General features: G+C 39.7%; 3 protein-coding genes across 7 annotated transcripts; all 3 read right to left on the minus strand.

The window, feature by feature from the left end:
• Positions 1–6,709: 6,709 nt before the first annotated feature.
• On the minus strand, positions 6,710–32,025 carry FBXO38 (F-box protein 38). Of its 4 annotated transcripts, none has more exons than XM_069868956.1 (22): positions 31,902–32,025; positions 29,208–29,349; positions 28,236–28,369; positions 26,980–27,143; positions 26,411–26,576; positions 25,935–26,072; positions 25,498–25,635; positions 24,989–25,082; positions 24,428–24,558; positions 23,943–24,113; positions 23,466–23,608; positions 22,365–22,587; positions 21,566–21,685; positions 20,298–20,477; positions 17,855–18,571; positions 14,963–15,063; positions 13,198–13,300; positions 12,020–12,186; positions 10,721–10,866; positions 8,665–8,768; positions 8,284–8,397; positions 6,710–7,353 (listed from the first exon to the last, which is right to left on the minus strand). In XM_069868956.1, the coding sequence occupies exons 2-22, from the start codon at positions 29,333–29,335 to the stop codon at positions 7,175–7,177; spliced, it is 3,561 nt and encodes a 1,186-aa protein (XP_069725057.1). In that variant the 5' UTR covers positions 29,336–29,349; positions 31,902–32,025; the 3' UTR covers positions 6,710–7,174. The 4 variants fall into 4 exon arrangements, with proteins under 4 accessions (XP_069725057.1, XP_069725058.1, XP_069725059.1 ...); XM_069868957.1 differs by having other exon boundaries at positions 29,208–29,393; positions 31,902–32,012; XM_069868958.1 differs by lacking the exon at positions 31,902–32,025 and having other exon boundaries at positions 26,980–27,067; positions 29,208–29,345.
• Positions 32,026–39,902: 7,877 nt separating this feature from the next.
• On the minus strand, positions 39,903–45,373 carry LOC138726903 (ovomucoid-like). Its single transcript, XM_069868987.1, has 4 exons — positions 45,226–45,373; positions 43,077–43,096; positions 41,047–41,174; positions 39,903–40,513 (listed from the first exon to the last, which is right to left on the minus strand). Exons 1-4 carry the CDS (start codon positions 45,287–45,289, stop codon positions 40,468–40,470), a joined length of 258 nt encoding a protein of 85 aa, XP_069725088.1. The 5' UTR covers positions 45,290–45,373; the 3' UTR covers positions 39,903–40,467.
• Positions 45,374–53,269: 7,896 nt separating this feature from the next.
• On the minus strand, positions 53,270–64,626 carry IL12B (interleukin 12B). 2 transcript variants are annotated; one of them, XM_069869163.1, is made up of 9 exons: positions 64,560–64,626; positions 64,300–64,478; positions 61,798–61,879; positions 59,596–59,877; positions 58,338–58,455; positions 57,107–57,300; positions 56,147–56,292; positions 54,687–54,808; positions 53,270–53,560 (listed from the first exon to the last, which is right to left on the minus strand). In XM_069869163.1, exons 3-9 carry the CDS (start codon positions 61,877–61,879, stop codon positions 53,557–53,559), a joined length of 948 nt encoding a protein of 315 aa, XP_069725264.1. In that variant the 5' UTR covers positions 64,300–64,478; positions 64,560–64,626; the 3' UTR covers positions 53,270–53,556. The 2 variants fall into 2 exon arrangements, with proteins under 2 accessions (XP_069725264.1, XP_069725262.1); XM_069869161.1 differs by lacking the exon at positions 53,270–53,560 and having other exon boundaries at positions 54,683–54,808.
• Positions 64,627–144,179: the final 79,553 nt, after the last annotated feature.

The raw sequence follows: 144,179 nt of genomic DNA on the forward strand, positions 1-144,179 counted from the left end.
TTCTTTTTAACACTGAATACATTTTCAGGTTTTAGGCTTGAAAGGAGAAAGAGTATCTCAGCAAAACAATTAGAAAAAGGCCTTCTATAAAGCCTCAATACACTTTTCACATAGTTCAGAAATCTAATATATGATCTGCTGCTATCACAGGGTCCAGTGCCTGCCTAAGCACAATAAAAAATAAAAATTACCACAGTGGCATAAAAATGAAGGTAACAGCCTCTTTGCATTACAGAGCAGTACACTGCCTTTGTGCCTCCTCTCCAGTCGTGGTGTATCAGCAGAGCTGAGAAGGGGCTCACAGTGGAAACAGAGAGACCGGCAGTATTGAAGCTGAGGGGTAGCCGTAGAGATGCATGGGAAGCCTTTACTTGCTTCTTGACCACCTAATGCCTGGCTCCAACCTACACTTTCCACATTCAGCTTGTTCAAAGGCTAATCCCCCTGATCTCAATGTGAGAGGCTGTACACAGCATGCAGATGCAGAAAACTTGAGCGGAAAGAACAAATTCGGTACATTGAAAACCTCTTTCTAAATGTTCTTTTCTCTGCATATTTCTAGTAACAAGCAGGTAGTGGGACACATACAACCAAAGTTTGCTTCCAGAGATAGCGTTGTATTAACAAGCTTAATTAATTGCTGGTTATGATTTACTTGCAATCATAGGAGCCCACGCCTTGGCCTAAGACATCTACTTGAAGGAATCCCAGGTTCAAGGGTGAGTGTGATGCTGGCCTAGCTTGCAGAATTACTGCAGTCAAACTGGACTCATGAGCAATGAAAACTATTATTGGATTTGTTGTGATTTTGCATTCCTAGCCCCAGAGCATCTCTTTCTTTTTGAAAACTATGGTCCTTCATGAGTCTTTGTTATAACAAAGGATATTTCAGGGAGAATGTATGTTGGAAATGCATTAGGTAACCACTGAAAACTTGAATTAAGAGTCAGAGCTGAGAGTGCTGAGTAATATTCATCTTGCCCTTCAAGACACTTTGAAATACCTTCTCCCATTGTCCCCTAAACGGGATCAAAAGCTCTGTGAATTATCAGCAACAGCGTATTAGTCATGCTTAAATGCTTTCACATCTCAAAGTACCTCTCAATCTAGGTATTACTAGCAAATATCTTCAACTTAAAGATCATCTGACCAAAGGATCATGGCATTTAGAATGGAATACACTCAATAGGGGCTCTGCTTAGCAGAGAGGAGGAAGAATCAAAAGTTATTTCAGGTATTTATTGGTGTTACTTGACTTAGTAGTGTGTAACAGAACTAAACAAATGGGTCCAAATTGTGTCCATTTAATTCCTAGCAAAGATGAAAAATACCTAACACCATCAGTAAAATCTGGAGCAGGCAGCCCACACATGGTAGACTGAGTCATTCTGAAAATTTTTCCTCACCCGTCTTTGTAAATGCTAAAGCCAAGGAGAGCATTTTCATTCTGTAATTGTCAACTGTAAATCCTTTAGTAGTTTAGGATCCAATCTTTTCCTCTGCATTAGATTTCCTGGGCCACCTCTAAGTACTATCATGCCAAAAGGCAATAAACCTGTTTTTTATTTCTACTAACAAGACCTCAATAAAAATATACAAAAGCCCTTAGTTCTTTCAATCTTCGTGTAGCTTAAATCTTTCTGATTCTAAAATAATCACATATTCACTCAGCATCTTATAAGGACTTACCTTACAACAGGAACTTTCTCATCTAATTAAAAAACCAGATATAATTTAACTAGAAGCTACCCAATACCCGAGTTCCACTACTTCCTGTTAAACTGAACTTAAATTGCCAATACTATTAGAAAATCTAGTAGGTTTGCTGTCAAACATATGCTTCTTTCTTAGAAGATACCAAAGACTTGGCAGAAAAGCTTAATGTCATTTTAGCATACATTATTTGACAATTTAGGGAATTCTGTCATGTTTTTAAATTATCTTCATTGATCTTCTGAAGTTCTTGAAATCAATTATTAAAAAGAACCCAGAGAAACCCTAATATCATTCCTGGACCACAACAGAATGGGAATGCGATGATAGCTGATGCTCCTTACCCAACAGCAGTATTGCTAAGGTCTATACTCTTTAAGAGATACTGTGAAAGGGACTTCTCAGTCCCCTGGGACAAGAGGGAAATTTATTTCCTTACTGAGTAAGTAGCACATGACTTCCTTGAAGATTTCATCCAATTCAAGATTTGGGAGGCCCAAAATGGTAACTTCCAATTACCACGGGGTGTGTTTCAGTCAGGCAATGATCCAGAAAGATCAGAACTAAATCCTTTTCCAGCAGCCTCAGTAATGAATCTGGTTACATTTTCCTCACAGCTGAATCCCACCCAGCAAACACAGCTCTTGACATAATGAGCATCTGAAAGGGCTGTCAGACCAAATCAGTGGTCAACTCGCTATCAATAATCTCTAAATCCAACCCTATTCCTGTATCTGTAAAACCAGAAAAAGATAAAGGACAGTCTAGAGCGTTACTGCAATAACTACCGCCAGTGACTGAACAACAGCTATTAATTCAGGGGCTACTTTAAGGACCGCATAGATTATTACAGATACATTTACTCCATGCCAGTTTCCATGACTGTGCCCCATTATTACACTCGATCATTACTCTCTTTGAAAGAGTCAATTCACTTGCTATCACCTTTACAGCCCTCAATGGCAATCCCAAGATCACTACTGGTAACCATCTTCACACAGAAATTCAAGCTGTGAACATCTGTGCTCCTTTTGCATAAGCTCAGAGCATCCAGGAGAGGAGTTATCTACCCCTGAGAATCTACACCGAGTTCTGCGTCACCAGTGCTGGCTCCCTGTGGACAGTCTCACCTGAGCGCACAACTCATTTCCCATTTCAAACTGCCAGATTTTTTCCCCCTTTGCTCAACGCAGCATGTTTAAACCAATAATCTCCACTTGCTTGCTTGTTAAGTCCAACTTGAACATAAGAATTTGTGATTTTTGTCTCTCTTCACTCCTAGAGAAGGAAGAGATTGAGAGATAAGGAGATTAAACTACATTGGGAAATATTCCCAAGCAGAAATCCACCTCAGTTAAGGAGATGGCCAGCACAGACCAGAGAAACATGACCTTATGTTTTGAAAACTAAGTAAAAATGTTGCTGCTCATTTTTAAGGCAGAAATGTGACCCTCTGCTAATAAACCCTAAAAGATGATCCCTGTTCTCTCCCCAACAACAAACAGGAGCTGCCAAAGTGAGATTGTTTTTATGGTCTCTCACTACGACCTTCAGACTCTTGCCTGCACATCTCCAGTTCAACTACAGATTTGGTAGCTTGTCCAAAGAGCATAGTTATACGCAGCAGATAAACCCTGCCACCTCCCTCTTCTATACCAGAGATCCAAGGCACAGCTTTTCCAATGTCCTTTGCAGCTCTGTTTGTAAGGGCTCACATCTGAGCTGAGGACCATCAGGGAAAATATTTGCTGAAGCAGAAAGCTGGCCTATCTTCTCTGCCTCTGGTTTTGATCTGTCTTGTCCTGTGGAAGCAAGGACATTTTAACAGCCCGTCTTGCCACAATCCTAAATATTTCCGTGCAAATGACTGTTGTGAAATGTTCTGCAAGCACCTTCCTTACCAAAAATATTCCCATTTCTCACGTAGCTATTCTTCAAACTGGCCCTTCCTTGAAAGCTGAAGATTGTTGTGGGTCTTCATAAACAAAGCATTTCAAAACAATAAGTCACTGTACTGAAAGATCCCAGACAATTTTTTTCATCTGGGATGAAACCAAGTTTTTAGGTGACGCCTCCAGAAAAGTTACCACTTCTTGTATTGCTTTGCTGACATGTTTCATCTTCCTCCTCACTTTTCTTTGAAAGTATGCGATAGAGCTGGTCTGGCTAAACCCAGGTCAGCATCCATAGCTCAGGTTGGGTAGCTCCCAAAACTGAAATGTCTACTTACACCGTCACAAACAACATACACCCATCCATTCATATATATCTCATACTAAATGGCCTATTTCCAACTTAGATAACTCCTTTGGAGACATCACACCGTAGGAAGTTGTTCTTTCTGCAACTTCTCCATCAGCTCCATGTAGCTTTTCCTCAAAAAAAGCAAAACAACCCAACCTTCAAAATCCTTTTCAAAGCCCCAACACTGATTCTGACTTTCTCCTAAATCAGAGGAAAGAGCGAGAGCTGGCATAATGCCCATCTCTGAGACAGGATGTTTTGTGCTCCCCTCTCCACAGTGCCCACATCCCAAGCATGCTTTCTGCCTTATCTATTTACCTTATCTGTTGGGATAACATTTCTCAGGCACTGAAGCAACTTACAGCCACAACAACCACATCCGCTTTCAGGAAGAGCTGTTATCCTTACCTCCTGTGGGGAAAAAGAGGCACAGAGGAGTTCAGTGCAAACAACCTTAAAAACCCAAATAGGAGCGCTGGTACGGTTCCAAGCCCTGCACAGGAGAGGCAATCCTCATGGGAAAAGATTTAGTGTAATGTAAAATCTCCTACTGCTTAGCATGGGAATGAAGGGTATATGAACCAAGTTCATGCTTGTTACCAGATTTCCATTGCCTTGTTCTTGCTGATAGTTGTTTTATTGAGTTGAACCTCTCCAGCTGACAATATCAAAACCAAACTGCAAAAGAAAGTACCAATGACTACTGCACGCCCCCCCCAGCAAATCTGGGCTGATGTCGGAGCAATCGTCACTGTGAACACACATTCCCTAGCGCAGTGACTCAAGGATCCATAAAAGAAGAAATCGGAAACCCAAACGACAACTCCAACTTTTTGTTCTTCACAGCAGAAAGCAAATCAATACACTTTCAGCCCTTACAACTGGGAAAGCTTTTCAGCCAGAGCTGATGGGAATACAGAGCATCTATGCCCATCAGCAGACACCACTGAAGCCAGAAATGGGCAAGCAAATCATCGTTTATACAGCAGCTCCTGCTGACACGAACTATACCCATGCCCATACTAGAAATATTTATTTATTCATTTATTTAGCTAATGATGGTTGAGCAGTTAAGTAATCATTTTCTTCTGCTTTGCTCCTTTCCTTAATTTCAGATGCTGAACTAAATGAAGAAAGTAGGTTCCCTGACCAGATCCCAGACACAATCTCAATACAATCTCAGTCACCGGGAGCTCTCAGATGAATACAATGACCTTAGTCACCTTGCTACCACTATGTGTGAAATGGGTGTAATGTTTAAGAGGTCAAAAGTACTGCAAGGTTCAATTGCTTTCTGAAAAAACATATTGAATATAAATAAGTACATTATTTGTATCAATACTTCTTCAAAAGGCTGGCTAGAGATACCAGATGGAGATCTGGTGCAATACTCCAGAAACGCAGTAACATTTTCCTGTATGTGCTGTACTAAAATCGTAAACATGACTGAATCGATGACTCAGATTACTCGAAACACTCCCAGGAAAGGTCACAATTACGTTTTGTCTGAACATCACTGAACATATTACCTATATTTAAATATATTTGTTACAACTAAGCCATTAACTTTGACCCTGCATTAAAGCAAATTTAATAGCATTCACCTCACTGTATGGTATTTAGCAAGCCACCTCTACTTAGAGTAGAGAAAGCCTACATGAGGAAACACTACTGTACTGAATCTCTTGCTGCTTCCACCAGCCACCTTTGTCTTCCTCTTATCTATTATATTAGTTCCACATTACCCTTAAAATGTCCAGAGGGACAGATGCAGGGTAAACCAGCACTACCTTTGCTCTGTTGAACAGCCTCTTCGATTCAACAGAGCTAATATCATAGAAATCCCCATTAATCACATTTATACTAAAGTTCAAAGCACTAAAATCATTAACAATAATGTGTAAAATTGTGTAATGGCATAATAAACTCATCTGCTTTTCCCACAGTAAGTTAGTGAACTGTCATTTGTTTGGCGACTTCAAACAGACATGAACAATAGATCAGGCCAGAGCTGATAGCTCTGCACATCTAAAGGTGCATTTGTACAGTCACAGCTGTGTGTGCAAACCATCACCGTCTCACAGCACAGCAAACCAGCCTGAAGAGGTCTCCCACCCCCACAGAGCACGTCACTAACAGCCAGTTTCACACTAACTCGTGCATTTTCATCCCTGTATAATGGACTTGCAGCAACTTCTAGACATACGCACAAAACATCTACAGATACTGTAGGAACCAGAGACATTTTCCATATACAATAAAAACAAGTATTCGGGGGCAAAGAACAGCAGTATTTACTGGCCACATGGAAAATCTGCATTCATGAGTGAGCATGAAACAGCCTGAAAGCTCATTGTTTGAGTCAGATAGATCCTGTAGTGACACAGCTATAATTAAGCAATTACACATCCCCACCTGTCTTCAGGGAAACTTCAGCTTTCAGCCAGTTAGTATGTGCAGATTTATATTAAAGAGGGTGGAACCAACAATTAGCAACTTATTTTTCATATTACAGAGTAAATTCACTATTAGAATGAAATCTAATGGTACAAAATACTTAGAAAATTAGAACATATAATCCGTCTCCAAGGTGCTAAACATGGAGTTCTTTCTTTCCCAAACAATGTTTTTAATGAACTCTAAAAACTTCCACAGATCACCAACTTTGCTACTTTTTTTCTGCCTTTGGCCTTCTTTGCACCAGCTGTAGAACCACCCTCTCTCTTTGAAAAATGCACACAAGACACAAAGATTGTGCTCAACAGCTTTACTCAGACTGGACTCTTAGATGCTGAAGAAAAAGGCACAGATTAAAAGAGACTCTGATGACTCTTTTGAACATAGCAAATGGGATTTTGTTTATAAGAAAAAAAATACTGCTAGGAATTGCATGGGCTGAAAAATTAAAATATTATTCCCTGTTTCTAATTATTGACCTTCATTACAATGGAATTTAAATTAAATTGTATAAACATATGAAATAAAGTCTCAGTATTAGGAAGATTTTCTTTTGTTTCCTCTATGTACATATCTTAGTATACAATTTTTACTTTTCATTATACATTTACTACATACTCTTTTCCAAACTGTGTGAGAGCAACTGCAAAATGTGTGTTTCAAGAAAATGCTTTGCATTCAGGAAGAATCCACCTGCTTTCTTGGCTGGCAGTGCCAATCAGAATTTAGGAAGGGATGACAGGTCAGGGAGGGCATCCACTCAAATGTAATCATCCTCTACCGGTTCACCGTTGACATCACAGTAATGAATGAAGATAGCCACCACACGCTGGAATACACCTTTCTTCATCTGGCGCAGCTCAGAGATCTCTTCTCCTATTGTTTCCATACAGATGTCTGCAGACAACTGTCCCTTCCTCCGGGGTGCATAAATAGTAGCTGTAGAAAGCAAATAAGAATAAAAACTAGAATCGTTCCTATAAAGGAATTCACAAGCGGATCCATTTTGCATTAAATGAGACAGTCTTGGAAAACAAAGTAAACAGAAAAACCTTCCACTGAGCAATCATATTTTAGGAATATTATTCAAGCAGAAAAAGTATTCTTCCTTCCTCATACTTAAAACCTTTTGACAGTTCCAATGCTCATTTAATGCACACACAGTCCATGTGTCTGCGAGTGAAGAGAATCCCAGTGCACAACAAAGCCTTCCCTCTGATACTCACCCGATGTGTTTTCAGATTATCCATTTCAGTGATTACTTAAATGTTTTATAAACAAGAGCAATTCAGGATAAAGCAGCAGTTATTTTTTACGGCTTTCACATCATGTTTATCTAATTATTTGTTTAAATTAAACACACATCAATTTTTTATAATTCAGGCTGCATACTGAACCAGAAGCATTGAGTCTATTAATCTGTTCCAAATAAAATAAAAAAAAACAAAATCAGAGGAAAAAAATTTTTTCTGCTTCATCCTCTAGAGCTTCATCCTCTTCCAGTGGAGCAAGATAAGAATATCCAAAATGACATAACTTAAAAATACCTCCAATGAAGGAGATCCCAAGATTTTCCTAATTAAGTAGCAGAACATTTTTCCTGCTACCATGTGAGGATCTTAAGTGAGCCCTAGGAACTGCCTGCTATAAAATTTCACAATTTGACAAGCTCCTAAATAGAAAGAGGCATATCTATCCCAAACCTCAACCCATGTCATCCCTGTTCCAGACACTGCCACAAGCCTTTACTGATAGTCTTCTAAAAATATGATAAGATGTAGAAAACTGAAAAATAAAGGAATGTCCTGCCAGCTTGCAACCAAGCAACAAGTTGAAGTTCTTGAACGCAACAAAAAAAATATTACTCACTTCTTTCATCATCCTCAAAGTCATATCTAGCATAGCTGTTTGGTTCTGCTGTTCTCAGTGATCTCAACCACGGGAAGTCAGTAATCATGGAGTAAGGGGCGCCATCCACAATGCCTAGAAGACAGACAGGATGAGGCTACAAAGAGGACAATGCCACCCGAGCAGCATCAGCAATCTTCCTTAAGTAAATTTCACTGACACCACATAGATTGGTCGCTCTTCTGCAGGAAAAACACCTCCCCACTTCAATTCCCCTACTCTGTGCCAAAGGTCCTCCTCTCCCTCACAAAATTATTATTCATGTTTCTTGTAACTTGATGCAAAGTTACTTATATTAGCAAGAGACTGAGCATCAGCTTTCAGCTCTATATAAACACTCACCTTCTAGAGTGTAAATATCTCGTCCCCAAGGGTACTTAGTGTATTTCTTCAGGTCTTCTTCAGTTCGCGTGGCTTCAGGGAAGAACTCATATTTAATAAGTTCTCTAGAGAGAAGGAGGAGGAGATTACAGCCAGTAGTGTGAGGAAACGTGAAGGTGAGAGGAATAAAAAAAAAAATGGGAAATCCTATCACACAACCTTTCCTTTAATGAGCTGAATCCATAGAAACACTCCTCCAAAACCCTAACACAAACTCCGTATGCAACCCCTCTGCTTCTGAGAGTAACCACAGGGAATATGTACCATTTAGACGAGAAATCAATTAAGCTACCTTTTAAGCACAGCTTTCTATCTGTAAGGAACAATCCAACATAGCTGCAAATAAATAAAACTTCAAAAGTAAATTTGTTCTACCAGTTTAACACAGCTGGATAAGAGCCACTGCATACAACTCTCTGTTGCTGGGAATTTTTGTCCCTCAGTAAGGAGCAGATAATGATTGCACAACATCTACCGTATTAACTAGTGTTACTTCTTGGAGTAAATCACTCTTACTCTTTCATGACAAAGTGACTTGGCTGCTGGATGAGGGAAAGGCTGTGGATGTGGTCTTCCTGGACTTCAGTAAAGCCTCAGCATTCTGCTTGAGAAACTGTCACCTCTGGCCTGGACAGGCGCACACTCTCCTGGGTGGAAAACTGGTTGGATGGCCGGGCCCAGAGAGTGGTGGGAAATGGTGTGAAATCCAGCTGGAGGCCAGTGACAAGTGGGGTTCCCCAGGGCTCAGGGCTGGGTCCAGCCCTGTTCAATGTCTTTATCAATAACCTGGATGAAGGCATCGAGTGCACCCTTAGCAAGTTTGCAGACGACACTAAGCTGGGTGGAAGTGTTGATCTGCTGGAGGGTAGGGAAGCTCTGCAAAGGGATCTGAACAGGCTGGACCGCTGGGCTGAGTCCAATAGCATGAGGTTTAACAAGGCCAAATGCCGGGTCCTGCACTTGGGGCACAACAACCCTGTGCAGCTACAGACTAGGAGAAGTCTGTCTAGAAAGCTGCCTGGAGGAGAGGGACCTGGGGGTGTTGGTTGACAGCAACTGAACATGAGCCAGCAGCGTGCCCAGGTGGCCAAGAAGGCCAACGGCATCTTGGCTTGGATCAGAAACGGCGTGACCAGCAGGTCCAGGGAGGTTATTCTCCCTCTGGACTCGGCACTGGTGAGACCGCTCCTCGAATCCTGTGTTCAGTTCTGGGCCCCTCACCACAAGAAGGATGTTGAGGCTCTGGAGCGAGTCCAGAGAAGAGCAACAAAGCTGGTGAGGGGGCTGGAGAACAGGTCTCACGAGGAGCAGCTGAGAGAGCTGGGGTTGTTTAGCCTGGAGAAGAGGAGGCTGAGGGGAGACCTCATTGCCCTCTACAACTACCTGAAAGGAGGTTGTAGAGAGGAGGGTGCTGGCCTCTTCTCCCAAGTGACGGGGGACAGGACAAGAGGAAATGGCCTCAAGCTCCGCCAGGGGAGGTTTAGGCTGGACATTAGGAAAAAATTCCTCACAGAAAGGGTCATTGGGCACTGGAACAGGCTGCCCAGGGAGGGGGTTGAGTCACCTTCCCTGGAGGTGTTTAAGGCACGGGTGGACGAGGTGCTAAGGGGCATGGTTTAGTGTTTGATAGGAATGGTTGGACTTGATGATCCGGTGGGTCTCTTCCAACCTGGTTATTCTATGATTCATGAAAAAATAAACTTATTTTCAGATCCGAAGATATTCCTCAGCCATCCTGACTACTTCAATGTTCAACAGCGTTACTGCTGGATGGAATAGAACTGGAAAATTCTACAATATTTGTCATATAGTTAGGTTTATTTAATCTACATCTTGTCTTAGACGCATCTTGTCACTGACATTCTACATCGCACCATCTTGGATTCAACCTTTGCAAGTCAGTCAACAAACTTTCTTTTTAATTCAGCAGACAATGCAGCAAGTCTAGAGCTTGACTGAAGCTGTGGCTGCTGACTGAATACCTTTTCTGTAAAGTTACCAAAGGGCAAGTACTCACTGGTTGATATTTGCTATTGTGTCCATCCAGCTCCGAACGCGCACCTTATTGCGGACATTAGGTGGGTTACTGAATTCATGAATTATACAAATGTGGTACGGATAAGGGCCGCTAAATACCTTTTGCTCAAGAGTCAACGTATCAACCTGTGAAAGGCAGCAAACAAAGACTTGTAAACATAAGAAATAGAGTTATGTAATTTTAGAGTCAAGAGCAGACATCTACCAAATCCTCTAGATTCTGAGGAGACATGCCTAGTGAACAGAAATTTCAACAGGATACATAATTGAACACATGATTAAGCAGAGTAAAACTTTCCTAGTGTATATTTGTGAGCGAATCTTCTTCAGTAGTGGAATTTGATGGGAAATGCATATTTTCTGATGTGTTTTGCAACTTTGATATGTAAGTAAACTTTCATAAAATTAAATAACAGTCTAGATTACATTCACTTTTTTCAGAATTTGTCTCTGGCTTAGGAGAAGGGGTTGGTTTTGTGGAATTCTTTTTCTAATAGTCTGACCGCTGCCCTCTAGGAGCCAAAGAAAGAGAACTGGTTTCAAAGAAAAGCTGGCTTTTCTATGAAGTCAGCCTTCTCTTGTTAGTCAGGCAAACCAAACTAGGAAAAGCATTACTTTGCATGAGAGAAGCAGCATCACAATATGATACACAATGATTCGGTTAGAGTGATAGAGTCAGAAAAACATTCTGAATCTTAAATTAAGCTCTCTTATTTACTTGTGAAATGACCTCAATAAGTCACTGAGTGTCAGTGCTTACAAATCCTACACATAATCTGAGGTAGGAAATGGTGGCTCCCAGTACCACAACTGTCTTGCAACACTGTTGAGCATCAAAAGAGGATGCAGCTTTCAGCAAAGTAGTATTTAAAACTCTAGCTGCTGTTACTAAATCTGATAAGACATGTTGAGGATTTCAGATGCTCATGTCATGCTTCTGCTTATACAAAACAACAAGCTGACTTTGCGGCACATAGGTTCTCTTAGTTATTTATTTCAGTTTGGAATGAATTCAGTGCATCATATTTTACAATATTTTCTAGTGCAATGAATATCAAAGATGGTAACACTAAGTGTTAAAATCCAGTATCATCCAAGTTCCACATTTAGCAATGAAGGCCGTGATAAGATAAAGCTTTAAAAAACAACTTTCTCAGAGTTGTTATTGTAGTATTTACATTTCCTGCATTAATTGAAAAACACGTGAAGCCAAGAATAGTGAAAGAACACAGGAAGAACTTCAGCTCTGTCCATGATTAAATGAAAGTTGGTTTTGTACCTGCTGCATTGGGCGAAGATAAATGATCCGGTTTCTTTCTGGTGGCATTCTGAGAATCTGATCCAAAATCTGATCCATGTTTAACTTCTTGCACTGGGCGTAGTCAAACCGATTGACCACTGGTGCATTTTCTACTTTTAAGTGTTTCAATACGCGGCACCTTGTAGCTATAAATTAGCAAACAAAATTATTAAAAGAGAAGAAATACAACACTGAAAAGACCTTAGGAGGTTTCTGTCAGAGATTTTCAAAGCTGAGACAGTAAACAAGTAATGTAAATAACAGACAATTACTGAAGCAGCTTGGACAGTTGGCAACTTAGCCATACCGAAGAAATATGCTTGGTGTTTACTTCTTCCACGTCATGATCCAACATTTAACTTCTAATAAAAGTCCTCTTAAAAGACTATGTCAAATCTAATCTAACAATAACCTTTCTTTACCTTTGCTTCCTTTCACAAAGCCTCCTGAAGTGGTCTGTGGACTTCCACAATTAAAAACCACTGACTTCAAAATCAGATAAAATACAATCAGAGTATCGTGAAACTGCACTATTTCTTCATAGTAACCCTGCTTGAGTTATCAAAACTTAGTTAAAAATTAATGTATGTTCTAACATGTATTCTGGAATAAATAAAAAATATTTTCTCCATTCTCTGCTAAGCAGATACCTCATTTCACAAGAAAACACGTTATTTATTGTTGAGGTTGCAAAAATAATAAATGACCCAATCCTTCAATACAGGACTACTCACACACCCTGGCATGTGAATCAACTGCAGCGTAAATGCTATAATTTATAAAATATTTTTATCATGTCAAGGAGGGAAGTATCATGTCAGATAAACAACCTATGGAATAAACGAGAGAAAAGCCCAGGCACTTTGAAACTAATTTCAACAACTTCCTATTGTTCTATTATCACTCTTCAATCACTTTCTCACCTTCATATAATTTCATCCATTCACTTTTAGATATTAATCTTTATTAAACCTGTGATGAGGATAAGGAAAGAGGCATTCACGTTAAGATGCAGTAGTATCTGGTGTTCTAAGCATTATTCTGACTTGTGGCAAAGCAGCTGATGAATACAAAACAAGTAGGGGATTGACTTTAATTCTATTAGAAAATTCTAATAATAGCAAACGGAGGAGGCATGCATGACATGAACAACATACCATGTATGAACATCATTTTGGGGCAGTCTTTCAGTACCAAATCTGTTATTCCACAATTGGTCAAGGTGATTCCAACAAGGTTTTTGGATTTCAAAGTCAGTACCTGGTGAAAATTAAAAAAAAAAAAGAAGAAATAATCTATGGCAGGGTAAAAACAAAGGAAAAATAAACTGAATTTTAAAATATACTGCCAGATACAGAATAATATTAATTGGGTACTAACTAATATAATACAGCTTCTGTTAACATCAGGTATTTCAGATGACTGGGCTGCTGATGGCAATGAGAAAAAAAAGACTTCCCATTCATCAGCAGCATCACGAAAGAATAACTTCACAAGATTAAAAGAGAAGTCCTATCAGAAGGCACAGTTTAGTCAGAAAATCTAAGCAACATCTCTCAAAAACTTCAGAGTCTCTACTATTCAGTTTCTAATTTTGAACCACAATGACAAAAATGGCAATTCTGGAGAGTAACTCTGGTTCAAACACAGAAAGAAGATATTGCAGAGAATTATGGTTTGAACTTCCTATGCCAATGTGTTTTACCAGTGCTATCTCAGAGGAAAACCTCACTCGGATAGAGGGATGAAGATATATATATATATAAAACTTATTTAATCCTCTGTGCCCATTATCAGCATTACAAATATAAAACATGCATCAAGCACAAGAAACACATAAGCAGATACATTTCCAATAGCAGAAGCATAGGGGAAAAAGAAATAAGAAAGGATCATTTTAGTTTTTTTTTAGTTGAACTTATTGAAGTTTTATCAACAAAGATTCTAGCAAAATTTAGCAGCCCAAGGATGAAGCAGAAGAATAACAAAGAAGACTAAACTGAGCTCTTTTAAAAGAAGATAAACACGTGTAAAGAGAAAAAAAAACATTCTGCAATGTGTTCTTTCAGTTGCAGCAATTTCAGCTGTTTCTTGTAACCACAGATAGTTAAAAAAAATACAATACAGTTCTTTCAAACCGGCATATTTTAGGAAGAAAAATCACATACTCAAAAATATATTTTACACTAATCAGAAAAACTGTAATGCATCCTAGTAACCAGCAAAATATTGCTGGTCACATTCACAAAAGCTATCTTACATTAGTGAGGCTAAGTTCTTCACTGGACAGAGAGGGTAAAATAAACGCAGGCAGCTTCCTCTGCAGCAGAACTCAGAAGAGAAGCTTAAGTTAGCTGTTCAGAATTACCCTCTGAAGCAATCTCATGCTCAGCTAAAATATGAGCTTTGGGTAAACAGCCCAAATACTGTAGTCAGACCTTGCGATTTCTCCTTCCACAAGCGATCCTCACTGCAGAAGAATTAACTCGTGTTATTTACGTATTAAAAGAACCTCTAGCCTGCAAAGTAACAGCTAAGTTGCTATGTCCAGAGATAATTATGCATCCCATATTCCTTTTCACAGCAGTAGCCTATGCTGTTGTTTCAAAAATAAATGACAGGGAATAAATTTTTTCCCTGTACCTCAAGAAGGACACCATGGGAAGGCAGGACTTCATGCAGCACTGTAGCCATGAGCATTTGACAAGCTTCAAGTTCAGCCTTCGCTTATACTCTGCTCTTCTCAGAGTTAGAGTATTACTGCACCTAACGTTTCTTCTATATGGTTAAGAACAAAGACAGCAGCAACCATCAGTTGTAACTCATCTGGCTCTATAGGGAAGAGCAGTTTGTATAATTCCATCATTGTTCATGAGCATTCCTAGCTGAAAAACACGTAGCAGGTGAGGAAAAAGACCTTACTTGAACATGATCATCTTCAATAACCGGGTCACTCGTACTGGTGGACTTGTCAGCTGTCCTTTTTCGCTTTGTGGTTTGCCGCGCCTTTGGCTTGGCCACCTCTGGAAACAAAAAAAAAAGAAAAATCTTTCCTCTGCTTATACTTCAGGAGAACAATAGAGGCATTCCCTAGCTTAAAATGTCCAATAAGAACATATATTTCTTACATAAGGGCTCATCATAGAGGAAAACACAGGAATGCTGAGCCTACAAATTCAACATCATAGAAAGATGCAAAGCCAAGAAAAGAAAAGAAGATGAATTGTTATGTTACACTTGGTTCTCTGCACCAAAGACAACATTCTTAACAAACAGAAGAACCAAAATAGTTTTATGTTTTAAATAGTAGAAATAATCTTTAACTACTCAATAGTCTGCTCTTGATAACTGTCACTAAGGTTTTCCTAAGACTGCAGAGGATGTCCAGGTATAAAATACTCTGATGTTCCCAAGCTGCTTCTTACTTCATTTCATGCACAAGTGACATTAAATTCTCGCTTGATTTAAAAGATGAAGCTTTGAAAAGAAATAATGATAGATACCCACGCTAAAAATAATTTCCTGTGATTAACAGATCTAAATGAGAAATTATTTTACTAAAATTAAGGTTCCTTTGATGTTTTTGTTAAAACAGATGGCACGTTCACAAAGATTGACAATCAAGACAGAAGAAAGAGACTACATATGACCTACTCCATGCTATCCTACCATTAACATTAAATAAATATCAGCTAAATAAATATCTACTTAACATCATCCAATTCCACCAATACCTGTAAACTATTAACATGTGACACCCAGTGGGCCATAATTTAGGGTACTACTTTAGGGGATCCACAGGCTGAAAGATGTAATAGGTACTCAATTTGTGGCACTCATGATTCATTATCCCCAGGGAATTTTTTGACCGTTCCTAGAGTATCTACAAATACCAAAATACTTCCTAGCTATATCATACGAAAAACTTTCCAATTTTGTGTTGAATTGTTCAAGGTGCAGCCCAAAGCCAAAAAATCTTTACCGAAGGTTTAACATAACATGCATTTTAAATTGAGGATGGCTTGCTTCACTACAAATGCAAACTAAAACAAGTTTTAAACCCCCCATTTATTACTAGTAGTAGTAATATATGACCTGTTCCACTGTTTCATGTGAGTAAATAATTTAACAGAAGAAAAAATTACTTCTACTATCAGCCATAGGTTTGTTACAGAAGCTGAAAACCACAATGTCATTCATGCTAGAATAATGGCAGTCATATTGAAAGCACACTTTGAGACTATTTACGGAAAAACATTTCCAACTCTGTAACAAAGCGCTTCCAGGTTATACTCCAATGAGCTGTATATCTTATTCTAGTGAAGAAAAAGCACTGTAACAGCCAGACAGAAGCAACCTCACTGTCCTATGCATTAAACGGATTTGAAAGATCAAAATGACACATCAAGTCTCATTCTGCTTCAAGCATCAGCTAATATCAAATGTTTCAAAGAGGAAAATCGGTGCATAAAGACATATGCGTAACTACAGAGCTGGGAAAGCAGTTTTAACTTGTGTAGACTAAAAATAGGAAAGACTGAGACGTTTTTCTCCATGAGCAGAACAGATATTTTTCCTGACTAACTACTGAAACATGGAAGAAGAGATACTTTGAGAAAAGTACCCTAATTTAATACTTAGATCTGACTTCACTTCATGTTTTGATAATCAATAAGGATAGAGCAAAAATATTTTCTTTTGATTTCTCCAGACTAATTACGAGTCATAATGGTGCAAGGTAGAAAACAGACATTTTAAATTGAATAGCAAGATCATTGCTTGCATATGAGATGCATCTAGCCACAGAACAATATCCTAGGCGATTTAGGTTTAGTTAGCACTTTGGAACATTAAGATAAACTGGAAAGCCACTAAGACGTACTGTTTGAATCATTCCATGTTAACAGATACAAATTTGCTACCACTCTTTCCTACCGCCAATGCATACAGTTCTGTAACTGACATTTCATTTTTCAGTTTCATTTCACTTGCCAGATATTCTCAACAAAGAATGCTGGATATGTGAGGTAACTATAAAGTGCGCTATGCCAGGCTAAGATGATTATTTTGGAAATCAAGTATATGTGGAAGAAACAGCAAGTTCCTCTTTCACATTTATTCTTATCTCCCAACGTTTCAGGCTTCATTCCAGTACTTCAGGATTTTGTTTTTATTTTATTGTTTTGGGGTTTTTTTTACATGATGTGAAGCATGGATCTATTTAAGAAAAAAACAACTTTCAACAAGTTTGACCACCATGCCTTATGCACTTGGAGGCAGAATCCGATATGCAGGTGCACAAGCTTCCCTTGGCTCAATTATAATTATGGCTTGCTTTATTGTTTGCTAAAGTATCAGTCATTAACTTTTGCCTTCTTGCTAAGATCTGAGCGTACCTGCTGTCTTCTTCCTTTTAAAGGGAGAATTTTAATGGGAGAGACAGTCTTATGTTTCAATGAATAACAGCCTTCACAGGAAGAGAGAAGCTGTCAAAAGAAGTTGCATTTGGTTTTCAAATGAGTAAATCAAACACTGTTCAGTATGTACGGATAACACATACAGAAACACTCGCATGGAGAAACAAGTCACTGGCACTTTTTCAGAGAGATCTGTTGTTTTACCTAGCTATGGCAGTGAAGTCAACCATTCCTATTCCATCCATGTTTTGTCCCTTTAACAAACCATTTAGTTTTAAATTATTAACAAATAAATACCATGTTTAACTTCAGTATTATCTGGGGGTGTTGCTGTATTCAATACTGTCTCATGCCAGCACAGTTTACTCAGAAATTAACATATGCATTTAGGTCATACCTGACTCTGACACCAGAGGGACATGGGATAGCTTGCTTCTAGCTCTTGTTAGCGGTCGTCGAGGATACTCTTCCTTAGACTCCACCTCACAGCTCCTCAGCTGGGAGCCTGTGCTCTCCTCACTGACAGGCCCAGAGACTCGCCCACTAGTCCTCTCATCACTCGCCTCCCTTGGTGGCCCACAGTTTGGCAGAGTCCTAAGTGCAAAATCTGACCCAGTGCTGTTTGGTCCATTTCTGCAGGATCCACTTGTAGATGGGCAATCCCCATCACAACACCCACTAGTCCTCTGTTGCGCGTCCTGTTGATTGTAGCAGGAACACCTGGAACAAACAGAGCTCTCTTCGGTCTCCCTCTCACTGGAGCCTTCACTTTTACAAGTTGAGCAGACACACTGCCTGGATTCATCTCCAGCTGCTGGACTGGTGCCAGCAGAGCGGCTATTAGCTGTCTGTGCACAGTCAGGGCTAGGAGAAGCAGCACTACAGGAGCTGGATGTTCCTGTCGATCCTGTAGCATTACTGCAACCTGGGTAAGAATCTTTGCTTTTGTTCCTTTCGGGCATGTCACTTGCTGCTTTCATGTCTGCTTTAATTTGCTCACTTGTTACTTGACAACCTTTTTCACAGCTGCTTTCCTCGGTATGGAATCGCTTTATCTGGCCCCCTTGGCTGGCACTACATCTCTTCCGTAGTGGTGTCTTGCCTTTACCGCTCACTGTAAGAGTTAAGTAAAAAAGAGCAATGAGATAAACTAATATGTAGTTTAAATAAACAACAAGTGCTACTTTGTTGAGACTGCTATTCACATATTATGAGAATTAACAACATTTCTAGCTGTTGCTGAATCTCTGTAATGTCTTGCAGCTATTTATGTAGTAACATGGTGGGATATTTGTCTGTAAATGAGATACATATTTGCCAGAGAGGCTAAAATTTTCACAAAGCAGCTAACTGGTCAAAAAGGCCAAAGCACAAAAATACAAACCCCATACTGATAATAGGCTTGTTTTCATAATTCTGAGGAATAAATCTGAGCAATTAAATAGTAACATAGATAGGTCTAAAGTTTCTGCTTTCAATAGCAATCCTGAGCTCCCCCTCCTGGGTATGGAAAGTGGTGTCAACAGGTAACACTAGTCTCACTTTACAAATGAATAAAAAGCCACAGCGAATAGTGTGCAAATCACAACTGGAACTTACTATCTACTGTCTTAATCCCCTCAGCTAATTATCTAACTAGTATCCAAGCCCAGGAAAACATTATTGGCACTGCAAAAGTTAACGCAAATAGTCTTCTCTAAACACAGGTTATTTCAACTCTCAAACCAGAAATGACAACTATGCTGTAAGCACAGCACCCTGCGGATTTCCAAGCTGAAACTACCAGTCTTGTTGAAATGTAGTAAAATGACTGAGGGGCTGATGTGTAGGGAGTACTCTGGTTACAGTAGGAAGGTACTTGGATCCATTACAGCTTTGACATGTCCCAGGCTTTGCAGAAATTTAACCAGTACTAGACAGGGACATTTCTCAGTCCTTTACAACACGAGATTTTTATGTTAATTGTCTAGGTAAACATTCATTAGGGTCTAATACTGTATGTACTTCATCTGTCAATTACTTATAGATCACAATTCAACTTCAACTTCCTCCTTTACTGCATACGTATGACACCACTTCGAATATAAGCTACAGGAAATAGCATGTTATCCCTACTGCTGGAGAGGCTGTACGTCACACAGCATCAGAACAAGGACTCAGACCTGGTGCCAAAGATGCACAGCTTACACCTGTAAACTCAAGACGCAGGAAATGTCCTTTTCTATGTCTTCCTAGAGTTGCCGTATTACCATAAAGTTCTAGGCCTCTCACTCATTGAATGAGTCATAATAATATACATATACTACTACTAATAACAACATATATAGACACACGGTAATACTAAGCATGATTCAGAAGTGAAGATGACAGCACTGAGAATTCTAACTAACCTCCACAGCTCCCAAAGTATAGTGTCCCCTTCAGGACACTTCCACAGGGCCCCTGGGAACCAAAAGATGGCTAAAACTCTCAAGCATTTGCCTCAATGATCACATTTTGTTTCAGAAGCAATGCTCTGGCAGACAACGAAGCTGCAAATTTGGCTTCACAGACATGATAAATTCTCTGCAGTTGGAAATCTAAAAGAAGAACTGTAGGTTTCTACACGCAAAGCGGTGAAGCACCACTATTTCTGTGTTTGTACAGCAACTATGTGATTGGAGCTGAGAGAGATGTATACTTACGCCTCCATCCCAGATTTATAACAAGAAGGAAGGAGCAGAGGGCAAACAAACAAGCATGTCTGTTACAAAGCTAGAAATCAATCTGAATAAGATGCAAAGACTGAACTTAAGAATAAATTTTGCCTAACAGTGCACAGGAACCTATCTATTCCACACCTGAAGGTTCTCTAGATTCCACTTGATCTCTGATTTTCTCTTCTCCATCTGAGTAATTCTGTGCAGTGCTGTTAGAGATGCAGGCTCTTGAAGTCCCCAGATTTTCTTCCTCATCCTCACTGTCTGAATCATGGACAGTAACAGGTGCTGCTTTTACAACAGGCTGAATGCCACTAGGTCCTGGAAACAGTAGAATAATGCCAATAATTCATGGGAAAATAAGCCAAGCATGTGTTAAAGGGCTGAAGAACTTTTAGAACTGCTTGAAAAAAAGACAAGAGATTAATTTGGCTCAGTTTAGCCATGCGTTCTGTAGCTCCCTCATTAAAACCCAAATAAGAGAAGAGCAAAACACCGCCTTTCAGCACTAAAGCACTCTAGTTTGGAAGAAGAGTCACAATATAAGACAAAACACAGATTTTTCTGTGCTGTTTCTCAGAACAGCTTGAAGGTCGTTCCACAATAGCACAAGTAACCGCATAACAATGTATCATAAGCAGTCCCTGAAATCTCTACCACAGACAGAATTGTCAGTCAGAACACCTGCAATTATCCTTCTCAATCCCACCAGTAGAAGTGGGAAGGAGAAGCATGAATTATCAAGCTTTAGTATAAATATGCTTTGTTAGTCACCTCTCATGGCTACTAACCAGAGGCATTAGCCAATCATAATGACATATCTGCCTTTGAATAACACAAGAAATGAACATAAATTTAAATAACCTCTTCAGCATTTATCTTGCAAAGGGAACAGATCCGGCACACATGCATGTTACTTCATGTTGCTGGCATATTTAGTAGAAAATTATGTTGTCCAGCAAATAGCATCTATAAAAGAAATCAAGACTGCCTTACGTCACTATTGTGTGCCACTACTGATGTCACTTTAATTAATTAACACTGGAACAAGTTGTTCTGGCTTGAAAAAAAAAGCAAAAAAGAATCCACATGCTACAGTGAATAAATTAAGGCTGTTGACACCAACACTGGAACATAACAAGCTCATTCAGGCCTTCCACGTCTTTCATTATACTCAGCACTTTCATTATACTTAAAAGTAAAGCTTTAAGATCAAGGTATTTTATTCCATATGCAAAAGAAACCTGAGGACTGTAAAACAGACTCTAAAATAGAACACATTTCTTCACAGCAGTAAGCTGTGCTAGCATCATTATTCCACCAGACAATACAGCTGAAAAAAAACCCCAAAACATTTAATCCCTCAAGAAGGGGATAATAGAAGGTAATTTCTTTCCAAAACTAGTTACCTGCTTGCTCTTCATCAACCTCCATAGGAACAACAGCCTGGCTGTTAGCTGGAAAGTCATTCTGGCCCTGCCCAGCAGCCACCCCTTCCTCCTGTGCCACCTCCTCCATCTCATTCAGCGCTGAAAAGATTAAAATAAGGTCAAGAGAACAGAAGGCACAGAGACCATAAGCATAGGAGGAATTCAATCACATCCACAGAGAGTCAGGGAAGCATCAAGAAATGAGTAACAGTCTGTCTCTATTCCTTCAGCAAGTCTTAAGGTTGCACAGTCTTTCCAATTTTCTTCTACATCTCTTTAGCCAAGGCCTCAGCCTGACTTTTGGGGTTTAATTCTCCCAAATTTTCTCCTCCTCCTCAAAAGTCTTGTTCTACTGTAGTAAGCAGCATAACCAGGTTTTACAGTAGTTTGCTCCAATGAATTCTGCCTTTGCTGGGAAAGTTTAAAAATACACCATCTGACACGGTGCTGTACCCGACCAGAGGGGCCTAGAAAACACTTCATGCTTCCACAAACAAGTATCACACTGAAACTCAACATTGCTAACAGATCTGTACTGATATAAATCATTGAATGGTAATGTATTTGTAAGAGCTCTTAGAAACAATACGAAGATTGCTTTTATCACAAAGATACTGGAGATGTGCAGACAGCCCTCAGAAAAGATTAAAGAAGTTACATACCAGAAACTGAAAGAGCAACAAGCTTACAACGTATATTCTGATCTTCTCTAGAACCCCACGTAAGTGGCAATGCAAATAAAACCACTCCCTACAAAGGTTCACAAAGATCAAATTACCCTCTGCTGCAATCTGCTGCTCTTCAGCTTGACCATCTTGACGCAGCTCATTCTCCTCGTTCTGGTCATTGGGGTGTTGGTGATTGTTGTGATGGATGTTTGGATTATTGTTATTCTGGTGGTTATTATTGTTGTCGTTGTCATTGTTAGAGTTCTGATTGCTGACCAGGGCAGATGAGACACCAATTCCTGTGCCTGCACTCAGGCCCACACGAGCACAACCCTAAAAACAAAGAACACCTATTAAGAATTGAAAACAGACACATTATCTTGACAACGTATCCTACTGTCAACGGAAAAAGCATTCTGTCAGCAGTATCTGGGGCAGCAGAACAATACGCAGGTGAAGAACAGGGAAACTGCCCCCGGTACTTCCTTATGTTACATGCTACAGAGGTCCACCTTAAGTCTGGCAACACAGAAAACTTACACTCCTCTGTTAAACTCCTGATGAAAGGGAATTCTACAAAGCATATAATCTCACTTAGTTGAATTGTATTTAATTTGCTATGAGATCATATTACATCAATACAAATAGCAGATTACATAGTCTTCCAAGAACACGGTAGCCTCAAGACATAATTAATGATCAAAGAAAGCAGCTCTGTACCCAGGCAGTTTTCATTTTGTTACAACAGCTGTTACAAAGATTTGTGTTACAGTGTGAGAGGGGACAACATGAATAAATAAAATTCTTAAGCTTTGAAAGCACAGGGGAGCAGTACCCCCACTTCACCCAGTACAAGATCATAAAAAACCCAGAGCACTGTAAATAGATCCCTAAGCCTGAAAAAAATCATAGAAAAAGCAGAAGCAAAATGAAGTAGCAGCAGAGACATCAACAGAAACATAGAATCAGTGTGGATCTTATATCCTGGTCATATTCTTACAAGATCACACCTTGCCACTTCACCCATCTGCAGAAACAGCATAATTCTCCCAAACACAACATGATAATAGCAACTACAAACTAAAGTAATTTATTTACCAAGCTGTTTAATTAATTACAGGTTTTAAAAGAATGTATAGCAGCTGGAGCTCACAATGTTTTTCCATGAGCTGGCAACAATAAAAAGCAAAACCATTCCCTGAAAAACTCACCTTAGGAGGTTCACGGAACATCTGGTCAAGAGAAATAAATTCTAAGCTTGGCAATAACTCAATGAACTGACTAAAAGAATCTAGCTTAATCGCATGGCATCGCACCAGGGTGAGGTCAACCAGTCGGGTCCACCTTGAATGATCTACGGAAGAGAAGAGACACATTTCCTGAAGGAATTCTATCTCACTTATTTTTCATTATACCCTTTCCAGACCTGAAAGCGGGAATCTTCTGTGTCTTCATTCTGTTACCAGCATCATTATGATTCCAAACCATGCATCACAGACTCATAGAACAGTTCGGGTTGGAAGAGACCTTAAAGATCACATAGTTCCAACCTCCCTGCCATGGGACATCCCACATCAACTACTGCACTTACTAAGAAATAGAACGAGCAACACTATAAGCAGAAATATTCTGGTTTAATATCACAGCTATTCATATAACATGCCTAAAGTTTCAGAGGTGTGCAATACCTGTGATCCAATTATTTGGGTTATGTAGATGTGGGCAATTGTAAATGACGAGATACTTGATGCAAGAAAAAACTTCATTTACAGCTTTCATACCAATATCTGTAATAATTCCCGGATTTTCAACCACATCAGCCAAGCCGTACTTCACCAAGTCTCCATTCGACATTTTACCTAAGAAAAAGATAGTAGCAAACACGGTAAATTTCAGAAACTCTTATAGCATGATTTTCTAACTCCCTTTTTTGGTCCAATTTGGCAAAATGGATGAGATTATTACTTCAGTTCAATAAAGCTGAGACTTCCCCCAATTTCAGTTAAAGAGTTTCAGGAAGTGAAAAGAAGTATATTTGGCTACATGAGATCAGCAGCCTCAATATGGGTACATCAACATCCTTTCAATCATTTTCTAAAAGTGATTAAAAAACACATAAACTTATATAATCCTTATATTTGTCAAATAATTTACGTATATAAAAATGTCATACACTGTAGTAAAAACTCATCAACGTATCCTAGATGGAGAGTTTCAAACTGTGGAAATTCCAGTTCAGCCATCTTCAAAGCAGAAAAAACACCATCTTTGGTCAAGGAAGGCTGGATCCGCACTTCATGCAACCTGAACACAATTAAGAATTGCTCCTATTAAAAGGCATGCTAAAATACAATTGCCATAGAAACCACTCAACAGGATCCCCTCCCTCCCAGTAATAAAATAAAAATACTCTTGCAACAATGGCAGGAGTAAGTGGCTATTCGTGTCTTCATGGTAGTATTTGGCAGTTCCATAGCAATATAAGAGTTGTGAGACTAACAGCACCACACTTTTCAGATACAGGTCTAAGAAGGTGGCTTATGATGCAAAACAATTCAGAAGCAGACATAACTTCAGTTATTTTAACCACAGAATACTCCTGTTATATCAAGTTTAAATGTTTACTCCTTAAGTTTTTGAAGGTTGTTCTGCTTCTTTACGTTCTTAGACTTCATTGCTAAGATATTCATTTTGAAAAAGGAGAACAGGGAACGAAAGCTCTAATGGCCCATACCTTCGCGCAGCAGTTATGATGAGGTAGCCAAGATCCACTTCAAGTGCATTCTTGCAAGCTCCCAGAACTATAGTGTGCAAATTCCTAAAACCACCTGACAAACAAAAAAACCATTCTTTCACTTCAATCACAGATCACTTTAACCCTTGCACATTATTCCTCCTGTGTTGTCTTGGCAAGTAAGTCAAGAAAACACAACTTTTTTAGCAAATCGATAAACTACGTACTTGCATCCAACTTCCCTCCAATGCTCCTAGTTCTACTCACCAACAAATAGAGCTGGAAGGTTAGTTTATCATTCAATAGTTAATTGATCAAAATATCAAAATGGTACTCAATACAGAACTATATTTAACACCAAAATGTAGTTCCAAAGTTGATACCTTTAAAATAACAATCAAAAAAGGATATGATACAGATAAGAAAGCTACACTTTACACGCCTCCAGTATTTGCTAATATTTTTATTTATTTGTTTGTTTGAAGTATGAGGGATAAGAAACTTCATACCTGATCTCCAGCTATCTTCTACCACATGCTGGATAAGTCCTCCAAGAAATGGAACACGAACCAGCTCTAAATGCTCCAAATTTCTAGCAGAAGCCAGGCCTGTTACTAGGGGAACATACTTCAAAGAATTTGTGGGTCCTATATAGAACGAACCAATAGAGATGAAGGTTGTTTAGTTAAAAATATTGAACATATCACATTAAATAATTAAAAAATGGCAACATATCTAGATCAAGAAGTCAATAGAACTGCATCCCACCAAATAATGTACAGGAGAGGGATACAATTTCTATCCAACAGAACGAATAAAATGATGACTGTTTTTAGAATCTTGTATTCCACGATCTCTATTTACAGTTGATGCCCCTGCAGCTTTAATAGAATTAGTAGATTTCCTACATACTAAAACATCCTCTCTATATGTGGATTCCTCTTACCGGCACAGTTCCTCATGACAAAAGTGCGTAAGCTGATACAAAGGAAATCTTTAAAAGGCTGTGGTTTGGTGAGTCTCACCCACTTCAAATAAAGGTGCCTCAGCATTGGGATACAAGGAATCTCGGGGACATTCACGCCTAAAAATACATAAACAAAATAAACATTTCAAACAATCTTTAAACTGTAGTATACATGTCTTTGGATTAACATTCTGGCTTTAAAAAGGAAGTATTTTCTTTGCTATGTGGCACGTGAGAACTGAAAACAGTTTAAACACAAGTTCTTCACCTCAGTTTGTCAGCACTGTTTTTAGAATTTGCCCTTTGGACCTGCTATCACACATTCACAGCAACTAGTATTTCAAAAACGCCATGTGCCAAATTCCCTCTCTTAAAGAGAATCACAAGATAGCAGAGTTCCACAGTCTTTAAATTAATCTGTGTTGAAGCCAACTACTTCATCAATAAATACTTACCTACTAAGTGCAAAGTCTGGATTTTAGCTCCTACGGGAATTTTCAGCTTGTTCTCCGGAGGAATTGGAAAAGCACCATTACGATTACGAAACTTCCCTAAAATATGAACTTGTGGCATGTATGTCCAAATAGCTTCCACCAGCTCTAAATGAGAGGTTTCAACACCCTGGACAAAAGGAAGCAAAACCAAATGCTCTAACACCAGTTTAAGCAACAATATCCTCTTAACCACGTAAACTTCTAAATAAGACCTTACACGTAATGCAATGTGTTATTAGACTTTAAATTTGTAGCAAGACTTATCTTTCTTTTACAAGCAGAGGGATCATTTTTAATTCATTTCTGGACTTAAGAGCACCTGTGGTTCCCACTTGTGCAACTAAAAATAGCAGTCATTTGCAAATGAGCTGCACATTTGCAGATATGGTCACAATTAACTGCTACTCTGTACAGCCAGATCTGAACACGAAGCCCTGTAAACAATGAATCCCTACCAGATGACTTCTGCTCTGTTAATACGCATCACCTCAGCTGCTGAAGGAGCTTCTCTCTTGAGACTAACCACTCACCAGCAGATTTGGACAGGCCTGCAAAGCCTCTAAAACTCCAGGAATACTGAAAGCTTCATGGCCACGGACTCTGCGTCTTTCAAGATACCTGGGATGAAGACCATAAAGCTGTTCAATGTCTGGCATCTTCCTCAGCAGCGTTAGGAAACTGGAATCAGTGAAACCTAAGATGACAACAACAGATTTGGTATTTGAGTGACAGCAGACACTTAGTTGCAAAGGGAAAGCCAAATACTTTGTCCTCTTTGTATAGCAGTATAAATTCTACAATGTTGAAAGATTTACTCAGTGAAGTAATAGCTTGTCTCCTACTTCCAGATTATAGAAATCATGAACTACATATTCTTCTGCATTGAATTTTTCAGGCTTGCTATAGGTTTCCTTCAGCGGAGTTCCATGGCTACAGGGTTAACTACAGTTTCTCCCTTCTCAGATGAAGTATTTCTGCAAACCGTCAGGCTTTGTGTCTATATTTTCCCTGGAATTCCATTTATCAACTACATGGCTCAGAAATGCCCAGCTGGGTCAGTTACCTGCACTTCATCGCTATTCACAGCTCACAATTCTCAAAGAAATAAGACAGCTCCTCAGAGCAAAAGATTATGTTTACCATATGACAACACATTAAAAGAATTTTAGACTAGTAAGTTACCTGTACGTATATCTATCTTAGGTCAGGTCTAGCTATCTGCCTGAAATCAGCCCTAACAAACCTAGCTTTGCAGAATCTCTGACTTCTAGAATTCACTCATTTCAGCTTTCTCCCCCAACAAATCCCAGAAGTGTAATTTAAATCCAACAGAAATCCTAATACTCACAGGGTTGACCTAGGTTGCCCATTTTATCTATTGATCTGAAGATGGCTTGAGGTGTGACATCAAAACTTATTTATTCTTACATTAAGTGTTGGCAGATGAGTTGCTCTCTCATTCCATTGTATTTTTTGCTGCCTGCATGCAAACAGCCTCTTCTTGGATTAACCCTTGGATTAACTCCCTTACAATAATCAGACAAACACAGATTGTATTTACAGATTGCTACAGAGAATCCCCGTTTCTGCTACAGTAATACCCAATACACACAGACAAGTTTCCCCAACCACACAGTCAAGGAAGCCACCCAAATCTCACGAAAGTCAGAAGGAATTAAACATCCAATTCCTTTCTCTGCTTTTGAAAATTTACCGTGTGTGTCATTTTAAATACCAGTACAGCATATCACTTTAAAGCCACATCTTAAGTGAGTGCATTACTCACCAGTGGGCATGTATTCCCACCAACGACCTGCACACAGATCCACAACCTTCACTACTCGCAGATAAAGAGTGACTGCTTCCTTCAACTTCCGGGACAGGCATTCCATGCACATGATATCCTGCAAGGGAAGGTACCTTTGGGAGAGGAAAAAACACCCCTCTGATTTATCAAAAGGTGGATCCTTATTGACTTTTTCCAAAGTAAAGTATTACTACACAAATTCAAATATGTCTAAAGCCTAAAAACATTAATTGAAACAGAATTTTCAGATCGTACTCTAACTGTGAAATTTTGCTAAGCAGAATGACTTGGCAATTTCTGACACTGCATAGAGTATGTTTAAGGTACAAACATTGTATCAAAATGGAAAGGTGCTTTACATCTCTAATAAATACTGCCAACCAAGCCATCTGCCACAATACATGGTTTAATTAAAGATACTTTAATTCTCTAGTACTCACTAGCTCGCTCAGTTTGCAAACATTTTCGAGAGATATTAAAGAACTTGTACAAAATTATGTTTTGAATATAATAGGCATGAAGGAACATTCTGGGGGAAGGACTGTGTGCTGTAGGGAAGATCATCCACTCATCCAACTTCCCTTCCAGACACTATGAAGCAGTTGCAATGATTTGAAAACATGAACCTCAGCTATGTAATAGCTGAGATACATTTCTGCACTGGCATCAATATTTAAACATTTGTTAACACGCACTGGTGAACAGAATTAAGTCACTTCTTTATTTCTTTTAGCTCTCCAATTCATCACATTCACATACATTAATTTTTGAAGTATCCAAATGAATTCTGAGACTGAAAAAACATTTTAGTTTCCTTTTTACAGAGTTTTTATCCATCATGGTACATTTTCCAAATAGTATGTGACACAAGCATCAATGCAGATAAGATTGGGAAAAAACAGAAAACAATATAACAATGAACAATAAATTGACTTCTGACAGGGTGCTCACCTAAAGATGTGGCAAAGCACTTCATGAGAAAATTGGTTCATGTAATCTTTTGGCTCATCAGCTTTGGTAGAGTCAGAGCCTTCCCTGTCCACTGAGCATGGTTTCACACTTTTCCGCCGGGGACCCATATTTACAACGATTTCTGATTAAAGGAAATGTTCACAATGTTATGCAAATTCAGTGCAACTGAAAGAGAAAAGGGACAGAGAGTAGAGGAGGACACACCAGTTAAACTTCACTTACTGAAAAAACACAGCAAATTCTGCCATTAAAAGACAACCTCCAGTACAGCTGAACTGAGTTCACTGAGGGATAGAAAAATTCTTGCAACAAGCTATACTCTGCCTAATACAAGAGGTCTCAGGTATAACTTGACAATTACGCAGAAAAATGCGTAATTTTCCTTTTAGAAAACTCATCATTCCCCCAAAACACCTTATTAAAGGTCCTCAAACTAGCTCTTCTTAGACATTAGAACACCAAATGAAACATCTGGGTTGCTTAGTTGAAACCCTAGAAAAACTGAAACATCTTGCCTCAGCAGCAACGTGCAGGATATTCTCTCCTCTTTTCCTTTACTGAATTAGTATGTTCAGGTCTACAACGTTCCTGCAGTACATACACAGGCACAGAAGGACCAAAAGAGCAGTAATAGATGTTTCATTTAAAAACATACAAATTGATTACAAGAAGTAACAAATAAACTAAATGACTAAAATAAATATGGACTAAGTGTTAACATCAGAACAACTGAGTGAACAACTGAGTTAACAACTCGTGCAGATGAATGGCATGAGAAATGTCTTCACTACTGCTGTTTCATCAAGAAATGCTTTCTGGTAAGTAGGGTAAAGCATCATAACCTCAGTAAACCTGTTTAACAGGTTGAATACCAAAATCCAGTGGAAAAGGAGAAACAACCTTAGAAAAAGACAGCTTTTAGAAAACTTGTCAGAGATGCATCTGTTACAACATTCACTGTGATGTAAATATAACATAGTGTTTGCTTCACATTATGTAATGGCAACTGACAAGAAAAACAAATTATTTCAAAAGAAAAATTTTGCCTTCCCCAACACAAGTGATTTACATGCTGGGACAAAATTTGAAATATTGATAGCTTCACTGCGATCTAATTATTGAAAAACATGTGCTTTCACACATTTTTTCACACAAATTAACAAATGTATGCTGTCATAATTAATCTTATTTAAAATAGTGACACTAAAATAACTAAATTAGCACCTTCTGCCAGTGAACAGCATGAAGCATCTCTCTGCTCTTTTGGAATGGCTGTCTAAAGACAGCAAGTTTGTTGCCTGTATGCATACCATCCCTCTTTTTGGAGCACACTGGAAATATTTAGCATGTTTGTGATAGTGCATTACAACTCTGTTGTACTTCATTGAATGTTCTCTACTTCATATAAGTTCCAACTCACACACATAGGGCATGTAGTGATAGTATGAGGGGGAATGGCTTTAAATTGGAAGAGGGTAGATTTAGATCAGACACTAGGAAGAAATTCTTGATGAGGGTGGTGAGGCCCCAAAAAAGGTGCCCAAGAAAGCTGTGGATGCCCCATCCCTGGAGGTGTTCGAGATGAGACTGGATGGGGCCTTGAGCCGTGTGGTGTGCTGGGAGGTGTCCCTGCCCATGACAGGAGGGTGGAGTTAGATGGCCCTTGAGATCCCTTTTGACACAAGCCATTCTGTGATTTTATGATTGGATTCCAATGAAAACAAGTATTATATGGATTCCCAATGAATGTCACCTGATCATTCAATGTGAGCAGAAGGCAAATTTTTTACCACGTAAATAAATTCTAGATTGATGCAAACACACAGTGGAGTACAACACAGCAGTATTTAAAGGACAGGTTAAAAGGACTGCAACGTAAGGCAAGAGAAAAGAGAGATATTAACAAACAGACTGATATAAAAAGTCTTTAAGAACCCAGTAAGATTTAAATGCAAGGAGAATGACCTGCCCTCTGAGTTTTGGTTTGGCTCCTGCCATTAAGTCATAGGGAAAAAGAATGACCTAGCCTCTTATGAGGCAGCAGTTTCTGCAAAACACAGGCTCCTCCTGACACTATTTTTAAGCAGCTTTGACATCTCATTCTACATTAGGAAGCTGACCCCCTTTTCCAAAAGCAATCCCTTCAGATATTTTGTGACACCGACAAAATGAGCTGGGGAGAGCGAAACTAATTAATTCACAAGAGTCTTTGCACGAAACGACAGCTCGACGTATAACGACTCCACTTAAAGAGCTTAAGGAGCTTAAAAAGGCAAGGGGAGAACCTGCAGGAATGACCGATATAGAGAAAAATGCGGGGAGAACAGCTCGAACACCTGGCAAGGGTCAATTTAAGAGGGGCGTTTCCTTATGGGGAGAAGGAAAAAAAAACAACAAGACCAGGTTTCTTCTCGTTTGTATAAGCGACACAGAAGCAGGTTTGCCCAGAGCCCTCCTCCCCGCCGCCAGCCCCAGCCCCGCCACCCCCTCAGCCAGGTGGGCAGAGCAGAAGGGCCCCTCGGGGCTCCCCCCGCCGCAGGAGGGCGAGGAGCCGGCCCTTCCCCAGGGCCTGTCACCCGGGAACGGCGGCGCCGCCGCCCCGGAGAGGATGGAGGCGATAGGCCCCGCGATCCCCGCCGGCTCAGCGCCCCCGCCAGCCCCGCGGCTCCTTACCTGCCCCTCAGCGCCGTCCTGTTATTGTGGCCGCAGGGGGAGGGTTAACCCCGGCAGCCGCTTCCTGCGCGGCCCCTTCCGTCTGCGCCGCCGCGCTTCCGGCATCGCTTCCAGTACCGGCGCGCCGCCATCTTGACGGGCGAGGGGGGCGGGGCTTCGCCGCAGACATCTTGAGTGCGGCGTCTCGTCCGCCATCTTTAATGCGTCACTACGGGGGGGGGGGCGCCATATTGGTGGTGGCTACAGTGCAGCTGCAGCCCAAGCCGGGCAGCTGGGGGCGGGGGGGAACAGGGCGAAGGGAGGAATAAATCAACAAAAGGGGAGTAAGGGTAAAATCTTTACCAGCTTGCGGTAAGAATGTGATTGTAACGGGAGTTTAGCTTGTTTACTGCTCAAAACAAGAGCAGTCCCCCCAGCAGGAACAAAGGACAGACCAGAGCTCACCAAGAGGACACAGTGAGGAAGGAGATAAGATAAAGAGCATGACAGGATTCTGAAGACACAAAAGAACTGTGATGTACTTTCAAGAGTGGGTGATAAGATATGATAATGAGTTATATGTATGCTTAACCAATATTTCCTGAATATATAACCAGTATTTCTGAGAATATGTGAATATATGTGTTTAACCAGTATGAAAGTCCTGTAATCAGCCTCAATGGACACACACATTTAGGTGAAATGATTGCCTGGGTGTCCAGTGGCATATTATGTATTAAAGCAATACCTGCTTAATAATAAGATTTGCATTGATTATTGAGTTTGGCCTTTTTCACAGCATCAAGAGTAGCCCCAGCCACCCTGGTCTTACGTGGGCCTGGAGGCCGAGCAACAGTGCTGAGATTCCTTGAGGCCCAGGGACATAGTATTGGGTCTTTGGAGAGAGAAGGAACTGAGGAAGCCCTGAAAGATGGGTGAGAGGTTCTGGCACATCAGCAGCAACCACACCTGGGCAGCACTGTACACGAGGTGTTGCTGATTACAGTGGCTCCCAGAGAGATTCTGAGGTCCCTCTACGCACATGTGGAGTGGAATGTAATTTAAGAATTACACTCCAACCTGCAGTTCTGTATGAACCAAAAGGTGGTAGTGGTACATTACCTGCAGCTGCTTTAGCCAGGCCCCAGGTCTTGTGGGTTACCTTTCACAGAGAGTATTTGCAGCAGTTTGTGGGTCTGTATTCAATCCATCTTCTAATCAGCGTGTTCAGATTGATCCCAGCAGAAATCACAATTTACTAAGCATCTTGGAAAAAACATAACATGCAAACCCCAAGGAACTGACTAACAAAGCTCATTTATTACCAAGCAGACTCTTTGTGGTTTATATTTTAAGGTCAACATCCAAAGAGTCAGCTACTTATTTGATGATCATCCCAGAAAAATCCATGATGTTCTGTGGTGAAATACGGAGTAAGAAATTTTCTGTTTGACTTTGCAGAATGAGCAGCATGAGTCACAGAGCAGCTATTGGAAAAACAGACATGCAGGATACATTTAAGAACATTTCATTTGAAGCATCACACAGCAAAAGCCTGCAGTAGCATTCACATTTACCCTTATTTACCCCAGCTGTTAAATGCCTTCCAGAAACATTCATGTTTAGCATTTCCTCTTGCATATTAGAAGCAATTCTGACTGCAAAATAACTGTTCTAAGTCTTGTTTCTCTTCATCCCTCAGCTAACTTCTCACATCATCACTGCTACCTACAGAAAAATACATTTATTGGCCAGTACTTCATATAATCAACCCACAACCTGGCACATTACATCCCTGGAGGTGTTCAAGGCCAGGCTGGATGAGGCTTTGAGCGAACTGATCCAGTGGAAGGTGCCCCTGCCTGTGCCAAGGCAGTTGGAACTGGATGAACTTGAGGTCCCTTTCAACCCAGAGCTCATCATTTCAGAACTTTAAAGCTTTTAAGGGAACAGCTTCTTAAATATCCACCTAGCACTAAACAAACTTCAAGCTTCTAAACCCAACAGATTTTCTGTATCCATAATTCCTCATTAACAATTTATGTATCACTTTTCTTGTAGCTGCTCCTACCCCATGAACATAGCCCTTAGAAGAAAGAAAAGAAGAAGGAAGGGAGAAGAAAAAAAAAAAGTAAAAACCCCAGCACAACCCCAACCTTTTAATACTTTCTTACAAGAAGCATCTTTTTCTCCATATTTATAAGAAATTGTACCTAATGTGTCTCACCTGAGTCACTGAGTCAGCAGTTAGTATTTTGCTCCTCTCTCCACAGCTGGTACCCGATAAAATTGAATGAAAGGGATTCTGACATGCAGGGCTCCTCTTACATGTCAGCACTATTTTCATCAAGTTTAAATACCTAGCCTCACATTTTTGTGTCTCCTTCACATGGAAATATTCTCTTTTAATAAGGTGTATTAAAAAGAAAAAATCAAATAGCGTAGCATCTCAGTGTCTGCACTTTCTCTCAGGCAGGCATAGGGTGAAAGTCAGAATGTACAGGGGTGATATTTTCTGATTTCACAGACTTACAAAGGGAGCAAAGGGAACTGTGTCCTCCCTTGAGCTGAATTATTTCCCTACTCAGACAGGAAAGCTACGATAAGCATTGGACTCAGAAGGGAGCTATAAATAAGTGTATATTTGGAACTGGGAGGTAGAAATTTGCAGCCCCCCTGCTTCAGGTCAGGTAGGGTTAGGAACGGGATAGGGAACTGAGAGCTTTCAGAGCTGGAATTAAACTGGAATCCTGCTCATTGTGGGAGTTGGGTGAGGGTTGAGGTCAGGATCAACTATAATGCAATACTTGTTAGGAACAGGGAGGGAACTTCCTTGTTTCATCATTCCCCTATTCAGAAGGGTGTGAGCCCTTCCCTATTAAAATCTTCTAGCCCTTCTGTAAAGTCACACTGAAGTGTAGTCTATGGAAGTAAATGCAGCTTTGGTCTTTGCAATGATGGGCTTGCTCACTGCAGGAGTGGCAACCAGCCACAAGAATGGGTACGGCAGCAGAGACAACCCTGTCCTTTTGATATGCTCTGTGTCATGTGAAATCCCAGCTGTGCTCAGGAAGGGTAGAGGTGTGCCAGTGGGAGGCCAGCAGCTGCAGGTATGCTGTGCTTCTCCCAGGAGGTGGCACCTCAGTGGCACGGATGGGAAAACAGCCATCCCCATGCCCACATTTCTCCACCTTCAGGTGCTGCTTCTGGCAGATCTGAAGGAACATGGTCATAGCTTGGCCAAATTAGCGCAAGGTTTATGAGACATACCTCTCTGTCAAGGAGGCTGCTGTTCTTTGAGGAGTTATTAAACTTTGGGAATGAGCTATTAGAGCTGTGATGCCCGTAGCTGATAATTCTAATTTCCTTCTGTGTCTGAGAATATCTAGGCCTAACAGGGGGAAAGGTTCATAAAGCTTCATGATCCCTGCGACCAGCTTGTGCTGGAATCTTGAAGTCCAGTTACGAAGGGAAAGAAATTTTTTTAGATCTCTTCAGGTTTTCAGATTTTTAGACATGTTTATCCATGCTTGCATTTTGTCTCAATAGGTTAACCCAACTCATGTCCCACAGAATGGAAAAATATCCCTTTATGGTCGGTTGACAAGTAAATTCATGTAACTTATGGTGTGTGGAACTTGCATACAAAGCTTGGTGTTACTAGAACAGATAGATGCATGGTTTGGATTACTGTTTAAACCTGATCATGTCTTGCTTCCCAAGGAATATTGTTACTGCCTCAGTTTCCCAACTCCTCAAGGAACCCAGCTGTTATCAGCTGTTGGATGGTGACTTTTTTTTCTTACCTTTTCTCTTTGCAGCCACAAGTTACAGAATCTTATGGAGTAAAATCATATGATCTTAAGATCAAATGATTGAAAGTGTCTTCTGCTTACATTCTCTAAGTTGTGACACTAAGGACTTGGGGTTTTTTTCCAAGTACTTAGCATTGTTTAAAGATTCAGAAACACAGAATAGCTGTAGTAACTAGAAACACTCAACGAGCATGAGATAACCTTTGAGCTATTTAGTGTAAACGGCATGAGCAGTATCACACTGGTTTTAGAGCTGCATTGGAATGCAGCTCTCCAGGCTGACCATACACTGATACACCATAATGAAGCCAGCTGAATGTGAATTATATTCCATTGTACTTCACCAGTCAGTCACCTGGTGTTATCTTCAATCCAGAGACGTGGGATTCTGGCCTGATTGGAAGAACAATTTATGCAATAGCAACTGTGGAGCACAGCTGGCAATATTTCATCTTGTCCTTGATGTCTTTAAGAAGGTAATTGCTAGTGTAGGAGTCAGGAGACCTCAATGTTGGTTCTGGCTCACCCATCTATCTTTCATATACAAGAGGCTTTGATCAAAATGGCTGTGTTCCCCCTCAAAAGTTTGATTTCCAGGTCAGCCTCTAAGGTCTTAGGGCCAGGGCCCATCTCTTCATCTCTTCACCTCCAGTGTTCTTCATCTGCTGTACTTAAGTGCTAGAACAATGGCAGTAACAACAGCATCAGAAAGTGGCAGCAACAACAATGTCAGAGAATACAGTGTGGGCTTTATGAGCAAGCAAAGTAGCTTTGCTATAGGACTGGCATTTTCATTTTTTGGGAATCCAGCCCATCTGATTTTCAGGCCCGTATTTCGTTACCTCTTGTCACAGAAGTGAAAAAAAATGTCACAAGACCTTACTGTGAAAGCCCTTCCTTTTCCTCCACGTATAAATAGATATATCAACAGTGTAAGAGTACATTTTCAGAGCAGAGTTTTCAAAAACTTTAGTCCTCAATGAATGCAAGAAGATCTATTCTATTTTGCCATTTAACGCTCCCTTTATTTTATTATCTAGTCAACAAAATTGGAGCGTGTTTCATCAGCTCACTCACGCTCCATGACTTTTTCCTTCCCCATATTTCTATGTTGTTGCTCCATCACACAAACTTGATGGTCCAGATTGTCCAGCCACTTCAGCATTTTCTTCAGAAGTCATTTACGGCAATTTGGAAATCATGTTCTTTGTTCTGGTATATGGCAAAAGCTGGTATGCATCTCAGTGTTAAGGTATGCATCCTGCTGGCAGGAGCTGAGAAAAAGCACATTTCATACTGGCAGATCTTTTGCTGCTACTGATTTATCTTTAATCTCAGTAAATTCATTAAACTCTCAAAGATTTTTAGAAAATATTTTGTTGTACATAGTGTCCCTATCTTTGGCCAGAAAAAATAGAAAAAAACCCTCTAATGGCAATTTACATTAGTATTTTCATAACATATGCCACCATTCTAGTGTTCTCCATCACTTATTCACAGAAATTCATGCTGGGTTGAAAAAAGTAGGAACATGACCATATAAACTACTAAAAAAGTCCACATGACTTTGTTTGCATTAGAATAACAAGAATTTCCAGCTTCTTAATTTCATAGAGTAGGTAAAAAGATGCCATCTGCACCTAACTGTTTATTAGTGTTGCAGTCAGCCTGCAGGCTTCTTGAGCACACAGCTTATCTGAGTACAGGTTGTTGTCTACTCCACTAAGCTGCCATGGGGAAAGAAAGAAGGCAGCATGGTTAATGTGTGTTTCACTACAGTTTTTTTCAGCTAACAGATGAGTCCTTAGGAGTTGCTTTGGTTTGTGCTCTAAAGTAAGCCCGAGAAGATAATGAGGAGAAGGAATGGACAAGTGCTCTCCACCTTCCTGCTTTCAAATCTTTCCTGACCTTTTTCTCTCAAGGTTTCCTCTAATTTTTTTCTAAGATTCATAGCATTTGTTACATTTGACCTTTAGCTTCCCTTATTATTCCCATAATAATGTATTTTACCTTCCATAAAAAATAATCCTTTTTGGTTTGCATTCCATTGCTTCTCAGCATTTGATATATCCATCTCCAGTATCATCTATCTGCCTGCAGTCTTCCCTTTCTCTTTTAGACATCAGTGGGAGGTAATGGAGAGGAAGAGATGAACAACATTCATGAGACCTTATGCGTTGTTAAAAGCTAGTCTATATGTGTTGATGGCTGTTTCAAAGGTTCCTGTTTCAGGTTAAAATGTTGTCCATTCGCTTAGCTTGATGTTCACCCATCTGCTCATGGTGCTGTAACTGCCACCATCTAAAAATGCTTTCTAGTTGCTCTCTAATGTAGAAGGAAGGTCTGCTTTCCAAAGCAACCATAAGTGTAAATTATATTTGAAAATGTGTCATTCTGATAACTTGCTTTAGCAGTCAGGAGGGTCTCATGAAAAAATGATTTTAAACATATCAGTGAGAACATAGTTCATAACAACATAAACTTCCCACAATCAGAAAATATTAATGATGGAGAGGCTAAAAAAATGTATGTGATAGAAATGTGCTGTCTGTTGAGGCTCTCTTTTTAACCACAAATGAACATTTGGTCTGTCTAAGGGAACACTGTCCCGTAGAAAGGAACCCGAAGCCTCCCAGAATGGGAAATAAACTCCTCTCCATTCCAAAAACAGTCCCTAGGCTCATTTTTCTGCTGGTTGTGGTTTCATGGGACACACCAGTGACTGGGAACAGCGTATCATAATATTAAATCCATCTGGCCAAGATTTAGATAACACTCAGTAGCTACAGCTATTTTGCACCAAAATGAAATGCACTGGGAATCCGTACAATCAGGAAAAGGAGGTCCCTTGTTAAATGCACTCATTATTTAGTATTATTAGAAATAGAAATGCAGAGTATTTACTTTTTGTGGTGTTTACTTGGTTGGAAAACAGCATTCTATTTACATACTTAATCTAGCATTTCATTAATCCTCATTTTTTTCCTTTAGGTATTTTTGTTTGTTTGTTTTCAGCTTTATATTTCTTCCAGATATTCCAAAAGTGCTGTATGTAGTAAGCAATTTGCGTAAAAGTAGTTCAGCCATTTCACGTTATAAATCAAAGTAGAGACTAGGGTTACATCAATATGTACTAGCAGATTAAACAGAGCCTGTCTCATCCAGAGGCCAGTTAGCTGAGTCTAGTCACATCTTTGCTATGAAATTATTTTAGCTTCCCAAACAGGGTGCCTTCATCCAGTTTCCTGTTTGGGAATAGCCCCCAGCTTTCCAAGTTGTGCCCAAGAACTGTTGGGAAGAGTTTTGATCCAAGTCAAGGTCATGCTAGGGCCACACTAATAGTTTCAAAGTAAAGATGATGGAGTTCCGGTGCTCACACTTGCGGCACTGTTTAATTCCTTGGTAACAGAGTAGTCTGTGAAAGACTGTTAATCAACGTCCCATAAAGTCCAACAGCCTCCTCTCCTCTTAGGGGTAATCAGAGTGATGTTCTCAGCTAGCCCAGTACAAACAGCATGTACTAACACCATGGACCAAAAATTCTCTTGGTCCTTCTGTGACAGAATGCAGTCTGACTGATGCTACACAGCCATTCAGTCAGAAGTGGAATACTTAGGATTTTTGGTGTCTTAGCCTCAAAGGCCTCATTTTCCTTGTTTTGAAGTACGAGTTTTACTCCAGCCCAACTAGAGTACCAGAAAAAAAGTGATCCCCTTGGTCCAATTCCAAAATCTTCCTCATCTGTAGGCCGGGTAAAGTCAGTAATTCATAAGCTTTAATTCTGGGAAAATGTATTCTCTTGACTGCCTTCAAGCGTAAAAGGTATAAACTAGCTTAATAATGATGAAAATCGGGATGTAGGAGCAGAATAGAAATTTCTTCGGGTCTGAAAGCAGCCAATTTATCAGAAGTGAACAGTCATTGATGGTCACATTTAAATGACAGGACTTAAAGCTTATACAGTCCTACAGTTTACCAGATTTGTTTCATTTGAAGGAAAAAAGAGCCATCTTGTAGCGTAAATTCCAGTAACATGAGGCCATCTAGTGCGTACTGTCAGTTTTACAACTTTTGTCTTCCAGGCTTTGTTTTTCAGCCTCTGCCCTAGCACCTGCTCTGTAATTATTTTCTGTAACTTGGGAAATATCTCATCTGTGAGTAATGGATGCAATAAACTTACTCTCTAGAAAGGTCACTATGGACAAAAAAAAAAGAGTCAATGTTTTATTTTAATAATCATGCAGTCTAAGTAGCAAAACAACACAGATAAATTAGAATTGTACAAAGTTAGAAGAAAAATGAGAATTTAGAATTTACCTACAAAGCTAGAAGAGTCAAAGCACTGCCTGGAAACCTGAAGCCTTTGGAAAGAAGTGTCTGCAAAAGTTTCTGGGTAAATGAAGGAAAACACTTCATGAGCAAGGAAAGTGGAGGCACTGACTTGTGTCCACTAAAATTGGGTGGCATTATTGGAAGGTTTGAACTTTAACCATGGAGACAAATAAATAATGAAGGGCTCATGTGGAAACCAACTTGCTACAGTAACAGGAATGCTCCTGAGGATCCCACGGAAGTGGTCTGCAGAGAGAAGTGTCAGTCCCAACACTCTGGAGCAGAGGGAGGTGGCAAGTGACAGAGCACAGCTAAAAAGCCTGCTTTGTGCTTTGTTCGCTATCATCAGAACAGGCAGAATGGATGAAATGAAATTAAGGGATTGTGATAAGGCAGTGTAAAGCTGTTCTCAGCACTCTTCTCCATCACGCAGATTTCATTCAGCATACCCCTGCTTGTTTCATATGTAAAGCACCTCTGCTTCGCCTGAAAAGGAAAGGAAGCACACAGACATTGCAGGTAGTAAGCTAAACATTATGAACTAAAATTGCTCTGAATTCCTCAGCCAACAACTTGCTAACAGAGAAGAACCCACACACATTTGTAGCAGACAGGGAGGCACTGATCTGTAAACAATTTTCTTTTCAAAATTATATATCTTATCCATAAAAAGCAAGATACTACCAGTAACACTTCTGAATTCTTATATGACCTAATTTGGATCCAGGTGCCCTGTTAGCCCTGTGTTGCTCATTGGACTCTTCTCTTAGCTGTCCAATTTCTACAGTGTCTGCTAGACAAGGAAGTTGCTCACACAAATATCAAGGTCATTTGTTAGATCAATTGGATCGGATTGGTAGGAGAAGTAATTAGTCTGTCTATAAAGATTAAGTAAAGAAACAGGGGAGTGGCGACCCTGAAAGAAAGAGATAGCACTTTGGTTGAATGGAAATACCAGATAACTCAGCTAATCTTGGATTTTTGCTTACTCAGGAGTAACTACGTAGATTTGTACTTACAGGACTGCTTTGCAGAAAGAACATTTGTTGTTATATGTGTTCCCATCAGAGCCACAGAATGGCTGATAGAGTTTTTCGCAGTAAATAGGTCTTCCTCTCTGTAACCTCTTGTATTCACTGCAGTCTACCTGCAAATACAGTATAATTTTTCTTTCAATCCATCTTTCTCACATTCTCCATTCACCTACAGAAATAATGAATATATGACATTTTTGGACAAACTTGTCAGCTGCTCTAGAGCAGCACAGTCAGTGGGGCTCCACCATCTCTGTTAGCTGAGCCTAAGCCTTGTAGAAGAAGCATTCCTTCTGACAGAGATGTTTGTGATGCTACTCAGTGTCTGACAAGGGCACCTTCAGGGGCTTTGCTGTCTATCTGAACAAGAACACAATCTCAGGACAAAATACAGCCCTTTTCTATCTTCAGAAAAATTGAACCTCAATATTTTTTTTTACCTGATGGCAATTGTCAGTAAATTCAGGTGAGATTAGTTCTCAAGGATGTGAAGGGCTTCTGTCTCTTTATTACACAACTGTCAGCTCTCGATGCTTTTTATACTGGTGAAAGAATCTGCCCAGGCAGAATTAAGAATTTAGGTATTAGAATGAAAAGGAATTGTTGACAGGCCCTCCTTTGATGCTGGAACTGTATTCATTACAGGTTTATATATGACAATGAGAGCACAAACTAATAAAAGAAATGACTGAAAATGTTCCTGTCCTGGGTTTGGAGCTCAATCTTCTCCTGTCCAGTGAATGTCATTCCTGGTATTTGACGGTCAAAGAGTTCCTTATGCAGTGCACATATTCTATTTAATGTGCTGGTTTTATCCACAAAAGCCTAGGGTTTGCTAGGAAATCACCTGTCCTGACAGGTGCTATTGTAACTAAAATTGGTTCACTTGTTAAAGCCTGATTTTGTCCCCTTTGTTCCAACTCTTAGTGAGGGATGGGAGTTCTGGAATTTATTACAGATTATATGATTGATTTTATGCTACTATTTGCCCAGGATCTACAGGTAGGCAAAGTGTGAGAAGCTCTGTGTGGTCAGCCCCTTCAGCCATGGGTCAGCGCAGGCTGAGAGGTCTCCACTGACAAAAAGAGTCATCAGCTAATCACTCTTTTGGGTATTTTTGCCTTACATCCTGTTTCCCCTTAAAAAAAAAGCATATGGGATGTTAGCTTACCTAGCTTTTGCCTACATTTGGTCCTTTCCCTCCCCTCCAAAGCCCTAGCCAGGTTTCCATGACAGCCCAGCAGAGGCAGTGGTATGGAAGGGAGTGTCTGTAGCCTGTAACTTATCGTTTTAAAACTGGTCAGCTACCAGCTTCCAAGAGGCAAGGGTCAGCTAATAAAAAAACTAGAAACCAGGTGAAGTTGCCCCATATATATGTGTGTTTAACATATGGGTAAGATACTTAGTTTGGTGTGGACAGTGGAACAGGCTCTTCCTGGAAAAGTATGTACGTCTTGGTGTAATTTTAGGCGTCAGAGGCTTTATATGTAGAGCCAGTATGGGACCAGATCTGTGTCTGAGTGCATTTCTGCTCCTTGCTACTGACCACTGAGTTCCCAAACAGCTTGTCTCTGCTCATCTGAGTAAGGATTTTTATTGCTTGGTGCCTCATTTCTTTCAGAGGTTGACCCCAGGATGGACGCTCCAGCGTAGTCAGAGAGAAAGTAAAATCTCTTAAGTGTATGACGCAGGATCTGAAAGTCACCAAGAAGGCCTTATAGTGTTATCAACAGATAAATATTTTTAAAAAACTTGTTTTCTCTAACTTAGAATTTGTCCTCGCCCTATTTCTCACCCAGACTACATTACATGTAAAAACACCTGGAAGTTGTCAGGGCAACTGTGTGGAAACCACATAACGGGACTCAGGGATTTCTCTCTGAAATCTCAATACTTTGTCAGCATGTAGTAAATGTTTAATATGTTGTGGGGTTCTTTTTTTTTTTTACCTCATTGACTTAACATTGTTACAAATTATATATTCTTATCCAGAAATAAAGGAGAAAATTACTCACATCATTTTCTCTGGCAGCATCTGCAATATAAACAGAACAACAACAGGTAAAATAAAAACCACTGTTGAACATTCAGTTTACAACTAGGATGGATTTATTAGTACTAGACCTTCCAGTAACACCAAGTCGCTTACCTCCCTGAGAGTAAATGCTGGCACAGCTTTTCAGTATTTAATAAGATACAGGTGCCAGGATCTATTAAACAAGTGGATCTGGTTTTATCATTTGCCTTAGAAATCTGTATCAGCAACTAGAACAGCCTTTGCTGTTGTGGGGAATGGAGGCTTTTGTGCTCCTTGTCACCACAGAAGGACCAAAGACCCAGGAGTCAATCTTCTACTCAATGGCCAATCTGTTTAGGACGATTATTTGTTGAGCAAGTTGGGTTTCATTCCCAAGCTTTAAAAAAGAACTATGTGGCTTTAAGCAAATCTCATGGTCCTTTTATACTTTGATTTTCTGTGAATAGTGAGGTTAATATCTTCATTAAACTAGAATATTATATGTATATATAACAATGATAATGCAATTTGAATCATAATATCACTTTAAAAAGCATTCTCTCTCACTGGTCAGTATGGATTCTAAACTATTTATCAGAAAGATTGGCTCGTACATTGTGTGCACTTGGCATCTAACATAATGGACCTCTATTCTCAGGTGGGGCTTCGAAAAGCTACTTCAAAACAATGATAATTACACCTCTCAGAAAGTAATCAAGTAATGTTGGCATGTCTCCATTATGGTGACACACGTGTTACTTTCTTTAGGAATGTATTTTGGTCTTCTCCTGTCCTGTAATTGTCATTCTGTGGCTTCCAAGGGACAAAAGTTATTGGGCAGAGGCTGCTGTGCAGAAGGAGCAGGGAGAAAATGCTTTATTATCTAAAAGGAAATACAGTTCTAGCACTTGTCTATCTGATTCAGTGTAGCTTTTTATGATCTTTAAAGCTATTAAACTCGCCACTGAAACTTCCTTTCATCTTCTGATCATATAAAATTGTCCAAAGTAAAGAAATCTAACATAAATAATGCTCTATGTCATGTTTCAGTCTCTGTCACCAGAAGTTTGACTGAGTTTTCATTATTCTGGAATTGGATCCGATTTAACCCACTTCCACACAGCATTAAGTTGTTTTATTTTCTTCTGATAACCTTTTAGTATCCACTTTGGGATGCATTTGGGAGTGAATGCAAAAAAGGTGTGGCTCAAAAGGTATTGATCCCTAAAGTTTTAATGTAGAGAAGATAAACTAGAAGATTCAAGGAAAAGATTTGCTGCAATTCTTATAAAAACAGTATTTATTTATTTTTCTGCAGTTAATAAAACACTATTTGAAAGAACAGTTTCTGTGAAAGTATGTCATTTACTTGAAATTGGCATCTTTCATAAGCATTTTTATTTTGAGACAATTTCCAAAGCAAAATTTTCAGAGCTGTTCAAAATGGGATAAAATTATTTTGTTTCATAATGTAGGTTTGTTTTAACATTTTCATTTTTTTTTCTTCTCTAACATTCATGATGCTATTGAAGTGCCATACTACTACCTGAGAAGACTGGGACTCTCCTCTTTCAGTTATTCGAACTGTACTTATTTTTCTATATTGTTATATTTTGTCATCACAAGTTTCTGTTAAAAAAAATATTACCAAGTGAAGAGTCAAGTAATTCCTCCCAGCTCCCTTTTTTACTGTAGAGCAATCTGCACCTCAAAGCTCTCTTCAGCCTGGCAAACTAACATTATAAAGAGGTTGTTCAAAGCCATATTATGTGCCTTGTGCACAATCAACTACCTCCTGCTTGCTCAGTTTGGCAGGACATCATCAGCTCCAAGCTCTCTGCTCAGATGGAAGAGAAAAATACTTGGATAAACCCTGCTTTAGCTGTGAGGCTTTGCAGTTTGCTTTTTATTTACGGCACAGAATGCAGCTCTAATTCACACAACCATCAAGGAATAGGTTTCTTCTACTGAGGTTGCCAATTGTAAAGCTGATGCAATGTTGCTTGTTAAATAGTGCACAAGCATAGGCTGTCACTTGCTTTCTGCCACCCAAGTCCAGCAACCATTATTTACTTCCCCAGCAGACAGATAACCTTCCAGAATTTGAACATGACAAATATATCAAGAAGTAAAAAAAAGTTACTCACTTGCTAAGCAAAGAACTGCCAGAGCGAGGAGCAAAAAGATGCCTGTTATCTTCATTGTGGACATGGTTTCTTGACTTGATTCACAGCCAATCTGTGCTGTAAGTATTCCAGTACGCTAGGCTTAAATGTATATTCATGTGTCTGAGAGAGCAGGTATATATACACAGGCATGCACAAAAGGCTGGAACCCTGATGATGAAATCCCCCTTACAGAGAAGGTAATTAGAAGGTGTTGCCCATGGGTAGTGTCAGTAAGAATGTCTTCTGTACAACATGAAGGTCATTCATACAGGGCAAAGATGAGCGTCACAGCATGGATTATGTTGATAAAGGAGATGTATTGTCTTTTGGCTAATCCCCTTGCCTAATTAACTGTTCTATCTCCATTATCATGTTCAAGGACTGACTCATTAAGGTGGTTTCTTATTCCTGTTCTGTTATCGCCATCTTGACCCTTAGACCTGAACATAATTCCCAGGGAAAAAAAACATTCTTACTCGGTGAGTTCCAAAAGCTTCATACCAGTAGAGCTGTAATCCTCAATTCCTCTTCTCTTGAAATTTTGGAGACCCTTGTCACTAGTTGTGGAAAGAGATGATGCTGGTTAGTATGGCCATGCACTGAGCCCTGTGGGAGTAGCTGCTGCTTGGAAAAGTCTGTGCTTCACCTGAACACACTCACCTTCAGACACAGCTCAAAGTCCTCTAGTCTTTCAGTGTTCTTCTGCCTTTAAAGTTTTGCCAAAATCAGAGACAATGCTTTGTGACAGAAGGAGCAAAGATACCACATTGCACTGCCTGGCAAAGAGAAGTGATGAGCTTGCAGCCATTGGGTATCCTGCTGAGGTGCTGCCTAGTTTGCTGTCATGGAGATATGGAGAAGATCCCTTTGCCTGCCCATCTTCTCCTTTGTTGGTATTTCCAGCACAATAGGTGTCATTTAATGTGGGGCTCTTTAAACAAATCCAACATACCAATGTGTTAGTGACTTCATCAATAGGCAAAATTTTCTGGCTTTTACAGTATAGAGCAGGGGTAGAGTCACAATAGGAAACTCAGATATGAGTCTTAATTTTTATATAGTTCGAAGTTATGTGGAGTTTTGAGCCCACAATTTTGTCTGAACCAATCCTTCCAGAAGTGCCTCTCTTTAGTGGTTTGCAATGGAGATGTGCAAATTATCTCAGTATGAAAGATCCCTGCACACCATTACAGTTCACAGTATTTCAGTGATGACTTTCCTGACATGGCAAGATAGCCTGGGGCTTTCTCCCCATGCAGGAGTTAGGGTCATGTCTTCTAATTTCACTAAGACAGCAGGACTGAAGGTCCTAACAGCAAAGACTGCAGTAGGTCAAGCAGACCTTGGGCTCCATGAACTCATCCTAAGAGGGATATGGATCATCTTGTCTTTAAAGAATGAATAACTGGTTAATTTCTCATCACTTAATGGGACAAAAAAAATAAAAGCCGTCAAATTCTAGTTCCATGTTAGGCAAAGATCTGGTTTGAAGTGGAGGAGTATAGATTTTTATTTAAGACAACTTTACTTCTATTATTTAATTCTAAATTTTTCTTTGTTCTTAACTTGGACATCTGTGTATTCCTGTGAGGCAGAAATCATAAAAGACAGGCTGATTAAATTGGGGTTGGTCTGAATTCTGCTGCTTTGGGATGTCAAAGAATTTTTTGTTCTGGAACGACAAAAATTTTTCAGGAGAGCATGGCACAGATAGCGTATGAGCTCATGGATAATATTCAGGACATGTGCGTTGGTTGATGGACAATTACTGACATTAGGCAACAAGAGTAAAATCCAGAACAAATAACCCAGAAGGTGCTACTAGTCTGAATAGTTTTGAGCAAATGAGACTTAAAACTGTAAAACTGCGCTTGACAGAACACACAGGTTCCTTGACGCTGGCATGAGGAAATTTACCACTTTGGTTGTGCTGCCTTGCCTCATATGGTCCTGCAGAGCACTGTCTGATGCAACCTCAGTATCCATCCCATTCTTATAGCTGAAGAATATAAACATCTGTTTGCAGTCTTCCGAGTTGATGTAGGAAGACTTTCTGAGGACTGGTGTAGAAAGGAAGAGAGGAATTTTGGAGGCTGAAGGAGACTAATGAAGGAGGCAGGTTTGGGATCAGAATTTTCTTAGCATTTGAAAATTACCTTGCTATTGAAGGGACTCCTGATGCTTATGCTGTGCCTTCTAGCAGGAAAGCCATGGTGGGAACAGTCTCTTTCTGGTAAAGTTTAGGTGGTTTGATTAAGGCTTTTGAATCAAATTAAGATTCATTTTCTAAGCAGTGAACCTTAAGCTTTGTAGGACTCACGCAGACCACTCAGAAAGGACACAGCTCTGATGAGGAGCTATGACATATTGTAGGGTCTGCAAACAGCAGCTCTCTACAAGCAGGACAGAGCAGAGAGTCAGCCAAAGTTCTGTAGGTTTTTGTGTTTTGAACGATCAAAGCACTTTTGAAGCTTTGATAAGAAATGTGCCATAACGGAAAGCAACAGCTTTACTTTCTGCAATGAGGTAGTACTCATGTGCAACATCGTAAAGTGAAATTCCCATTAGCCAACTGGAGAAAATAGTCACTGACTGAAAAAACCACTTCATTTGAAGTGTCTTTCTGTCCAAACTTGCAGCAGCTTGTTGTTTGCCCTGGTAGTCTTCACACAGAGCTCGTCTGACAACCTGAGACCTGTCATCCTCAGTAGGTCAAAGGTTCATTTTGGTCAGAGTGCTGTCTTTGAGAACATTCAGTGACAGATTGATAGGGGAATAGAAAGGTTCACCTCCTGGTGGATAAGTAGAATCTGAGTCAATGGTTTGCCCCTTTAGTGAACAGGTCCAACTTTACATACCAGCAGTGTTAGTAAGAATGTTATTATCAAGTCAAAAAAAGTAATTCCCCCCGTTCAGCACTTGTGAGGCTGTATCTGGACTTCTGTGTAAAGTTCTGGGCTCCCCAGCACATGACAGACACTGAAATAATGCAGCAAACCCAGTGATGGTCTACCAAGATATTCAGAGGGATTAAGCACATGTCAGTCTAGGGAAGACTGAGAAAAGTGGTTTGTTCAGTTTGAAGAAAGAAGGCAAAATCTCATTGATGTCTTCAGCTACTTCATAGGGGTGTACAGAGAAGGCAAGAGCCAAACTCTTCTTGGAGGTGCACAGTGAAAGGGAGAGAGAGGATAGCACAAATTGCAGCAAGAGAAATTCCAGTTAGATGTGAGTAGAACAAATTTCATATTGAGGGTAGTGAAGCATTGGAACGGGTTGCCCAGAGATATTATTGAAGATATTAAGAGATGGATCTGTTCTAAACTGGCCGTGGTCTGGTGGTGGGGATGTGGGGAACCAGGTGACCTCCAGTGGTCCATTCCAACCTGAACTGGTTCTGTGATCTCATAGGTGAATGTTGACTGCTGCTGGGCAGTCAGCTGCTTGGGACTTTATGGCCTATTATGCTTACCCTTATGAATTAACATTTGTAGGTTTGACAAAGCAGACATGGACAATAGCACATTGGATTGATTTTAGCTAATCAGAAAAAATGTTTGTTGGAAAATGAGTGTTCAAGTCTGTTTAGTAATAGCTGCTTCCTAGATCTGGATGAGTAAGGCCTCTTTACTGCACCTAAAACTAATGCTGAAATTTATGGTAAATACCCTGGATTTAAATTTTTTTAGTGAAATTTTGGTCTCATCAGAAAACTCATACTGGGCTCCAGTGAGCTGGGAGGTAGCATCTGAATACACATGTTAATTGTGGCCTCTGATAGTTTCTACTTTCATCACTGTATCTTTTCTTCCCCAACTTCTTACCTCTCCAAGTTGTTTTTTTGAAGAAGAAAAAGCAATAACTTGGTGAACCAGTGTTTATCCACTTTAATGGGCCTGTTACACTGGATATAATATTAGTGCATATTTTTCTGAGAGTGAGAATATTAGTCACAATTATTAATATATTGCTTTTATTTTTGGAGCCCTGAATGGAGCATGAATGTGATGCCAGATATGCTACTGCAGCATGTCGTTAGTTAAATGCCTACTTTATTCTACATGGGAGGATGTTATGTGGCCGCATTCCAGAAAGCATTGATGCTCAGTAGCTTGTTCCCATTCATATGATTGAGTGCCTCACATTGAGGACATCAACAGTTCTGAATAAATGGCACATGGAACAACTAAAAACATTCTCACACACCACGTATACCTGGGAGGAATGCAGAAGCAAAGATATTGTTATGGTCAGGAATAGGATTTCAGACCTCTTGGTGATCCCAATACGTGTTTATACGCAACCCAGTACACAGGCTCCATTGATTTTATTTTGTGTGGGTGGTTAGGGTTGTCCGCCCATGAGCAATTAATATATCAGACTTTAAAGTCTTACTCAATGGAAGATTTGAGAACCAAGTGATGCATTTCTTAAAGCATCAAACTGTGCCCGAACATTTGGGTATTTGCCTGAAGGAAGGTGGGTTACCCATTTTTCATGCCTTGAGAAAGATAAAAGGAGCCTTCCTTTAAAATGGCAGGCATCAAGCTGGGACAGATCCCAGCTGAAGGTTTCATATGTTATTTTAGCAAATGAAAAAAAATCAAAACCACCATCATGACTTCCTCCAAAGGCTGGAGCTCATTTTCATTCTTTTTCGTTGTCTCTTTTGATCTCTTTAAGAAAGATTACAAGGCTGTGATACATGCCATTGCGCAACTAGTTTCTGAATCCTTCCAGTTTCTTACTGTCGTACCATTAAAGTTACTGAAAGACCTGAGTCTTCACACATACATGCAAAACAGGCATTCACAGTGTAACACTTAGCACTGCATGAATTGGAAACCGAACGTTGAATGAGACTTATTTTAAATTGCTTTCTATTTTGTATTTTAAGATACAATTTCCAGGTGTTTATTAGCTTGAAGTTCTGTCACACTGAGCTCAGTCAAACTAGACTATTTGACAAAATGTTTCTTTTCAGGTTTTTCCCAGTCTCAGAACAGGGTTAGAGGACATACATTCGGTTTTACTCTATTAAAAATATTGTAACTTTTACAAAAAAGAAGCTACAACTTATGAAGAATTGGGAAGAGATGAAAGTCAGTATGGAAGGAGGGGTGGACATGAAGCATTTGGACCTGAAATCTAATATGTGTTCTCTCACAGAACCCATAAGCCTTTTTCCTTCCCTTTTTGCTGTTAGCAAGTGCCTGTTCACCCAGCTCTAAAGGATGAAGCACTTAGAGGATAGCAAGCTCCTACTGCAACCTATTAGTGCCTTATTAAGTACACAAACTATTTGTAAAGCATTCTTTAAGATGAGGAGCACCCACAAAAAGCCCTGGAGGGAATTAGTCAGTCACTGTTCAGTGCAGATTTAGTGAGGTGTGGTAGGCAAAACCTAAAGCCACATGTTGAATGATCAGTATGAATAGAAAGCTGGAGGAGCTGACCCCTCCCAGAGAATGGTGGGTCACCAAGTAAGACATGGGTCCAGCAAAAGAACCTCTTATGTGCCTATATAATTAATGTCTCATACCATAGGGGCCTCAGGAATAAACTTAATTCTACCAATATTATATTTCAGAAGCTTTGATTTTACAGTCTGAAGGTTTTGCGGGGAGTTTATGCATTGTGACACAAGAAGGTTTCCAGATTATTTGCAGTGCAACAAGGAGAGGAATTGAGAAAGAGAAGTACAAAGATTAACCGACACATCATTTTCTTGACTGGATGGAGTGTGTTAGGAAACAATCTCCAGTGTACAGAGCCACCCTACTGAATATTTGCGCTGTGATATTAATACCTTTTTATACAATCTAGAGAGTTCCTCAGAGATGGGAGACTGACTGACAGTTTCTAGAGAAGATATTCAGAGGCACCTGGATCCATGAAATGGATAATCAAGGATGAAGCCAAATTTATGTCTTAGAGAGCAGCTATCTTACAATTAACTTCATTTCTGCAGGAAAAGGGGCAGTTTAAAGCTGTGCTTTGTTAGTGTTCTGAAGAATCTTAGACAAAACTTTCCTCACTACCAGTTCCTTGTTACCTCATGATCTATGCTGGAAAAGCTTCTTGCAGGGAGGTTTCACTCTCAACATGAGATCATGGTAGGGAAAGGCATATTCCTCTAAGATAATAATCAATATTGCCTTTGTCAGGATACTGGTAGATTTGGCCTCCAGATTCCTGAGAGTGAGAACTAGGCTGAATCAAAGACAATGAGAGGTTCCAATGATTGGTTTCAATGGTGCCAAGGTTTCATCCCAGATGTCTGAAGAACAGGAAGGTCCTACTAATTCTGAACACTGTACCAACAGTATTGGAGAGAAACCTCAAAGACCTCAAGATCTATGTCAGCCTGGTTTCAGTTGCAAACCTCCTGACCACAAAGCCCAGAAAATGTCAACGTACTCTTAGATGGCAAAAGAAACAATGAGTGGCAGAAGAGGGTTTAGAAGAAACTGTTGACTAAAAGACATTACTTTTCTTTGCTGTCCTGTGCAGTTTTACAGGCCGTGAATTTCGCAGCCTTCCTACAAAAACATTGCCTCAGAAGTTATGTTTAATATTCTGGTGGGAAAGTGAAGAGTGATATTAACTATTCTTCTTAGAAGATGACAAGTAAACCAAATTTTCTTGTTTTCAGATGTATTTATTATTAACTGCTTTGTAAAACAAGCACAGTAAATTGCATTATAGCGGAAATAAAATGCATACGCTTAATATTAATAAATACTAATAGCACTTGTAGCTAGATTATCAACGGTTTTCTGAAATATCAGATACTTCCCAGATTTCAATGTTTAAAATCTTTAAATGTCTTCGATTACCATTGGTTTCTGAAACTGGTAAAAATGGAAGTCTTTCATTAATTTTAGTGATCCTGTATCAGGCATTAAGTCTTAAATCCACAAAAATATTTTCATGTCTTTTGCCCCCTAGAAAGTCAATACATAGGTTGGTTCACAAAGTGTACAGGCTTCAACACAGGCTTTTGCTTCTTTCCAGACCTGGGTACTTACACTGTAAGCAGTTCAGAACTAGGACTTGGGGTTTTTCTCCTAAGTTCTGAGAAGATTCCTAGCACATCTTGCAGTACTAGAGAAATACTTTCAAAATTAACTACAAAAATCTATATTCTAAAACTCTAGTTTTAACTAGATGCTTAACATCCACATATAAAACCAGATACCAATTGCTCTCTGAAATATCAGATACACTGCAGTTAAACTGCTGAATAATTTAAGCTGCCTCGGTTTCAGTTGCAGATTCCTGACTCCTTATGCCCCGTGCTTCTGCCTGTGGCACAGCAGGTCTGAATTATTTTGATTGTCAGAAAATTCCACTGGAGGAGATGCACTGGGTACACATGGGCCACTGAATAAAGGGCCTCTAATGATCACAAGCATGAAAGACAAGGAGTTTTGTTTAGGAGGTGTTATAGTCAGCTACTGGCTCCCATTTCATTTCATGTTCATGAGAGGTGGCAATGAGACTCTTTCATCGCCCCTCATAGCTGCCTCCATTGCTTCCACTGCAGCTTGGGTTCAGCTGGAGACACAGGGCTCGGAGAGTGGTTGATCTCTCACGCAACAACCGTTTGCAGCGTTCACCAGCTGGGCATCAACATGATGTAAGCACTGACAGCTGACAGAATACAGGAGTTCGCATTTCTTGGACTCTGAACTTGCAATTCCTTCTTTTACTAAAACATCTGCCATCCACTTGGAAGACAAGGATTGCCCTGACACATGATACATAGCTGCCTCATGCAGCCAAGGTTTTCTATGCTGGTACATTTCAACAGAATAAATAAATAAATATAAACAAATAAATAATCAAATAATTAAACAATTAAATAATAGAATATTAAACTAGTTATTTCAAGAAGGTACTTTCCAAATAAATTAACGCATGAAACATTTGAATAACAACTGCCATTGCCTGAAATTGCAATTCATATTAGGTAAATAAATAAATAAAATAAATAAATGAATAAATAAATAAATAAATGCAACACAGTGATAGGCGGAGCCTACAATAATAGCTGATAGCAATGCATCAAAATACTATACATGTTAATATAACATGAAATATGCTAAAGATGCTATTCATATCTTGGTAAGTGAAACAAACTGCCAAATTAGGACCATATTAATGTATTAGAAAAAAAGGCATCTTATGTCTTCTTAATAGTTTCAAATGCAGAATTTTTCTTCTAATTATGCTTATGTTCTTTTGCTAATTTGTTCTTTGCTTTCTTTAGGAACATTGTGCCAAGCTCCTAGAATCTCTTACTGCTTATCTGTAAAATAAGAGAAAGAAAATTTACATAAGAATTATCTTTATTTTCCTCAGACCTAGATTTTTATTCCATTGCTCAATAAAGCTTTGCTTGCCTGAGCCACCTAGTGAAACACAACTACTCAGCTTCTGTAAAGGACTCAGGATAACAGAATGCAAAGCTGAGAAGTTCCTGTGCCTGATGAATATTAGGGATTCAGTTTCAACAGATGAGTTAGGCACCTGTCCAGCTATGGCCCCTGAGAAAATTTCCTTTGGTTCCCATTGGTGTCTATAAATGTCCCTGTACCAATGACATTGGATTCACAGAGCAGTGTCATCTCATTTCAAGTGTTTCAATGGGGCTACAGGTTTACACTTTTCAAGCGTGACTCAGAAAACTTGGAGGTCAGGGGTTTGCATCTATATCTAGTGGAAAAAAAACACCTCAAAATTACAAACAAAAAAAAGGTTTTATATCCTCCTTTGAAGGAGGCTATTTCCATATTTAATAATGCATTCTGACCTGGAAATCTAGGCTGAGAGTAATTTAGAGCCATCAGAGAACACTGATAAATTCACAGAAGACAGAAACAGCCATTCCTAGGACTGGCAGAAGCTGCCAATAGCTTTTCTTTCAAATAACAGATATCTCTTTCTCACTCCTGTTCTCATTTTGCTGGTAAAACCTGCAAAATTTGTCTCTATTTGGGTTGCCTGCTGTATTTGGACACTCATCATTGATTCATAAATATCAATGAACAGAAAGGGCAAAAAACAGCACATGCCACACTAGTAACACCCAAATGTTCATATTTTTCTTAACGAATATTATGCAATTGCCTAGTTAGGTGTAAAATTACCCATGTCCATGAACATCTTTTATTTTCTCTCTGATTTAAATGTGCTCTAATGCTTCCTCTTTTTTTTTTTAAGTGAATCATTGCTTAGACAGCTCAATACATGTACGTGTACATGTACGTGTTTATTATCTTGCAGTTATTCTTGAAAAAACGTTCAGGAGACAAAAATTATCATGTGGAAGTGTGAAATAAATGAGTATTTAAGAAGCAGAAGTAGTTCATAGACTCCTTACTCTCCTAGGCAGGAATCACCCTTACTCCTCCAGCAGAAGCTTTAAGTCTTACCTGCAAAGTGAAGACCACTCGCTCCAGGATGAGTTGTAGTAGCGATCTCTGGCCTGCACAGAGATCTTGTCTTTTGGACCAGTCATTGGAATCTGAAAATACTGCTCATCAGCGTCATAGACCTGTGAAGAGGGCTCCATCAGCTCGTTGGAAAGGTCAGGCAGAACACACAAGAAAGTGCCAGGCAGATTTCAACAAGCACAAAATCCCCACTGCTGGTCTGTCATTTCAACGGCATCGATCTTTGCCCGCAGATACTAAAGTCACGAGGACTTGTGAGACCTTGAGCCTCGGTAGAAACAAACTAAAACACCCACTTTCCACGGAAGTTAGTGATGTAAAGTGATCCAACCCCCCAAACTGATACAGTCCTCCAAAAAAAAAGAGATTTATTTGTTATTTGGGGTTTTCTCTTTTTCCTTCTTCTCCCAGCACTGGGAAAAAAAAAAAAAGAAAAAACCCAGAAGTTTCCAATTTTCAGTGCCATTGAAATTTCCTCTGAGGGCTTGTGGCTTGTACAAGAAACACAGCAGACTCACCAGTTTTTCTACCTAAAGGGATTGTACAAGACAACCCTACTGAAATCACGGAGTCAGCACTAGGGGAACGGCCCCATCTGCTGGTACAAACCTGCTTATTTTTTTTTCACATAGAACAAGTCCTTTAGTGACTTTGATTGACAAACTGGACTGATCAGCACATTTGTTTACATTTCTGATTGCTGAACCAAGGAAGTGCAGCACTGCTAGAGTTATGGACCTGCACTGTGGTCAGCTGGTTTGTGTGCTTCTTTTCAGTTCTGCTCCAGTTAATTTCTTTGCCAACCTAGGCAAATCACCATATTGCTGCTGTGTACCCTTTAGCGTATCCATGAACATTAGCAAATGAAGCAAAATAATTATATGATTTAAAGCTAATCGGTGTAGCAATATTTAGTTAACCATTAGCTTATCACTGTAAAGTGAGCAGCAAAGTCTGTAGTCTTCTCTAGTGTCCACAGAACTGGTGCCATGTGAGTCACTGAATCCTTTTTTGACATATGCCTGTAAAGAAAGTCAGAGCTATCCAGGTACAAACAACATACAAGGAAATCTGTGCAACCGATCCTAGACTTCTTGATTTGGAAATTGTGATTTTCCCACAGTAAGACCCACGTAACCTACTAATGAATTAGTAAATACTTTTCTCACGTTAGCACAGCTATGCAATGCTGGTCATGATTTCATCTCCTCAATTACATCAGGGTTGCATCCACCCCAGAGTGCGTTGTTTGGATCTTACTCATAGAACCGGGAAGGAGGTCTTTTAATGCCAAGATGAACCTTGCCACATTTGGGTCTCAGCACCCCCCACCCTTTTAAAAGTTTAATTCGAGCCCATGACTCTTGCATACTAAGCTTATATTTATTTACACGATCTGTACAAGCAAGAAAATTGTGTTGCAAGTGTTATATCTCTACCTGGATTTCGTGTTTCTTTGTACTTTCAACTTTGACTCTGAAAGTCAAAGGGAAGTAGGACTTTGGTGTGCTCCATGTTCTGGGATATGTCCAGGTCACTGTTCCATTTGTGGCCACATACTGACATTGGGGTGGGTCGGGTTTTACTGCAAGAGAAAATACAGAAGGAATCAATTCACATTAGCAGCATAATACGAGATGCTGGTGTGCTGCTATAGATAGTTCTATAGGAATCAGCATTGGGACCCTCCATGAGATTAAGAGAGGACTAGTCATGATGTGTAAGAACGCCTTGTATGGTTCTTGTGGAAAACTAAGCACACTCTCAGAGTCTTTCTGGGTAAGATCCTTTTCTTTCGCCTGAATTGTTGCAGAGGACTTAGTTGGACACAGAGGAACATTTTCAGACCCTGCTGACCATTAGGGCATTTAGCAAAACATCTGTTTCTTCAGGATGCTGGTTCATTTTCCTGTGCCTTGTGGCATTATGGTCACAACTGGTCCACAACTCAGGAGTTGGTTTCTGTTAACCTGCCCTGGATACTCATTTTAAAGAATGGATCAGGAGTAAAATTACATAGCATTAACCATTACCTGAGTAAATCTGCAGTTCTCAGAGAAGAGTCTGCTGGGTTATTGGCTATTCTCTGACTTCTCCCACATACCCCCTCCAAAACATGCCCATCTGATAAAGAAGGCTACAGAAGATTTTAGGAGATGTGGGGCTGAGAGGGTTGGAGGTCACAAGCTAGGGAGATGTTGACTCTTCACTTCCTCATCCTCTTCCAGACTGCTGCTAAGATTTGTTTTCCCCTGTTCCTGTAACTGGGGGCTTGATATAGATTTACAGTAGAACACAGAAGGGATTCCCAAGCTTGGTTTTATCAGCTATTATTGTTAGTTTCACTATCAGCAGCAAGAATAAAGCTAAGCATTAATAGTGATCCCTGGTCTACTCACCAATATCTCTGATGAAGAAGCTGCTAGTGTAGTTCTCATATTCCACGTCATCAATGACTTCCAGAAACATCTCAATTGGCTGGTGCTCTTCAGCAAATGGACAGTAGTTTTCTTTCTGGCACTGGGCTGTGTATTCAATCACTGATTTGTCAGCACGAGCTACAGGGCTGCTGCAGGTTACATCACCTTGAGAGCTGAATAAAGAACAGAGAAATGTACTGGAAGTGCTGGTTTGTTCTGAGAATGTGTTGCCACAATGATATGATGCAGTTGGTAAGATAATGTTTTGCTGTTGCCTGTATCATTTTACAGCTGTGCTTCAACAGCTGCAGAAACAGTTCAGTGAGAATTCTTACATTTTCAGAGCTGTATTACATATTAATGTAAAATCACAAAAAGCCTCCCTGCCTTAGCAGAAGGAATTAGTGTTTAAAACTAAGAGAAGATATCTCATTGCTTATTACCACCATCCCATGACAAGCTCTAGTATCTTACTTTGCTCCTTAGCCCTTTCCAAAACCTTGCTGAAAGAAATAAGGGAAAGTTAAAATTTATCCATTGGGAAATAAGTAACAAAAGCCATCTATAAAGTATTACCTGTTTCTATTTTTTTGCATTTAGCAAAATAAAACACTTCACAGTTGTATTTTCTCTAATGAATCAAAATGACATTTACTCAAGGATGCACTCCATGTTTTGGAGAAACCCCTAAGAGTAGTGGGAGGTAGGAAATCCCCACAAGGTTCCCCTCACATATTTCCCTCACAGGTTTCTGCAGTGTTCCTCAACAGAGACTTGTCAGTGGACATGTGGCTTTGGCAGTGGGTGCAGCCTCCCACTCTTTTAATTCCACTGGATCTGCTGCAAAGGGACTCAGTGCTATGATTGTTTCTCCTTTTGGCTCAACTTCCTCTCTTTCTTCTCTGCATGAACTCTTTTTTGCTATTGCTTAAGCTATTCTGTGGCTGTACCATAACAGCTGTAACGGTCCAGTGGGGGTTGCTCCATTTTCAAGTCTTTATTAATTTCTGAGCAACTTCCATGCCCTTATTTGTTAAGTTAGTCCCTGTGATGGCTCAAAACACTTTGCAGATATTCAGACCCTGGAAGTGGGATTCCTTGCCTTCTACATGTCCTCAATGGCCTAAAATCCAGGATCTCCTACACAGAGTAACACGAAGGAGTGTTCCGGCCTTACTATGAGGTTGTTGAGGAAAGTACAAGCTTTTACCCTTTTAGACTTCTGATTGTGAACTTTACATCTGGACTCTCATTTTCTGTCATCCATGAACATATGAAAATTCCCGAGTAGTTCTTCGCTTCGCATTTTAAAAACGTCTGGTTTGGCTCTAGATGGAAAAAGAAAGAAAACATGATTCAATTACTCTTTTGCCAAAATGGTCAAAACAGAGAGAAGACAGCAATTCAATAGATTTCTGTCTGCTCTGGGAGGTGGTGAGTGCACAGGCACAGTCTAATGCTGCCCATTGGGCAGCCACCTGTAGTTAAAAAGCCCTGTAACCAGAGTTAGTGGCTGAAGGCTGGTTTACAGAGAACCACATTAACCATGTCTACGTGGCTATTAACAGGAGCTAGAGCATACCCGCGTAGTTGCAGATAGCTATCAGTAAGAGATTTATATTGGCAAATATAAAATACTGTTCCTTTCGCAAAGAAACATTGCAGCTATTCAGTTGATAAACCTCTACATTTGTTACCCTGTGTGGTGGATAATCTCAGACCTCCACACACCCGTGCACTTGATGTGGAATGTTTCCAGCGTGAGAAATGAATGAGGACTCAGCTATGTTGTATTTAGTTTCTGCTGCCCAGCACTGCAAACTCTCAACAGCCCCATATTGTGCCCTAGATGTCCCAGACTGGCAGACCATCCTACTGTATCTGATATGTGGCTCCAAGAGCCTGAGAAAAAGCCTTGGAAATTCTAAAGTTCCTGGCAATACAGTGAGGGATGCAATGTCAGACAGATGAGTGAGGTTCATGCAGAAAATGCAAAACATTACAGGCTTGTCCCAGTGGATTGATTGTGAATAGAGAAACCCTAATGACAGCACTTAAAACCTGGGTCAGCTCCTGTTCCTAACAAATCACATAGCCCTGGTTTTGTAAACTGTCTCTTGAGTGCTTGGTCTGTGAGATGAAAGCAAGTCAGTTGCTCCCCCACCAGAAAAGCAGTGGTGTGGTATTGATATTATTTCATATCTAATAATTCCTACCATCTCTCCCTCCTATAGGTCTAGAGAGTCCTAAATTAATCCCATAGCAAACGGTCCCTATGCTGCTCATCAGCTCCACCATAGACACACACAAAAGGAATCATTTGCCTTCCGCTATCAATAGAGCATTTGAAGAGGACCCATTTTAAAGTGGATATTTCTCATGCATTTCTCCAGAGAGCTTCCTTTTGTCCTCCCAAAGCTCCAAGGCACAAAGCTGAGCAAGATATGTCACATCATCTTATGATGTACCTTTAAAGCTTTTCAGAATTGATCTTATCATTTGCCCATTGAAGTCAATTCTAGTAATAAGGAAGAACTCATAGCTGATGATTTCATGGGTATCAGCTGCCAGACAGGTGTAGTTGCCAGCATCTGGGAACTCTTTCACTTCAGCAATCAGAGTCTTTCCAGTTCCTTTCAGTGCTGTGTCCTTCTTCCAGTAAACTGGCAGCGCTTCATCAGATGTGTTACAGGTGAGCTCCACTCTTTTAGCTGGTGTCTCATTATTCCACTCTGATTCTATGACGTACACTGGACATTGCAGAGAAGGACATGTTAGCAGCTACTCACACTTAATAATGTGAAGATTAAATTGAACCCTTTCTTTCACCTCTATTCTAAACTGCTAAAAAAATTCTGACTTTCTTGCCCAAGGCCTCACCATCACCTGGAAGTCTTTACTGCAAGAAAAGGCTTGACCTAGACATTTACAGTGTCTTTAAAACCTGCTGATCAATAGGGATGACATTTTAATGGAAGACGTGACTTTTTTCATGTTCCCAGAGAATCTCTTGGTGGTACATAACCTGGGAAAATAGGCAGGTACCTTTGTTTTAAAAGTGAGGATGCCAGGACAAACTGAGCCCAAGTATTCCTCCTGTGGCCTTTGACCACAGAATGAATGTCATCTAAAACCCCTCCGTACTATGGTGCTTTGCTATGGTGTAAACCTATGATGCTTTGCCCTCTTCAGCATTACAGGTCTGTGTGTGAGCAATGGGAAGGAGGGGAGCTCTGGGTAAGTGGTTTGTATTCGCCTGTATCTGATGCCGTTTTCCATTTCCTACAGGGAACAATCTGTACTTCTATCACTCTGGTCCAAATGGAGGAATTACTAAGAGACAGGGAATCACTGAGCTACTGCAGAGGTGAGTGGTCTGCAACAGGGAAATGTGGTCTTCTAAATGCCGTTTTGTAACTCTGAAGTGCCCTGCTGGTCTTTCCAAAGTAGAAGACACCACATATCAAGATAATTTGGAACAATTGCTTAAAAGAAATATTATCTTCTCTTATCTGTTTGCTGCAGTTAGCAGAAGAACTTCACATACAGTTCTGTGTGACAACAGTTCTCAAATTTAACTGTTATTGCTCAGATATGCTACTGCTGTCAGAGGCTCCCCAACGATATCCAGTGCTCTCAGAGACTCCTCTAAATGCAAGAAGCGTAAAGGATTTGTTTCTTAGTGAACCGACACCATGGCAAGCACTCAGCTCAGGCAATCAGAGCTCCAGTGAGCTCTAAGACCTTTTCACTGCCAGAATGAGAGCTTGAAGACTTTACCACAAAGAAGAAACACCAAGAAATGCATGTCAAATGCTCAATCCAAAATAATACAAAAAGATGCAACTGCAGGAAGCTTGGAAGCTTACCGAGAAGCTTCTGGATATTTGAAGCACAGGCAAGGTACATTTTACAGATTTCAAGCACGAAGATTATTCTCAACACTGGCAAATATATTTGCAATTTTTCAGCACTGTGGTATTGCTCAAGGGACCCATAGGAAAAGTAATTTTTTAATGTAAAGATGTGGGGAAAAGTAAGTTAGTTACTTTTTACAAAAAAAAACAAAATCATTTGAGAATGCTTTTCTTATTTTGATTAGGGTTCTTTTTGGATGATTGCACTGAAGACAGCCTGGATTATGGAGCTACACTGGGTGAAGAAGAATAGCAGATTTGATAATCTGAATTTAGCCCAGTTTTCTGGTAAGTCATTCAAAAGGTTTGCCTATTACTGACCTGGATTTTCACAAATGTATTTGCATTTAAGTTAATTACAAGAAAAGTTGCATTAACTATTTCTAAGTTTTAGATTTTACTGTGAAATAATCTTTTTTGACAATTCATCACTTGTTTGTTTGTGGGCTGTTACCTAAGTCACAAGATACTGCTTCTGCTTCCAGACTGCATGATTGAAACTTTTGAAACAAGAGAACAGGGAATAGGAAATAAGACAGTTTCTAATACAAACATTGAGAATACAACATTTTAGGACTTGAATTTCTTCAATTGATACCAATTAGTTGGCTAGTTATTCATTAACAAATAGGAAGAACTTTGGCCTAAGACACTATAGTTAACAAATTCTGTACTTGTGGACACAAGGATAATTCTGAAATATCCTGGTTTCCTACAGTCACCTGTAGGTCTCAGTAAGTGAAGGCTGCTTACCATTTTCCCTCAGTTTCCACTGCGCTTCCAGAAGGGCAGCAAAGGAAAATAATGAAAGTAAGGCAAGTAGTAGGTGAGACATCTGCAGGGGGGAAAAAAAATTACTAAACTTTGTTGAGGATTATCGAGTGTACTGAAATTAAGCTCAATACTGGACACGATAAGAAAAAGACAGTCAGTTCCACTGATCTAAGAAACCTTCTCCCATTCTAAGAACACTTAGACAATATAGAAATTGCATATCAGGTTTGTACTAGAGATTTTGATTTTGTTCTGATTGTTATTGACACCGCAAATCTGTTTAGAGAAGAAATTGCAGAACTTAGAAGAAATTGTTGTGTCCATAGGTCTTAGCCCTTGTGCTGTCAGAAGCTCAGGAACATTCCCAAGTTCCTCAGTCAAATATTCCTCAAGCAAGAAAAGCCCTGCTGATGTCAATGAGTCTGATTACATGAATAAAGCATCAATGGACACTGAATTCCCGTCATACAAAGCTTATAAGTATATTCCTTGATTTAAGCATGTTAGTAGTTCAATTAAAACAAAGGATCGTGAATAAAATGGAGGACATGCTGAAGTGTTTTGCTGGTCTTCATGATCTCTGGAACAACAAGTAACAGCAGTGTCAGCGATGCAGTGAAGAGCTGATCTCAATTCTGACTTGCCTAGCTGGTAACGGTTCTGTTATCTACCTGAGGTTGAGAAATCTAACCAATTTTGCAAGCTATTTCAGGCAAAATTCCTACAAAATATAGTGCCACAGCTACATTTACAGAAGTGGCCAGACATGTATATAATTGGTGCTTATATACGTTGGTGTATATAATCGGTGCTTATTTAATTGGTGTGTATAATTGTGTTTATTTGGGACATATACATATATCCCACTTAAGAATATACGAGCATATAGGTGTATACACAACATATAAATATATATTTGCCCTGAATTCAAAATACAGCTACAGCTCCTCATGAAGCACAAAACACATTTGCCAAATATTGTAGTAACCACTAGGCGCATAAAACGCTTTAAGGACAGGTATTTAGATACGCTTTCAGACCTTTTTCAGCTGGAGAGTAAGCCAAATGCATAGGAATATGACTTAGAAAAAGAGATGGGTGAACATATCCTTCAAAGTCTATTCTTACTATCAGTGGGAGTTTCAATGCACATGAAAAACACAAAATTAAGTGGTTTGGTTTTTTTCCTCCCACATCACTCTTTTTCAGTGAAAGGGGAGTAGTCCTCCTGATTTCTTCTCATGTGCTATGAAACATTCTCATTTGGGTTTTGGAGGAATAGTATGTGTGTATTTCTACATGCACCAAATCTATTAGTCACTGGCAGCTTCTGCTATTATTAGCAGTCCTTATTCTTGATCAGAAGTCAGCTGTCTCTGGACCAATGCCAAGAGAGTGTGCCATCTGATTTTGTACACCACACAACACAGCTATTAATGGGAACAGAAGCTGCAAGTGTGGTGTCTGGGGAGAGTATCAAGGAGAGGAACCACCTCACATTGCATCTCAACTCAGAGAGAGGCGCGAATCTCAGTGAAAGGTCAGATGCTATCAGGCAGCCTGTCAGCAGTATATTAATCCATTAAAAGGCAAACATTCTTAGCTCCTGCTGATTTTCTACTGCAGATAGGATTATCCGTAATTTGTGAAGGAAAAATACATTTTTCAACTTTCTGAAAGATGCTAATTTCTTTCATGGTAACATAGCATTCATCACTATGCCTCATAAAACTAGTAGCTGAAATATCAACTAAAACTTAGAGGAGAAGGGTATAAACCATGCCTTCTTTTCTGTGTCAACCTTCCACCAAAATTGAAACCTTGAAAACAGAAAAGTTGCTCCTGATTTTAGGGAGAAGCTTCTTGATTCAGGTTTTTGATGAAAAATTTTCATGGAAAATTATTCAATTTTTAAAAAATTAATCAGAAATAAACACAGTTTCTGAACACAACTGATCAGTGCAGTTGCCCAAGCGCTTAATAGACGAGGACTGCCTACCCACGTAATGTGTTTCCTGTGACATGAAGCATGAGCTGCTGTAAATCAGCACAGATTCCTTCACTGAACACCACAGAAAAAATGATGTCAGAAAGGACCTCTTAACATCTGGACCAGCCTCAACCAAAGGCAGGGCCAAGTCAATGGTGTTGCATTTTTTTAAAAAAAAGAGAATGGTCTGAGCGTAAATATATATTTTTCGATTTACACATCCCAACAACATGAATATTGGCAAGATACACAAGATTATTACCTTATAGCATTAGTTATTCTGTTAGTTAGGTAGCAATTTGTCTATATACATATAGACACTATGTGCACTCCAGGCACATAGATGTATAAATGCTCTTCTGAGAAAAATGTCATGACAACTATGTAAATACACTTTAAAACACATAATTTTAAGTTTACACTAGTTTCATCTGAAGCAGCTGGTACCAGATTTGTCTTGCCCCAGTGTCAGAGAAAAAAGGAATACTCACGTTTTCTTGTGATGCCTCTTAGCTGAAGTTGTCAGGCAGGTCTGTTTTGTGATCTGAAGGAAGCAAAGCGCTGGCTCCCTTATAAATACTTGTAAACTCTGAAAGGGATGCTCTGTTTCACCGCAATACCACAGAATTGCAACACGTGGCTTGAGTTCCTTTTTTACATAGTGGCAGAGCTAAAGCAAAAAAAAAAAAAAGTTTGGGACTCCCAGGTAAACTTTAAAGAGGAAATGAGATTATGTGATTGTTACACTGACCTTTATGGTATCCAGAGGCATTTCTTTTCCTGCCTGACTTTCTTTCTTGCACTACCCGTTCATCACCTAAGGAAGAGTAAACGTAGACTAAATAAACTTCCAAAACTGTCTAATGGGGAATATATTATGAAGACAGAAAGAGAAAGTTAAATAAACTAAAAATATTTCTATCTGATAAGCACAAAAGATGTTACTACATGAAATAAAATCCCAGCTACCACATCAATCAGAGCTAGACCTAAGGGAAAACTGATTTTTAATTGCTGTTTTAGAATTGTAATTATTGTAATAATTGAGACTTAAGTCAACCAAAACCCAAACAATTAGTTCTGGCTCAGAGATAAAATTCTGAGATTGTCACATTATTTTAAGTTGCAATTTTAAAATATAACCTACGGTTTTTCTTTATAAACTGATGTTCCTTTTAAACCTGTAATCAAGCATAAAAAAAGCCCCGGACATAACATGTACTTTGAAAATGAGGAATAAGTTTCTATTTATTTTTAAATTATTTGTGAAATAGAAAACAATTTGCTTTATTTTTCAGGCAAACAAAAATTGAGTTTTTCTTCTAGCTTTGTTCCAAACCTGTATAGGATGACTGAAAAGTTATAAACAAGAAGAAAGACATTGCTTATAAACGCAAAACAAAAAGGTTTGAAAGTCAATCTGACATGCTTTAGGAATTCATAAAGAGACACAGCTCTATCCTATGTGACAGAGCATCCCCACAGCTGAGAATTAAAGCTATAAACTGGTAATCTAGCAACGACAACGTGGTGCTTGTTCCTTCTGCTGTAGGCAATGGTCTGTCATAAGTCCTTTGCGCAGATGAAGTGACACAAGCATCTGCAATGGGCTATGTATTTGGTGCCCCTAAATGTGGTGAGAACATAAAACAAAAGGAGGAACAACCCAAATTAGCAGTGAGACAAACTTTTGATGAATACCAGCAGTTCCCAGTACATGGGGTTCCTGCTCATTGGCACACGCCTGGAAGGCAAACAGCAGCGAGGGTGGGATGATCCAATTTGAAGGAGGGTTATTTCAGGGCTCTGGATTAACTGCGCTGAAAGCTTTACACAAATGTACAGTATTACCAGCGGAGTCTCTTTATCTAGTCATCCTGTTCAAAGAAACTCTGCTTGAGTAGGATCACACACACCTTTGGCAGCTAAGCTGTAACTCCCTCCCATCTGACAAAACACAAAACTAGAGTGTTGCGCTCTCACGCTGCCCTAACAGCTTCCCTGCTGAGTCCAGTGTACCCAACCTGTTACTCCAATGTCAGGAGTTACTTTCCTTTGCTAGATTCCACAGCCAGAGTTGGACAGGAGCAGAAGGAGAGGACTGCAGGCTATGAGCACAGCTTTCTGAAGAAGGTTTGAAGTGGCAGCTCTATCACAGAGGAAACTGCTCCCTTTAAATGCCATATAGCGAATCTGGATCAATTCATGACACAGAATTGACCAGCAACCAGTGAACTATTCATTTATGATCCACACCAGTAATCTAACAGACAAACCAAGAGTACTAGACACCACCAAAGCGTTAATTAATACCTTCACTTATCCCCAAAAGTTCTGATCTCTCCTTTCCACACATACACATGCCCTTACACACACTTATTGGAAGAATGCATGTGTTGACAAGCACACGTACCAACTCTGCATCTGGCTGATGCTCATTTTCCTCTCTTACATGATCATTTGGGACAAGTGTCTTCTCAGGCAGTTTTGCACCCTCCATTCCAGTATGCTATTTATATTCCCACTCCTCTCTTAACAGCTGTTGTTATCCAGATGTTTTGCCAAAGGTGGGCCATGTAGACATGTTTCTTCTGCCATTGTTTCACTGTTCAGAAAGAGAGAACAGCAAAGAAAGCATGTTAAGGAAGATGTGGCAGAAGCTGCTGGGGCACAGGCAAGTGAAAGGTATTCAAACTGTTCCAGGTGACAAAACTGACTGCTTCTGATCCTGGTCCCTGACTGCTTTGAGGAAGGAGGCTGGGCTGTGCACCATATTCCCTTTCATCTGCTTCTCCTTCCAAGGGAAACTTTGCAACAAGGGCAGGGAGGAAGCCTCAGTGAACATTGACCCCCCCCCTTTCTTCTTGTACTCTCAGCCTGCTCTAATTGCAGCCTCTGGGAAGCCCTCAGGGCATCTCTCCTTTCAAAAGTGAGAAAGACCCCAGGCTGAATCAAGCTCAGGCAAAGCTTTGTTCCCTTTTCAGACCATTTCCAAAACTCTGTGATAACACACATTTAGCAGCAAGCCAGCAATGACCAGGAAAAACCGAGAGCTGCTTTACGTCACTGAGAATATGGGGACAAATAACTTTACACACGTTGCCTACTTCTTTCTCAATCCATCTTACCTTATCTGTTTGCTTATGTCAGCCATGCCTACTGGCTTTTCTTTTTTCACTGTGATGTCACCAATGCATAGCTTAATCATCTGCCCAACCTGGTGGTAGTCTTTAAATGCCTATTCAGTTCTGAAACATGAATTGTTAATGATAATAGAAATAAATGCACATTTTCATGGTGTATGTTTGCATACACATGCAGACAGCCCACGTAATTGCCTTAGCTTGGTTGTTGTTCCAGGACAAATCAAGTAATACAGTACCCAAGCATTATGTCAAGAATCCCAGATGCCAGTTATGGAGCACAGACATCTGTGTGGAACTTCCATGATGGGATAGTTTGCTATGATCCATCAGAGGAATTTTTAAATATTAAAACATAGAGATTGTGAAAACGTCTTTTGATGACAGTCTGGTTTTCCATTATGAGCTCATATAGTCTTAAGGGGAAGTTTGGAGGAGAGCAGATTCTCTCCCATCATTTTATCCTACTTCCCCTATGACACTGAGAGAGAATGGTGGAAACTCTATGTCCATGTTTTGCTTTCCTCTAATGCAATGTCAACAGTCCTTTTTTTTGGCTGAAATGTCCCATTTGAAAATAGTTTTCCTTTCTTTTGAAGGACAGATGATTTTTGCTTTATGGAATGACACAGTTATTTCAACACAGGAAAAATCCTGTGTAACATTAGTAAAAGGAAAATTTATATGAAGTGTATAATTAGTATAATTCCTCTATATTTAATTTCTTTCAGCATCTGGCTAATTTTGCATGGGTTTGATTTGGAGATTAGTGCCAAAGATCAAGTTTTATTACTGTTACTATTAATGTAGTAGCAGTGAGAAGGGAACTCTGTTCTTATATATATATAATTCACTAAACAGTGATTTATGTGACTTCATTGGGAAACGCTGTATAATATTAGCATTCCGATGATCTTTCCTAAAAAATTCCAGTAATGAGCTACTATGTGGAATCACTGAACCAAGATAAAAGCTTGAGACAAATGCAAAAAAAGAGGGGGAATATACATTCCCTCTTCTATTAGATACAAAGAAAATCAAAGCTTTATACAACAGTGATTCGTTTGCATAACGACAGAACTAGAACAGCTGCCCAAGTTGAGGACTCTGGGTACCTCTCCTTAAATGGAGAGGACAGTAAGATGTTTACCACATTTGTGCTCCAAGCTGGTAGGCCATCCACTGCCATCAGAGTAGAAATTGCACAACAGCATTACCACATCCTGAGCTAATTAATTAGCCACTATCATGCTATGTAGCTAATCAACTTTCAGATCAGAGCTAAGTGTTGTTTAGTGTAGGGCTGAATGCAGGTATAAAATACATGTAGAGGTGAAGAACTAACTGGTGCTAAAGAAGAGAAGTGGGAAGAAGGGTTTGATCTCTGCTCCCTTCTCTCCCAGTAAATCCCTGTCAACTTGTATCTCATAATGCATTGGGTGTCTCTACACAGAATCTGCTATACATGCAGTCTGTATTTAGAGAGAATATTAGAAGTAAAAGAAGAATGCAAGAAAGAAGATAGTACTACCCTGCATAAGGGGTAAAAAAAAAAAAAAAGCAAAATGGCGTATGAAATTTCTAGAGTGGTTGAAGAACCAAATCACATTTTCTACAATAAGACACCAGAAGGTCAATGGGATTTGGATACCTAAGACTGTGATGCTCTTTTGGAAATCTTTCTAGTGACTCAGAAAATATGGGGCAGAGATACAAAAGAAAATGGTATCTCTGTGAGATTCATTGAAGAACTATAGAGATACCAGTCCTCTTTAACACAGGAAAGCACAAAAATTCCTCCCCTAGAGCATGCGCATGAAGATGGTTCATTGCTTCTTTTTAGGTGCAATGCAATGCAGTCCAGTGCAATGCTTCCTATTACATCACTTTATTTCCATCATAAATCTGTTGTTCACATTTGATGAATCTGATACGCTACATTCAACTGCAGGATTTAGATGCAAGTTGCTCACTTGACGTGAGGTTCAGTCATTTCTCGAGAGTGATGTTGCAACCATTTGAAATCCACTGTCGCCATTACTGAGGCCAGGGTATAGTGCTGGGGGTGGGGGAAATAATATATCAAACAGAAAGTAAAGGGAAAAACCCAGTAGTAAATTAGTGACTAAATTCAAGTACCATTTTCTTGTTTATCAGGCAACTTCCATACAAAGAGGGCAGGACACTTGATTTCTTTGCAATTCTAAAATTCTATATAGCTTTTTTTTTGGTTATTCATGATAAGTTAGTAATAGGTAAGGATAAACTCCTTGCGTAATAAATTCAGTAGCTGATCTGTGCAGAGAACCTCATGACATACTTGTGATTTGTCTTACGCTAAGAGGAATTTCAGCTGATTTAAAACATGATGGGGAAAGGTATGTAGGTAGGTAGAGAGATTGGTTACAGTTTTTAGAAGTGGTGATTGCTAGCAATGGATGTGTGAAGGGGGAATACAGTCTTTAAAACCCAGAATCACACTACTGAACTGCGATCAACAAGTCTACAGGAAACAACAGGAGCCTTTCTACATAAACTTGAAGAAGACAAAAGAGGCAACAACCAGTTTAGTCCACTGCAGTACTTTAGGTCATAAGAACATCCCTGAAAAGTCATCTTTACTATATCAAAAGCCACTTAATAATTAAGATTTCTCTGTTGGTGTTAGGATCAGGCAATGCAGGAAAACGAAATCAATATGAACAATTACTAGAGAGCATCTATTATATGGTCTGGAAAATGCTTTGATGGCATACTGCTCTTCAATTATTCCTTGGCTGCCGCTGAAGAAAGACCCATGCAGAGGAAAGATAAAGTGGAGAACTGTAGCATGACACTGAAGAAGAAATAAAACCATCTACCTTAACATTTGGTTGGAGAAATTAATAAGAAATTACTCTCAGGTTTTGGAATTATATTAATCATCTAAAATTAATCAAATACTTTCCTCAGACATTAACTGATTTTCTAGTATGAAATATTTGATTAGATAACATTACAAAAGATTTTTGTTGATAGGTGGGAATTGACTTCGTGATACGTGTAAGTTTTGTACAGGAAGTGAAGTGACGTACTTCTAAAGCACACACTTCAGACAAAGGTTTCAAGCAAGCGACCTTAAGCAAAGTAGAAGTAGAGCAGAAAAGGACTGCAAAGGTTAAATGTGTCTCCGAGGGAGAAAGAAACTTGTTATAACAACACCTTTTGCAGATCTTCTATATTTCAGGAGTTATTATGTTGTCATTGTTGTAGAATTACAGGCATTATTGTATTTTTAACCACTCATCTTTCACTTAACAGCACAGTATTTTAAGGATAGTTTACTTTTTTTTTTTGATTACTCTGTTTCAGCAACTCTAATAATTCATTTTGGCACTTGGATTTTCAGGCTCATAGGTACCTTTGATAGCTCAGATATGAAAGAAATAATTAGCTGCTTGCCCTGTGAGACATTGTTCTCCTTTAACACAATGTGAACTTGTTGCATCCCTATGGCCACATGCAATTTCAAAAGGCTTTATGAGGAACAAGTTGCTCATGATCCATAGAAGAAGGATTGCTGTTTCTGCCCTGGCTAGTGGAGCCTTGCCAAGTGATCTGCAGTTTTGGTGAAGGAAAGAGCTGAGGAAGAACAGTGCTGTTCATTTTTGGGGGGAAAGTGAAAATCATCAAAAGCACTGAAAGACATTTTGAACCACTCCAGCCTTTTGGCACTATATTGCAAAAACACACATAACTTTCCCAGTTTATATGGGACCCTCATGGCCGTTGTTTTCCAGCTGTACCATGGCTGGGATCAGGAAATCCAAGATAATGCCTGGAGTGTTAAGAGAATGACAGCGGTTAAAATTTCTCCCTCATTTAAATACTAAGAAATCAAGACATAGAGGAAGGGGACAAGGGAAGAAAACAGGTCTTTCTCCAGAAATGACCCAGGACTTCTGAACGAAATATTCCAGGAGTCAGAAAATATCATTGCCTTCTGCTCCAAATGCACCTTTCATTTTTTCCCCCACCTTGCCTGCAACATGTCTACAAAGAACAAACAAACCCTCCTTCTTACCCTTCTAATCTGCACACGCTTCCTCCTCTGGGGAAAACAATCTGTGCTATTACCAGGCTGTTAGCATAGAATTAACGAGAGGAGAGCAAAGTACAGCCAAGCAGAGGAGTTATTCTTGCTAGGAGTTCCATTGGCTGGGCCTAGGCTTACATAGCATTTCACAAGCAGATTTGAACCTTTCTTAAGAGGGCACATAGTTCGGGCTTGGCACAGGGCTAACTACTGCGACGCAGCTGCTGCTCAAGCAGAGCGGCTGATATCTGCGTATGAAGCACTCTATGGACACACATATATGTCAGTACAAAGTGTAATTGCTAGAAAAAATACTTCTGATTTCTAATTTTATTGCTATTTTGTCAGGGAAGCTGGATGTAAACTAAAGGGACGAATCTAGAAGAAAAGAGAAGTCATGACAACTTCTTATCTTCCCATGTAATTAATAGTGTGTAAATATTTATTTTATGCTAAAGCCTAGAGACTCAAACTGAGAATGGGAACCCATCTTATAAGGTATACCAGTAATTCATAATAACATTCAGTGTCCAGTCATGATCTAGGCATCTTATCAGAAAATTCCAGGTGGTGAAAAGATATTTTAAATTATGTAATAAGAGCTTTAACTCCTTCTATGAGTGTTAATGAATGAGGTCATGCAAGGCCTGTTTGGAAAGCAAAGATGTTTCACAAATAAACCACTGAAGCATCCCTCAAGTTCTGAAAGTCAAAGAAAATTTCTGCAATGACTCCAATGGTCGCTTTGCAATCTGACATTTGCTTCTGTAACTTCTGTGAATGTCAGAATTGCTGAGGTTGTGTTGTAATAAGTGGGATTACAGTATTACCAACTCTGAGTGCTAAAAATTCAGGAGCTTTGGCATGTGATGGTTTCTAGCAACCACAGCAGAATGGGGAAAACAGAGTGTCTTTGGATTGACAAATCCTCCCTGCTGTTACATACCAGGTAACAGCTGGAATAAACGTGCCCAGGACAGGCTACAGCCCTGCTATCTTTCCACTATCCCTACATATTATCTGCTCCAAAGAGTTATTTTTTAAACAATATTTTCTGTCTTCTGTTGCTATTGTATTTAGGATTCATGAGGGAACTGGGTTACACTCATCAGCTGTTCGTTACAGCCACGATAGTCAGAAGCTGATTTTAGTAAAAAAATGTTACCTAAAAACTCAATCCTATGCCTTATCATGTAAATTTAAGGTTTAGGATTAACTATCACGTCAAGAAAAGATAAGCCCCTGTAAAATTGTGAGAGTTATTAATACTAGAATTAAAGAAATAATAAGGTTGCTTCATACTAGTCTAGGTCTAATGAAAACTATGCAATTCAAAGCTTTAAATAGCTTTTGTGTTAATAAACTGCAGAAGGTGAGGTAATCAGGGAACAGTTTCTGGAACTTTGCAGCACTCTTGAGAGCTGAAAGAAAAGCCTTTTTTGGCTTTTATTTTCTGTTTCTGATAGAAGATAAATTCACCTTAATGTGAATTTGTACAGAGTTTTTACAGTGGAAAAAGGAATATTCCATGTTTAAAGAGAAAAGAGTACAGGCTTAATCCTTCTCCCTCTCATGTAATGGGTGTTTTAACACAGACATCAGTGAAAACAACTTTTGCCCCACCGTTCACAAAAAACCCTCTTCGGTACTAAATCTACAATGCTTAGACAGAAAAACTTATTTCAGACTTCTCTGAACGTGACCAAAGTGCCTGCAGAAAGGCTGCTCCATGTGTGCAGGCTTTGGCTGAAACAACCTGTTACCACTGGACTCAAAAAACTGGTTTTAAGTGAATCCTCACTGGTCCTGAAGCATGCTGCCTGCCTTCTCAAAGAGGGAATCAGGAGACTTGGGTCCATCCTCCGGTTTATTTAGGGAATGAATACATGTGTTAGGCTTTTTTTAATATATTCTGTGTGACAGAGGTTTGCAAACTGGCCCACAGCCTGTTCTAAGATGCTTATAAATGAGCTTTTGAAAGAGTAAGATCACCACAGTTGTCTAAAATTCTCAATAGACATTTAAAATTCCACTGGAAAATTTGAAGAAGTGTAAAACCCCAGTTTTCAATATCCAATTGAGTCATATGTTATGGAATTTCAAAGACAGAAAGCTAATATATTCTGTTGTCTCGGTGTAGTTTGTTTCATATTGTTAATCATGCAGCAAACCACTAGGGAGACCAGCAACACAGGAGTTTAGGTTGGAATTGTCCAATAGGATTCATGAATGATGAAATGCTTGCATGGGGTGAACACATTTGTTTCTGCTTACCATCATGCCATGGAGTACAAGGTGCCTGGAGAGTTGCTCATATTGGGAATTGTGCTTTCTTGCTCCTCCCTTGGCTCTGACCTCATCCAGAGTAAATGCACCACAACAGTCCATAGAAAAAGCATCTGTCACACAGAGGAAATTGTTGACCAATCTCAGTAAATTCCTGGGCTTGAGCCAGAGTGAGATCTCCCTTAAATTTGTCTGTGGAAACATAGAAAAAAAAATGAAAAGGAAATGTTTCATTTATAAAGTATTCATGGATTTGGTTGTTGGGTTTTTTTTGTAAAAAAGTAACCCAATACCTTCTTTATGGTGAGCCTATGTTTAGGGCTCTTCAGAGTTGTGAACAGACTCTCAGTGCTCAATTCAACTTAAAATTGACTGCTTTTTGCAAGTGAGAGCTCATCTGATCCTCTGCCAGAAGAGGAGAGTCTGCTGGGTTTGACTCTCAGTATAGGCAGAAAGTATAAAGGTGATGAAACCAGGACTTTCTATATTACAGAGAGAAAAGGATGCTCTCCTGGTAAGTAAATAAATAACCCCTGCAGCTATCACACAGTGATTGTCAACTCTGCACTGGCTGAAGCACAACTGTGGTTTTGGGTGGGGGGGTGTGTTAGTCCTTAGTCTATCTAGATAGAGAATAAATTAACAGGATGGAAATTAAACTCAGTCTTCAACCCCACAGTGCAGAGCTACAAAGCATAATGATTCATTGTCCCCCAAATTCCACTTGACTTTATAAGCTATTTAACCCTAAAGTGCACCACTCCATTTTTTAACTTCACATCTTTAATTGGCTTTTCTTTTTTGCTGCCTTTTTCTATAGCAAAATCCCCTAGAACAACCCTTGAAGTACTCAACACAAAAATTCAATTCCTCTGCTAAGCTAAATAAGGTTACACAATAGATATCGACGTAATGAACACACCATGGAGTTTCTTTTTACCTCCACCAGACCTTTCCCCAGCACTAGAAAGTCAATCAAGTGCGGGTTCCAGCCACAAATGACATTACTTCCTTTCCGCGGTAATAGCTACTGCAAGGAACACCATATGAAAACCATACACCTAATATTCTGAGTTTATTTCTCTGACTTCTGTTGACTGATCAAAGCATTTGCTTGCATTTGTGACTTTCCATAATGTAAAATCCTCTAAAATGGTGAGGTAAAGCTGGACTATCTTCCAATTAGTTATGGATTTTGTAATGCAAATGAGAAACAGCAGGAGAAAGCCCTGCATTGCAGAATCTCTTCCATAAGCACACACCTCACTACCTCTGAAGTTAAACATTAATGTTCCTATGCAATGTTTGTTTGCATATGTAATAATAATATTAGTTTCAGATATTATCGTTCAATTCCCTCCACCTATAATTAACACCCAAGAGTAAGAATCACTCAGAGAGCTTTAGTCTGACAATGGTAACAATAAATCTCTTCATCGCTCAAACTATTGTTTGCCCAAAGCAAACAAAATGTCAGTCATATTTAGAGACTTAGAGCATATTTAGAGCAGAAAACCACTTTTATTACAGAATGCAGTCCAGTGTAGGTAGCCTAATGTTGTAAATGGATTGGGTAGAATAGATAGATCAAACTGTATCCCTCATATGTGAACTGCTATCTTCAGCTTTTTTTCTTTTTTTTTCCTCAACCACCTGAACCAAATGAACATACTACTGTGAGCATCCTTGTGGAAGGACACTTCCATCTGAATCTTCAGGGAACTTCATGATGGCAAGCAGGGCCAGTTGCGTTGCCGGCTGTGGCCAGCGTCAGGAGCCTGGCACTGGTCCATACGCCAGCTGGCGGAGACACCACAGACACAGGATGCGGTGTGAAAACAGCCGTATTCCTGGAGTCACCACGTAGCTTTCCACAGAAGTCAACTCTGCAACATAGCATGTCATTTTAAGAAAACAGGAACTTTCCAAGCTGTAGTAGAGTTAAAAATAACCGAGGGCAAAATTAATTCACAACTGCTACATGGGAGGTGACTGGGCACAGACGTCGGATTGACAACAGTGTCTTCAGAGCTAAAATTTCTAGCAGTCATGAATTTCCATTGTGACAATTCTATAATTGCCATTTCATTATAGGGGATTACGCTTGCATTGCTCTTTTGTTACAATGAATTGTTAATGAAAAGGAAGGACTAGGAATGAGGAGAAAAGAACCCCAGAAACATTACACTAACACGTAAATGTGTCTCTTGAATGCCTGTGACTGAGCAGATGAGAAAATTTCTTTCATTTGTGCTGCAGATTTATCTGCATATAACAAATCTACGGAAAATGAAAGATGGAGATGGAAACAGATCCCGCTAAATAGCCCTGATTTTTGTCAAGACAGCAAGGTTACATCATCTCACACTTCACTGCTGTTGTACGTTGTTTCTGCATTGACAGGTTAGCTGGAGGCACCTTTATTGATAAAGGTTCTATTTAACGTGTTCAGTAGAGCTCAGTTTTTTGCTGTGGTTTGAAATGGAATTCCCAGCAAGCAAAGGAGAAATGTGGTAGAAAACACGAATACCTTTCTATGAGCAGCACACACAAAACCATGTGAGGCAGACAAGGCATCAATAGATAACATTGCATATAGCTGTAGGTTATGCCTTATCACTATTCATTGATCAAATACTTAGCCATGAGGGTTTGTCCTAGGGAATCTTTACCTCCATTTCTCATTTTATATAAAAGAGTCATTACTTCTGTTGAAATCCAGCAGAATGCAAATAAGTTCCTTACCAAAAACATGAGCATATCTGCATGGGGGAACAAATATTTAAAGCCATTCCTCTTAAAAACTGATTTTTTCAGTTGGAAGGGGAATCCTGGTCAAAGTTAAAGGAAAAAAAAATCCCCTTTACTTAAGTTTAGGAAACTGTAATGAGAGATCCTCTTTGTAAGAGAAGGCCCTGTGTCCATCACTCAGTGTGAAGTCAGAACACCTGGCAGCTCCCCTTCCCTGTCTTCTGTTTGGAGGCTTAGATCTTCCCCACAACCATATGGGTGAGTTCCTGCATCTGAGATATAACAGGAACCCCAGGATGGCCAAGGGGCTGCCAGTACCATCTGGTAGCCTTTGACCTTTACTACTGCTTTCAGACTAGAGACTACCACTTACTCAGTCCTGGCATAAAAACTCAAGTTCTTATTGAGCTCAGTCATGATGAAAGCCACCCCACCTAGTGCTGCTGCTGCTCTTTGATGTAGCTACTTGGCTGTTATGAATCAAAGACACTTTCTCTCATGACAGCTTGCACAGAGAAGGGAACAAAAGATCAGAATCATACATGAGATGAACAGGTGCAGTGGTCCTGCAGAGCTGTGCCAGTGTGACTCCCACTGGCTGAGATTCTTGCCAAAATTCCTGCAGGATCTCACCAACATTGCTTACTGGAGCCCATGGACAGGGCAGAAGAATAAGTAATATCCCATTAAATAGTTCGAAATTCCTAGTGACGCTCAGGCTGTTGTGCTTTGCAAGTTTCTAGCAACCATCCATCTAAGCAGGGCTTTAGATTTCTTTGGAATCAGTTTAAAGTCTTGCTATAGTTATTAGGAAATCATCAGGCACACAGCAAGTTGTCTTGATAGATTTGAGCGGGGTAGGGGGGAAGGTATAAGGAGAAGAGACAAAGAAACAAAGAAACAAAATCAGAGAAAAAAAGAAATAAACATAAGGAAAGGAAAGTAGAAGTATTTAAAGTAAAATTTCAAAATCTACTTTTGGGGAATCCTAGTGTTAGGGACTTTAAAAAAAGCACACTACTAAAAAGTCAATTTTGCTTGTGGTTCCAGCCTTTCTTGATTAGTTTTGATTAAAAATTCTTTCTAGATTTTTAATCCCCTTTCTCCATCCTGATAACTTTTTGAGGTAATGGAACATTTAGTAAAAAAGAAAATTACTTTTCCTTCACGATTGTGCTTTGAATATTGCTTTGGATTTCAGCAATATTTTCTCTGTCTGAGATTGAAACCTTCTGTTTGCTAAAAGGTTTTCTTACAAAACTGTTAAAGATGTAAGTGTTGCACTGAAACCAGAGAGAGAAAGAGGAAGTTTGGGAGTGGGACATTTCCCAGGTGTCTTCAACATTTGCTTAGCAAGAAGTAACTGAAAAATGTCTATGGCTCGAAGTATAAAATGTGGCAGCAATGAACTCATGTTGCTGCACAAGGGCTGGAGGGTGGGATTGGAGTGTGGGTGAATGATGGCCCCATCCCCCTGGACACCAAAAGGGATAAGCGTGGGGTCTGAGAGATGCACAGCAGCGTGGCTTTGTTTGCATGAAACCCCCACATCAGTGCTGCTCTCCTGGGTACCACCTTGTATCACACCAGCAGAAATCAGTCCTTGTCATTTTTGATCTTTTGGTGCAGAACACAGGAGTCCCTAGCACAGATGCAATAACATAAATGCAGAGGTTCATCTTCCCATCTGTATTACTAGAGATTTAATGAGGGCTTTAGGATTTCTTAGTAGGAAACACCAAGAAAATAGTTCTGGGAGCAGCCACGGCTTCTCTCACCAGGGCTATTGGTTTAGTTAGAGCAAGCACAGAACTTAAGTTTTTTTCTGGTCTTTTTTCATAGACTAAGGATGACTTTGGCTGACATATTTATAATGAATGCCCAGAAAAAAAGTCAGTGTTTGGAAATCACATTCAGTACATTACATCTCTGTCCATTGAGAACACTGTGAGTATTCACTGTGAATTTCTCCAGAAGCATAGTATCAGTTTGTGCTGCTCATGTCCATGTTCTCACTTCCCAGAAGATAAAAGAGCTTCAGATTAAACCCAGCCATTCAGGACTACCTGTGTGTTATTTGAAGTCATCACAATGTACTGAACATTATTTCAAAATAGTGACATTTTCCTCATGCAGTCATAATTTCTCCCCCCCAGCAGTTCTAACTTTCGGTTTTGAAATACTAAGATAGTTTTGTTATGTTAAAAACTTTGCTGTTTCCTTCTGAGAGCAACCAGAGGTGGAATACACAGTCACAAATTTGCATAGCCTCCTCCTTGACTTCAGCTAACCTTCTAGTTGCTGACTGGTTATCTAGGCATGTAATAACCAACACAGTCAAAACAACTCTGTGGTTTCATTTACATATTAGGGGAAATAAACCAAAATGATGAGTCAGAAGTGGAGCTCTCCATTATGTAATAAAATGGCAAGCCTTTCAAAGACAAAAGTCTGTATTTGCTGTAGCACTTCCCCCAGAACTGTCTATAAGAGCTAACTTGACCTCAAAACCCCAAAGTCTGAAACTAACTCCTTACTGTCACAGGAGAGTTGTAGCAATCATACGAGTATCAAGAGCGGCACAGCCGTTACACTTATCAGCAAAGGGGTGTGTTCACATGTACATACACAGACACACATGTGTGCATACACAAATTTTCCCCTCCCCTCCAATATCTCTGATAAAGTTCATGCAATACAAACTCCTAATCTAAAGGAAGAGCTCAAAGAAACTTGGAAATTCTCACCCTGAATTGTTCCTCCTCTGACATACCTGCCACATCCTTCTCGGACAGACAGAAACTTTTTTGATGGGAAAAAGTATGAGAAATTTTCCAGGTTTTCTTACTTGTGTCAACAGTGTTTCTGCTTCCATGTCCAGAGCCAGAAGTAACTGGTCTGTAGAACATCACATGCCAAGAGCATCAAAACTGAGCCATACTGCTGCCACGGTGGGCCAGCTGATGGACTGAAGAGCATCTCGATGTAGCTGCCAGCTGGAGGATGGAGAGAAAAAAAAGAAATTTCAGGACCTTTAGATCCAGTGAATAAGGGGGAAAAAATACATTTGCTGAGGACAGGATGGTAATTTAATCCAATGAAATATAAAGAACACCTGTGACTTCAGTGATTGGTATCTGCAAAAGTCACCTGGCAGGGGAAACGTGCCCATCTGCAAATTGGTTGAGAAATGTTTTACCTGTCTCTGTAAGCACAGCCATGTGAAGTTCAAGCTCTGATGCAAACTCATGCACTGAAACTCAACAGCAATGCCATATTGTCAACAGTGGAATAGGGTTGTGTGGCATTGGATTTGTATTTTTTCGGTGGGTCGAAAGACCAAACCAAAAATTTGGTGGAAAAACTAAACATTGCTTAAGAAAAAAACCTTAGGTATCATTTAAAACAAACACTGAAACCCAAGAACCTCCTACCAATGTAAACAGATTTAAAGAGATAGCATCCTTAAATCATAGGAGATGCGCTAGTTCTCTTTAACTATATTAATATTGTGTACATATCTTTTCCTGCTGACCAGTTGGTCAGTTGCTCTTTAGAGTTTTGATTACCATATTCTACATAGAAAAAACTCTGACACTGAAAAATCAGTCATCTATTAAAAATAATATTTTCTTCATTTCCTGAGAAGTTTTCAAATATCACTTTCTAATAATTCAAATATCCATTGTCTTTGACATAAGCTCTTACCACATTACATATCAACCTGTCAATTCTTGTGTCATATCTTTCATGTCAGTACACAGTTCTGTAACTATGAATGGTGACTTTACACTGTTTTGTTGTCAGGATTTGGCTGACAGTTTCCAGGTGCTTAAGAGCTGAAGTTATATCTTTGCTCCATTGAAATAACAGAAAGTTTAACTCTGAATGAGAAAAACCCTTGTGTTCATTTCACTTGGTCAGGATTTCACTCCTGGTATTTACAGACGTGACTTGTGAAATGGCAGTAGGAATTAAGGAATTTCTGATAGCTCAGTGGAGATTAAATACAAACAAGTAGCAATTTAATTTCAACGACCTCAATGATTCTATGATTATTTCTTCAATAGAATTTCTGATTTGACAGAAGAGCACAGATGCTCCGATGCAAGTTTCTTATATGTCACATCAGCTGTGGAGGTGTTTGATTTTCATCCGTTCCCGTATCCACACCACCGTGCTTCCATTAAAAGTTATTCTTTTGGGCTTTTACACAAATCTTAATAATTGACTTGAGATTTCAGTAATTTTTTTGTGGGTATTCTGTCAGTACTTTTTAGTACTTACAAAAAACCAAACAAACTGGAAATACAGAGGTCATGCATTGTGTCATGCAATACTGCTACTCTATAGGTCATCAGGAGCCTTTGGACACCCACGGTGACAGCTAGGTACAGCCATCACCTGTGCAAGCAGGATGTGATGTGACACAAGATTTGAGTAACAGATTTTGTCCCTGTTTGCTGGCAAAATCAGAAGCCCCAAGTCCCTTGTTTATTTCTGCCAAGAACCAGCTCTAACATCTGTGGACCATGGTTGGCATCATTACTTCTCAGCTTTTTGCCCCACTTTCTCCACCATGTCCCCATCCTCTCTCCTCTATTGTGTTGCAGACATCTTCCTTTACCAGCTATTCCCATCATTTCCCTCTACATCCTTCTCACAGAGAAGCTGAGTTTCATTTTTCAGATTTACTGCTGAATTTCCGAAATTCCCAAGCATACTGCGTCTCTTATCCCTTTTCACTCCCTTCACGCTCAATTCTATCAAGTGTACTCCAGTGGAACCTGCTTTGCTTTGAGGGTAATAGAGTTGCATTAATTTCTTGGCTTGAATCATGTATGTTGACTAGAGTTTATACATTCCAGTTTGCATTTTACACCCAACTTTAACTTCTCCTTGCTTTTAATTGTAGGATTTGGTTCCTGACCTTTTTTTATCAAGGAGTCATCTTCAGTGTTTAATACCAGATCCAGAATTCTCAAAGATCAGTGACTTCCAAAAAAAGTCCAGCAGAAACTGCAGTTTGTTTGAACTTTCTGAACATTTACACAAAACCCAGACCTCATTAACATTGATACTGCTTCTGGCATCACACTGGTGGAATCAGAGACTTCAAATGTATTTGTGACATTTAAATTGGGCAACTAATGTATTTTCCAACATGACTACAAGTCTCACTTCTGGTGTGCCAACAGAGTCTCTGTGACCAATGCAAGTATGCAATGACGTAAGATGATATCAAAACCAAATCTTGCCAATGGTTTTTACAAAAAGTCCTGATTATGGGAAATGAAGAACTGTTCAAGCTGAAACCTTGGTCAGCTTCAGAACAAGAGAACAAATTGAAGCAGTATAACAAAAATCAGGAACCTGTCCCGAACAAGTGAATTTGCTGTGCATAACTCTGCAAAGGGCACGTGGTAGTCTGTATTAAGAATTATACTTGTCTCTGCAACGTGATGCATTTTTCTTCTACTACTCAGTGACACAATGGTACCTGTTAAGCAAATTAAATGTGAAAGACAAGAATCTATTATTAGTGAACATTAGTGTCCTGGAAACAAACCACTGCATTGTGAAAACTCAATTAGATTTTATCTTTCATATGGGTGTTTTGGAAGAAAATGCAAAAGTGATTAGAGAAATGAAGATGACAGGAGAAAGGAAAAGAGAGAAGGAAAAGAAAAGGAAGAGGTAAGGAAAAGGTAAGGAAAAGAATGATCTTACACAAGAACCATGTGGCAGGTATTTCAAGTAGAAAAATACAATGCAATATGATTTTGAGCTGTATTTAGTTCACAGCAGAAAATGTTACCTGACACAACTTCCCCTTCCAACTTAATATTTTGCAACTGCCTTCATTATTTTAACAATATTATTATTTAAGCATTTGTACCTTCCCTCCAATAATTTCACACTGATAGTCTTGACTCTTCCTGTTGAACTCATAAGGTCTCGGTGTGGATTACCTTGACGTTTGATATTGAGAAATTAATACACCGAAAGATTAAGTTACCTGGCTAAAGTAACGCAAGTGCACATGATTTGCTTCTGAATATGTTTTAATTAGAGTTAGTCCTCTTCTCTGTTTAGTCAAATGGCTTCAAATGAGAAAGAAACTGTGTAAAGAATTTCCAGCATAAAGGGATGACAATGAGCCTTTCACCTATGAATCAGAAATTCACTTCCAATCTTAAACTACAGCCGCTGAACTTTAATGGGTAGATTCATAGAAAGCTTGAGTAGTTTCAGTCTACTTTCTCATAGATAAATCCCCAATAAAGACTCATCTAAAGTATGATGTTACTTGCAAGACTGATGCTTACAATTAATCTCAGAATTAACAAACTCCAAAAAGATTCCTAAAAAAATGCACAGTCAAATCTTTTCTCTAGTCTACTTCCCTTTTGTTACTTTTCCCTATATCCGGCTCATGGTTTTGGCTGAATCAGACACGTCTGGTCAGCTGTGTCCATTCCCAACGCACACGTCCCCAGGGGAGAGCTGCACTAACCACCCTGGGGCTCCTCTAAGACCCAGGCAATTTCCCATAGTCGAAGGGCTCCAGGACCCAGAGCCAAAACATGAGACTTTGCTTTTCTCCAAGTGTACTTTAAAAGTCCTGGCTATTGGAACATCGTTCCTCCTTGCTCATCAACCAGCTCTTTTAGTTTCAGCAGAGGCTGGTTATCCCCATGGCCCATCATGTGGCTATGAACCAGTGGCAAGCATGGAGAGAAGCAGGACTACTGTTTTGCAGCAGTGTGCTGCTAGGTGAGCTGAAGCAAGGTTGCAGGAGGAGGCAACTGTGGCTCTTGAGCAGAGCCTGGATTGCAAACAGCTCACAGCCATCCAAGTTCCTCATGGCCATTCTGCCACAGAGGTGGCTCCCACTGCATAGTGGAGGAGACTCTGAAGGTCCCTCCAGTCCCCTGCAGCCTGTTACTGTGTCTCAGCAAACAGAATTTGCAGGAATGAAGCTGATGGCAGAATAACCATGGATATGAGATCCCTTCCTTACAGGCATGGGGAAAGCAGAGTGTCTGAGCACACACAGAGATATTAAATGCCAGAGCTTCTTCAATGTTTGTGACCATTTGTTCTGTGCTGGTTGTCTCTCTTCATAAGCATTCAAACCTCTGGCTCCAATAACAACAACATCATAAAGCAATTAAAGAATGTAACATTTAAGAAAGTAATGTAATTTTTCCAACTGGACTTCCTATCTCATGGGTGGGTGGAAAATGAAAAAAGGGCCACATTTCTTACTGACAGAAGAAGGCAAAAGAAACTCATGAAGTCCCTTATAGAATCTCACCAAAAAGTTCTCTCTAATCTTCATCCATTAACTGGTTTAACATCAAGCGTGCAAGCAAAATACATTCTTAACTTAGTTTCTGTAAACTGTGCTCGATAGGGAACAAATTGAAAGGCTGGTAAAACCAGCATCTCCTCATTCTTCCAGAGACTTTCCTCATTAACTGGGATGGTACATGGACAGAACAAGTACTATATTCTCTCTCCAGAACCTTGGGGGCCGGTGTTTGAAAGCAGGACAGAGGTTTTGAGGTCAGAAGCAGACTGATTGCGGCGTTGTGCATGTGGCTGCACCCACCGAAGCCATGAGCAGCCGGATGGGTTGGATGGAAGACTGCTCCTACAGCAGGTCAAACATACCCCTACATGGCTCCGGTCCTGGATAAAACACTTGCAGCCTCAGACCTTTGAGTTACATCTCAGTGGAGGTGGTGCCCCATGAATACAATTCTTCCCATAATCTTTGATTTTGTTATTTTTGATCTGTGAGGGCTTGTTCTGAAAATGCTTGAGTACTGCATAGCAGGGGGGACAGATCTCCCTACATTTCAGCCACTGCTCACAATTTATCCCTTTGGTTAAAAAAAAAGCCAAAGAAGAAAAAAATACAACCTTATTTGCTTTTCAAACCACTATATTGCAGTGTAGAAGCTGTTTGATTTTTTAATCGCCCAAGCAGCAATAGCAGTGTATCACAAATATTACACATAAGCATATTGCGAACTGTACAGTCTTCTTACCATGAACCTCAACCTCATCTTGGCAAACACAAACCCACAAGTTTCCCTAGAGGTTTCTCTGCTACTAGAAAAGAGCTGTTTTGTGGATCCCCTTGCTAAAACACTGTCAGAACACCACTGACATAGTATTCCCAAATCAGATTCTCAGTTCTGCAATATTGTCTCTGTAGTCTTTGAGAGTCGGGCAATTTTGACAACGGCAGTGTGGTTTGAGGAAAAAAATAAAACAATAACACTCATGCAAACCCATATTTAGAACTGAGGAATGACATCATCTATGGGGTGAGTAAAAATTCCACATTTTCTTTCAAGTGTTATGATAAAGGCACCCTTTTCATTGAAAAAGGCTTCTTCATTTTTGTGGAGACCTGTTTCAAATACAGATAGTGACATAAGCTCTCAGCTTCTCAGCCCTCAGTAGCCAGATTTTGTGCCATAAAATTTCCCACCTTAGAGGTGATTCTCCAGTGGACAGTGTGTCCTGAACCAGTCTCAATATTGCATTCTTTGTGAGCCCCCCAGAGTTCAGACATCGGCATTATGCATCCTCCCTGCCCCTAGCATTCTTTGATTAATAGGTGTGATGACCTGAAATAGCTTTAAAATATCATAGTTGTTCATTTAAAAGAGTATTTTGTTAAAGTCTCATTTACTTCACAGTATTGGCATGACTATCTTGCCATGAAGTGGATAAGGGAGGCAAGAGAGCGTTATCAGTGTGTAAATCTGTTCCCTTAAATCTTCTCTTGCTTCTTACCATGTTTGAATCCAGCCAAGCTTACCTTTTTCCACACACACAGTTTAAAAGTACAACGTAGAGTCCCACTGGTACACTTCGCCAGGGGTGAACTGAACAATGAAAGGAACAAGCCCTACTATTACCTCCATTTCTTAAGGATTTCCCAAAGGGTTGAGGGTTGTTCCCATCTCTAGGCATTGTCTTGCTTTCTTTTATTTTTCACAGTAGCTCTAGACACTTAGTCCAAGATTTTCTTAAGCACAAAACAAGAGTACCACGTTCAAACTCCAAATCCGCCCAATCACCAACTTAACTATAAGACCTGAAATTTTTTCTAACTTTCTAACATGTTGTTAAGGACAGAACTCTAGAAGGATTTATACTGTGGTTGTATTTCATTAGGCACAGGAGAAACTCTGCAGCTTGTACAAGCACTGAATTGTGATCAAGGTGTGGTTGCTTGAATCTGACTTTTTAATTCTCTTCAGACAATGTTGTTGTTTCTGCAGCTTCTAAGCAGCAAGAGAATCATCCATACTCTTTTGGCTAAATGCCTTTGTGCACAAAATGAAAAAATAATTACTCATACATTACACACTGAAATTAAGGCTCTGGCTCTCCTATGTGAGAAAAAATGCCTAGAAATAAAATTAAATTCTATTTGATAACAATGATGAAATGTAAAGAAGACTAATTCCACTTTGATTGTGGAAGAAAAGCTGCAGTTTTACTTTGCTTTCGGATAGTCTCCCTCTTAACCCCTCCTCAAACCTCCCTCCCAAGTTTCTGCTTTTCCTTTCAATGATTTGAATTTTTTCATTTTGAATGGTGGACACCCCTCCAATGTTGTTAATCTTGCTGCATTCCTATTAAAAAGGGGAAAAGTAGAGATGATGTGATGGGTCTCCCTCACTCAGCATGGTAGTGCTTCAGCCTCCCAGCACCTCACTGCTACCTGACACATGGGATGCTGGACACCAAAGTGCTTTGGCTGGCATTCTGTTTACAAAGCATCTTGAATCACTCATTTTTACCACTTTGCATTCTTTATCTTTTTAAAGGCTGGATAAGAACAGCAATTGCTCTACACATTCATAGTGGCAGACCATGTTACCCTGTCTAGGATGCCTGAGACAATGCCTTTCATAAATGAAGCGCTCAAATTTAGAAAGAAAAGCACCACTTCTGTTAACATCCCCAAACTGGCTGCAGCTGACAAGCCGTTAAAGCAGAAACCTATTTGCATTTTAAGAGTTTTGATTAAAGATAACTGGGAGACATCATTAGCTTTGCTCCATGTTTGGGTAATCAAGATTGTCAAAAGGCCACATGTCCACAAAGCACCAAATATTTCTGAAATCTCATCTGAAAGACATTTCACAGCATTCATTCAAATGCTCGGACCCAAAAGTGGGAACCTGGGTCTTGATGACACAGGAAATCCTCAGGAAAAAGACTAGAACATCCAAATATTTTCCCTTAGGATCCCAATGGATTCTCTCCCCTTATCACTGACTAAATTCTGCATTTTCTAATTACTGAAATTTTGCCTTTGAAATCCATGGGAGTTTGTAATTAAAGATTACAGAATTTGGGACCTTGTAGGAGCATTTTCAAGGGAACAGAAACTGTTCAGAAACTTTCCGACTCTAATTACTTCTAGGTTCAAGGAGCAATCTTTTACTTATGAATTTTTAATTTGGTAGTGTCACAAACTTAGTTAATTATGAATATACCCACTAGGTGTTGCAAAAGAAGGTAAGCTGCCAAGAAACAAACGTCTATTTCTTTAATTAACTAAGAAAATTAAAGAGAAGTATAATAACTTCACACTATAAAGGTGTGGTGTGTTGAGGAATAATAATCTGTGAAAATAAGGAAATTGTTCATAAAGATGTAGGAACTACTACCACATCCTCAGCCAGAATCAAATTCAAGTGGACACTACTGAAGCCTATACAACATTTATCAAATTAACTTTAAATAGTCCCCCACTTCTCTCATCTTCTAGTTCATGAACCACTTGCAAAAGCAAGGCAGTAATGTACTGAGTGGTAGAAGGCAAACATTCTGTACATTTTATTTCAGTTACAAGTAAATGTCAATTTGATCATATTTTGGGGATGTTTACTTGTAAATCTTCACCAAGAATGCCTGCTGAGTTTGCTTTGATATATAATTCTTATGGAAAGATTTACTGGAGGAAAATAGTGTCATGAAAGGCATCACATGGAATCTCTAACTATTGGGACGTTATGCAAATTTGACTGAATTTTTTCTGTTAGTTACAATAAGCAATAAAATCACACTGAATCAATGTAATGAAGTGATGTAATTACAAATTGAATGTTCTGTACTTATAACTAGAATCATGTTGGCTAATTTACGTAAGTCATTCTGCCAGAGCAGAGCTACTATCGCATAACTCATTACCATGACAGTGCAAACAGCACATCGTGGGTATTCACTTAACATTTCTAATCACAGTCAGAGAAATATGCAATTTAACGTAATTATTCTGAAGGAAATACACAACTGAATCTCTCTGTTCCTTTGGAAATAACAGAACTGTGAAAAGTTACCTGATTGCCCTGGGATTTATTTTATTGCTTTATTGCTTTTACTGGAATTAAGCTAATAGGAGTTTATTTATTTGTTATTAAGAGTAGACACAGTATCCTGACTCTTTGTTAAATTTAGAATGATAATTGAGAATGAACAAACTGAGCAATGCAAAATATTTCAGTGATTACACTGGCTAATCCCTTGAGTTAAGCATATTGATCAATGTATATTATATAAACCCTCCAAACCCTTAAAAGAATTTGAGATTAGAAGTAGAAGTTGAAATTTAAAGCAGTTTTATTCCCTAAGAGCCTTGAATGATTGCTTCTCCATGATAACCATAAGTAAAAGTGGAAGTTTTTAATATACTCCTCCTTTTTTAAGTATTGAATATTTAAACTCATTGTTTTTGCCTTTCTGCCTTTCCCATTTCTTATCTATCCCAGAAAGATGTCAGAAGATGAAAATAGACCTTTATCCATTTTTGAGGTCTATTTTTATCTTCCTACTCTGGCTCTCTATCGTTCATGTTGAAGACCATTTTTTCTGCGTTGGCAAGATACTGTTTCATTTCCTTCAATGATAAATTTATTTGGGATTGGGTTTGCATGTTTTCTATTATCTTGAAAAGAAAAGGTAAAACTTCTTGGAAATTCAGAGGTTTTGTATAGTCGGTTAAAGAACAATGCATGAAAACCTTCAGTTAACTTCTTGTCTTTACTTCAGCTGCTGATGCTGAAGGACTCGGCCACTAGAGGGTAACATAAGATAAGGGAAAAGGGATCTTAATACCCTCCAGCTTGAGCTATGGTTTGTTTCCACAACTTAGAAAAAGTTCAGATTTTAGTGACAATGGTTATTCAGCTATTTTCTAAGACTGCTTGGTCACAGTAAAGAGCTGTGTCTGCCTACACCAGGGTGACCTGCAGGAGCCACAGCTAAGGACAAAGACACGCTGGTATAAAGAGGGGTATACTTGGGAGGAGGATTGTCTGGCAGTTGCTCTACTTAAAAAGCAACTCAGAAAACAATTTCAATGTTGCTCTGAGGCAGGTGAGCTCAAATCCCACTGAAGCTGCTGTTTCTCCAAAGTGTGAGAGAAATTCGGCGCAATGGAAATTTGGCCTTATGAATTAGAAGTGAGGCTTTCTAATGGAATCACAGAAAGCAGTGTTGGAGAAGACCATCCTATTGAAGCCTAAACAAATGCAACCAAAAGCTCTGGATACTTTCCAGCAACCTTTACAGACTGGATGGAAGGGCCACTGAATGCTTCCCAGACACCAAAGACTAGTTCAGGGTTACAGATCGCACTACAGGTCTTACTTACAAAGTTTATAATGTGAAGTGCCTTGTCCTCTCTACTGTCAAGTGACTTATGAACTAAGGTTTCTGCAAGTTTCTTGGGGACAAATACCTCTGCATTGACTCATACAGGAAATTGCTGAGTGATTTGCAATAGCTGTTAGAGTCTCAAATCTTTATGCACATGGACAATACAAAATGTTCTAGGCACTACACTACACAAGCTCTTTGATTTTGCCAGTATTTAATTTCCCCAACTTCTCCTTTTCATTTATTCAGTGCAAATGACTTTACAGATAGGGTTAGTATTGAAAGCAGTGAGTGGATCAAAAGTAGTTATGAATAATGAATACCACACCTGGGTGACCCGTATTGATTTTAAATTGAAGACACTGGCAAGAAAAGAGATCCATGTAATGTAGAAATACTTCAAGATGTTATTAAAAGAAGCGCTGTAATCACAATTACAGATAAACTCCCTTTGCTTTTTTCCCAAAGAAAGTAATTGAGATAGTGCATACAGTGAACTTGCCTGAGTGTATAGGTAGGCTTGGGTCTGCCTTGTCTCACTGTGACAGGTTAGAACATGATCTCTAACCACCTCTTTGTCTCTCCACGCCCACTATTGTTTCCTGAGCTATAGGTTAGTCTCAGGGGGTTTTGTGTCTGACCATTTTATCACAGCAGTGTAAAGCAGTGTAGGTCAAATGGATACTTCTAATTTTTTTTCTCCTTATTCCACTCCAATTTGTCCACTAAACATCAAAGTCACTGCAGAGAAAACAGCCTCAAAGGTAGCAGAGTTGAAGTAGGTGTTAACTTGTCCTCAAGCAGCCAGCTAGAAAACTTGCAAAAGGTTGTTTCTGTCTTTCTGGAATGATTTAGGGAATGTAATAAACATACTGCTGATCTCCTTTTCAGTGCAAGCAAGAAGCAAAATAGATGTATTAACTCTTCAGGGCCTAGCTATTTCTCTTTCATAAACAATGAAAATTAAACAATTGTCTGCTGCTGTGGACCCCAGAATCCAAATTTAGCTACATACTTGGCACAACTGTGTACTTAAACATTAACAAGTTAATATTGCTGAGATTAATCATAGAATAACTCAGAGACTCTGCTGAGGTCATCTACTAAACTGTTAAGTCAGTTTACATACCTAAATTTAAGCATATACTTAAGTATCTTGTTAAACTGAGACCCAGGCAATGACATTACTTGTCCCTTTTGATTAATTCCTACATTGTGAGCCAGACGCATCACTGAACAGATTTTTTCCCCTTCTCTGTTGTGATTGTGTCTCCACTTATTCTCTTCAGCTGATTATTTCCTAATTCTGTCAAGAAAATTAACTTATTAGATCCTCTAGAAGGCTTTTGCTTTTACCAGTATGACTGCCTCTGCAATTTTAAGTCTTACTAGGATTTGGCAAGATCAATGTAATAGAAGTCCCTTCTCTTTCTCTTGCTTTACTAAAAAAAAATCAAAATTTAAAGATAAATTGCACTGACTATACTATCTCTTTACCTCTAGCTTTTCCTTTCTTCCCTATTTCTAGTTTTGAACTGACTTTTCCAAGACTGTCTTGTCTTGACTTTGCTAGTATCGGGAAATCAAAGGAATTGTCTTTCCATTTATTTCACAAATGTAGTGGAGTCCTCTTATGGCAGTACTGCCGTTTTAGGGAAAACCATAACAAAAATGAAATGAAACGCACAATGTATTCTTGAAAGCCAGACCCTTATAAATGTCTAAAAGTTAAAAATTAAGGAGGATCTTGAGTCATAGGAGAGCTGACACACCAAAACTTTTCTACTGCATTTGAAAATCAAAGAACTCTTATTTAGAACAGACTTGACTAGACTAGACTACAATCTTTTCAATTGGAAGGGACCTACAACCATCATCTAGTCCAACTGCCTGAGCATCTCTGACAACTGGACTTGTTAAATATCATCGTATTAATGATAGCCTAATGCTCTCATCTATCTAGATCCCTCTGCAAGGCATCTAGAGTCAGAAAGATGAAGGTCATACCGGGAATGGAGCCAGGGCACACAAGGCTGGAGAGGCCCAAGGACCAGATCTAGTCCTGTGCTTAGCAGCATCAGCACCATTGGGCTCAGGAGTGCGGAACGACTCTGTTCTGTGATACCAGCACATGGATTTCCACTTATGCTTTTATGATGGTGGGGTATTTTACACGGACAGAATTACTTACTAGCAACAAGTGTCCTGGGGAACTGTGATACACATCCCATACCTCCTTCTGTGTTACGCATGTTGCAGATTCCCACCTCCTCCTGACAGTAGACTTAGCAGAAAATGTTCAGCCTCCTTAGCTGGTCCCATCACTTGACTGCCTTTACTATCCCCAACTTTCGGGGGCAAAGGAAGAACCTGGACAAGTTTAGGCCCAACTTACCCTACTGTTTCATCCCTCTGAAGATGATAATGAAATGTAATACCTGTTCTGTATGGCCTTATGAAAATAACAAACAGGTTGACCTTTTCACAACTGTTTGCATAGGAGGAACAATACTAAATCGAACTCTAAGGGACTTATTTCCTCTCTGTGCTATGACTGAATAAATATAATACGTAGCTTTTAATAACTTTTTTTTAACATCTCTAATGATACTCATCTGGGAGCTTCACATCACTCATGTTTGTTTGCATAACAGCCTTCCAGCTGAAATTGGCACAATTCCTATTGCTCAGAGAAAATTCCAACCAGCCAAACAAAAAAAGTGTGCACTGTTCAGGATGAACATTTTTTGGATACCTTTAGCACAATTTTCTCCCATACTCACTGTTGTATCAATAATAATTCATTGTTCACAGCATAACTCTAATCACCTTTTGCTGCAGTTGAACTTCGCCAGTACTGCTTCAAAACACGTATCAGAATATCACAAAATTAGTGACACAATTAGCAGCCACCTCTGGGAATTTTGATTTCAGGTGACTTGCTCGGCAACTGCCCCTTCTGTCTCTTCAGGCAGACCAACAACTCACTCAGCCCACGACTTTCCATGCCTCCAAGATGGAAATGTCTTGCACCAACAGTGCTTTGCTATGTAGCTGATTTATCCCACAAAGTTCACCCTGGGCAGTGGTTGAGACAGGTTCTCAGGTTCTCCATGCACACAGTATGCCATCAAGTAATTAAGGATTGTATTGTAATACATAAACATAAGATGGCTGATCTAACTTTCATGAGCCAATAGGAGCTGTGGCATTGCCTTGCTTTTGTCACCTTTATGAATAGTCTGGTAACATTGCTTCCAGCCATTTCATAAAAAAATACACACACCCACCACAAACATTGTGATCCAGGTTTCCTGCAGGCTGTCTCCAGGAGCCGTCTTCCATCACAGTTCTCTGAGGGTGTCCTGTGGCACCAGTTTCAGCCTGGAGATAACTTTTGATGGATCATTGATGACTGCTCCTCCATCTGTTGCACTTCTACAAATGACAGCATGACACGATGATTCACCAGTCCTGTGTTAGGAGATTGCAAAAGATGTGTTTTAAAAGCCACAAAAGTGTTATTTTTATATTCAGACAGGATTGTGTCTTCTGTTATGTTTATTACAGCTTCCAGAGGGAGGCTATTAGCTATTAGCTATTCCTGTAGCTTCCCTTATTGCGGAACAGGTTTTGTTCTAATCTGGAATCCCATATGTATCAGCCACAGAGGAATAACAGTTTTATGCTGACTTCTATGGTCCTTAAATGCTATCATGCCAGAACCTTTGAAGTTCATTTTGTTTTCTATATTCCCTCCTAGACCTGTCACATTCATGTGCTGCAGGTAATAATATAAAGCGAGCATATGGGGAGCCCCTCCTGTCTGTGTCAGCAACAGCACAATTCAGTCTCTTACTGTAGCAAAATGCTTTTGGCAGTGAAGGGTTTGTAAGCAGTTTACAGGTTGTCTCATCCACTGATGAGAAATGAAGTTTACTGCCTAATTTTCCCCAAACCATCACTCCTCTCCCATGGTCTTATTTCTCCCCCACTTTTGCTGCTTAACTATGTTTGTCTTCTTCATGGGACAGGAACAACTCCAGCTCCTCATTCTTGACTAGACAAGGAATAACAGCTTAGAGCAAGGGACAAAATTCCTTCATGAGTCTGCAATGTCCTTTTGCTGTATGTGAGGCAGCTACTCTCAAACGCCTTTGCCCAGAAGACTGGTCATCAGACTCATTTCCTGTAGTTCCTACCTTCTTCTTTTTTTTTCATGGCAATTAGTAAAGCAGTATCACTACCTACAGACCTGGAAAGGAAACAGATATGTTCATTATGTGTGCCATGTATCTATTTGCAGAGCTAGGTATATCATCCTGCCAGGTGCCTATACTGTCAATCCAACTGATTCAAACATAAGAAGTTGACTACATCCAGCCTAGATTTCTGCCTGATCCCTACTATCCTTCAGCTTTTCCCTTCTTGACCACAAAGCCTAGTAGTTCCCTTATTATAAGCAAAAAATATGGCCTGGCAGCATTCCTCAGACCTCACAGCCTGGATAAGTATGCATCAACAATTATTCTTGTAGGCATTTATAAGCAATAATAATCTTGCCATCAAATGGCAACCTGAAACATTGCTCTTTCATTGCTAAGTTTGAGATCTCTCAGCTGTTACTTGCGGTGGGTCTGGCTTAATTCTGATTGACATGGGAAGAAAGGCTCATAGAGGTTTCACTGCGTTGGAATAAGTAAGTGTGGACTTGTGGCAGAGCAGTATCCACATTTACTTTGTGGTGATCTCTCTGAATATTTGGATTTGTAAGAAATTATATCAAACAGAAACTGCTGAGCTCATTCCAGTTAAGCAATCTTGAGCTCCTGAAATTGTTTTCTGCTTGTACTTTTGTTCCATGAATTTTAAAAGAAAAGAGAAGAGAGAAGCCTATTCTGATTGGTGAGGCTAGACCTCCTAAAAAGTTCAGGTATCTTGCACTTGTTTTGCTTCATTTCCTGCAGAAAAAAGCATCTCCCAGCCATTCAGTTGAAGAGGAGATAATGCCACCTTGTTTAGGTAACACCTCTAACTACAATCAACAAAGATGTAATTGAAACAGCATGCCCATCCAGTCAATACATGCTTCCTTTGGTAAACTTTCATTTACATTTCATCATTTAGAAAAAGCAACATATTGCTAAGTTAGCACCAATATCCTCAGTGCAACTGAATGTTTTGAGTGGGAGGTATTCTTTCATGCAGCAGATCAGCTTGCTTTTGCCTTGACATTTATTTTGCTCTAGAAGACTGTAAACCAGTGATTGCTCAATTGCGCTGAATTAGATATGTGACGTTTTTCACTATCTTGAAAATATGCAGCTTTCTCTAGTCTCCTTTTCTCATGATGCCAATCTATGTGCCATTTCTGCCTGATTAAGCCTTTTTCAGATGTAATTCCAGCTATTTTGCCCTCGGGTTGTGAGAATTTGAGGCTGGTGGCTTATTGTATTTGCCAGCAATACTGTTCCCTTCTGAAGTGCCTGCTTCCTACATTGCTGCCTTTCTAATCCTTGTTAGAAAAATAGTTGCTGAAACTGTGAGTGGTTTTGGACCTCGTGAGCGATGGCAGAGCTGGTGTCCCCAGTCACTGCAGCACTCACAGGGGCTGAGGACCACTTTGGGCTTGGGGGCAACTCCGAGGCAGCAAGTCACCCACTGCATCCTCTGGGATGTTCTGCCTCATCAATGGATGAGTCAACAGAAACGGTGGGTGTAAGAAACAGGGGCGAGAGGCCAGCTTAGGCTTTCCAACCTGTCTTTCAGAGAACATTTCTTCTAGCACAGCCTGAGGAAAACATGGAAGCTAGTCACCATAACTCTGCCATTTAAAGCTTTTAACTCTCCAAAGTGCCTTCCACATAGAATCAACATAGCAAAGTCCCTTTTCCAGCTGTTCTTCTTTATATGACAAAATTTTTGCTCAGGATTGCATTGCAGTGTTGACCAAATTCAGCTTTGCTCCTGGAGGGTGAAACTAGGGGCAAGCTCTTCCGAGAGTGTTTGCAGTGATCTCTGATGAAGGTATGATGCCAGGATTCCCCAGATGGGCAGTATGTGGGCTCACGGAATCCTCCCAGGAAGATTGCTCCGAATGTACTATCCCTAAAACAAGTATAAGAATAAAACTACAGAAAATTACAGAATTTCTACTTACTAGATTAGTGTATGTACCCAAACCTAATGAAAATCCATCTTTAATACCGTATTAATTAAAACCCTATACAGTCACACTCTTACTGGTATGGCTCAGCCCTCAACATTCCCATGTAAGTATTCCAGAATGGAAAACCCACAATTTCAGCTCTTCCTTAGCCTCAGTGAGGATAAAAGTCCCGATGGAAAGTCAAATCTTGGTGTGAATGATGTGTGGTACCATACTGAGGCACACCAGAACTTCAGACCCTGTCAGATCTGATTGCAGCCTGCCTCAAAGTCAGCTGCTGTGGCTCACACCATTGCTAATACAATAAGAAGGAGAAGAAGCTGGTATTTTTAGACTTCTAAACTGACATAATCAGTTGGCATTTGCTCAGAATAACTGGAAAGATTTGAAGACATTGAAGAGATCAAGGATTCAATGTGTGCCAGGAAAGGCTCACAGAGTGCCCTTTTACAAAAGTCCATCTCTCACAGACAGGGAACGACACTTTAAAGTGCCTCTCTCTGGACAGCACTCATCTCTGTGCATAAGAACATACATTACTACTACTAAGGCAGTAAAGAAGAGTTTTATTTAAAGCTCTGAACATCCCTGTGGACAGCTGCTTGAGGTCAATATTTTCATAAATGCCTGCTTTCCAGTTTCAGTCTTCCTATCAATGTAGTTCCATGCCACATCATATTCTGTGTAGTTTAGTCCTCATCAGGTAAAACAAGTTAGTTGCGAATTTCTTGCACGTAGTCACACTTAATAAAATTTATCCTACTGCCTGCAGATGCTCTGTGCTGTATTCCTGCTCTTAAAAATTCCTTACTAGTCATTTTTCCTGGCAGACAGAGTCTGTTTATTCAAACAAATGCATAGCCTGCAGTATAGAAGTCTGGACAAATTAAATGCTCAGAAATGGCTTCAAACAGTAATTTATTTCTATAATCATTTAAGAAGGAAAACAAGAGACATGCTGATGGCATTAAAGCTGTGAATGCGTCACAAAGCCTCACCCCATGGAAAGAGGTTCTCTGTTAGCGCTGGGCAGGTATAACCCCTGTTACTCCTATGAACTTGCTGCAGCTGCTTTCTGCAGCCCTAGGTGGCTGTCCCCACCAGGGCCTGATGCTAAAGCCATGCAAGGGGGCTGAGGCCATCAGGAGTGTGTTGAGACAGATAAGACCTCATTTCCATATCTGTGCAATCTAGTCATATACTGCAGCTAGCAGAAAATTCAACTTAATAAGCCTAAAAAAGACTATTTCTTTCCTCAAAAAAGTTCAGTCAGAAGATGAAAGAAGGGACTGTAACTGATGACATTGTTTACTATAAAGGGCAATTTTGAGCTTGTTTTCTCTCTCTACAAATCCTGGCCTCAAAGTGCTACAAGGGGTTTGCAAGGAGTGAGGTCCCCAGAACTTCTGCCCTGAAAGTCTCTCTGCCAGTTTATAGCTGGAAATGCTGCTTAATGTATAATCCTGCTTGTTAGTGTCAATTAGGAATTTCCTGACCTCTGGGATAAACTTCATTAAAAGAATTAAAAATATCTATATCTTCAGCAAGAGTCTGAAGGTCTGGGGAAATGGTCCATGCTGGATTGCTATTAAGATTCTCTTCTGCTCAGTCGTTTCTCAGTAATCTCAGAGGAGAGCTGCTATTGCAGACCTGCTACCTCAGTTTCATGTCCTAGTAATTAACTTCGTAACAGCAACGACTGTTCCAGCTCACATGGCTGTGACTAGCAAAGTACAAACAACCTCTCCAACTCCACAGACGGCTCCTCATCCTGTTGCTTCGTGAGACAAACTGAAATCACTTGCACTTTACACAGTAAGTTTCTAAAATGTTATAACCACTACAACTAGAACCAGAACTAGAAAGGAAACAGCCAGCTGTGGAGACATTTAGATAATTTATTTTGAAAATGTGATCTCATTAGTCGTTTTTTTTCCCCCAAAATCTTCAAAATGATCTGTTGGAAGGCTGGGAGTTGAGTTAAGATGTTGAATAATTCTCACAAAAGGAAAGGTAAACTTGTTGGGGAATACAGGCATGTTGGGTGCAGAAAGGGAGACAACACAATACTTTGTTCATACATTTTGGGCCATGCTAACAAGCAGCAAAGACATTACTGAAGTGCCAAGTATGCTTCCACACTGAAGTTTGTACCTTTGTGCCCTCTCTGTAGGAGGTATCTTGCTACTGTGTTTTCACTGGACTTTCCACGGACTACCAATTTCTTAAGTTGAGTAACACATTCTTGCGGACCTGTTCTTCCTCTGAAGAGACAGGTCCTTCCATTTTACTACAAAAGCTATGTACTACTTATACTACAGGTATGGCACCTTTAGCTTGTAGTAGAAAATGCTTTTTGGCTGAAATATTTAAAGCTTTCGTGCCTGCTTCTGCTTAGAAGGCCAGAATAACACATGAACCTCTAGAAGAATTTGTCTCCATTGGTTAAAAGGGAGTAGGGTATAAATCCTGAGTATATTTCCCCCACAGAGGTCAGAAGAAAGGAAAGATTTCTGCACTGAGCTCGAGATGCTTCAAGCTCATCCTTAGCGCTTTATACCACAGGGCTACAGCTCCACGGGGTGGAAATGTTTGGCTAAATATGCAGAGAAATCTGGCCTTGTTTCCTAGTATGCAAAAGAGCTACAAGTTCAGCAGAGTCACACTATGCCCCTTACAGTGCTTCCCTTTGTGCTCTGCAGACCCTGTGTTAGGAGGAACCCTTGAGTCATGAAGGGAATTGCTGCCAGAAGTACACTTTCTAACAGAGAAGTGATGTGCAAGAACAGAAGGACCAGAATGAGGAACCAGCAGAAGGAAAGCAAAAGATGCTACTTGTTCCATGACAGTTTCCTCGTTGGAGGAAAGCTCTTTGGTCAAACTGTGAATGATCCATGATTCAGCAGTGTGGAATGAATGCCTTGTTTCCTGCTGCTCCCCAGAGTTGTTTTGAAACCAATTTCTGTCAAAATTTCACAGCCATCTGCTTTGTCTGTACATCCATTGCTGTATTTTTGGTAGGAGCAGGGTGGAGTGTTACAATTTAAGTTAACTTCAGTGCTGCCACTGGGAATACCAAGGAATCCTATGGTGCTCCACCTGACTGAATTTCAGAGGAATGCATATAAAATTCCCTTGGCTACATTTAAAAACTCATCTTAGATAATGAAGAACAGTTTCTCTCGCTTAATGACACTTCACGTGTTGGCACTGCCCCACAAAGCTTTTCAGAAGCAACTTGTCTCATTTTCTTTTCCATTCTTCTCCAGAAAGGTAGAAATAAAAGTATGATTATGTTCCTCTGTGTGCTTGTTGCTCTACTTCACCCCAGAAAGAGACAGGAGCAAGGATGCTTCTTCACATGGATCCCTATATAAGACAGAGCAGCCTTAAAGCTGTCTAGTTAGCACAGAGCTGGCCAAGAACAGGCAAATCATGGCCTCAGCCTCTGCACTGGAACACCCTGGGGAAGCAAAAATGCTGCAGGGAAGATTAACTGGCATTACTGTGATGAGTAGGAAGTTATCTTCTGCTGGGGCATTCCCTGGGAGTAATTTCCACCAGGTTAGATGTCTTTTTCATGCAAATGAAGTGGTATAAGGGAATCAGAGTACTATAATGTTTCCTCATTAGTCTTTTGATAAATGCACAAAGCTATGAAGATGACACCGGAAAGTGTGTGTGTTTTCTCACTTGCTAATAGTGCTCAGTGATTAATTCCCCTGTCAGTAAGAAGCAATGGTCCATCTCCTTAGGAAGCATTACAAGCCCCAGAGAAAGCCCTTATCTGGTTAAATAGCTCCCTGTGAGTTTGGTACTCTTCTCTTTTCTTGAAAACAAAGATAGAACTTGTTCAGAATTGCTAGCTAGTTCTGTAGGAAAGGGAGGGACCGGGACCTACTGTAGGAAAGAAGTGGTTTCTATTATCTGGACTAGAGCAATAATCTCAGATGGATTAGTGAAATCCAGCAGTTGCCATCACCACAGGACAAAACTGCTGAAATGTCTCTCTCCTGCTGGTCCCATGCCAAGGAAGAAAAATACTTTTCATGTAGTGCAGTTCAACAAAACTGACAGTGTAGTATGGGAGAGGGCCAAAGATGAATAATAATATCACAGGATCTAAAACCCACTTGGAGCTGTTGAATCCCCCCAAGGAAAGAGTGAAAAGCTGTTTCTGTTTATTCCAGCTGATTTGGTTCTTTCCTCATCTTTTATCCTCAAAAGCTGCGTTTTACTTTAAGGCAAAATTACAGGAATTGGAAGTGGTGATAAGCAATTCCTCTGTGCTCTTTCTGCTTGGGCTCATTTCACTTGTTTATTTTTATCCCTGATAGCTTGTGTCAGCCTCAAAAGGAGGAAAGGTATTGTCAGTTTTTTAATTTTGTCGCATGTATACACAGGCATATAGACTCACACTCTTCAAAAACATCAAAAGCAGCTTGGGATTTAGTGACAGAAATTGCAATGAATTTAAAATGGCAGAAACTGACTTTCTGCTTGGTTACAGCTAGGGTGGTGTGGCAGAGCCCTGACACGTTGTAGAGTTCTGCTTCTGTACCATCTCTATGTTGAGCTATTTCTGATTAGGAGCAGCTATTACATGCTGTAACATTCACCTTATTAGTTCTGTTATTCTTCAGCAGCTCACACAGGCTATTTTTCCTCATCTTATTTTATTGGAAAGTCTTTATGCTATTCCTAGTCACTTGAGAAAATAGTTGTCTGTGTATTTTGGGCACTGGAGAAAAACTGATCTACATTTTCCATCTCTTCATTAACCTATACTCTCATCTTAGGGTCATACAAGGATTGCTGTCTCTGTCCTTTCTTTCTCTGCCCTTTATGGCGTAGTCTGAAACTGCTGTTCCAGTGAAGACCACTAATATAACCTGGAAAGCATAACTAATGCTTCCCTAGTATCAGATCTTGAGCTGGTCAGCCACAGCCCCCATGGTACTCGTGCAGATCTGCCCCTTGAAGATTTTGTACAGTCATGGCTTTAGTAAGGGCAGACTGTACTCAGTTTTACATGTTTGCTTGAGGAGGATCATGAAACTGAAACCTATTGGGCTTTCGTGTATCGTAAAGGAGAGGCGGATTTGTCTTGTCATAACCAAGAAATGGCCCATATAATAGCTTGGGGTGATAGGTGAGATTTTATCGATCTTTGTGAGTTTAAGCTAGAAAGACTACTTCCATGTTAGATCCCAGCGAAACAGTTCAGCAACAGAAACAGAAACAGCAGAGATGTTGTGGACACAAATTGTTACATCTTTCTGTGCAGCCTCACTGCCTCTTTGTTTCATTTCCTCATCATAAGCTCTTCACTAACTACAAATGTTCAGACATGTCATCATGCAATGGAAAAAGAAATATGAGGTTTTAAAAAATGCAATGTCCTGGGATCCAGGGCAGTGCTTGGCACAGCTGACAGAAGAACCAAGGGAAGGTAGAGATGGAAACCGAAATTCTGATCAATGCCTGAAGGTGAGGAAAGAACTGGCAGCAGTTGGCTGCACCAGTGTGAACTGATGGGAAGCGTATGCAAGGAGTATAATGATAGGAGATCACTGAGCGCACTTGCCAGCAATAGTTGTTACAGGAAGCATTCAGATCCTGGCATCAGTTGCCATCCTCTGTAGCAGGGGCAGCTAATAGAGCAAGATATCATCTGAACAGACATATCGAGCTAGATGCAGCCATGGTTTTGAATGATGGCTTTCTTCATAGCTTCAGCATGGTTTTGCAGTCACATTGCCTAAGTCCATTAATAACTATTCCTCTTCCCTAGAACCTCTCCTCTCCTGCTGTTAGCTAGCATTTTGCTGCAAAGCAAATGCCACTTTGGTCTGACAATATGGTTAATTTGCTTTGTTTGTTCACAGCAAACTCATTCAGTGCTTGCCTCTCTACAAGAGATGCTTTTTTCAAGTTATCTGTTGACTCACTGATTAACCACAGGTGACTATATACTTCACATTCAGGGAACTTTGTTTGGTGGAATCCCAGTTCCACACAGCTTTCTTGTGTCATCACCTCCACACAGAAAGGACCACAGTTTGGCGAAAACTAAGAAGTGAGTTTCTGTCAAGAAATGAGACGGAATAGTAGTTTTTCCAGGCTTATTCAGAACGAAGACATTTTATTCTACTAAATGAAATTGTGTACAAATAACGTTAGAATAATTTATGTTCATCATTAATGTGCTATAAATAAAAAGAGCTTTACCCATGGCTCTGCCAAGTGATGTGGCTCTGCTACTGCTGTTACAATTCATCCTGCGATCAGACTCGAATGGCTAGGATTGTACCAACTGGGACAGAGACCACAGTTCAGTACAAATATAAACCATCTATCTACATCAGAGAGCCATGATCAGGCCTGCTTAGCAGTTTTTCTTCATTGAACAATTCCTGTGGGCTATGAGTCACATTCAGAGTCACTCGGAAAATGAGGGGTTATGACCACACTCAAAGTTTTTACAAAAAAAAGTAAAGAAAGAAAAAGATATTGCTTTTTTCCCACCCGAAAGACTGATTTCTTTGAAGCTCAAAAATAATGCGATGTTTTCTTAAAACATGCAATGTTTGTTGTTGCTGCCAGAAACGTTGCTGGGTACCTCTTCAATGTGAGATACTCCTACACGGCTGCAGAAATCAGCTTGCAAAGCAGTGGATCACCCACCTTGGCACAGCACAGCCATCCTCAGGTACAGGAGGGACAGTCTATCTATCTCAAGAGGGTCTGAGCACACTCCAGCCTAACTTTCCACGACTAAAGTAGGTCTACTTCAACACAGAAACATCATCCTTCCCCCTCAAAAACCTGCTTTTCTTCCCTCAAACCAGAATTAAAAGCAACGATCAAACAAATATATATTTAAGTAAAGACATATGCACTTAAACAAGTAGGAATTAAAATTCTGCTCACATTGCTTGAATCCCATTCCTGTTACCACCACAAAAGCTCTGCTGTTAAAGCACATCTGTTAAAACACACTGAGGTCAGAAGTCAGCGTCAACGTTATACATTGTTTTACTGATGTAAATGTCTGCAGTGAAACACAAATTGGGGCTCTGCTGTCACTGCCCTCTGCTGGGTCTGAAGGTTCGTGGCAGTGAAAAACATCCTCCCGCTGTCAGCTGGCATTATGCTGTGTGGGATAATCTCACGCTTCATTACTCTGTCCTGCATGGGTGTAGTCTTGGCTAAGGTTGAAGGACGTGATTAAAAGTGCTGGCTGAGTTGTCTGGTGCAGTCTGGCAACTTCTGTATTCCTCATTCAACAAAACTAGCATCCTCACTGGGATCTGGCAGGACTGCCTGCTACTGTTGTGATCAAGTGAGCTACAACTATTGAAAGAGAGAGGGATTTCAAAAACAGTGTGTTTTCTTTGCACCCTTAGATGCAAGCCACACAGTTAAGAACAGAATGCTCTGCCAATATATGCATTTCTGTAGCTCCCACCACTGTTATTCTTCTTTCTCAATGACAGCAAGGTAAGAAAAAACAAGTTGAACTTTTCTGCTACAAATTCACCAACAAATTCTTTCCAGTGGATGCTGTACTCTTTCTGTCTGCCTAATTGTGGATATTAAATTTCCACTCTGACTAGAATTTATGCAAGTGGCATATGGGATCTGAGTTTCAAAGTAAAAAGTAAGGAAAGTACATTTTTTCCACAGTGAAATACCTTGTCAAATCCAGTGTTATTTTTATGGGGTGGAACTTCCTAAGTAATTTTAAACATGTTTAACTTAATTCAGTGTGTTCATAGAGGTTGAAGAGACTTCTGTGGAGGTCACAGGGCCCAAACTCTGCTGAGAGCAGGCCAGCTTCCAAGCTAGATCAGGAGGATTATGGATTTGTCCACTTGAGTTTTGAATGCCTTCAAGGACAGACATTATACAATCTCTCCAGAGAACCTCTCCCGGTGTTTAACTATCCTGTAAAGAATATTGTCCTTATGTCTATCTGGACTGCACCTTGCTGCAATTTGTGTCTGTTGGCTCTTGTTCTTTCACTGTGCGCCTTTGAGGAGAGTCTTGCTCTATCTTCTCTAACACTTCCCCTAGATTAGCAGGGGTGTGGGGACAGTTGAGTAAATAGTTCCTACAATCATAAACATCTGAAGACTGAGATGAAGACGTGCTTATTAGAGGCATTTTTGATCTGCAATCCAGCAACCCAAGAGCTGAAACTTCAGCTGCAATACAAAACTTTGTGTTCTCAAGGATTTTGCCAGGCAGTGGAATGTACAGTGATGATTTGTCAGCAAGCTGCCATTTGTGCCAGCACAAGGCATGTGCCTGACTGCTGTGATGGAGATCACTTCTGGAGAGACTTGTCATTTCATCGGTGTTTCTGAAAAATACAACCTGTCCTTTCCCCAAGAGTCTATTCTCAGCATATCTGATAACAAAAAATGAATCAAGAAAATAATGAGCAGGCACCAGACATATCCTTACAAATTTGCCTTGAGCAAAAACCAAGACATTGAAAAGTAAAAGATCTAGGTCCATCTACTAGGCATTTTGGTTAAACTTGGCAAGACTTATCCTCCCATGCAGTGCAACACCAACTCTGAGACACCTTTGATGTGCACACAGCATACCATCCATGTACAGATATCAGCTTGGGTCCCAAAAACAGTGTTGCCACAGGTTGTTACAGCTGGAATAATAATTTGTTAACTCAGCCAAATTCCCTATCTTGTAAGCCGATCTGCTACAGACCTGCTGCTTCCAGTTCTGAACCTAATTAATGGTGATATTGAACAAATGCCAGAAAACAGCAAGTGAAGCTTTGTCATGTCAAATCAACTCGCTTATTAAAGAAGATCTGCCCTCCCACCACAACCCCGCTTCAAAAATGACAACATGTAAAATCACAAGGGAACCTTTTCATTACTGGTGAAATATTTCTTCACATATACAAAATTCAAGTTAATCTCTGCTTCATCATTCTTTTTTTTTTTTACTTGATTGACAGCATTCATAATTTCTACAAAGAAAACAGTTATTGTTTTTCGTTTTAAAATAGAGGGTAATTTCACAGAGGTCTGGCTACAAATAAGATTACATCTGAAGATCTTTGAAATGGCTTGTGCACTAGACTGGAAATTAGAAATAGCTCTGAGGTGTTTGTAATATAAAGTAGGGAATACTGCATCATTAGAAACAGTTGGGACTTCAGAAAATGCCAGAGGAATTCTCCTCTACCTTCTCATGCTGTAAGTTAAAGATTTATTTGGTGGCATTGTCCCTTCCATTAGCTTTGCCTGTTTGCATGCAGCAGTTTTGTCAAAGGAGGTCTCTAGAGAATACTTTAGTCACATTGTTTTAGCACAGTAAAAATGTGCTTCAGGGGGAGAGAACATTGGAAAAGAACTTGGGTCTAATGGAAAGCTATGGGAAGTGCAAGAATATATTTGCTAGCACTGGAGAATTCAAGAGGAGATAGCATTAATACCAAACACCTTAATTCTTCACTAGTACAGTACAAAGGATGAGGTACTGAAAAATCTGAGCCTCTGAAGTTAGAGGCTACTGAGCAGCTTACCTACAATGCCATTACAGGAATCTGAACCAGAGGCATCTCAAAAAGAAAAGAAACAAAAAAAACATTAAAGAGGAAAAAAAATCATTAGCTATAAGAAAGGCGGTTTGTTGCTATTCAGTCCTCCTGGGTTGTCCTCTCAAGTCTATCACAGAGGCTCCCAGCTACTTGCCCTCAGCCTGTGTTTCACTGACACGCATGCAGCGGAGGAAGACACATTACAAGGCAGAAGCATTGTGATAACCTTACAGAAGCAAAAGAACAGCTGCATTAGTCCACCAGCTCACTATCTTGCCTCAGCAGTGGATAAAGCTAAAGAAGAGAATAGAAACAATTGGCAAACTCATCTTTGAACCTTGCCATCTACTTAGATGTTGCAGATCACTTTCTGAAAACAGAGATCTTCATTTGCAGCTGAGAGATGCTTAATCTCTCCTCTTTACCTTAGGAACTTGTCTGTATTTGCAATACATTGACCATTAGCCCCGTCTGAAGGTCACTTCCCCACTCCCTGCTGTGCTGCACAAAATTAATGGCCATTCTCAACGAAATGTCTGAAATACAATATTAAAACACCCTCACTCTTTAGTCCTACTGTTGTATTCTGCTCACTGTAATAAAAACGCTGTTTGTTAGTCCTTTTCTCTAGGGAGAAGAGATGCCAACACAGAGAAGGTGATTTATAGAAGACAAATGAGAAAGGTTGAACAAATATATCATTTAGAGTCTGATTGTGCTATTGTTATTCAGGAAGAATAGTTGCTTACTCCCATCAGGACCTATTCTTGGATTGGCATTGACGTTGTTCTTGGCCTTAGCAAAGGCTGCAAAAAAAAGGCCTTAAAAAGTCATGGATTTTTGGAAACATATGTTTTAAGCAAAAGAGTGAAACAGCAAAAGAGCTGACCTTAGCACAATGGCCCATTCTGCAGTGCGGCAGAGCGAGCTTCCCTTGGCGCAGCCAGCAGCTGTTGTACAGGGCACAGGACAAGTTCTAGCTGTCACTCTCAGTTCAGCTACCTGCTGGGATAATAGTTTGCTACATGGCCTGGCATCTTAAGCAGCAATATAACAATTAAAAAAGTCAAAAGGAAAATTACATGAATTGATCAACCTTACATTTTTTCTAATGTAGCCTGAGTCATTACTGCAGTCAGCAAGCCATATCTTACTGCTTTAGTCAAATCATTGCTTCTATCGTATATTACCTTAAAATTTGTCACTATTAGAGGATGAAAGCTGGAAATTCAAGCTCCTCATTAACCTCAAATGCCTCTGCTTGAAGTCAAAAGAGAAACATTTCTTTTTTTTCTATGAAAGTGAGGGAGTTTATCAAATAGCAAAGGCTATTGCAGCAGCTCTCATAGCATCCAGCCATATGTCCTTTCCATGTTTTTTCTGAAGGTAATGAGGCTGTGAAATACTCGAAATCACTGGCATGTCCATACCCACAGTTCCTCTATCTATGCTACTGGAATAACAGCATTGACCTTCTAGTATAGTGCTGCAGCACTAAAGGTCAAAACTGCCATGCTAAAATACACTGTGGATTTCCCAGCCTTGGTGGTTACTTAATTCTATTTATGAAAGTTTATGCCTGTATTTAATTTCCTGTGGTGCTTGAAGTCCTTCACTGAGACTTGCAAAACTGCCATCACATAATTCTCAGAGAACCTTTTGTTCAACATAAATAAAACATGATGCAACAGCTTCAATTTCCCTATAATTAAACATAAAACTTCTGAAATGCTGGATACAGGGCAGCTATAGGAACAAAACATTGTGTTGCTGAGGAGACTTCAGAGTGCAATTTGTGCACTGAATTCACTTAAACACTATGACACTCAGGTGCTTCTTAAATCTGCACATTTAAGCACAGCACTAAGAAGCTGAGAAAGTATATAAGGAAATGTTAGGAAGGAAAACAATTAGATCAGTGGAATTTCATATGGATGGGAGGAAACGGACACTGTAAGTGTTAGAAAGCAGAGATGGGGGAAGCAGCCAAGATATCAGAAGTGTCTTGTCTGCTTGGATAGAGAGAAACATAGAGATTTCCAAGATGTTCTGGAGAAGATTTGAGCAGGTAGGACTCTAAGGAGACAGGGTCCAAAGACGGAGTGAACAGATTGTTGAGAGGGTTTTCAATTTATCATTGACTTAAAAAACAATACAAACAAAGCAGTTTTTAAGAGTATGATTTCTTTTTTTCATCTGCTGCTGTTGTGCTGTGACTAAAGAAGTTTTTAATCTCATCTTTTCAGCCTTCTTAGAGATGCAGCTGTGGCCTGTGACAAAACCAGTCTGTTGTCATGAAAACACCTGTGACTGGAATGAGGAGTCAGCACAACCCCAGTAGGAGGAAGGAAGGACTCACACACACAGTGAGAGAAAGCCCGGGTTAATGCAATTGCTAATTTCACTTTCACCTACTAATTAGCAAAGGTGATGGAAAGAAGAAAATCAGTACAGGCCACATCCTTGGCTACTGGAAACACCAATTCACACCAGCTAAGATCCTGTCCCTTTGGTACTCCAAGGGGAAAGATACTTGTTTGCTGTTTGGTTTGATATCAGCAGTAATTACTCTATGACTGCAGAGATAAATTTTAGAGTTATGGGCCAAATTATTTGAGCAGGCACATTCTGAGTTATCCATCATACAAAACCCTCTGTGCAGGGCTGCCAAGTTATCACTAATTGTGCATTAACACAATTTCTTTTCATTTTAGTCATGCTGTACTGGCTACATCCATACTTTCCCTCTGATGAGCAATTCTGCTTTCCTGTGAAATGGGCTGCTTAAGAAGCTAGTCACCTAAATAGCACCAGCCCTGGTAGTCCAAATAGCACCTTGAATCATTCCTCAAGGAGAAAAAATATGCTAATTTGCAGATCAGAAAAAAGAGAGCTCCAGTCACAGCTAATCATCTCTGTATATTACTAAGGATATTTTACTCCTGTTGTCATTCAGAGCTGAGGTAACTGGCTCCAAATGAACCCAGTTTCTTCCAAGCAGAGCATTTGCTAAGTTGCACAAAATAAGCAGGACACTAGTGCTTTTTTCCCCATAACTATTCGGTGCTTCATGCAGTAGTTGTGAAAACCCTGTGTATCCATCTGGACATGCGTTTTAAAACTATCACTTCACAGAAACGTTCATAGAGGTTTTGTTTTTCCAAATCTATCTAGAGCCTGTACAAACGGACAAGCTTTGTGCAAAGGAAGAGGCTGGACTGCACATCAGAGCACCCTTGTTTACTGGTAAATCCCACATGAAGACCAGTGCAGGAACATCCCTTTGAAGGATAAAAGCATTAATCTTTCTCAGTACTCCTTGCCAATACTTTCTTGTTCTTAGGTAGGAGCTGCTTTGTAAACTCAAAATACTTCTAGTTAGGTGGCAAAATACGTTGTCATAATAATTAGTTCAACAGAAATATCCTTATGCCATCACTCAGTGAAAAATTGTAAAGAAAAATTGGCTTATAAAGTTCAGTGGCTTGAACATTTCTGAAAAATCACTATATCTAGAACAGGAGAACATGTAAGGGCTAGAAAATGCAGGTTATGAACCACATTATTCTGATTGTTCTAAGGGAAAACAATACAGGGCCACTAGATGGAACAATTCTGATGATGCCATGGCAGAATGTGATTCATGGTTGCGTTTTTATCCTTCCATTCTCACCATGCTTGTTCATTCACATAAAAACGTGGACTAGCTTAAATAAAAGTACACCTAATGGAGGCAGCAGCCATTTTCTTAAATCCACCAGAAGAGTTATTCCTGAATTAGCTCCGTGGAGCTGAAAGTCCTGCCTGGCACTCAAGATATGACACAAGTCATCAGAAAAGCAATTTTGTTCTTTGGCTATGGTCATAAATTGAAACACAGGGTATTGTGACTGAATGTAAGGGTGCAAAAAAATTATTACAGCAATTAAGCACTCGATAATATCATTCAGAGAGGCTGTAGAGTCTCTGTCCTTGGAGGCTGCTTTATCTTGTCTGAACAAAACTCTGAGATACCCGATCTGCATTTAGTATTGACCCCACAACGAGCAAGAGGCTGGACCTGAGTCATTATGTGGTCTCACAGACATGAACAATCTTTGCTATTTATATTTGCGTTTAAATATAAAACCAGAGAAAATCTTAATGTAGTTCTTCAAGTTTGTATTCAACAGTTTTGGCATTTTACCTAGACGAAAGCAAACACAGTGAGGATATCCTGTCATGAACCCATTTAAGGGGTTTTTCTCCCCCTTGTAGGCTCTTGCTTTGAGGAAGGAAAAGGAACATCTGGTTTTTTGGCTCCAGTTAGGGGTTTAAGTCTTCCCAGTCTTGAGGACTGCTTCATAAACAAAGTCTCAGATCACTGGATGTTCTTACAAAACTGTTCGTGTGATCAGTCTAAGAATGGCTGCAAAAGCAGCCACACTGAGGCTGCTCTGTGGCAGTAAGGAAACCTGCAGCAGCGTGTAGTCACTTGCTTCAGAGATTTGCCTTTTAGATAATGAGGGGTCTGAGGACATTCAGGAATATAAATCAGCCCTAGATTAGCATTTTGTCCTAAAAGCAGGTTACAAATTTCAGACACGCAAGTATACAAGAATTGTCATTCTCCTGTCAGCAGTTAGCTGGGTAAGAAAAGGGAAAACAGACTGGCTGGCGTTTGTATCTCATCCATCTTCTGAGTCTTCCAGGACCAACTTGGTTACTCTGATGAAGATGAGTGACAGCAAAGCTGCATAAAATCCTCTCTCCTGGCCCATGAGATACAATAGAGTGGTTGTTTGTACACAGGGGCAAGAGCTCACTGCCTCATCTGTCCCCTCCTCATCCCCTGCTACATGCCAGGCAGAGCTGCCCCAGCCCATAGCTCCTATTGCAGCTAACACTGTCACCAGACACCTCTATTACATCACTGTCCTAAATGTGCCCACTTATTAATACCATTTATATCACTAATTGCTTAACATCAGCTTTAGTAATCTGTATTTAAGTTGCTAAGTGAGTACTCTTTGTAAATTCAAAGTTAGGAGGACTGTTAAAGACAAGCTAGATAAGACCCTGCCTCTATCTACCACTTCTCACTGGCTCCAACGGGGTCAGGATGCCTCCTTTGGTATCTGAGAATTAAGAACTTAGAAGGCATTTTAAAATCCATGTTGTTGATCCTCAGTGCAGTATATCTTTTGGTATACAAAGGAGATGCTGTTTGGACGGAATATTAATAAAAAACCCAGGAACACTTGGAATGTTCTTCCCCATTACAAAGAATATGACATATTCTACTAGCCCTAGCCAGGTGAGTGCCGTGATTTCTAACCAACGTGGTTCACAGTCAGTTTAATCAGTTGTCTTGGGATGGCTCATTCTGTGCGTGTACAGATGCTTAAAAGCCATCACAGTGCTATTTTTCTTCCTTCAGCTATAAGGCAGAAGCCACTGTCAGGGTTGACAGTGCCTGGAGAGCCTGAATGAAGTTTCTGATATGCGAAATTAAAGCCAGTGGTGTTTTTATCATCAGGGAGCTATCTGGTGTGCATCATGAATGTCAGGTAGGCACAATCCTGATCTGTTATCAGGAGACAGGACTGAGACTGGAAATTAAAAAGCTGTCTTTCTTTGCTTCAAGGCTGGCAGGGACAACGAACTTAAAGAATGAAGACAGTAACAAATCCTGAGAATGTGCTGTGGGGACTTGGGAGAAGTGAGAGTAATTATGCTCTCTAAATTCTCCCTGAAGCCTTTAACAGCATGTGGCCAGATATTAAATGAGTAATTCGGGAAGGGAGAATTTAAAGTAACCTTTTACACAAATACTGAGTTTAGCTAGTTTTTTTCTTTTAAAGTTCCTTATTTCTCAGCCTGTGGAGCTAGCTACCAACCTTCAAATTAGTATTGCCTAAGGCTTTGTTTTGCCTGACAGTTAAATCCTTAAAAGGGATTTTAGGTCCTAGCTTTCACCTTTGATGCCTGCCTGTAAAACTCATGACTGCAACTGCCACTGCTGCTGTCCTGCAGAGCTTGTGGACCCTCACCTGCAGGGATGGGAAATGATGAGTGAAGCTGGGGCCCACAGAGGGTCCTGAGTACGGGCACTGCGGGTACCAGAGCCTTTGTGTTTGCATTGGCTCCTGCCTGGGGATGCACTGAGCACACCACGCAGTGTCTGAGAAATGGGCTGGACATCTTCACTTGCAGTTCTAATTGAGACAGAGAGCTCAAATATAACTCTTACACACTGAGTTACTTTCTCAGCAGCACTGCCCTCAGTGTTTACATTTTTGGACAAAACTCTAAATCTCCTTTTTTGTCTCCTGAGAGGCAGAAAAAAACCATCTGTGATTACTGCACACATATTTTACAAGATGATCATTACCATTCACACAACCCAGGGGCTTTGACATGCATGCTGCTACAAGCATTTTCCGTAGCTCACAGATATTTTGGGGCAGCAAAGGAGGAAGAACTCTGTCTTTCCTTTAGTGTTTTTTACAAATCTTCTTGCTGTTACATTTTCCTGGTCTTCTGAAAAGGACACTCTTTCCTTTTCACATACCTTAGCCTTCAGTGGTCAAAAAGTCTTACTAGCCCTGATTCTTCCATGTTTCCATTTGTTCCTCTGTAGAATAACCCATGGTTGAAACACATTAGGAATGCTCAGAGTGTTCTATGGGACAGGTATGACACACAAAATGCTCATAATCGTGATAAAGAATCTGATTGTAAGTTGCTATCCATCAAGATATGAAAGATAATTACTTGTACACTAATAAACCAAAATGAATAATTTAAAAGTAAGCACAGTTGGCTTGGAGAAAGCTGAGAGGTCTCTGATGAACCCACTAATTATCTCCAGTTAGACCTGGGAATTTCACAGTGGAAATTGTTAACTTTTTTTTAATGAGAAATGTTTGAAATAGAGCTAATGATACTCCTGCTGTTCTAATTTTAAATATTTCCTTTACATCACTGAAAAGAATTCAAAACTTGTATTTAGTAAATGCAGTATGTGAAAGGTCCTCTGGGCTAGTAATAAAACTTTTGAAGTTGTAGAAATCAGTGTATGAAAAGACATTCACTTTGTCCATTAACATGGAGTGTACCTTCAAAAGGAAAGGCCGGCTTACTGGAAGGTAATTCCTTCTCTTGTTCAGATGAGTCTTTGATCTTTTTTAATCCAATCATGAACCTTACAAAGCCACTCGTAGAAATTGCAATCCATGAATAGTACATCGACCTTTCATATTTTAAAGACCCAGCCCTAAAAATAACTTAATTTTGAGAAGCAGACTTAGCATTTGCAGTGCTGTGATTTGTCACTTCTTAGTTCAAGAAGTTTTCAAGATGAAGGTGGCTTCACTGAATATGAACAGAAAAGGGCTGTTTATTTTTCCTCTATAAATGTAAATACAGTAATGGCAATGGCAATGAACAAGTAATACATTAAGTGTTGAACAAAAATGTACTTTTCTGGAAGGTGTCATAGAGCTTTTTTTTAGTAGTGGCAAGTATTTACATAGGTGATGAAATAAAGTAGTTATGTATAGGGAAAATGGAGAGTTATGGTTTCATGTCCCATGTAAACCTGAATTTGCTAATGCAAAGCCAAGACATATTTTGGCAAAAGCTTGTGTATTTGTGTAGAAAAAGATTTCAGAAAGAAAGTTCATATCAAATTCTGAAGGATATTTTTGCCTAGAGCTGATAATGGTTGCATCTGTGGCTATTACTGTGAAGAAAGCTGCTTTCAAATCAAAATCATTTGAACATGAGGAGAAGAAGCTGAACTGAATCTAGATGAAAGAAAGGGTGTTTACAGCAACAAGGTACAGCCATTATCTGCACTGGGAGACTGATAGCCTGACAGGATAGGAAGTCTGCACGGACCTAATAGAGACAAATGAATGCTGAATGGAGATTTATTTCACTCAGTCACTTCCAAAAGCAGAAGCTTCACATCACTTGCCACACATTGTACATGTCAGAGCTATTAGTGACCTCCAGCTGTAGTTAGTTAGGGAGGGACAAATACCTTATGCTGCTGCTGGATCTCTGCCATTGCACACAGCCCATCTTTTCTCACACGCTCCCCAGGAAACCCAATACGTGTCCTCAGCTTGCTGCTTTTTCTCTTTATAGCACTCTTCGCCGAAGGCTAGGCAACCCAGTTAAATGCTTGACATAGGTACAACTAGGAGAGAACAACTACTGTATTTCCAAAAACAATAAAAGGACACATGCAGGGATGAGAGGACGGGGGAGAAAGCAGAGACATTTAAATCACCATGTCACTTCTAGACTCATAGAATTGTGTGATTCAGGCCCCTGATGCTCCTTGCACCAGGCTTCTCCAACACCCTGGCCACTTGTAGACTGAGCAGAGGGAACAGCTGAATGATTTCTCATTGCATCCCTGAAACAGAGGTCCTGCCTGGAGAGCCTCTAGCAGGATATGTCCTCTGCAGGCTGCATCCAGTCCTGCCAGCTGCCTGGCCCCAGCCTCAGTCTCCAATCCCTCTGCCTGAGGAGCCCAGACATAAATAACACTGCTGCTTCTGGAAGGGATTTAGCAAGACAGACAGGCCACTCTAATCAAAAAGTCACCTGAGTGAGATACTGTGATCAGGAAAAGAGGGCATGAAAGCAAAGCATAAGCAAAGCCCCAGTGTCAGTTTTTCCTCTGCATCAGAAACTGAGGACAAATGAAACAAACCATTTCAAGGACTTTCCAGTGGCTTAGATGGCTTAAACAACCTCCTCCCAAAAAGAGAGACACATGAAGCCCATTAGCCTTGTGCTCCAAAAAAACCATGGTGTTGTTGAAAAGCTTCCTATTACTTGGTGTCTTTGAGTGTCCTGCTGTTTCGTAGAGATAGGCATGTCATTAAGAAAAGATGCAAACACATCTGAAACAATCTTTTTCTTTCTAGACTAACTCAGTTCCTGTACAGCTTGTATTAATGAGACTTGAACAACAGCTTCATCAGAATGGCAATTTATGACTTTTCCAGATGTGTTTTGATATCCTCATGTGAATTCCGTCTAAGTCTCAGTGTTAACAGAATTAAGCCATTTCTTCTATATCATATTATCTGCATACCTTCAATTTAGTTTATGCAGACTCTGTCGCCAAGAGTCAAGCTAGGCACAGCTGAGTAATGCCTCTGTGGAAGTAGTAATTATAATTGTCATCATTAGGTATTTGTTATAACTGTGTCTGAGTTGAACCACAGCCAAAATATCCCCTGTATTTGCTAAGAAACATCCCTTGCCCCTCACAGTTTTTCTGTTACCACAGTGGAACGCATCATGACTGTTGTATTAACTGGCATTGATAGCACACTGGTGTTTGTATTCACCAGGCTTTTTTTTCTTTTCCTTTATGTGAACTAAATAACAATCAACAGTTCAGTGACATTTTATAGTCCCCTGCTTTCATTATACCTCCAGCATTAGACAGCTCTGAAGGCTGTGATTCTAGCACATGAATAATCATCTTAAAGAAAACAAAGCTGTGAGTTGAAAGAACATATAAGATTCAGACAAAAAGCTGCATTGGAAAGAAACAGTGGACTAAACTGATTCTATGCAAAATTAAAACAGCCCTCCCCCACGACTACAGCAAAAAGAAAATGCCACGCATGAAAAACAAGTTACAGAAAGATGGAAAAACATGTCATAGTGTGGCTGATAGCAATATATATTATCCCTACACAGTGATAATTCAGATGGAGACGGCAGCTTCTATGAGTCAGAGAAGTTTTATCTGAATACAGCTAAAAGAGGAAAAAAAGCAATTAAATACTAATAACAGGGAACTTAAGAGGTGGAGCAAAATTGATCACATCCAAACTTTGGGGATGTTTACACCAATTAACAAATCTCAGGACTGAGTCCAGCTTCATAGATAAATCATAAATCTCCACAGGATCAGTGGAAAAGAAATGAAGACATTGTGAAATTTTGGGATTAGAAATGAAGCAAGAAATGCAACCAGTTTGAAGGAAAGCCTTGAAGAGAAGGCAGGGAGCAGCAATGCAAGACAGAGCAGGAACTTCCCGAGGAAATCCTGCAGAAAACCCACAACGGAAAAATCACTTTCTTTCTCTGATCGTCTTCTGCTGAATGGCCTCTTCCTCCAACAAGCATGGAGCCCCAGCAGTGTAAGGAACCAGCTGTCAAGTCCTGTTCGCATTTCACCGGGCTTAGAGATTGGTTTGAAAACCCAGGGTGGATAATCACATTCTAGTTTCTGTCTCTCAGAAAGTTAATATTCACCAAAGGAAGCAACTGCTTTCCACTGCCTTACTGTCACAGAGGAATCTCTGATATAGAGTTAAGGAAAATAAAGGAGAAGAAATTTTGGGGTTTGAATTTAATCAGAGAACATTGTGCAGTGCAGAGACAAGAGATCAGGTCACTACTATGCAGCCTTCTAGCTGTGTTACCGCAAAGCTGCAGCTCCAGAGACTGCAACAGCAACAGAAACACAGTCACTTGACTGCCTGAAGTGGAGCAGAGATTCAGGAGAGCTCCTAGGAAACTCAGCCTCTGTTAGCAGCAAAACATTTCAATAGTGGCAAAATCCTGACTTAGAGGAAAAAATGCCAGGATCTGTGGCAGGCACTGACAAGAGCAGTGGATGATCTCCTTAATGCTTGAGAGGCAAGATCTCCCAGTTTAAGGGCCCCTCCTCCAGTGGATAATGCTGTTTTGCTGGAAAGGGCCATGGATATCCCTAGTGAAATGTCCTGATGCACATGCATTATGCAAAGCTGTGAGAAGAGATAAAAGCCATTTTGCCTAAACCTCAAATCTACTGAGGCTTGGTTTTATTGTATTTTCCTCAAGGCAATAATAAATTTCTTGATTTCATCTGGATCTGGAAGAGGAGCTTACCAGAATCCTATAAAAAAAAAGTATTTTACCAAGATTAACTCAGGCTATATCACAAAGGACGACGAGCCTCAAAGAGAATCGTGGCCTTATTGGCAGTGGATCAGGAGTGGCCCTGTGACCTCCAGATAGCTGGAAGTGAGAGAGAAGGATATCAGACCATCAGTTGCTTTATCCTCTGATCCTGCTGCTGCAGAGAAAAACCATTACTAATAGTAAGTTGTGTCCATAACCCTCCAGCTTGCCTGTCAAAGAGGGAAACATCTTAAAAGTTACACAAGTAGCTCAGAATAAGAGATCTCAGTAGTTATTTGCTTTGGAGTTATTCACACACTTGAATTTTTAAATGCTGTTTCAACAAGAAAGTTCAATCTCCCCCCTGCTGATGTCAAAACAGGTTTTTGAAGACTGTGATATTCAGTAAATGCAGAATATTGGAACTACTCCAGAGGGTAACAAAAGCACAGACTGAAGCTATTCAGACTTGAGAAAACACTCTCTCCACACTTATCCCAACATCCCTAGGCTTCTTTCATGCTTATTTAGCTTAATGGTACTGGTGGAAAACTGAGTCTTCCCTGTGAGCTGGCTCCTTTCTCCAAAAGTTCCCCTCCAAATTATAACTAGTTAACAAGTCTTTGCTTGTTTTTTGCAATTATTACCTATATTTTTTTCTTGGGGCCTACCTATATATGTCTATAATAGGCATCTAGTCCAAAAGGTATGAAACTGATTTTATAAAGGACATTTTTTTTCTCTGTGGCTGACTTTTATTTTATTGGGTTGGGTCTTTTTTTTGCCAAAGTAATTTATTGATATAAACACAACCTGTCACGTACAGAGATATACTGAGAACAACTCAGCTATGAATATGATGAAACCTTTTACACAGTGAATGTTGCTGAACAAATTTGGTGAACTATCCAATTTCTTATGATCCTTGCTACAATCTATATTGATATCAGGAATTTTACACATTGTGACTTATGAAAAAGCTACCAGATGAAATATTATAGCTGTGATTTGCCTCTCCATACGCAACCTCTCACTGAGAACATCCTAGTGTTTCATCACGAACTGTGAACCACAAAACTTGACCACAACTCTAGCTATGCAGATCCTGAAAGATCCCATGGGTCTTTAAGGATTCTCTAGAGAGAGCAGAGGCTTTGTTTTCTCCTGCTTGGATAAGACATGAACATCTAAAAATGACATGGCAGCTGTCACAAATCCTGGGCCAAAGAGTTTATTTGTAACCTGGCTATTCTGCCTTGCTACTAACCCTAGCTAAAGGTTCTAGGAGGAAAACAGCCCCATGACCTTTGAGAATGTAATCCATTTGGAGCTCTGGGCAGGTTCAGATCAAGAAATAACTTCTTTAGAAAAATTATCAAGTTTGTGCTCAGTCCAATGAACAAACTCTGTCCTGAGACTCATCACTTACTGCCTTCTTTCATGCTAGATCAGTTCACAGTGGCTGCTAATAGAAGAAACAGTTGTCTAAAGTCCACACTCAGACTGTAAATCTTGATCCACTTTCACAAATAAACCCCTGCCTTTTCTACTAGGGAGGCTAAGGGAGCCTAGTGAGAAATGGCAACCTCAGCTCAGGGAGCAGTTTCCATTCAAAACATGCTAACTTTCTCTCTGCTAATGCTCCCATCACGGACTGACCAGCTTGTCCCTAGAGGTCACTGCAAAACAGAATTAAAGTGCAGTTGTGCTAAGGCAGTGTGGGGAGCTGAGCAGTGCCCTCGACTCTGTCTTTGTCCTTGTTCTTCCATTTAATAGATTTCTCTATTACCGTGCTAGTAATTGTCAAAAATACTCAGTTTTTATTTTAGCCAGTGGAACCCTCTTTTATACTGTTTTTATTACACATAACAAATTATATATATATATATATATATGTGTGTGGCCATATGCTTGCATATAGCAGGGATTCCTCCATGCTCCCTTCACGGCTATCATAAGGTCACTAAACTAGACGTATTTTGTTCAGAAGGGGCTAAGTTCTGTCCCCTGGGTAAGCTGCTCAAAGTTAGCATCACTGTAGAGCTGGAATGCCTTAGGTCACAGCACAGGAGTAGAAAATTTGCATGGGTCAGTTAGGAAGTTATCAAATCATTTTAATTCACTTTCAGCTATTTGTATGAATGAAACCATCTGCAGGAGAATCATACTCACAACTGCAGACATATGAGCAGAGAATTGTGTTCAGCCCCCATTTCTAACAAACTCTTGTTGGATGACAGTTATAACAGATCTTTAAAGCCTAACAAATACTAACTATTTAGCCCCAAACATTTAGGAGTCTTCCAGGATTAGTACCAGTTTCAGCCATGACTCTGAAGCTGCCTAAAAGCCAATCTCTTCAAGGACAGTAGATCTGCATTAATGCAGCCAATTATCCTCATCTCACTTTCATTTCAACTTTTTTTTTTTACCAGCTTTTCCTAGCCTCTCATCTTTTTTTTAACCTGAAGTCCACAGCAGCTGCTTCTTGTGAGTGCAGGGTGGTGATATCACATCCCATCTTTGACAGGAGCTGTTCACAGCACAGCTAAACTAAAGCAGCCAGAGTCTCTGCTCAGTCCATTGGCCATGCATATAACTCTGCTAGCTTTCCAGCTTAAATATGTGGAATATCAGGCTGGAGATGCAGAAAGCAATTAAAAGAGAAGAACTTCTGACAGCATTTGAGAAGGAACCAAGTTCTCAGTGAAATGGCTAATTCATTCACATTTTAAACATTCACTCAGCAGAACACACTTTATAATGCAGCTTTCCCCAGGAAAGTGAGTATTTCCCTCTGTATTGCTGGAAAGTGTTTATTTCTCTCCACCTATGGCACCAACCAACCAAAGACAGATGCTGTATGTTCCAGATAGAACAAAGACATCACTTCTTCAACAAGTAGGATAGCTTGATATCATAAACTATGAGATAACCTGGCTGTGAGGTTTTACATCAAGGTACGTTTGACCAAAGGAAAGAGACTGCTTCTTCTGGCAGTTGCACCAGACTTCACTGGCACATGGAAACATTAGTGGAAAGAAAAGAAAAAAAAAAAAACAAAACAGAAGAGAGAAACATGAGTGTCAGATATTGGGAGATGAAGAAGAATTGAGCATCAGATCCAGGAGTCTTTCATGGCATCAGAAGCCAGGATATGAGATAGAGATGGGAGGAAAACCATGAAATACTTTTTGCATGCAATAGCAGCCAGCACCAGAAAATGTAACTGAGGAAAGGGAACACCAGCAGCACTCAATAAATATCACCCCAATTCAGAAATGGTTAAGTAAGGACTGAGAGATGAGTCAGATGTAGTTTTTTGACTCTTTTTCTCCTCTGCCTTATTCTAGTCATAGATCATTTAAATCAGGCAATATTACAAAACCTTCACAGTGCCCCTTATCTCTGTCTAGCCCTGCTACATGTCCTACTAATGGAAAAGGTGAGATTTTTGGCAGTTCACACACATGGGTACGAAAACACCATGGGGAACTTTCGAAATATTACTCACTGTGATGTCTGCCTCTTCAGGTATGGGGCCAGCTGCCCGGATTGTTACAGTTTTTAACTACTAAATACAAAAATATAATTTCCAGATATTTTGTTCCCCTCTGGTGTGGTTCAAGATACATTAAACAGAAAATTGTTACCACACTGAAACAATACAGTAAGAGAGGGCTAGTGGTTAAAATGTGAGCTGTAATCTCTAATTAGAGACAAAATTTCTTGCTGTAAAAGACTCTTTCTCTGACCTTCTGCAAGCAACTTCTGATTTCTTTGTTCTTATTTGTAAGGAGAACACAATAGCACTTCCCTACCTCAGAGGGGTGCTATAAGTATCCAAACATTAAATATCTGAGATACACTGAGATATCTTCAAGTGAATACCATCTACTTAACATTCCTATCGGTTAAAAATATTGTAGGTGCTATAAATTATATATAGTTATAAATTCACTCTGCAGAGAGTATTAGGCATTTTTGTGTCAGTTATGTAGATTTAGTTTACTGTTTTATGCTCTTCTAATATTGTCTTATTTTCTAGCAGACCACACTGAAAGGAAAAAAGGATATTTGACGGTGAGATCTTTCCATGGTTTAAGACCACGTGACAGATGAAAATAGAGCAATTTCCTAAAAGTGTTAAAAGAAATTTTCAGCTTCGCTTTCTTAAAAAAAAGGAAAAAAAGGACAAATTAAATATTGTCTCTTTCTGTATAAAAATCTCCTTCAGTTACTTGCAGTGAAAATGACTACTTTCTTTCAAGGGAAGAAAGTAAAAGAAAACCAAAACAATATAAGTTTTCATATGAAGGCAGTGTAAGCGATATTTCAGCACATTTATTCAACCTTCAGATTAAATTATCCATCCTATAAATTAGTTGAGAAGGAGCGCTTTAAAAATTTAAGGGGTAATACAGAGAAAATGAAACCTCAGACACAATAGCTATTTTTCCAACCTTTAAAAGCAGGCTGAAAGTCACAACTTTCTGCAGTCAAGCTCCAGTCAAGTTGCCAAGATGATGGCAATGCTCAACAGCAGCCAAGACAGTTCCTGACCTCAAGCCCCAGACCTGCTCAAAATCTCATTTTAAAGCAGGCATCTGCAGGAGGCCCCTCTGTGGACAGCCTAAAGGCCAGAGAGCAATATGATCACAGCAGTCGTTAATGCCACTGGCTATTTTTATAATCATCATCTGGTTTTGAACAAGCTAATGGAGGATATGGAAAGACCGATTGGGTACAAACATGCGGTTTTGCTCATTTTGTCCAGGATGGAAAATGGGATGTCTAATTCATTTTTCATCTCTCTCTTCTTTCCTCTTCCTTATGCTTTTTAACACCGCACCCACACTTACTTCCCATGCCAGCTTGAGACCCCAGCCTACACATGCTGAACCACCATCAATGCTGCCCAGTCTGGGATGATCCCCAGCCACATGGGAAGTGCCCCAACAATCCCAGTTTTTTTAGCATTTCTATGCATATCTGCTACATCCACCTTACTTTTTAACTCTTTTTTAGACTTTTCACTTAAAGCTTCTTAAAAACTAGAGGTATGCCCTGACAATGAATCCCAAACCCAAGGCCAGTGAGGTCAACAGAGACAAACCCAGTCAGCCCAAAACAAAGCCCCATTATAGTGCCGCAACACCATCATTCAGTAATAGCTCAGGTACCCTGTGTTTACTAAAGATGTTTCTTTATTAACGTGAATAAAAGTGTAGGATCAGTGAGATGTCATGCATGAAGATTTAACAATCAAAACTGAGGGTCAGAAGAGTTTCCCCAGTGAGTACTTATTCGTTATTGTTAAGTGAGCAGTCTGGCAGGGTTAATGCACACACATACGTGTTTTGAGAGTTAAGTAACCTCCTTGCTCTTTAAAACAAATTGTTTTACAATCCATGGTACCTCTGCGCTTGAATAGCTATAATAAATCTTCTAGACAACAGTGTCTTACTTATTTACCTGCTGTGAAAGAAAAAGAATAATTTACATTTCTGTAAATTTTTTCAGGTTTCTGTCATGTTGTTTGCAGAAAAGGAGGAAACAGTGCAAAATGGCCTTATAGAGAGGCTCTGCTATAATTGGGTATTTTAGCACAAGCTGTTTCATTACAGTTGAGAATATGTTCTAGAAGAAAACAGCCTGAAAAAATCATATCTATTTCCCAACTTCGCTTAACCATGCAAACATCCTAGTGGATTTTATTTTATTTACTTTTTACCAGCGTTTTAAGCAGAAATTTTGCTCTCTGTGCTTTGCTGTGGAAACAAGACAGGGCTCTGAGCTGTGACATCCTAATAGGAACCACTGAATAGCCTGGAAATTTTAGGTTCACTCAGCTTAATGGTTTTATGTCTGTTTAGCAAGGGAATCTGTGCCCAAAATCCATAGTTGAATGTAGGCAAGTTGAAGGAAGACTGCAAACTGAAATTGGAACATTTGGATCCAGGGTTAATTCTAAGAAAAAGAAGCGTTCAGTATAAACATACAGAAGCGTATAAGACTTTTATAGCTGTTTCGGACCAATGCAAAAACAGACTAAAAATAATTTCAAGACGTTGTTAAGATGTATTCCCCTTCTTTAGTTGTAACTCAGTAAAAATGTCTCAACAGATGAAAATTAAATACATGGCAATGAAAGAAGTTAGAGATAAAGAATGCTAGAGACAATAGACATAAATATCTGCTTATTCTAGCCAGTAGGAATTTCCTTATTTTAGTTTGACTGATTGTTTTTTTCTCTGATCACAATTAAAGTGTAGAATATGTTAGATTGAAATTACAATATATTAACTTGAACATCAGTTCACTTGTCAGTGGGTAAGATCCTTAGCCAGTTACTCAGATGAATGCTCTTGCAGCAGTACCCACTGCAGGAAGGACAGAAAGAGAGAAAATAAGAAACAATTTTAAGAGGAAAGCATTTCTTCTTAGCAGTCCAGCAGACAGTATAGAAATCATTTAAATTGTTCTATAATTTGGAATTAGTATTTCCTTATAGTAGTATTAAGAAAAAAATGCCAAGAAGTGATAAATTGATTTTAATTTTTAAAATTTCCGTTTGAGGATGTGGTATTTGTACAGCATGCACTCAAGGTTCAGTTTACATAAGTATTCAGACAGTCAGGCATTGCCATGAGCCTTCGATGACTGACAATCATGAGATAAACACTTTTGGAAGTGAATTTTCTTGAGCCAAGTTTTCTTCCAGTGTCCCTCAGAATTTTTTTTATGTTTTTGTTTCTCATTCCAGTAGATACAAAAGAGCAATAAATTAAAAATAAAAATTAAAGAAAGTATGAGTATTTTCACAATCTAAGACTTCGCAGGATTTGAACCAGACATTGGCTCCATTCTATAGTGTTCAACAATGCATGTCCTGTTTGACTTCTGATTAGGTTTAGAAATTGATTCTTTAAATTTTTTCCTTTTCCAAACCTACTGTATTTTGTTTTAAGTTCTTTCTTTGAAAGGTTTCACTACTAGACCTATACAAGTCTAATTTTTCTGCATCTAATAAAGCTATCTGCAAAGTGTAAGTTTATTCAACTAATGATTCCTAGTATTCTTTCCAGTATTTCTTTCCTCCAATGCTGTGAATGCAGTTCCATCTTATTTTGCTCCCTGAATGAAAGAAATTACATTATCTGTCTTGTTTGTTCTTTTTCTCATTCCTACATGTGGTTCTAATTGGGCAACCATATGTTCATCAGTTAGTGAGCAAAGGGGATCGAGCAGATCACAAGCACCCCAGGCTGCTTCTCTCTCGGCACTAAAGAACAAAGTCAGAAAGACCATCTTATTGTACCCCACAGTCTACATCCAGAGCAAATATCACCCTGAAGGTTGTTAGCACTGCATGGGGTGCAAATACGATCAGCTGAATAGAAATTGTCCCTGCGTTGTCCTTAGCTAAGAAAATGATTTGCTACAGCCTGAAAGTTCACTAAGTTGTAATTTGATCAAGCTTGAAAAGTCAGTCTCTTGGAAATGAACTTGGCCAGTATTCCAGCAGCATGTACTTGGATTTTACAGCACACAGAAATCAGTCTGGGTCTGAGAAGACAGCAGCGTGCCTCAGAATTGGAGAAAATGAGAAATATTACTCTTTCAAGAAGACTAAGAAAGAAAAAAACTCCCAATAGCAGATCACACAGTCAAGATAATGCACTCTCCTGCTCTACCACTGCTATTCTCAGATTGGAAGCAGTCAGACAAACTCTGTTCTTTCACAAAGGCAGAACTCCCTGTGTGCCTTCTTTTTTTTTCTTTACACAGTGTACAGCCAAAAAAACTCAGTTCCCACCCAGGTTTGCAGGTTGTCTTAACTAACAGTACTGTTGAAGTGTAAGAAATAGTATCCTGTGCTTTTATCACATATTTTGGCAGCATAATGATATTCTGATATTCTCTGCAGTCAGGGCAAGGCACAGACATCTGCGTCCGTGTGTGTGTGTGATATTTGCAGTATGAAAGCAGCACTGATATCCAGAAAGACTACAGGCATGTTAAGCCAGCACATATAGCTTGAGGCCATCAATTCAATATCAATCATTTAAAGGGCAAATATTTTTTTCCATGCACAGATAGACTTGTGAATTTTAAGTATTATTTATATTGTAATTATAAAATCTCAAAATACATATTCTGTTTCCTTTCTACGTCCTGCACAATGGAGTTAATAACGAAACACAGGGTAAGTAAATGACCAGTGAAGATGAGGTTTGAATTCACTTTAGTAGCTGGAAAGCAGCAGACTAAAACCAAACTAAGACAAAGGTGCAGCTATGGAGATGATGAAGATTTCTGAGATGATTTTACAAAGATTTTGCCCATCTAGGAAGCCTTATAACATCAAATATTACTGGACTCCTTACATGGTTTAGGCCTTTGAGTTTCCAAGATACCTAATGATTTTAAAATCAGCAGTGTGCTTTCCATGTCATCATCTTCTAGAGATCTCAAACCACTCTTTAAACAGCCGGGGTAGAATAAGCAGGGTCTAACCTCTCTGAAGGCAACATTTCAGCTTGTTTCAAGTTGTTGATTCAACATGGGTCCATCTTATATTTTCAATAAAAGAATAGCTGCTGCAGCCTCTGGCAAAGAACAGCATGTTTGTGTTAGTTTTTAATGCTGAAAGATGGCCAGTGGTAGCTAAAGGTGAGAGACCCAAACTCAGACTTCACATCACATCTCAACATTAATCTGTGTATGTAATGAAGAGGGTTTTACAGCCCAGCCAAATATTTGATGAATAAGCTGGCTGAGTGCAGTGCTAATGTGTGACCTGGCTCTGGTTTTGAATCCTCCGTCGTGAAAGCCCACAAGCAGCTATCACTGCTTGTAAAATGCCACAGTAACCTTCTAGTTGTAGGACCAAGGAGTTTGATATAGCCAGTCACATTATTCAGGTCACCAGAGAACGTCATGTTTTGAAAGCACAATCTCTAAGCTATGTATCTCCTGGGAAATGTTAAAATCCACAATTTTCACTCTCTCCCTCTGACTCAGTGTTTCACCACTGAGAATTTATGTGCCTCTTGTTGTTGTTGCAGTTTCACCTTATTTGGGTTTTGATTTTTTCTTTTCCTTCAACTAGCAAACAGAACAACTCCCCATCCAGGAACATATCTGCCTAACGCATTGAAAAGGGGAAGGTGGCATACATACATTTTCTACTGTGTGCCTTCCGTGTGTTCTCCTCTGCTCTCTGAAGAGTCATTCCCCGTGGCATTTAACACATTTGTGCTAACACATACTCCAAAATCACAGGCTGTTGAGGCACATTAATTTCATACATTATTCTAGACCAGTTCCTTAGCAGGGACAACTTCTGCTTTTATGAGAAGGAACTCACAAGACCTGCATGCATGTGTGGATTGGCAATACTGGCTGCAAGTGGATTATGACCATCTGTGCTCTGGCTCCTCCAAGAACTATAAGCTCACCAACATTCAATAGTTTGAATCATGTGAGAAGATCTTAGAATAAGTCCCAGTGGGCAGCTCAAAGAAGCACAAAAATGCCTTTGACTCTTAAAACCAACAACAGCTTGGATGGGCAGACATTTCCTTACTTCTAATTATTTTATGTCCTTCTGGCATGAGTTTTACAGTTTATGTTATTTTACATAACATATTTCTCTTATTAATGTAGCTTTTTTTTTATTTATAGAATCATACTTTGCAGTGTGCTCCAATAAATATTTGCAGCAGTATGTTCCCAGAGTTAGTCAAATGTTGCATAACAAGCATTTATTTTTAAGTTTTTATTTTAAAGTCCGTTAACATCTGATTTCATTGACTGTCCTATGACTGTCTGGCCATTCTTATGTTAATGCTTTCCATAAAGATATACACTTCCATGATTTTTAATTCTTTCTCCTAAAGAAATTTGTTCAGCCCTCTCCTTCCAACTACTGTGAAGCTCAGATAAAGATGGGAAGAGGAATGTCCTGATATTAAATGCCAAGGAACAGACCTCTGTAAGAAGAGTGAGACTTTCTCCAGGTAGTTTCTTAGGAAAAAAAATACCAAAAATGGCTGCGCTGAGCTACCTTTTCCTTTTCTTTCATAAAATACAAGAAATTTTCTTGGGGTGGGAACCATCTCACCTGTGTTAACCAGTAGAGAGTTAGATCTCCAATCAAAGCTAATTGATTTTGTTTCTCTGAAGATTAATTTGTATCTTTATTGGCAATTACAACAACACTAGGATTTGACCCCTTCACGCCACATTTTCTCTCTGGTCATACGGCAGGTATAGTAGTTGCACTATAAGGGCTACCTCCAAGAAAGGCTCATTGTGGGTCTGGAAGCTTTAAGTAAGAGTGTGTGCAGTATGTCTTCTTTATGATACCTTGCTGTACAGGTAAAATGCAGAGCCTGGTGAGGCTATGAATACATTAATGTTTGTGAAGTGCTGCAAAAGCTTAAATAGGCAGTGCTGTCAACATACAGCATCATTCAGGTTGATATTCACCTAAACCTTTGGTTTTATTGGTTTTACAGGAAACTATGTAAAGCAAGGATTTGCATTTATGTTCTTCATGTAGTCACCCAAAAAGTCTGACATCACTGTTGACTTATATACTTCCAGCTGGAATTTATTAAGCTTCAACTTTTAGGTAACAGATCATGGAATATCTCCATCTTCCTACAGAAAGCAAATATCAAAGGTCATTTTGTCTGTGACTGACATGTTTTCTTGAAATTTCTGTTTCTAGCATATGATCAAGTCACTGTAACACACTCCTTAATAAAGAAGGCTGAGATTTTATTTATTATTTTAAGGAAGTATGGGATTTTTTTTTAGGTTTTCAGGTCTTTTTTTTTTAATGGATTTTCTTGAACTTTTTGACTTGGCTGCTTATTCCTGTTCCTGTGTAGAGGTTCCTGGTAGGACTGTCTGCAATTTGCCTCAGACCATATGTTTATGAGCTTGCCTGCTTTGTAAACAATTTATTATGCCTTGAGTCAAATGTTTTTGACAATGTGTAGCTCTTAAAGTGATCTACACATGGTTGAAAGAAGAAATGTTAAAGAGCTTAGGAATTCATCATGGGCTGTCCACTGCATATACTGCTTATGTTTATACAAATGAAAGTACAGTTTGACTTAGCAAGAGTTTAGATGCCTTTTATTTGCACTTTACATGTCAGTGCAAGATGAACACAGTTAGGAACTCAAGCACTGTGAATCTGTTGATTTGTTCCATAGAGGGATTACTGGGGGAAGGGCTGTCATCTGTCCTCAGAGAACCTTAATTTTAAGATGGTGGAAGACAAAAGACCTTTAACCAGGCTTTTCATATTTAACGTCAGTTCTCTTATTTGTAGCAACTGCCTACAACTAGGTTGGGTTTTTTTCAGTGTGTTTAAAAAAATATGGTTTATAGAATAGGAAAGAGCTGAGAATAACTCAGCAAGAATAATTTCCTTGTCACGTGGCCATTAAATTAAGAGTAAGACCACATCTGCCTTGATGGCAATCCCAGTTTTGTTGTGAACTGCTATGGGATTACTGCAGGTCAAGAATACTTTCTTTTTGGCCAGTGCAGCTCTCATGGCTAGCGATACGAAAACTTTGGGGGGGAGCCGGCTTGTACCTTGCTGGAGAGATTCTCAGTTGCCATTCATCTCAGCTGATTCTATATTGTTCACCACACCAGGAAATCTGAATCCATTCTGATCCCATTCTTGGTACTTGTGCCATCGAGGACTACTCTGTCAACCTGTGGCTGCTTCATGAAAGTGCTGTACTGATGTTATTTCTCTTCAGTAAGCTGGAAGACTCTTCATCTCTTGGGGTTCAAAAAGCTGATCGTGATATTGTACAGTACTTAGTGTGCAATTGTTTGTGGATTTAAAAAAAAACAACCCAAACCTGATGTTTCTTGGTGCTATTCGTGGAAAACATATTTTCCTTGTTTTGTAATACAACCTATGACCTTAATGTGTGGTTGGAATGAATACACTTGGCATCACACTTTTTCAGGATCTGATTTGATCCTTGACCAGAACACTTACCTGATGAAATTTTACAAGATACAGTGAACGATCACTCAGTGCAATTTTTGATTGGAATGGAAAAAGTCAACATTATATCAGCAAGATGAGGGATGATTACCAGCAGTGATGCTTATCTCTCAGTGCAAGGCCAGTGGAGGTGGTGGGGTACTCAACGTAAATTTTTATTGACTTAATAGATCACAGAGCAGAATAAATTCCCACCAGTTCTGCCAAATTACTCATCCTGCTTCTCATTGAACCTGAATGCTACAACAGCAAACAACAGAAAAACATTTAGGAATAGAGGACCCAATGCAAAACCCACTCACTGTCACCGGGTAAAAGTTTGTTTATATCACACTAGGATTCCCCTCAGCCATAACTGCCAAAAGAATCAATCATAGTCAGTGACTGACCTAGAAAAACACAGAGCTCCAGCTCCACATAGCTAGGCATTTTGCAGTATTCTATGATATATAGTCATCACTTCTCACCATTAGAGAAACATATCCAAGAGTTTTGATAGAAGGAGGTGACAGATGAAGAATGAAGGATGGAACTCTGTTCTCAGGAAGTAAAATACACTGTTAAATATTACCCAAAGCATGAAGCATTGGAATATATTTTCTTCTATTTCAATTCATTCTTTCAAGCTACTTTTAATAGATACAAATAAAATAACCTTAATAACTGAATTAAAAAGTTGAAGATTATTTCCCTGGGGTGAATTGATTACACTGCTTTGTACTCTCTGATACTGCCTCCTTTAAAAACTATCAAAACTGGCTGAAAACTTTATCACATTTTTTGCTTTTCCCTTTGCCCTTCTAGAGAAAGTTATAAGTATACTTGCCAAAAAAAATTACATGCCCGAGTAACATTGTACCAATGAATCTGCAAAACTACTGGCCCAAAATGATTGACATCCCAAGGTGTTATTGTCAAACAATGTACAGCTTTTACAATCCTGCTGTATCTTGTCTAAAGTATTTACTGCATTTCAACACAGAAAACAAGCAACGGCATTGTCATAGAACTGGTGCTGGCATATAAATATGGCTTTAACCTCTGCAAAACACGAGCACAGCAGTAGAGCATGAAGGGGGACAGATGACTATGGTACTCCAGTTCCTTCTCTCAGACTCACTGCCCAAACACTTGCATTCAGGTGTGATACGCAGTTAACAAGAAATGGAATCATACCTGCCTCATTACAGCTAATTAGAGGGTGGAAGAACTACCTGGAACACAACCCGGTGCATGGAGTTATGCAGAACTTCTCAAATATGAGTGTCTCTAATTCAAGGCAGATCCTTGATGACTCAAGGAGTTAAAAAAACTGGAGTTAAAAAGAAAACCTCTGTTCCAGCCAAAGGACAAATCTCAGTATCACTTTCATTGTGAACTATAGTGGAAATTGACCCGAGACCTCCTTTTTGCAATAAGAAAGTGATGTTAATGCTAGTGCATTAACAAAATTATAGTACCATCCATGTCCCTACTGTCCCATCCAATCCTAGTCACTGTTATCACTACAAAAATTGAAGAAATTAGCACACCCAAATCTAATTTTCTAGGTTCCTAACCAACTCCGGCAGAGCATTGCTGTTTTGGTTTTGTTTTTCTCACAAATGACAGATGTTTTGACTTAGATTTTGGTAGTAGGAGGGGTAATACCAGAAGCATCTGGATCAGTCTGGCAAAATCTTTTGACAACACTGATCTGGCTAAAAGCCAAAACATTTGTCTCCATCTTTTGGAGCAAAGAATGAATCTAGACTATTTTTTTTTTTAAACCACTTAGGTTTATATGTAGGATCCTACCACTGAAAATTTTGTCCTATATATTTTGTTAGCAAAATCTCAAAACTTAAGATTAAGGTGGCAACTCTATACTTGCATGTCAAAACGTAGATTGAAAACCCAATTACAGATCTGATTCAATGAAAAAGCAGACAGATGCCTTCTAGAGTAGAATGAGTAGATTTGCGTATGGGCAGATGCCATATTAGAAGGTCGTGTATCCAGTTGTTCCCCCATCCCAACCTCTCTAACGTCGGGAACCCACTCACTCATGTGTAAATAAAAAGCCAGAAGAAGAGAAAATATTATCCTTTCCCAAGTACTAAGCATCCGGTTTGCCTATTGCCTTAGTGATTTTTACTGACATTATACATTAACACAGTACCCAGGAGATTAGGATTTTAAATGGTTTGCTTCCTAATAGTCTTTTATTTTCCACATAAACATTGTGTCAGTGGATTGAAGCCTAATAAATAAGTTCTCCCAAACGTGATGGTTAATTAGTTATGAGTTACTTGGACCTTTTGGCTGTGCAACATTTTCTGGAGTAGAACATCATCAAAATCCTATGGTGTCTGTGCTGATCCCTGCTACAGAACCTGTGTTGTAAGAGGCTCTTCTGGCAGAACTGTCAGTGGCAGATTGCAGTTTCTACAGCGGTAAAGCTGCAAAGTTCTCCCTAGCAAATTCCAGTAGTTTTCTTACTCCTTCTCTGCAGAGAGATTCAGCATCAGACTGAGGAAGCTGGTTATATAATTTCTTTTCATATTGTTAGCACTTACCAGTTGCTTTCCTGATCTTTACCACACTTGGGCCATGGTTATGAAAAAGTGGGAATTGAGTGGGAATTGTAGCCTGTGGTAGCAAAAAGTGGGAACAAACATCTGGCACAGGCCCTTATAGGCCAGCTAACTTGGGAAGACCTGCTGGAGCCAGCATTGCTCATGCTGTGGCTGGAGAAGGGAGCAATGATCTCGCTGGACTTGGTTCTTACTCTGGAATTGCCAGCAGGACATGACACATCTCTTCCGCTCTCACGAGTCAAGCGTGTCTCCTGAACAGTGCTGATCCTCTGCTTGACTGATTCTAGCAGACTTCTCTGTCTCCATCTCTTCATGTCTATCTCTCACCTTTCTCATAATGCTGCTGGTAGCATCTGTCAATATTTTAAGCTGACAAAAATATATGAGGATAGGCAGACTGCCCCCAAATGTCTCAGAAACAATACATAAAATTCTGTTTTGAATGGCATAAGCTCTGAAACATGAGCATCACACAATTTTTAAGAGGTGTGAGGTGGCTGAAGATACTCAGGGTCTGGAACCTCTCACAGAAAAGCCATTTGGATTGGTGAAGCACATGACTTAGTTCACATGTCAAGCCTTAGCAATATCTGCCTGCTCATCTGTCAGTGTAGACATACCCTGAATAGTAGGAGAATTTCACAATTATTTGTCAAAAAAAGGGGCAATTTAGTTTTCTAAATTATTGCATTCCTCTTCTGATCAACAGTGAAAGATATTGATTAAAGTAATTGAACAGAATATATCCCATAAATGTACTAAATTCTGCCAAAGGCAGAATTTTTTAAAGTATTACACATGTTGGATCATCCTTATATTTATCTTGTTTTACAAGATAAACACCAATGACTTGAAGAATTTACCCTCTTTCATTTAGCAGAATAGTCAGAGTAGTTATACATTTTCTGTTGCTCATAGGTGGTTATATACATGGGTATACAGCTGAGCATATCCACCGAGTATAAAAACTACTTTGAACAACAGAGGCAATCACAATAGACAATAAAAATGCAGCTTTCATGAAGTGTTATCTGCCATCCTCTAATGTGTAGAAATTAGAGTTAAAAAGGTACAGGATTGAGTGGAGCGGGTGCCAACCATAGGGTCCTGGAGGGCAACAGATGACAAATATGAAGTGGCAGTTAAAGAAGTGACTGTCACGCACAGAACATGACCAGACAGATCTGCACATGTGCTTGGTAACTTGGCCTCTGAGTTACTACCTGCAACTGCAAGGCAAGGTAACAGCATAGCTTGGAGGAGAATACAGAGAGAAAATTTTAGATGGATAAGCATCAGTGGGATTTTGGTTACCCGCTCCCATGGGACTGGGAAATTATCTGCACAGAATCTCAGCCTTCTCACTCTCTGAATTCAATCCACTGGGATATGCTGCTGTTTCATCCCCTTTACTTTTTAGTTTATCCCTTTAGTTATTTCTCTTATTCAAGTCTTCACTTTAGTTGTGCACATATGGATGTACTTGACAGATACTCATAGGCTATTCTGTTTGAGAAACCCAAGAAAGACAAAAAACTGAGTTTGCCCCCTCTTAGGCACACTACTCCTGTCACCGCAGCAGGAGTACAAACCAAAAAACAACCTTCTTTAAAAGCTGAGAAAGCAGATCCAGATTCAAATACTAGCAAATCATTTGAGTGAGAAATTGCCATATTAAAACTCTTTCAAAAGTAGAATGGCCCTTGACACTTATTAGTTAAATTTGCACTTCATTGTTTCACACCAGCCTGTGCAGCTACTTGTGTAAAACACTGGCTTTCAGTGCACTGGTCTTTTCTCATTGAAGAATTCTCACTCCGATAATCATCATTCCTACTGGTAGCTTCTCCCTTTCCATATCAGCAGTAAATACATTAGATTTCCTTATTGCACACTGGAAAAAAAACAAGCCTGGGATTTTATGAGACCATTTGATATATATTTATGACCCTAACATCTGAATACTCTATTGAAAATCGCAGTGTGTGAGAACTTCTTGCTGATCCAACCTAAGATAGAGAGGGCAAGGAAAACTGAGAGTGAAATATTTGGCAATAAATGAAAGTTAGAAAATGGTAGAAGACTTGTTTGTGAAAATTCTAATTGTTTATTTCTTACTGCTGTCCATTTAAAATCTTTGCTTTTCACTAACAAAAAAATGGAAAAGTAAATTCTTTAGCAGAAAGCCAAACTTTTTGTTGAAAAATTCAAGTGTGCTGTTGTATTTTGTTATCCATCTGAACTGTCCTGACAAAGGCACATGGATTCCTTCTCATGCCTTTTACTGCCCTGTCATCCCTGTGCTATGATCACAATTGCACTTACACAGAATGCTAAAACCTACTCCATAAATGACCTTCAGAGCTTTCCTCCACAGTGAAAACAGCCTGGCCCAAATCACTACTGCTCTGAGCTTTCCTTGTCACATCCTCTGCAGACTTATGGCCTTGAGTAATAACACAACAAATCTTTACTGAAGACCTACAGTAACTTCAGAAGATTGTATTCAGCCTGAATCACCCAGCGACCTCTACATTTCTGTTAGAGCAAAACGATGTTATTCTGACCCCCATTGAATAGAAAAGTTTCCCTGTCACACACGCACCCAAACTTGGCACTTTTGGCCTGGCTTTACTCTTTGCTAAGCTGCTAAAACCACAAATTTCATTTCTTTGTATTGAAGTAGAAAGAGAGCTATCAGACAGAGGGCAGTGACCACTGGAAATCTGGAGCATGAAAAGGGACTTTCTGATGGATGTTGTTTACAGCTCCAATGCAGTTTGGATTCATCTCACTGAAGCAGGAAAGAACCTCTGAGACAAAGATCCTCCCTGCTGTCCTGGCAATGAGCACTGTATGGAGGCCCGTGGAAATGTAACTCTAAAGGGAAAGGCTCATCATAACATATAATGTGTAATTACGCCACTCTGGAAGAAAGCCAATTTCTATGTTTCAGTGAAATGCATAATCAATAATCAACAAGTCCTTTTAGCTGGTAGTTCTCACCCACACTGTGCTATTGAATAATAATGGTGTTTCACTGCAACAGCTCCAGGCAACACTCTAAAATGCAGTTTGTTAACATAAATTCTTCTGTTAATCTTATTTTTCTGGTGATTAATGTATTTGCAGGCTATCCTCAATATGAAATTAACTAGACTTATGGTCTATACTTAGGTCTCCCCAAGTGTTACATGCATGTAAAAATAGTAAAAATAGGGAAAAAATTCTAATAAGTAATTTTGCTCTTTTGTACTAAGTGAAATTAGTCATAATTAATTCTCATAAGCCCAGGATTATTTCAAAGCTAGGAAATTTAAACCATCCCTTTAGTGAGTAAAAGAATCATCTATCTGCTGATTTATCAAAGTAGATAATATCTTCTCATTGATAAAAGAATCAAAATTTATAATTTGATCAGTTATAATCATGATTATCAAAGTACAGATAACACTGGCATCAAGTGTCTGATGAACTGTTGCACAGTCAAACTGATTAAACCCTGGACTCAGTACTGATATTAGAGAGTACCACTTCAAATTCACATTTTGTATTTATATATTCATCTCTGTAGTGCTCCAGGCATAAAAAGATGTATAAAACTGAATATTTAACTCACATATCACTCTTGCTTTTTTTGTCATTTTTATATTTTTATCGTTAATATCACATCAAATAAAATTTAAGATAAATTAATCATATTAATAGGATAAACCTAATTAAAAGTTGTTATATGTTATCTTTGCTTAGCATAAAATAGAACCTATTGAAGCATATGTATCCTACATGTATAAAAGGAATAACATAAAAAAGATGCCTGAATAATATACTGGTTCAAATAAGTAGAAAGCAGTCCTAATTTATTTCACAGATTTCTGCCAGGAACTCCTGTCGGTTTCTCAGTTTTTATATATTTGACTTTGGAGCTCAGGAGGAGAACTCCGGACTTGATGGTTCCACAATAGTTCATCTATCTTTTTCATTGCGCCACTTTAGGAAATGAAAGGACACACTGCACGAACAATATGTTACCCAGAAACTCTCAGGAAGAAATCTTGCTTTTATTGCAAGGCAAAAAGCTTTTACAGTTCCTACAGCTATTCTTAGCAATTGTATAGCCATTTCTATCTGTAGATCACCATAGATATTAACTGATCTGTATCAATTTTCTCCATCCAGTCTCCTCTTGATTCATTGCTTCTCGAAGAAGGTTTCTCAACATTCCCTGCAATCATAATCCCAGATAACTGGTTCAGAAGCTTCCCTTAGAGCACATCTCCTGGTGCTGAGCAGTTTCTGCGTCAGCATCAAGAGGTGAACCCTTGAGATCAGCATTCTCAGCATATCCCTCGCCAGGTCCGCAGTGCTTGGAAACAGGTCCTCACACTGGGCAGCCAAGTCCCCCAACACTGTCTGTGTTGCTTGACTGACTGCCCCAAGTTTGATAAATGTGAATCTTCTCTAGCTTCCCTGCCTAATTTATACATAAACATACTCCACGTGAAATAGAAAGAGCTCACATGGGTGCCTATACTCTCATAATTTATAACTTGAACAAGCATGTCAGGTTTGCTTTTGTGAGCATTCATTCTCTGGCAACGAAAATAAGAGATCAGAACAACCAGTAAAAGAAACTGAATCTGATTATTTTTGTTATATTGACCCAGTGTATTTGGACTGAGTTACCAACTTCCCTTTACAAAGGGACAGTTTAGTGTCTCACTACCAGCAATTTTCTTGCCACGCTTGCAGCACAGCTCTGCAGAGGGAGTATTATCCCAGTCTGTTCCCATGGTCCCTTCTGTCTCATACACTAAACCTTTAAAGCTTTAATGCTGTATTAAATATGCTACAAAATGTCATTGGCTGCAGAGTACAGACAACGCCAGTCCCCTGGTAAAGCAGGGGGGCAGACCCTAGAGCTAGCTGGGCTCCCAGCATGGACCCTATTGAAATGACTATGAATAAAATCTGTAGATGTTGTTTCATCTCTAGACTGAAATAAGAATCTAATGCATCAAGAGAAATTACAGATTTTTTTTTTTTAAAGGTGCATATTTGCTCTGTGAATTGAAGAGCAAACACTGGAAATAATCAGGTAATTAGTTCTTGCTGTAAATGATTTTTTGGGCATTATAACAGCTCTTTCTGCTCTCAGTCCACAGCTTTCCTCATCTAGCTGCTACTGCTAGGCTAATTGTCCTTGCTTGTAAATGTATTCATATTATACGAGCCTTTCCATTAACGTTCTGAGATTAAATGTCATAAAACTAGATGTGTTTTTCAGTAACACTTGAAAGTGTAGTACCTGAATTACAGCAACGACTGCAATGCTGCAGCTGTAAACATGCTACACTGCCCTGGAGAGAGTCTGGAATTTCTTATTGATCTTAAAAGCTTCCATGTGGTTTAAGATTAGTTTTATGATAGCAATAGCAAGTTTCAGCAAAGAATTTCACCCCAAATCACTTCAGTGTCGGCAGCTAGTGTCAGCAGATGACCAGAGTATATATGGTTACCCACTCAAGGTTAACCGTCGTGCATATATATATATATATACAGGCATATAATCACACACCTGCTTTCATTTTTTCAATTACTGCTCTTCAACTGAGCTACTTTGTACTATGTTAAGAAAACAGATAGGAGAGATGAAACAGTATTATATCTCTAGGATGCATTTAGAAAATATCTTTACAGCTGAAGAAAATACAGTGTTATCTGGTAAATAAAGTGTGGCTCTTTGAAAGAGACAGTTGATGTCCAGCTGCTGAAGAGGAACAGTTATTTTGGAGAGAAAAGGTGAATAAACACTTCCTGCACTTAACCAGGGCCTTTTTCACTCATCTTTTTATGTGTTTTCATAAGAACCTAGTGAACTATTAGGAACCAGGGCACAGGGTGAAAACAGGATCCCACCCAGCCCAAAGCACATTGCCTCAGAGAAAAACATGAGAGGCAATTGAGAGTCTCCAGTGGCCAATATTCCTTGGAGTACTTTGGAAAGAAACCATACTGCCCGTCATGAACTGAAGGACCTCAAGCTGTCGCCATGGACTCAGAGGCTGCCTGAACCTCCTCCCCTACATGGTGCTTCCCTGAACCAGCTCCACAAGTCTCTGCCTGACCATGACCATTGTTTTCCAGCTGTTCTGACAGTTCTTTGTTGTGTAACTTCAGATACTGAGCGACATTCATTGTTGGAAGAGTAGGAAAGTCACAGATACTATTATGAAACAGTAATTCTGTTACGAGCAATTTGGCATCAACAAACCACAAGCCCCAATCAAACCTCTGTTGAAGTATGACCCTGTTTCATAGCACAGAAAGCAATGTTTTTAATCAGGTGAATTATTTCACAGGGATCATGAATGCAAATATGACATTAGTTAGGGAAGCATATGGTGACAGCCTTACAGCTTTGAAGAAGAGTCATGTTATGTAACATTTTTTCAATTGTTGTTCTGGTTATTGCTTCCAGATATTTAAAACTGCTGGTTTGCACCTGGTAAATGACTAAAGCTGGAAGACATCTCTATTACCTGCTTTCCTCCCCACCACCACCACCTTTAAGAATAGATTCAGGGATTTAGATCCATCACAGTGGAAATCAAATCCTTGTATGTGTCTCAAAAGCTACACACACAGCAATGGTTTTCAAGAGCACATATACACCCAGAGCAAATAAAATGCTTTACCTTGGTCTGTGGGCTCATGCTAAAGAAGATTCCTTCAAGATCCTTGAGTACTGCCTTGCTGATAGTAAGTATGAACTTTGGTCATTTTTCATAGACTGAATCAAATCACTTCTTTCTCTGTCATCTACAGAAAAATCCTTGAAGCCATCTATCCATAATCACATTGAGTATAATTCACTTCCAAATTACTGAATAAAAAAATAATACAAGGACTGGAACAGGACATAATGTCGGCCCAGAGAACTACAAATCTATGAAAAATAGCTCTGTTCAACAGCTGTCCAGATTTAATTCTAGTATAAACAATGGAACACATCACCCCTATTCTGCCTAGTATTGATTTAATACTTGCAGTACTAATTTAAATCATTTAATTTGCAGAACTTTTAAGTCCATCATCTGTTCCCACAGCTCTGTCAATACTGTGGCTCAGCTCACACAAGAAATTGATCTGCAGGCCACACTTTATAAGACAGATTAATTTTTGTCGATTGATTGATTGGCCTCTATCTGCTACACATACTAATTTTGGACCTTTAAAGCTCATAAAGCTTTATATTGAGATTCTTTGATTTCACAGAGTAATGAAATGATGAATGGGTGTTCAGCCAAGAGCAGACAACTGATGCAGGCATGAGAGACCAAAATAATCCCTGCATAGCAGAAAGTGCAGAGTTGCAATGCCCTCTCTGTTTCTATTCAGATTTTCCCCAGGTGGCTGATGATTCACTCTTCCAACCCATGCAGACCAGAGCAATACCTGGGGTAACTTGAGGCACTTTTACAGGTCTGTGCCTCAGGCTGTACTCTGCTACCTCCCAGCCCTAATGTTCAGATAAAGATCTCCTGGTTTAAACACAGCTGGAAGAGCTACCCTGCTCCTGGCTCCATCAGAGGACAAAATTTTTACAGTCTTTCTTTCTGTCTCATCTTTTAGTGGGGCATATTGAGGGTTTTGATCACTCTTTGTTAATGCTCTAAAATCATATCTCCTTCCTAGAAAACAACTTAAGTATTATCATTATTGGCCTATGTTTTCATACACACACACAATGCAAATGCCCAAGGGTAATCAAAATAGTATGCTTTCTGGATAAAATATCATGTCAATTATTTTCACATGAAGAAATCAAAACATTTCCTAGTGCTTGAGAAGGTTTTTTAGTCACTGTTATCTCCAAAATTTCCCAGCTGACTGAAGAACTGATCTTACCATCCACATTTGCGTAGTCAGCCCCCTACAAAAGGGCTGAGAACCACAACCCTGAACTTTGACTCCGTGCTTTTTTCCAAGTTGGGTTTAAGATGTTAACAATATCTCTAGTACCTATAGCACTACTGAGGATCTAGTCACTGAAGGATACCAGCTGAGACCATTTTCCTTCTGCAACTGCAGTTTACCAGTATGGATGGAGGACTGTTTTCCATAGGTGGAGCCTTGTTTGGAACTTGTTTTTCTTATCAGTCTGCTGTAGTCAATGTCCTTTAGCTTACAATGTTAAGATGTGTGAATTATGGCTTGAATTTGGTCTTTGTTGCTCGGCGGCGCTGTGTCTTATAAAGTAATAACAGTGATTCTATTCTGCATGCCACTACTTCATTTTACAAAATCTGGATACCTAGAAAATAAGCACTATTACAATTAAATAAGAAACATATGAATTTGGAATATCAACCAGCACCTGGACACATGAAGTGTGCTGCCCAAAGGAAAACCATCAAGCTCACTCTGCTGGAATCTGCAGGATTATTTTGGCTCAAGGAACCTGAACTGAAGCCTCTTTCTTTCTGCGAGTTATTGTGTCAGGATTTATTTTCAGACAGTCTGTTAAGTACTTTGTATGGTCCCCACAGAAATCTGCTTGGAAGGAGATTTCTCTGTATATATAGTTCTTATAAACATGACTAATTCATGCAAGTCTCCACAACATGCTGCTTCAATTTTATCTTGTTGCCATACCATATGTTTTTTGAACCACCACTTCAGCCCACCCCAAATTCCATCAAAAGGCTTCAAAGGAGATGATAAATGGCTAAAGGGAAAAGCACTTCACAGCAAAGTCTTCTCTGAGCTACACTTTGTAAATGAGCAGTAACTCTCCTGTACTCACTGCAATTACTCCAATTTCTACACCAGCATAACTATCTGGCTCTTCTTTTCCCCCCTTCCTCCAGAGAGATACGTATATAGTACGTATTTAAATTTTTATTCATGCTGAAAAATAAATCTTTCACACAACTTCCCGGTTGGAATTTGTTTAGAAACAGAACTTATTAGTTTGCATATCACTGGACTGTGGCCTTTCTAATTAGACGATCTGTAAAATTCAAACAAATCTGGTAATCTATATGACTGCCCTCAAATTACCAGCTTTTCATAGACAGAAAGAAAAAGGGAAAATACAGAAGATCCAGAATTAATAAAAAATAGCAGCAGGTTTTTGTTTTCAGACTGGTTTTTGTATCCTTTTAGGACAACTCTACTATACTGGCCGAGTGCCCCAAGAATAAATGCACTTATTTATTAATGATTATATTGTCTTTGTGTGCTCTGAAATTAGGGCACTTTTTCAAACAAAGGCCGTACAACTAAGTATTAACAGGACTCCAGGGTCTGCCTCAGAACCTGGAGCTAGATCTTTTTAAAGCTTCCCAGAAAGGAGTGTTTCTCAACCTCTTCCTATAAAAAAACCCAACACCCTCTCTGGAGGAAAAAAAACCCATATATCACTTATCTCATGCAGCATCAGCATCATAATACTCATTTATAAGCATGTAAAAATAAATTTTCTATTCTAGTTTATCAGGTTTATTTTTACCTATCTTGTTTATTTGCTGTCTGTATACATAGGAAAGTGTGTATGCATTTGTAGCTGCACACTTTCAAATATTGCACAGGCTTCTTTCATGTCTTACTGAAACACAGGCCACAGCCAAAATGCCCTGAAAGCCTGAGCATTGTTATGCAGGGAGGTAGCTATGAAGGACAGACCTGGATATCCAGAAGTTCTGTTGTTACAGTGCTGCTATGCAGACCCTTCTTTATATATATTTGTGAGGGGAGTAAGGAGAGTTGAGGGCAGCTGCTGCTTCTTTCAACACATCAGAGGGATTTCTGAATCCTACCATCATATGCTGTTAGTCCTGCTTCATTCCATGTTCTTGAGAAAGCCAAGAGGTAAGGTAAGTATGGGACCTGGCAGGATGACCTCAGCAGCTTGACCACCTGCTTATACCACCACTTACTCTAGAGGAGTCCTTGCCCTGGATGACAGGCTGGTGTTCCAATCCCAAACAGTCTGCAACACACACAGGTGCCTGCTCTGCCTTTGGGCTACTTAGATATCTGGTGCTGAGCAGGAAGAGGCTTTGCTGGGATGCTACAATCATGTACCTACCCAGTCTTTCCTGCTCTCTTCCAGAATCTGACAGCCTCTAGCTTGGAGATGGAAGAGACTCTGAGCTGTAGTTAGACCTCTTACGACACACACCTAATTCAGGTGCAACTATAGGATCTAAAGTTATGAGAACAGTTCAGACCTGTACAGTCCATAGAGAGAAAACAGAGTGGCATCTAAATTATAAATTTCTAACAGGTAATCTGGTTCTCACCAGGATGCCTCTCAAGTTCTTGAGATAGAGCAGATCTGAAGCATCAGGCTGGCTCAAAGTCCCATTGCAAGAGCCTTCATCCTTCAACAAGTCAAATGGTGAAGAGCTGTTGTGTGGGTGCCGCACTCTGCCTTCCCTGCAGTTGCCAGCAGAGATATCCTGAGGTGTCCACTGCAAAGCATGAGGAAGCAGAGATCTCACAGAAACTAACCCCTTCTTGCAAAGGGGAAAAGGCACCAGCCCTGTCAGACTCTTTGATGCACGAGTCACAGGAGATACTCATTTAACTCTTCTTCTTTCTAGAAGGCTAGCAACACAAAAGAGTTGGGGGTTTTAGGGAAAACCAAGCAGGAGGTAGACAGTGGATATAGGTCATAAAAGAAGGTCCAAGATGGTGAAGTCTTCTTTAATTGCATATACGTGCTTTTAGATTAAGTTTATAGACTACATTAAAATTAATCTAGCATATAGACTGTAGTTGTGCACCAGGGTGGGTACAAATAGTTCAGTATCCTGCTGGGAAACTGTCTGAAGAGATTGGAGGAAAGGTAATGCCATATTTCCCACCACAAGGCTTGGAGAAAACTATGGTCTCCCATCCTGGCTTTGCCTTTTGGCCTCTCCAATCCTGTGAATATAATTCTCTGATTTAAAAGGAGGATATTTAATTATAGCTGGATATTTTAAGTTCAGGAGAGAGGAAGGAGGGGAGATGCAAACAGTTTTAAAGATAAACCCATGTCCTTTTATTTGTTTTTTCTTGTATATGGGAATTCTACTGCCTTGCACTGTTTTCTTCTTACTCTAATTTAAAGTGACATGTGTATTTAAAACAAACAAGCAAAAAAGAATCTACAAGCACTACCAAACACTGAGAAAACAGGAAAAAAAATGCTGACTAATAAGACTTTCTCAAAATACTGTCACAGATTGGGTAGTTGTCTGGGACTCAAGAGATTCTGTCTTTTTCATCTACTCATACCACTTTTTTTCCACTGGGACACACAGAAGTTGCAGCAGTATTACTGGCCTATTTTGTGAATTGCTTGGAGACCAATGGAAGAAAAGTAGATAAGAGTAGATTAAACAAGGTTCCAGCATTTTTCTTGTTCCCTTACCCCTTCTCTAGCTCTCACAGCAGTATGATTTGGCATTAAGCAAATAGAGAGAATTATTCACTCTAAAACCCTAGTTAGACAGAATAAATCAACAGCTGCAAGCCATATGATAAAACCATGTCCTCTATCACAGGCATTACGCTTGAGACATAGAAACATTTCTGGTTGGAAATCCACTGCACACAGCCCATTCCTCAGCAGGTTGGGTTGCCTACAGACCAATTAAGGCAGTAATTACAAGCATATGGTTTGCAAAGAGCATCATAGGAGACCCTCCAGGCTTGCTCATGCCATGGGAAATATATATTAAAACTGAGGCTGACAGAAAGAGAAGAAAACCTATAGCATCTGTGGTGTGCATTGGGTTAGGTGCTGCTGATCACAGGTGTAGGATGTGTGGGATGGAAAGGACAAACCAGATGCTATCCATGGAAAGCTCTCCTATGCAGTGTCAAAGTGAAGAGCACCTGAGTTCATCCTGCGTCAATACATCAGTCCAAAAATCTCTGTCCTTCACACAGGCATACGCAGGAAAACCTGCAAAGGCTAAATATATCTGGTAATGCTGGGAATATATCACAAAACTACATACTGGGTTTTCTTCCCCAGACACTCAGGTAATAAACATGTCATATGCTCACCTAAGAATACTTTTTCTGACATGATTTTTTTTTATAGATAGAGCCTACAGGACTATCACTGGACTCTAAATTTAAAGGAAAATTAAATTCTTGAGAGTCTTTGGCTCTACCAGTAACAGCTGGTTTATCTCCACACTGAAAGCCCAATCTTTTGGTCCACGTCAACATCAGAGCTGATTATCTAGGCTCCCTTCAGTACAAAAGGGGAGAAACTGGCATTCCTGAAGGGCAACACATTCAACATTTTACACTTCTGCTTTGGGAGGATAGGGATCATCCCATAACAGTGTTGCTTTGTCAGTAATGATAGCCAGGACGAACAGCTCAGAGCTGATGTACACCTGACAGATCTCATGTTAGAGGAGATGAATTCCACCATAAACCACTCTGTTCAACATCTCCCTAAGAGGGTCACGATTAATTCTTCTTAAGCGGAACATTTGTGGCTGGTAAGGAGTCCAACACAGTGTTTATATACAGACAGTATTATCCCACAGAGAGAAGTCAGCCAAAGATCAGCTATGTGCATTACACATTTCCCTGTACTGTGCTATTCCTATCTAACATTTCACAAGACTTCTTTCACGGTCTTTGGGGACCATGGTCTTCATTTTGGTCTGAAATAGATGTTCAATAAAGATAGGAGGCATGTGTGATTCTGAACAAATATATGCTTTGGCTCAGAAACGTCAAGCAGAATTCTGGGACGCTGAAAAGCAGCACATCTTTCTGAATCTGGCAGGTGTCAATCATGAAGGAAACTAAAACGCTAAGAGTCTGCTGGCTTTGACAGGCAGAAGTTCTCAGGGGCAGTAAAGCTGCTTCTTGGGTTCAGCTTACAGGAGGCAAGAGTGAAGCGTAGCCTAAAGAGAAGAAGGCCTCCTTTGGGAAAGAGCTTTCGAGAGCTTCCCTCAGGCCAGAGCATGGCTCTCATCTATCCTGACTACATTTCTGTCCCATTCATTATTCTATGAAACTTTCTTGTCAAATATAACCATGAAAGGGTCAGAAGCTAAGCCAAAGGTCCATCTAAGAATGGCTAACCTTTACTTGTTCACAAAGGTTTTGATAACATTCACCTGAGCAGCAGGGCTCTGACAGCAGAACTTCAGCATATGGAAGAGAAAATCCACTTTTTCAAACTAAAAATAAACACAAGATGTTCTTCTGCTTAACTGCCAGCATTTCCGATTCTTCCTTTTGCATTCAGTAAACCTGTATCTTAAATTTAGGACAAGGCTGACAGACAAATCGGGCTGGAGAAACGGGAGGTCCTACATCTCACCTTTGCCTCACATGGTATCAGAAAGCCAGCGTGTAAATATAAGCTATAGGCAGCATTAAACTGAATATGAAGTATCCCTGCAGTTGTCTGGCCAGTTTCCTGCACTGTGAGCTCATGCTTCTCTAGAAAGCACTAATAAAATAATGGATGTTCCCTTCGCTTCTCCCCAGTAAAGTCCTGCTTTGTGAACATAGCTGAGGACCCACGATCTCCATAAAACTCACCTAAGCGCAAGGGATGAGTATACTACAAGCCCTTTGTTATTGTCTTTATCTTTGCAACATACTCTTCCAGCAGGAAAAAAAAAAAAGCAATATAGTGAGGCAGTAGAAAATAATAAATCATTTGATTTTGAAACAATCTCTATGGAAAACAACACTTTTCACATGTGTTGCAGTTTGTTATGTTACAGATGGATGCACTTAGTGAGATGGACCACCTAGGAACTCATGACAGATGACAGAAGAGAAGCCAAAGGCCATGTCTCTAATTTCTCTATGCTGACCGCAATCTCCACAAAATAGAGGTAGTGCATTCATGAGGAATGGAGGGGCTTTCCTCCACAAATACAGCAGTAATTTTTCCCTCCAGTGCTTGCACACAACAACCAAGAAGACAGGATACTCCACACTGTTGCGCACAAAGGATATGGTCTATTTACATTTTATTTGATCTCATTGCATGGAGGATGAAAGTAAGTTTTCTGGTAGCAAAGCTTTAAGGGGTGACATTTTTTACCCAATGAAGTCCAGAGCAGCACTACTCATTACAAAAT

The sequence above is a fragment of the Phaenicophaeus curvirostris genome, chromosome 15 (assembly GCF_032191515.1).
Source record: "Phaenicophaeus curvirostris isolate KB17595 chromosome 15, BPBGC_Pcur_1.0, whole genome shotgun sequence".
In the NCBI taxonomy this organism is placed as follows: domain Eukaryota; kingdom Metazoa; phylum Chordata; class Aves; order Cuculiformes; family Cuculidae; genus Phaenicophaeus; species Phaenicophaeus curvirostris.

Coding starts and splice junctions, on each gene's coding strand:
- LOC138726903 (XM_069868987.1), bottom strand. CDS start 45,289: ATGTCCACAATGAAGATAACAGGCATCTTTTTGCTCCTCGCTCTGGCA. Junction 43,097..45,225: donor GGCAGTTCTTTGCTTAGCAA/GTGAGTAACTTT, acceptor TTTATATTGCAG/ATGCTGCCAGAGAAAATGAT. Junction 41,175..43,076: donor ATGCTGCCAGAGAAAATGAT/GTGAGTAATTTT, acceptor CTGTATTTGCAG/GTAGACTGCAGTGAATACAA.
- IL12B (XM_069869163.1), bottom strand. CDS start 61,879: ATGTCTCACCTACTACTTGCCTTACTTTCATTATTTTCCTTTGCTGCC. Junction 57,301..58,337: donor ACAATCAGAAGTCTAAAAGG/GTAAAAGCTTGT, acceptor TTCTTTATTCAG/CTCTCAAGGTGATGTAACCT. Junction 54,809..56,146: donor CAAAGAAACACGAAATCCAG/GTAGAGATATAA, acceptor CCCTCTTCACAG/GTCTATGACGCTGATGAGCA.
- FBXO38 (XM_069868956.1), bottom strand. CDS start 29,335: ATGGGTCCCCGGCGGAAAAGTGTGAAACCATGCTCAGTGGACAGGGAA. Junction 22,588..23,465: donor TGTTCCGTGAACCTCCTAAG/GTGAGTTTTTCA, acceptor CTTTGTTTTTAG/GGTTGTGCTCGTGTGGGCCT. Junction 21,686..22,364: donor GCAGCAGATTGCAGCAGAGG/GTAATTTGATCT, acceptor TAATCTTTTCAG/CGCTGAATGAGATGGAGGAG.